Source organism: Aythya fuligula, chromosome 6, assembly GCF_009819795.1.
Source record: "Aythya fuligula isolate bAytFul2 chromosome 6, bAytFul2.pri, whole genome shotgun sequence".
Taxonomy (NCBI): Eukaryota; Metazoa; Chordata; class Aves; order Anseriformes; family Anatidae; genus Aythya; species Aythya fuligula.
Window position 1 is genome coordinate 8,598,920 of NC_045564.1, and position 142,315 is coordinate 8,741,234.

General features: G+C 46.0%; 2 protein-coding genes across 6 annotated transcripts; one reads left to right on the plus strand and one right to left on the minus strand.

The window, feature by feature from the left end:
• Positions 1-8,170: 8,170 nt before the first annotated feature.
• Positions 8,171-28,918, plus strand: ATIC (5-aminoimidazole-4-carboxamide ribonucleotide formyltransferase/IMP cyclohydrolase). The gene is made up of 16 exons (XM_032190483.1): positions 8,171-8,288; positions 8,668-8,794; positions 10,302-10,378; positions 11,475-11,541; positions 13,722-13,810; positions 15,801-15,952; positions 16,080-16,236; positions 17,136-17,261; positions 17,402-17,509; positions 18,729-18,814; positions 19,686-19,775; positions 20,952-21,080; positions 22,004-22,096; positions 27,556-27,738; positions 28,100-28,255; positions 28,589-28,918. The coding sequence occupies exons 1-16, from the start codon at positions 8,267-8,269 to the stop codon at positions 28,706-28,708; spliced, it is 1,782 nt and encodes a 593-aa protein (XP_032046374.1). The 5' UTR covers positions 8,171-8,266; the 3' UTR covers positions 28,709-28,918.
• Positions 28,919-32,692: 3,774 nt separating this feature from the next.
• On the minus strand, positions 32,693-84,067 carry FN1 (fibronectin 1). Of its 5 annotated transcripts, XM_032189589.1 has the most exons (47): positions 83,870-84,067; positions 83,514-83,642; positions 81,907-82,044; positions 79,969-80,100; positions 79,693-79,830; positions 77,105-77,263; positions 75,899-76,099; positions 75,249-75,428; positions 73,589-73,765; positions 72,641-72,793; positions 70,669-70,797; positions 69,132-69,275; positions 67,517-67,638; positions 65,980-66,157; positions 65,651-65,827; positions 64,613-64,741; positions 64,413-64,502; positions 63,645-63,839; positions 61,953-62,225; positions 58,515-58,781; positions 56,902-56,996; positions 56,265-56,433; positions 55,902-55,988; positions 54,990-55,181; positions 52,424-52,696; positions 51,177-51,359; positions 50,119-50,208; positions 49,258-49,527; positions 48,931-49,047; positions 48,335-48,499; positions 47,481-47,636; positions 46,579-46,692; positions 44,622-44,891; positions 42,592-42,779; positions 41,418-41,505; positions 41,091-41,267; positions 40,707-40,796; positions 40,319-40,498; positions 39,587-39,676; positions 38,668-38,767; positions 38,301-38,532; positions 37,616-37,754; positions 36,279-36,443; positions 34,976-35,101; positions 34,298-34,404; positions 33,938-34,048; positions 32,693-33,534 (listed from the first exon to the last, which is right to left on the minus strand). In XM_032189589.1, the coding sequence occupies exons 1-47, from the start codon at positions 84,024-84,026 to the stop codon at positions 33,460-33,462; spliced, it is 7,317 nt and encodes a 2,438-aa protein (XP_032045480.1). In that variant the 5' UTR covers positions 84,027-84,067; the 3' UTR covers positions 32,693-33,459. The 5 variants fall into 5 exon arrangements, with proteins under 5 accessions (XP_032045480.1, XP_032045479.1, XP_032045482.1 ...); XM_032189588.1 differs by having other exon boundaries at positions 38,301-38,767; XM_032189591.1 differs by lacking the exon at positions 52,424-52,696 and having other exon boundaries at positions 38,301-38,767.
• Between the last annotated feature and the right edge of the window lie 58,248 nt (positions 84,068-142,315).

Here is a 142,315-nt window from a genome sequence, read left to right on the forward strand (position 1 = left end):
TATGCAAAAAAAAAAAAAAGTAAATTAAAAAAAAATAAATCCTAGTCTCCAGCTCTCTAGAAATAGCTAAATGTTGCATATTGTCAGCAAAGCTTTATGTTGTGGGGATTCCATCCCCAGCATGCTTGCTTCTTTGCCACTACATTAAATTAGTCAATAAAACACAACAGAATAAACCGAAGTGTTACCCCGTCCTTATTAGTCACCCAAGTCTTATAAGACAACGGGATGAGGCTATAATTACGTGATTAATGATATTATCATTAATTAAAAACCAGAGCTGGAGAAAACATTAGTTAGGTAAATTGAAGAACATGGCTTGAAAGTCTGTAGCTGTGTTTTGCAGGAAGCCCCATTACATTACTCTAACTGTTCCCTCTGGCCCTGCTGCCTTGGCCCGAGTCCCAGCCTATTTTCACCACTGAACTCATCCGGGGCCAAAATGTTCATTCCCATGCATCTGGTAATTTAGCCCAGGAAAGGAGCCCTGCCTGGTTGGCATCATTTGCCTGTCTGCTCCTACGGTGCGGCGCTGGATCTCGCGGGAGTCCAGCTCCCAGCCGACAATGCAGAAAGCCAGTGGTGCCCTCCCCATCGCCCAGAGCCAAGTGCCTGGGGGCCGAGTGATGGCTGAGCCCAGCTCTGCCAAATGACTGCTGCTGCTCTCTGAACGTGACTGAGGGCTGACATGGACGCTTCCTCGGAACTGATCCACATCAAAATACAACTCCGTGATCATGGCTGCTTCCCGAGAGCCTGGCTGTCCGCTTCTTGTTCCTGCCTGCCTCTGGAATTTCGAGTGCCTGCGCCCACAAAATTAGATCTGTAACAGCCCGGGCGTAGACAAAGGGTTAAAATCCCTGTGGAGATCAGGTTCTGGAAGAGCACAGATTAATCCACATTGAAAAACACAGCCTAAATAACCTTTAAAAGATATGCTTCCCCTGCTGACTCTCCTCACAATCAAAGCATGACTCAGTCAAAGCCCCAGTGGCTCCAGAACAGCCACGGAGCAGAGATGAGAGATGGGCACAGTCACAGCTCCAAAACCCCAAACTGTACGGAAATGGCCAAAAAACAGCGTGGAGGAGAGGTGGACCACTGCAAAGCCTGTGCTAACCCTGCTCTCACCCCGGAGGGGTCAGACCCAGCTTTCTTCCGAGCTGCTGAGCTGCAGGAATCAACAGGCAAGACATGACACAGCTTGTCCACTGGCAGGAACCCCGAATACCACGGCTCCACAGCTCCGGGGTAATTAGTACCTGCCTTGGCTCTGCCTAATGAGGGGTTGGTACTTGTGATTCCCATCCTGAAAGCTCCCTGCCTCTTGCCAATGGATTTGCCACATCAACACGGGCAGAGTCTGTGCCTACAATTTGTCCTGCCCACAATTAGTCCTGCCCAGCGCTTTTCCTCAGCAGGTTTCAGCCCCACTGTGAGTGCCGATGTTGTTGTCCCCACTGTGCGTGCGGTGAAACACAAACACCCAGCACTCAATGTGCAGGGGATTATCGTGCAGGAAGAAGAACCTGAGTTTCCCAGGCTGTACAAAGCTTGCTCAAAAGCTTTCCTGGAGACCCTGGTTAAAGGAATAGTAGTTGCAGGACTAAATCCTTTTTTCCTCAGAAATATTCTCTGGAAAATGCTATTGTTTATTCTAGAAAGTGGAAATGTTCATTTTAAGAACTCCTGGATTGTTTTTTAAAGCTTGCTTTTAAAGAAAAACTGGAAAAAAAATTGGTTTGATTTAGGTGAAAAAGAAAAAAAGGGTTGGTTCAATGATGTTTTCTGTGGAAAGAAATTTCCTTTTTCAGTCATTCCTAGCCATAACACTTCAGAGAGATGATTCTGAAAAGCCAGAATTTGTCCTGTTGTGATTGGAGACTCAGAGTAAGGAAGGTCAGAAGAGAAAGAAGGAGCCAAAGCTGATTATGAATGCAGGGCATACAGGATAGCAGCATTTCAGAAAGCACAAGAAATTCCTGGGGAATCCGAAGCCACTGAGTTTTGAGCGCACACGCACACACACAAAACCACATTCATTTTCATTTTTTCTCTCAAATTCTTCATTAAGATGTTATCCGTGTTTCTAAGGCCAAAATACATTGACCTGGTCCGGTTTCTTGGGATGAAAAAAAAGGTGATTTATGAAAAAAAAAATTGTTTCATTCTCTCTCCTTCTTCCTGTTTTTTGTTAAAACTAGACCATGTGTGAAATCAGCCCAATCTGAAAATGGACGATTTGCTGCAGCTAAGAACATCTATTAGAATAAAAACATCTGCCAGTTAGAGACTGCTCCAAGGTTTCGTTGGCTGGGGCACTGCCTGCTGCGTGATGCCGGGCGTGCCACACGCCCAGCTCCGTGCCCTTTTCCATCCTCCTCCTCGTGTTTTCTATCAGATCACGGGGTCTCGTGGCAGGACGCCCTTTATTCCATATCCTGGCTCCCTGGGGTCCGGATCACAGTCAGCTCCAGTGCGATACAAATAAACGGCCACCTACGGCTGGCTTTCCAGGAGAGCCTCCTCGTGTTGTCGTTGGCAAGCTGCCATTTTTTCGGGCATGCTGCAAAATCGCAGCGCTGTCTGAGCTGGCTGTCAGGTCTCCCGTGACCCCGTTATTAATCTGACAAGGTTTCCTGAGTCCCCCGGCGAGCTGTAAATGAACACACGGTCACAGCATTGGCCTTTCCCTGTAAGCCTGGATATCAGGCAGAGAGGTGAGCAGGAAGTTCTGATGGGACAAGCGGTGCTGCTTGCTGAGCAGTGCCTAAACCCTTCAAAGCCATCACGGGCTTGTCTTCTGCTCAGCTTTTTCCTCACTGCCTTCAGAGTGTCTCTCTGCCCTAGACAAGCATCTCAGGGACTCTTTCAACCAAAGATGGACTGCGATATAAAATGCAGCCCTTCCTTCTTAATCTGCTGCAGGCTCTCACGCCAAGTTTCGCTGATTTCCAGATCAATGGACACTTTACAGTCAGCCTTGTGTGCTGAGACCTCCTCCACTATGATCTGCTTTGCTCCATGCTGCAAATCCCCCATGCTCCACAGCAGACAGCAGAAGTATGTCACCTGTCCCTTCAGGCTCTGGCCAGGAGACACCAGAGCACCCCACCCAGGGAGCATTTCACCACCTCTCAGAGCCTGGCAGAGCAAATTCCAAGTATCTGGGGAACCACAGGGAGCTAGCATGCAAATTGAATACCAAGCCAAGGCTCATGTCACCTTCATCTTTATGTATTAGACTGTGGGACATGAAAGGAATCACTTTCCAGCCGGCTGGTTAAGGGAACATGAAGCAAACGAGGGTAGCAGACAAGGGAGACCTGGGTCCAAGCACTGGTTGAGAAAGAAAAATCTTGTGTGATGCTGGAAAAGTATGTTAGGGCAGTTTGGAAATGCACAAAGGACAACAGGAGGCCACTAATAGGACCCTGAGATGGACTTCTAGACGTCAAAGTGCACGGGGCTCCACAGATTTCCACTTCCCCTGTCATCCAGAGCAATAAGCCAAAGGAAACAAAACTGAAATTAAAGGCTTAACAACAGAGCTCCTCCCTGCCCTCACTGTGTGGGCTGGGGTCTTCCACAAGGTCTCCTGAAGCGCTTCACTCAGCCCAAACCCCGCTGCACTCAGGCAGCTACGGTGAGTGCTCATCGCTGCTGGCTTTGCAGCACACTTCTCCCTCTCTCAGGGCAAAATCTGTAGCCAAACGGTGGAGAAACTGGCCAAATGCTCTGATTTAGGCACTAAGGTGCCATTTCTTAACTAGGCATCTCCGATGTGGGCATCACTGCGATCCCAGAAGAGAATCATCCCCATTTTAACTGTCCTAGCGCGCCCTAGTGGGAGCGTGCTCCTTGCACAGCCCTGCACAGCCCTCCTCACCCAAGAAGTTATCCAGGGCAGGCGCTCAGAGCTGGGGGCGCGGGGAGGCGGCTATAAAACCTGATCCCTGGGGAAGGGGCAGTGATTTCGATACCTGAATTAGAGAAAAGGTAAATCAGCCTGGTATTATTTGAGAATAATGTTGTCTTTTTTTTTATGGGGGGAAAAAAAAAGCCAACAAAACAACTCATGACCTTTCTGTGAGGCACTGCTTTGTTCGATCGCGTACACATCACAGGCTGCTTCCCCACTCACCGACAGAGCCGTACGCGCTGGGCTTCATTCTCACTGCATGGGAGTTTCAGACAATAGAGCAGGCACTGATTTGCCAACAGGAGAAACTATTTCTTACCTTTTTATTATTATTATTCTTTCTATGCTTGGGTAGGAACAAACTTTGTGAGGAAAGGAATGGGAACATTCAGAAAATAAATTGTTGTTCGGTTTATGCACCTTTGGGTCTCATTCATAATCCAGGGCATTATGAGAATAACTCAGGCTGAAATCTGCAATATTTATTCTGTTACAAGGAAACTGTTTCTTTTGGAGGAAAAACAGAAAGCTTTGGGAAAACCCGACCATTTATGTTGGTTCTTGAACTGGGGACATAACCTTCAAAACTCAGGTCTAGCTGTACACTCAGAGCTCGTTGGTGTCTCCGAAGCTGAGCTGCCTGTGGGCCAACGAGCATCTCTGCAGAGATTGATGATGGATTTACAGCCAGCCAACAGTATGCCAGCCCCGGGTAGGTGGTTTAAATGGGATCTTCAAGGAACACAGTCAAACAAAAGCTGTTCCAAGCTGATAAGGGTTGAGAAAGAATATTCGAACTCAGAGCTTTGAGTCTCCCCAGTTACTGGGGAGTGCCCCTGGCTTGCCCTTTATCAGCACAGCTGCTGAAGTCAGCCCGGAGATTTGGTAACCGGTGGCAAGTGGTCTGGGCAGCGGGAACAAGGTTCAACACTGCAATCCCTAGAAACCCTTCTTCTCCTGGAGTACACAAAAAAACAACTTCCCCCTGTAGTTCCCACAGCCCCCTAAAGCAAAAAGGCAGATAAATCAGCACAGCCTGTGTTATATTCCCCTCCCATCTCTACTGTTGGGTTATATCTGAAATAGGGCATTTGAAGCCTGCTTGAGCAATTGCTTTCTTGAGTACTCAACTCAGGTCCTGAGGTCCTGAGTCTGGCAAAAATGGTCCTGCAGGAAGGCACCAGATACCAGACCGAGGCAGATGGTGGCAGTGCCCCTTGTGACCGTGACACCTTCCTCACTTTTACCTCCCTGCTTCCCATTTCAGTAGCTGCCAGTAAATAAACCAGGAGTGTGGGTACAGATGTATGCAACTGTCTCACACCATGGATAAAAGAGGCAAGGGGTTGTACGAATGGAAATAGGGCACAGGGAGGGATGTGGATGAAAGTAGGGCCTGGTTAAGGAAAATAAACTTGATGTGATGAAAAATAACAAAGCTGGAGACTCTTTTTCTGCAGGCAGAGATGCCCACAGTGACATGTTTGCTCCAAAGCAGCCTCTTGGCAATGAGACGCTGTGGTAGTACAGCTCTGCACCAGACCACTGCCGTAGCACTCACCATGCATGTCACTTCGTTTCTTGACCAGGGTTGCAGGGACTCGCACTTCAGCTTCCTATATTTGGACTCAAGTCTTCTTTTGCCCACTCCAGGCCCAGCCCACCCTCCTGCTAGCCCCCAGGCAGCTGCAGAGACAGCTGAGGAAACCTAGGCTGGCCTCCTACCCTAGCAGATCAATACACAGCCCAATTAACCTGTTTTCTCTACGCTCCTCTCAGTGTGCTACGTGGAAAATAACAGAGATCAGGCTTACAATACGGACTCGCAGCCAGGCTAGAAAGCATCGCTGCTACTCCCTGCAGTCTCAAGAGAAGGGAATCCAGGGTATTGTCCTGACAACAGCAGAACTAGGAATGCCATGCCTTTTGTGTGTCTCTATACAACTTCACCCTCTTTTTACACCTCTTTATTAACACTGCAGAGTACATTGCTAATTAAGCCTGATTTTTCTCTCCTGGATGCAAGCCCTGATAGAATTTAGTAACAACCTTAATCCAGTACTTGTAATTCTAGTATTTACCTCTTTCCATGATTTCCAGTATGATGTTACTGCTTTCTTGGCTCAAGATGAACTTCTACAATGGTTTAAAATGCCAGAAAAACTTCAGTGAGACGTCACTCCTATTGAATAAACGATGGGGCATGAGCAGAGCACAAGATATTTGAATATCCCCTAAACATCACAAAAAATAGCTAATTAGTTAAGCTCTATAAAGCAAAGCTAACCCTTTTGGGAGGCAGACTACTTGTTTTCTCTGCACGGCCATCCTAAAAGCAAGACATACCTGGCACAGCCAAATCCATACACAAGAGCACAGAGGGCACTGGCTAAACCCAAACCGCCCTCCTGCCACGCAAGCCCCTGTGCAAACAGAAGCCTCATCTCAAGCCAAGGAATAACAAACTGCTGGACAAGCAAAAAAAGAAAAAAAAAGCTACTATTTACTCAGGTAATGTCCCTCTATTTGTCTGAAAGTCCTGGCTCTATGCTCTTGTGTGCAGGCTAGCACTGCCTGCCGCCCACAAGCAGCATCCCAAAACACCCTGCTTTGCAAGCAGCATGCACACTGCTCCTTAACATCTCAGGTGCTGCACCAGAATATGCAATTGCTCTCCAGCACTGGATAAATATGCAGAGCTCCGTCGAATCGTTCATTTTCACGTACATTAATCATCCCCAAAGCCCACCTCGGCTGTACCGATCCGTACTCTTTGTACAACTTCTATTCTCTCCAAGGTATGTATTTTCATAATGATGGTGCTCATGTACCACTTAGCAGTATATTTTCATTTGGCCCCAGCCACACTTCTAAACAGTAATTTATTACTGCTTGTCACTAGCTGCTACTAAGAGTAATACATATACCAAGTTTATTTAGTGTTTAGTATGTCTTGCTTGACTCTTTCTTACATAGACAACTCCGCCCAAACCCAGAGATTCACAAATCAAAACAGCCCGGTTTCTGGGCCTTCCGGAGACACTTGTTTTGCACTTCCCAGCTTTCTGCCTGTAAGATCTAGGAACTTATTTGTTGAACCACTTATTTGTACTTTTCTGATGCAAGCAGAGAGCCTAGAGCAGCCTGCCTGCTTTGAAAGCTGCAAGTGTACCGTGAACACCTATCTGAGAGATAAAACCACAAAAAAAGCACGTGGGGATGTCTTAGGGGCCTGTCCCAAATGCACATACCTGAGTCCCTGTGCACTAGAGGTGACACAAATCAGAGACATACATGCTACATAAAACCAAAGAGCTTTCAGCCTGCTGAACCCAATGACTCCAAATTATTTGCTGTTTTGCCAGGCAATGCTGCTTGTTGGGATTAGCAGCACTGAGCGAGCACTGCTGCAGTGACAGGACAGGCCTGGAGGCCTCCTGTGAACACTAGCAGGGTGATGGCTAGGAGCTGGGCTGGGAATTAACCTCAAGAGCTCTCTACCTGCCTCAAACAGCATGGGGTGCTGCTATCCCAACTGCTGTACCTTTTTCTGGGGTGTTCTGGCAGTGGTGTTGGGCACAAACTAGGCTGAAAACAAACAAAACTCCTTTGCATAGAGCTCCAGGAAATCTGGAGGCCTGTAAGGGACAAAAGCCCTTCTTTATTGAGAAAAATAAATAAAGTGAAGAAAAACATCATTCTGCTATTTGCAAACTTAATTTTTTACCTTAGACTTGGTAAGCAAATGTTATGCCTTTGCTCCCTGCTCTTTGGTAGACTCTCAAGAGTTGATTTTCCACAGCTGAAATTGCACTTTCTGAGGGGAAAACAAAAAGTAATCACCTTTATTGCTCTATCAGCGGCTGTACTGGGGTAGGCTGGGCTCCCTGTTAGTGAAGGGCCCCCTGACAAACCCTCACGTCCCACACAGATCCCAAATTTGTCCCACACGGGTCCCACACAGGTACCACATGGATCCTATATGGGTCCCACACAGACACCCAGGTGCCACCCAGATCCCATGCAGGTCCCACACAGGTCTCACAGGGGCTCCATGGTGCCTCCTAGGATCCCGCACAGACCCCACACGGGTCCCACACCTTGCCCTGCTGGCCGCCCCGAGCAGCAGCGCCCCGTCCCCTCACCGCCATCCCCGCCCCTCACGGCCGATCCCCGACATGGCGGCGGCCCCCGCCCCCGCTCCCTCCCCTCCCCGGGCCGCCCCACGTGGTGCTGAGGGCGCCCAAATCCCGGCGGGCGGCCGCTGCTCGCTCCTTTTTCTTCCTCCTCCTCGTCCTCCTCATCCTCCTCCTCCTCCTCGTCCTCACACCCACCGACGGCGCCATGGCCGCCCGGCAGCAGCTCGGTAACGCGGCGGCGGCCGTGCGGGGTCCCGTGAGGGAACGGGGAGGGGGGAGACCGACCGACCGCTTGCTGTGGAGAAGGAGATCGTTAAACAGACCGTTAACCGGCGGTGACCGTTAAAAACGACCGTTAAAGGGTGGCGACCCTAAGCCACCGTGAGGGGAAAGTGTGTGTGGGGGGGGGGGGGGGTTGGCGGCCATGGCGCCGAGCCCCGAAATGGCGTCGGGGTGAGGGCGGGGGGAGCTTCCTCCGGGTGTGTGTGAGTTACAGAGCGATTTCCTCATCGTGCCTTTTTTCTTTTTCTTTTTTTCTTTTTTTTTCTTCTCTATACGGTGTCGCACTTCTACAAACGCCATCCTCGCGCTCGTCCCGCCTTCCAGCTCTGCTCAGCGTCTCGGAGAAGACCGGCCTGGTGGAGTTTGCCAAGAGCCTGAACGCTCTGGGCCTGGGTTTGATCGCCTCAGGAGGAACAGCCAAATCCCTCAGAGATGCTGGCTTGCCTGTCAGGTACGGGCGCTCGCTTGTGTGTCACCACCAGAAATGCTCCTTGTGCCCTGAGGTTGCTTAAATTACCTCCGTTAGTGAGCACAGAACGGTTGGAAACTGGCATGGGATTAAAAAAAAAAAGTCTGTAAGTAAGTCTTCCCCGTAAAGCAAAGCAAGCAAACATGTTTCCCCTGAAACAAACAAAACCAAAAGCCCCGAAACAAACTTCAAAATCTTCTTGGCTCCTTGGCTGGCTGGTGACAGGGAGTTGTACTGTGCAGCTCAGCACTGAGGCCAGTGGAGCTGTCAGGAGCGTTGTACCTTTTTGCCTGTCTTTTGAGCCAGGTTGTCTCCCGTGAGGTAATTAGTGCTCTCAAAATTTGTAATCAGGCCCTAGTACTGCTCTTTACAGCTGGCTGGAAGCTGGTCTTTGCCTGGCCCTGGGATAAGATGAATGACATGTGTCAGGGATATATTGAAGCTCAGCGGAGATCATTTGTCACAAATAATTTTACCGGGATGATGGCCTGTTTTTTGAGACAAAGCCTGTGTCTGAGGAGCAGCATGCACAGGCACTAGCTGTTTTGGCTCTTGATTTTTGGGAAAGCTTTTTGGGTTCTTCTGTGCTGTGACTCAAAACCAGCTCCAGCCAAAAAAAGAAATAGAAACGTTTACAGTATAGTGATGAAAAAATCTGTCACTTACTTGGCAGGACAGGTGACTGTGGCTCCTTTTTGCCTACACTGAATGCAGTGATAGGCCCCTGGGATGCATAAGCATGAATATACACCACCTCCAGATTTCCCTCTCCTCTGTTATCCAGCACTTGGTTTTGTCTCCAGGTTCCTTACTTGGCTGTGCTATTGGCAATGCCTGAAGCAAAAGATGGTCACATTTCCCCTTCCCTCTCCAGTTTATTGTAATTTGTAGTCAGCTGTGGGGATGATACATATTTTCAAAGTGGATGAAAGACAGGCTCTAAAGTAACTTGATTGTTTGGGACATTTAATTAGGGTCTACCCAGATAGGATTATATGAAGCTGTTAGATCTATTAGAGAAACCCAGAATTGCTCTGTCTTAATTTGTTCTTACTTAGCTTTTTTTTTTTTTTTTTTTTTTTTTTTTTTTAAGTTATGCTTGTTAATTCATCATTATTGTTTTGGTCCCTTCTCTGCCTTCGGATTCTCTTCTGTCCTTTATTTTATATCTCTTGGAGCACTGATGCTCATTGTAACTGTCAAAATCTATTTGGGACAGGAGGACTTTTAAAATTCAACCTGGCTCTAGCACATTGGTCTGATCTTTGATGGTGGAGACATTTCAGGGGATAGTGTTTGCAACCTTCTGCTTCCTGAATAAAGCAGAGATATTCAGCTCTGGCTGTCACCTAAAAGGTCGCATCTTTAATGATGCATCTTACCAGCGTTGCCAGTAGATGTAAATTGCCCCTGATGGGAATGAAACATTCAACCTATAGATAAAGTCATTATGGCACTTCAATTAACCCGCTGTTTTCTCATTGAGCAGAGATGTTTCAGACCTGACGGGATTCCCTGAGATGTTAGGAGGACGTGTGAAAACCCTTCATCCTGCAGTCCATGCTGGTATGTTGTTGATAGCGTGCTTTCAATCTGAAAAAGAAATCCCTGGGCAGTGAGGGTGGAAAGAAGGAATTGATGGCTGTCTGTGTATAGGTTGTGTGGAAGAACTGAGTAATGAAAACAGACTTGCTCTAGCAGCAAAAGGAGAGGTGTAATGTGCAGGGTGGGTAAGAAGCTTGTGATGGCTGAAGGACTTCCTCTGTTGCTCTGCAGTTAGAGCTTTTCCTCCCTGGAGCTACCAGTATTTACAGGGCTCTTCGGCTACAAAAAGAACACATACGCATTTACAGATTTCAGGCCTGTGCAGGCAGAGAGCTCCACTGATTTGACACTTGTGGGTGAATCTGGCACGCAGCATACGGAGCATGACAGCATAATCTTTTGTGGGTGATTTCTGCATGCTGTAACCTTTCTTTGTTCCTCTTCAGCAAGGAAGAGCTGTGAGGGTGATTGGTCAGTCTGATGTCTCATCTGCTGCTTTACCCCCTTTAACTCTCCTTGAGATTTCTTGAATTAAACCTGCTGCCCATCACACACCTGAGAAGTCTGGAGACAGTCTCCTCTGAGGACTTCAAACCCCAGGCTGTGCTGTTGCTTACTCCATGCCAGCCTGTCACCTGTGCATTTCTTTCTGAGCTCCTAGACCCCAGCTTAGCCACCTCTTCTGTTCAGCTAGAGCCACAGCCTCTCTTGCTTCAGTTGTTTCATGAGCTTTGTGTCTTGCTGGCTGATGAGTGACAGGTGCCTTTTTCCTCTCCATGAAATTCTTGTCAGTTTTAGTGTTTCAAGGTTAGCAAGCGAATGCCTGCAAAGTCTGCCTTTGAGGTTGTCATTCAGCACTTGAAATCCTCTAGGATTCTGCACTGCAGAAAAAAATCTGTTAGTAAGGAATCTGAGCAGCAAGGGAGTCAGGGAAATGGGAGAGGGTAGAGGAATGGGCACTGTGGAACTAGAATTGCAACGATTATGGTCAAAAGACTTTGAGGAGAAGCACAGTCTGAAGAAAAGCGCTGAATTAAAAAAAAATATTTGGTGGTGGTCTAGTTCTTTTTTTTTTTTTTGTTTGTTTTTTAATAAGGATGTACTGTTTTTTAACTAGGCATCTTGGCTCGCAATATTCCAGAAGATAATGCTGATATGAACAAACAGGATTTCAGCCTTGTAAGGTAAATACATGTTGGGGGACGTGTTGTAAGTCATCAGTAATCAAAAATAAACATTGGAGACCTGTCAGCACTGGTGGATGGGAACAGCAGGGATCTGCCCGCCAGAAAAACTGTAGTCTCCTTCCTTGTCCCTGTTGGGAAATACTGGTTTTAAAAACAAAATTTTCTACAGATGTATCTTTATCTCTTGAAATAAGAGAAAACTAAAACAAAAGAGTTATGCCATGGCTTCTGCAGGGATCAAAGGTTTTAATTTTTCCAGGTTATCTGTGAATTTTGACACTTTACATTTAGTCATTGTTGGGCCACGTTACACTTTGTTGCAGAGTTGAATTCAGCGGTTTTGGAGCTGGTGCTGCTCCTTTCAACGTGGCTCTGGGTGTTTGATCAGATGGCAATTCCTGATTTTGAAATACTTCCTTAGTAAACATACCCTTTGAGATTTGCATAATGTTTACTGAATTTCAACATGCAAATAAAGAGTAGACATGAAAAGCGGGTCAAGAACGTGCACCATTTGTACAGACAAAACAGATTTAAAAAAAAAAAAAAAAAACTTGCTTGGGAGCCATCATGAGAAGGAAGTGAGCTGCAGCCAGAGATGCAAGTAACACTGTTCATGCACTAACACATACCTAAGGTGTTTTTTTTTTTTTTAATTTTTGTTAGAATGTATGTACTCAGTATTCTTACACGGGGCAGTTTGGGACTATGTTTAACTAATTAATTTAGTGAGCAACCAGTTTGGTCAGTGGTTGGTTGCTGATTTAGAAATGAATGGTTGAATTGAACATAATAAATTACAGGTATAACCAAGAGAGGAGGCATAGTCTGGCTATGGTGATGGGACCAGAATCCATCCTAGCTTTTAAAATTGTTTTTAAAAAGCAATGTGCCCAGGATGAGTGGATTTCTGGGCTGAATTTGAAAACCTGGAATTTAAAACCACAGGAGTCCTTGTAGATGGCTCAGCAGCGGTGGCTCTTCATAGTACGCTGCATATTAAAGCAGGCTCGACTGAATTGCAGGGGGAGTAATGTTTTTACATCAGTGCCTTAAAGTGCATTTGCATCCGGAGCAATCATTTGGATTATTTTATGTAAAACAGAAGGAGCTGATCCTCAGCAGGAGGGTCTTTGCATAGTTGCATTAGCGTTACATACCCAAGTCAAGGTAGGAGACCTTGGTATTATCCTGGCTTCCACAGAGAATGCCATTAGCAGTGCTGAAGTCCACAGGTTGCTGATGGTTTGCAACAGGCCAGGAGCAGGAATGGATAGGGGAGAGAAATAGAAGTGGAAATAGAACTGAGGATAAAAGACGTGGTGGAGATTTGAAGACATGAGGGGGTTTTGAAAACCGTGCTGGAGGCTGATCATCCCCTCCCCTTGAGTTCACTGCATGCTGGAAACAAAGGAACGTTAGAATTGGATGTGTTTGCCTTACAGCAAGTCACAGCTGACACTGGGCATGCCTTGGTGTAAGGCGCCTTCATGTGTTCACTCTGCTGGGTTAAAAACCTCGTATGTAAAAATCAAAACAGATCCCTTCTTTGACTACACTTCTCTGGCAGCGGTAGGGTGGGACGAGGCAAGTTATTCCTCCACAATTTGTAAAATAGGCTGCTGCTGCTTCTAGAGTAAAAATGGTAAAAAAAAATTACTTGATCAGATCAAGTAAGATGGGATACAGGCTGTGCACTGAGTATCTCTCAGGTTTTGTAGGGTGTTTTTTTGTTGTTGCTTGCAGTGGACCTTGCTCTGGGGGCTTGCTTTTTTTTATAAAAAAAATTGGTTGCTGCCTGTTTTCAGTAGTGCTGAGAGCCTACCTCAAAGTCCTTTGGAATGGCTCCTGTTGTGCACCAAAACAATTAAACTTTTAAACACATTTAAAGAAACTCTTAACCAACTTCTGTAAATTGTGGCATTGACCACTGTAATGTTGTTTAATGCAGAGTCCAGTTAAATTGTGTGTGTAGTTTCACCACTGTAACATCACTTGGGCTGATGCTGGACACCACTGAGTCTTTTAGACAAAGAAGCCTTAGCTAGAGCATTTTATGCTGGTCCCAGATCTGAGAGGCAAGACCATAAACACACTGATAAATACCTTGTGTGCCAAGCCAAGCTTGGCCTTTCTAGTTCTTGCTGAGTAACCTTGTTTCTCCCTTTGATTCTTAGAGTTGTCGTGTGTAACCTCTACCCCTTTGTGAAGACTGTGTCTTCTCCAGGTGTAACTGTACCAGAGGCAGTGGAAAAGATTGACATCGGTAAGTTAAAGGCAGAACACACCCATTCTCCAGGCGGATGTGATGGTTCTGGTGTTTTAAGTGGTGTCTTTTGTTGATTTGGAGGTCTTACACGCCCATAAAGGATCATCAGACATCTGTTTGATGTGGAAATACAGGGACTCAGTTTGCCATTCTTCAGGATTCTGCCTTGCTGAGACAAGATGCTTTTGCTGTGGTCACAGGAACTGAGCTACTGCAGTGCTGTGGCTGCAGGGAGGAGATGGGAAGCCTGGTCCTATGCCCTAAAATGTTTCCCTTGCATGTTCAGGTTTCAGCAGCGGTGGCAGTGGTCTGTGTGAGCTGTCCACTTGCCTGCTGTGGGTTACCTGCTCCTAGCAGTGGTTCCCAGGTCATCTCTGAACGTGCATTTTGGCAGCCACGGGGTTATCAACATCATATGTTCAAAGCACCACGTCTGTGGTAATTGCCAGATGAAAAATTCACGACAACCAAGCCAGGCTGCAGTGTGTCATGGAAGACGTCATTCAAGAAGGAAGAAGCAGTACGATACTGAGAATTTATCTGTGGCAGGCAGTAGAAGATGATTGGGTGCAGAAATGACCTACTGGCGACTTGCAAACTAATTCCTTTGACAGATAATCTCACCTTGAAATGGGAGAGTCATGAGCGAGCAGCTAACGCTGTAGTAAATCTGCGGCTCTCACTGCAAATGTCCCCCTCGGGGAGGGAGGGAAGAGGGGGGACACAAATTCTGCTTCTGTCTTCTGTGTTGCTTCCCAGTTTCGAGGAACTTGCAGGAAATTATTTAGCTTGGTGGCGTTTTCCCCTTCTCCACTGAAGTCTGCTGAAGAGCTCAAGGGTTAGAAGTAGGAGAATGAATGCAGGGCTGGGTAAACCTCATTGCTTTCAAGCAGAGCCAAAATTTAAATGGCAAGTGGCTGTTTAACAGGCTGGCAAGGCATAGGTGGGGAAGTCAGGCACTGCCCAAAGGGAGGAGTCTGATGTGCAAGGGTAGGGCAGGTAGGGCACACTTGCTACTAAAATGTAGAGAGCCAATTAAACCTTTTTTAGAGCCTCTGGCAGTGTAAGAAAAATAAAAACCAGGAGCTCTGGAGGGAGGGTGAACCACTGAAAGTGCTCTAGGTGTTGCTGAAAACTAATTGAGGAAGGGAAGAAGTTGGTCTTCGTTCGTGGGAGGGTGCTTGGGGCCTGAGTTTGGAAGTGTGGATGCCTGTATCCTCAGCGATTCTGCTCTTGCTCGTTATTAACCCCAGAAGGCTTGCCTGTACTTCACTGCAGCAGCTCTGCCTGGCAGCTCGTGAACAGTGCAGGCGCAGTTTTGTGCCATGGGGTTGGATTGGGATTGAATTTTCTTGCAGTAGTTTAGTCCAAACGATGCCCAGCAGAGCTTTCCATTAAATGTTTTATGGAGTAGCGCTCGCTCTGCATGTAGCAGTGCCAGCCTCTGCTTTTCTGTTGCAGCAGCCTAGTATCTTGTCTGATGTAAAGTGTTTTAATCGCTGTGCAGAGTCAGATTTCAGGGGGAAGCATGGCATTTTATCTTACACGGAGGACCCGCGCAGCATTCATTAATATTTGCAGAGAGATTTGAGAAGCTCAGTTGCTCAGCAGTGTCGAAGCGAATCTTAGAGCCTCCTCCCCAGCCCGGTGTTGCAGAGGATGATGCTCTAGCCGTGTGTGCAGAGCTGTCCTCTTCAGCAAGTGGCCGTGCTGCTGGAAGCATTCTTGCCCCGGGTGTTTAGCACAGCACTCGACCTGTTTTCGCAGCGCTGCTGGTGTCTGCACCTTCAGCACCAGGCAGAATCGCACGGGCTGACTGCCCTGTGCTTTTTCAAGATTCCCTCTTCCCTGCAGCACTGGGGGAGGCGGGCACGTGGATCTGGCACAAATGTTTGATTGTTTGTGACCCTTCTTGGCCTTGGATGTGGCTCTCGGTTATGCTGTGTCTGGAAGAGAAGCACCTCATGCCTCCCCGCCTCTCTTGCAGGAGGAGTTGCCCTGCTACGGGCGGCTGCGAAGAACCACGCTCGTGTGACTGTTGTGTGTGATCCTGCAGACTACTCCTCGGTGGCTAAAGAGATGGCAGCATCACAGGACAGAGACACTTCCATGGAAACCAGGCGTCACCTGGCGCTGAAGGTCGGTCGCCTTTGCTGACAGCGAAGGGCTGGGCCACACTTGTTTCTCTTCTCCCTTTCTCTAAACAACAACTCCTTTGCAAGCTGATGTCCTGTCAGTTGACAAGCGTCCCCTGTTCTGTCCCCAGGCTTTCACCCACACTGCTCAGTATGACGCAGCCATCTCCGACTACTTCAGGAAGGAGTACAGCAAGGGGGTGTCCCAGCTGCCCCTGAGGTACGGCATGAATCCCCACCAGAGTCCTGCACAGCTCTACACCATGAGGCCAAAGCTCCCCCTGACAGGTGAGGCCCTGGCTGTGCTGGCCCCGGGGAAAGAGGGTGGCTGGGTATGTCTGCCAGCGCTCTTCAGACCTCAGATATACCACTGAAGGTATCACTGCTCTGGAGAGAAAGTCTGGCTAACTTTGTTCTTGAGATTGTTGGCAAAAACAAGCTCTGCCTCGTGTGAGGGCATTGTCCTGCTGAGCAGGCAGTGACGCTTTGTGTGGCAGTATTTCTTTGGACTTCAGCTCTGGTAGTTCCTAGGAGAGTTTTTTACTCCTGCACTGGAAGCTGATTTGCTTTCAGGTCTGCCTCTCGGGCTTGGCAGCAGACCAATGTTGTGTTCACCTGTCCTGGCCTTGTGCTGTTGCTGAACCAACCTTTCCTCCTGTCTCCTGAAATGCTCACAGTCCTGCTATGTCAACACCGGCCGTGCAGTTTTATGTGTGCCAGGGCAAAAGGTTTTGGGAGCAGACTTTCAAAGAATTCTTACTGTCGGCTCTTTCATCAGAAATCATGCCAGATGAAGCATTTTGTTAAAAGCTTGCCTTAAATTTCATGGCTGTGAATGGCTCCTGTGACAACAGTTAGAGACACAACGTACTTAAGGTTTGGCTACTGCCTGAATATTTTGTTGCATCAGAGACAGTTGGTGGAATTTCTTTACTAGATTTCAGCTGCCTGGGGTGAGGAAGAGAATTGAATTTGCATCTCCTGAGTCCTCAGCATACCCATTCCTCAAAAGTCACTGAAGCTTTTCAAGGTGCTTAACTAGCTGCTGAGGAGCTAGGGTCATTTAAAAAGAGCGATCTTGCAGTAATTTCCATTCTTTGTGGGAAAAGTCTCTTCCGCTTGCTCTGCAGACTCTAGAGAGAGGGTTCTGCCTGCTCTAACGTGTCTGTTTGTGTGCTGCGTTGCAGTGGTGAACGGCTCTCCGGGGTTTATCAACCTGTGCGATGCTCTCAACGCCTGGCAGCTGGTGAAGGAGCTCAAGCAGGCGTTGGGCATTCCTGCTGCAGCCTCCTTCAAACACGTCAGTCCCGCAGGTAGGGTGGCTCCTTCTTATACCACGCTTTTCTCCCTGAAAACTGCCAAGACTCCGTGTTTTGGCAGTTCGGGGAGGTCCCAGGGGCAGGGAGCAGGGAAGGGCTGTGGTGCGAGTGCCCTGGCTTGTGTTTCCCACTAGGTGCTGCTGTTGGAATACCTCTCAGCGATGAGGAGGCCCAAGTCTGCATGGTGCACGACTTGCACAAGACCTTAACGCCCCTCGCGTCTGCCTACGCGCGAAGCAGAGGTGAGAGGCCCAGGGACAAACTGAACTGCTCCAAAAAGAGCTCAGCTTAACGCGCAGCCCTCAACAGCCCCTTTTGCACTCAGCAGGCTCTTCCCTTTGTAGTGCACTCCTCCTCCTCAGGCTTTGCTCCATAAGGATCCGACTAAACGAGCTGCCCACATAGCAAAAATGGCTCTGCAAGTGAGCAGGACTTGTAAATTATTCCTAAGAGGCTAAAAGCACTTTGGATTCTGTTCTTTCATCTAAATGGAAGACCTATAAGGATTTTTTTTAATTAAAACATACGCATATGCGGGTGTACGTACACAGACATCACTGTGGGGTTTTGGCTGAAGGATCTGGATAACCAGGTAGCTGTGCTGGGAGCACGCTCAGCCTTCTGCTGCAGGTGGGGTGCTTGGGAACACCTCACTGGGCAGGAATGTTTCTGCCCTGTACTTGGTGGGTGGTTTTCAGTGCTTCTGAAGCTCAGAGTTTGCAAAAAAGAAAACGATCAGCAAATAAAAATTCCTTCTTTGTTAATTCTGTCATTGTCCATGGCGTTCCTGGAGAAACTGGACAGATTTTGGAAAACAAAGCAAACTGCCTGTTAAAGGACACAATGGCATGGGTTCATTTTTCACTACTCTAGGGACCACCTTTGATCGTTGCCCACAGAAAACCATTGAGGGATTGGTAGAAGAGCAAACCTTGAGAATGGCAGTGACAGCAGAACGACCTTGCTGCACAGTAGAGCATCCATGATGGGTGCTGAGTGCTGCCTCATTAAATACAGAGAATACTGAACAAAAAAAGTGCTCTTAGCTGCATTGCCGGGTCTGGTTTCTTGTGGGAAAAACCTGATGGGAGCATGGGCATCTAAAAGCTTGCTTCTTTTTCCAGCTGTCTCTCATCTAAAATCTTTCTGTATGAACCTTGCCTCTCCCTGTCCTCTTGCCATCGTGGCTGCAGCAGAGCTGCTAACAGTAATGGAGATTGTAATTACTGAGTTAGAGCTTTTACAAACGCAGTGAAGGAAGAAAGAATATCTGAGCTATGCAAATCTTTAAAGGTGCATGGGATTGAGGTAGGATTTTTCATTCTTGTTGCTCTTACGGCCTATTTTTTTTTGCGGTGGAATTAAATTACTAGCTCTCGTGGAAGTTGGCTGGGTTGTGGGAGCAAAGGCTTCTGTGTTATGCCGTAGCTGGATTAGTTACTAGAAAATGTGATTTTGCAGGTGCTGATCGGATGTCTTCTTTTGGTGACTTCATTGCCTTGTCCGATGTCTGCGATGTGCCTACTGCTAAGATTATTTCCAGAGAGGTTAGTTAACAAGCAGCAAATCTTCGAGGTAGAAGGGAGAATCGCAATAGACGGAGCCACTGGTTTGTAGCAGCCCTTCTGTTTGAATTGGACCTGTTTACTTAAGACTATTTATCGATCCATTTGTTTAATTCAGTGTGTGGGGTGCAGAATTTACACCTCTCTCGTGATGCTCTTTTCCTTCTGCCTGGCTGCATGGCAGAGCTTGTGAAATGCTGGTGCTTGAAATGATGCTGTCCAAGAGGTGATTGCAAACCTCCATCTCCTGGTAGGCCTCTGGAAAGGAGCCCTGATTGTGCTCTCAGGAGGATCTGCTTTAGGGCTGCAGCTGGAAGAGCAGGGGACTGGAGCCTCTTGCCCCAGGCAGGAATGTGGATGTCGATTGCTGTCTGCCAGTTGGTACAAGTTACCTGTTGGCTCAGCCGCTTCCCAGGCTGCACTTTAAACTTTGCTGGGTTCATCTTTAACTCCACAGCTAACTGCATTGCACAAGTGGAAAAGCAGAGTTAAACAACTGGGAGTTAATGCTTTACCAGGCACCTTCACCCTGTGCCGTGCTGCTTATGGTTTTGTTGGAGGGGAAAGCACAACACGAAAAGCTGTCTTGCATACGGGAGACTTCTCAGAAAAAAATGAAAGGTCACATTTGACTTTGTAGTGGACCAAATGTTGCCCTCACAAACCTGTTAAGAAACAAAGCAAAAAGAAAAAAAAAAAAAGGTTGGGTGATGAGAACGTGAAAGAAGTATACAACTTCATGGTACAGGCAGACCCTGACAGGTCAGCCTTTGTCCTTTTGGTTATGACAGGAAGAGTTTTTGATATTAGCTCGTCTCCTTTTCACATGGACACTGAGATCTGTGTGTTGCAGGTATCTGATGGCGTGGTAGCTCCTGGATACGAGGAAGAAGCCCTCAAAATCCTTTCCAAAAAGAAGAATGGTGGTTACTGCGTCCTCCAGGTTTGTGTTCCTGCTACACTGTAACACTCTGATGCTCTTCCCATGTCTGCTTTTCACAGATGTTAGTGTCCAGGTCGCTTTGGGGTATCTGGACTAGGGAATCCAGGCTCCCCACAGCATAACAAAATGCTGTTCCCTGGTTTGGGGGGATTCCTTTGTGAGCTGGGATTCCTTCAAAACCATCCGTGTCTGGTGACTGGATTGATGGATTGATGATGCTATCAGAACAGCCAAAAAGGTCCTGTTTCTGCCTGAATCTGAGAGACAAATAAGCACAGAACTTTACTAGAACGTCACAGAAAGACAAGCCAAGGGTTAGCTGAAGTTGCAGTTGTAGTGTTAGTGCCGAGGGAGCTGTAGAAGGTGGCTCAGGAGCTTGAGGCAAGCAGGAATGAAATTGCAGACAATCTTGGCAGGCGATTACCTCCTGAATTGAATTAGCTTTGCAAGGATGAGGTCGGATTGGTCAAGACTGTAGCTTTAGGGCCTGTCTGAACAGGGATGCTAAGCAAAGTTGATCTGGACAAACTTAAATGGGTTAGGGAAACCATATAAAGTGTGTGCACGCTTGTATTTAAAGCCAGGAGCCTTAATCTGGTTTACTTCATGCCTCAATTACCCGAAGAGGGGCTACCAAAGTTCTAAATAAGCCTTAACGAAGTTTAACAGTTGCATTTAACTTGGCCCCTTACACCTGTACAGCTTAATTGTGCTGCATGCTTGCATAGATGAGCCCCAGGAGAGTGAATCTCTGGAAATAATCACATTCACTGTTTTCTTTAACGTCAAAGTGGCTTGGAAATTGTGCCTTAAGGCAAATATGAAACCACTTAACAATATTTGTAACATTCCTGTGGAGGACTACAAGACTATTTGTGCAGAAGTTCTTACCTTTCTGTAAAAGACTGGAAGGCTGTAGAATGTTGTGGCTTGCACCATGGATGTGTCTATATGAACATCTGAACTGTGCTACCCGTCTCCACCCTGTAAATGTTACTTCCTGCTGTCGAGACCTTGGTGCTCCAGTTAATGTGAGGTACTTCTAATGATCTGGCATTGCTTTCCCTAAACAGTTCACTTCTTTTGTGTTCTTTAGAGTGTGCTTTAACCGAGGCTGTTGCTTGATGTTGGCTTTGAGCTCCAAGGGTTTTAACTGGCCTGTCTGTTGGCTTTTAGATGGACCCAGCGTATGAGCCCGATGACACCGAGATTCGGACCCTCTTTGGACTGCATCTCATGCAGAAGAGGAACAACGCAGTCATTGACCAGTCATTGTTCAAGAACATTGTTACGAAGAATAAAAACGTGAGTGTCAGAAGATAAATGAGCTTAAAAACTGGTAGAATAAGCTGGTATGCTTTCTTCAAGGAAGGCAGCGCTGTTGTATTTTGAGAGCTTTTAATATATTTTAATGAGGTTTAACTGGCTTTCACCAAAATAATGCAGCAAGCTTTTTGGCCAGCAGAGCTTGGGCAAATGAGGGTGGTTAGGTTTTGTTTTGATTTCTTGCATTAATAAGTGGAGCTGGACCTTGCCCTTTATCTCTGACTAACAAAATGTTTATTTCTTATTTACAAGAAGCCGTGTTGTTTAATTTCTTATGATGAGACAGCCATATGCTCAGGATCCATCGTGATCTCATTCTGACTCACTGTTCAGTTCTCCCACTTGTGTACAATGCATAAACTCTGGCCTTTCTGGTGTTGCTCATCACTTTAGGGTTGACATCATCAGAAAACTGTCAGTTATTTCTGTGTCTCCGGTCTTGTTCTCATTAAAAAACAGATGTTAATGAGTACGTGGTTAGTCATGGGCTCAGGAGCAAGCTCAGACCTTGAGGTAATGAAAAACATATTAATAAATTAGCCATGGAGTGTATTAAAAACATGAGGATATTGTGAGCTATTATTATTATTGTGGTCCTGTGCATACCTGAGTGTGTGCTTAGCTTTTTGCCTGTGAGCACTTCTGAAAACAGGATTAGGGCCAGTGACAGAGCCATCTGGACCTGGTAGGGCTGAGTCTTATCCCTACCAACTACGAGGTTAGCTGCCAGACCAACCGGTAACAGTTTTGTTGGTAACTGAACAAAACAGAATATTTTTAGCTATCTTGTTTTCCTCGCGGTGACACGGTCCTTGTGGTGCTTTTGGAGGCTTGCAGACCACCAGCCAGTTGGCTGGCCGTGCTCGTTAGGACGGGCTGTTGACAGTGGCGTTTCGTTTCAGCTGCCCGAGTCTGCCGTCCGAGACCTGATTGTTGCCAGCATCGCTGTCAAATACACCCAGTCCAACTCGGTGTGCTACGCCAAGGATGGGCAGGTAACCAAACCGGAGGGCCCTGGGGAGCATGCTTTCACAGCCAGGCTGCTCGCTGCTCGCTTTCCTCAGGCACGAGCCTTAAAATCACTTAGTGCAGGAAGCTGCTCAACAGGTACAGATGAACGGCCCCACACAGTGCCATGCAGAACAGGAGCTAAGCGTGTGCTTCTCTCAAAGCTGCCTCAAAACCCAAACTCAACGTATTTCTCCTGGGGTAATGACAGGGCTGGCTTTTTCAACGACAGGGTTGGAAAAGCTCTAACGTGCTTCTGCAAGTTAGGCCTCAAGTCACTTCTTTGTAACTGTTCTGCCTTTTTATTTTTTATTTTTTTACCGTTTTTTGAGAGCATGTGCATATGCTATGGTCCGTACAGAGCCTTAGGAAATGACAGTAGTTATTCACAGCTAGGTTCTGACTGTCCACATGGTTCTTAGCTTTATTTTATTTTATGTTTTATATAAGAGAGATGAGATGTGGTTTCTTTTTTCCCCTTTGGGGCACTAGAAAACTTCCTTGCTTCCTGATGTTTAAATGCTTCTGAAGGATGTTGGAATTTACAGGGGTATTATCAACTGCGTAGGTGAGACAGGAATTGTGAATTATGAAATCTTTCCGAGCTCTTACTAGGTGCTCAATTTAAATCAGTTATGCAAAAGTTGTTGTAAATGTGTTGAAAATAATATAGTTTTTTTGCCCAGAGGCTCATTCTTGTAACGCTGTTGTTTAGGTGGCTCTGTGTTCTCCATGGCAACTTTGCCATAACTAGGGTTATTTAAAAATAAGAAATAAAACATAAAAATCAGAAAGAATGCTTTTGGTCTTGATCATCGTAATTCAGCAAGATGGATCAAACTGTGTGCACTTTAGGTGCAGACTGAATGAACTGCAGCACTGTTCTTTTTGCAGTGCTGCACATCTACGTGTGTCAGATTGTTATTACAGCCTGAAAACATTGCAGCGCTGCCTCACAGTATTTTCTAGGGTCATGTGCTGTGTGGTTCTTGAAAACACGTCTCTGGAGATGCAGCATTTTTCTTTTCTTTTTCCTCGTGTTTTTTTTTTTTTTCTTCTTGCACTTAAATGGCTCTCTGTTCTCAAGAGCACTAATTCTTGTAGCCCCAGAACAAAGGTGGCACTATCTTTGCTCCTTTTCCCTTAGTCCAACAGCAGTTTTCTCAGTGCTTTTGTAAGCCTGGGCTTACCGTGGCGCTGCAGCTGTTTCTGAAACGTGTGTGGTAATGCATGCACCAGATGGAAGCAGGAAGGCACGACGGAGGACTGAAAGCACTGTGGGCAGACAGGGATTTAACTAGCCTGGCTTCAGGGGTGTTTTGTGTATTTGCAGGGATATATTTTAATTACATACTAACGTGTGTTGTCTTGGTTTGCTGTATATGTGACAAGAAAGGCGAAGATCAGAGGTCTGTACGCTGCACTGAGAAATGAATGCCGTGTTTTTAACAGCGGAGATGAGCCGTTCAATTGCTTAGTCACAAAGGTGGGAAATCGGTGCTGGGGGCCTGAAATCAAAGCTTGACGTCTTCCTAAAGAGACTCCTTGCAGTCCAAATGCAGAGATAGCAGAGTGGCACGCTACAGGCGGTGTTGGAGAAGCTTAGATAGCAGTTCTCCTAGTTTGAAAATGTCAAAAAAGCCTCTTGGGACTGCTAAGTAGTGAGACCATTGTTCCCAAGGTACAGATGGGGCAGGAGAAAAGGCTCTCTGAAAACTTCCTTTGGGTGATGCTGTGCAGAACTCGCTGCTGGTCACATCACCCACCCAGGCACGTCGTCAGATGAGTACAGGAGCGTCTGGGTGCAAATCAAGCACCAGGGACAAAGCGATTTCCAGATTGTTAGGGTTGAAATGCATGTCAGTGATCTGACTTGTTTAGGTGACGTGAGCCAAGCTTGGGAAATCCAGAATTCTTCCAGTTCCACTGCTTTTGTTTCTGTGGGGGTTATTTCAGCCTCACATCATTGCTGCTGCATTCCAGAACTCGTGTATCAGATAACCAGAAGGTTTTTTTTGACAGCTTGGCTTCATCGGCTGCTCCAGCTGGGGCTGGTGCTCTGTGCTAATAAGTCCTAGGAAAGGATGGAGTGGGAGGAAGCATTTATGGACTTGAGTGTCACTTAATTTGCAGGAAGCCAGCTGCCACTAATTGCAATAAACACTCTCACTCGTTTTGTCTGACTTTCAGCCCAGTGAAGCCAAAGTCTGTAACGTGTTGATTTACAGTGTTCAATGCTACCATCGTGTTTAAACGTAGCGATTTAAAAACATTCTTTTCTGGTTCTCAGTAGGATAAAACAGAATTGGTGGTTTACCTGTTTTCCACCCATGCCACAGACGTTTGTCAGTTAGTGCCTTGCTTGTTTGTCTTCCCAATTGTGAAGTCCTTTATTTGATTTTATAATTCCAAATGCGTTCAGGATTTCAGTTTTCCCTCATTACTCAGGGTAAATCTGGCTAAATCCAGGCTAATCTACCTCATTTTGCAAGGACTCTTTGGACATCATCCACTCCACACTCCTGTATGCTATTCCAGCCGTGGGACACATTTGGCTTCCCTTTGAACCAAAGTGTTCTGGTCAAGCAGTTCTCAGTTCTCACCCAAGCTTTTTTTTGTTATTTTTTCTGCCCGCTCTATGTTGCTGTCTCCTTTCCCTTGAGCCCCAGCAGGCCCTGCAGAAGCACTTTCTTTCCCCAGTAGATTAAACTCTGACAGAAACCTAATTAACTTTTCTGTCTAAAAGAGGCAGGAAACAGAAGGGGGTGGGCAGGCTTTGGGGAGGATTTTGAAGTTTAAGATTTCATGTGGAAGCAAGCTGCCGGTTGAAGAAGGAAGAGATGAGGTATAGGAAGAAGGAACAGGCGGAAAGAAGTGAAGTGAAGAAGGGAGAATAGGTACATTGAGACAGACCTGTGTGTGGCGAGATCCGGGTACCAGGCTGTAGGGTGTATTAAGCAGAAGCTCGACCTCTTGATTGCTCCTCCTGAGGCAAGAAATTCCAGTCTAGACTGAAGAAATCTTCCCTAGCAGTGTTGCGTCAAAACATCCTTTTGGACAAAAAAAGGATTGAGCTTTCCCTGACTCAACATTTTCCCATGAAGTGCATTTTATTACCATCTTCCTCCCGGGCTGGAACAGTAAACTGGAGAACAATGTGGGCTCATCAGGAGGAGGCATAAAGCAGAGGCCTTTCACATTCTTTTGCCTTTTATGCCATTATAACAACAGTTCTGTGCCTTGCAGGTAGGCACCCCCAAATCCAAGTCTGAAGGTGTGTTTCTGGGATATCAGGGTGTGTTTCTGGGGGAAAGTTGCCCCTAAGCCATGGGAAGCGTGGAAGCTATTTAATATTTACAGTAATACTGATAGCCCCGTGGGTTTATTAAGCGCCGATGGCTGCTGGGTTGGAGCTGAGCAGATGATATTAGATAGCAGCCCTCGTTCCTTGGGGGAACGGTACCCAGCAGCATGTTTTATGGTTCTGGTAAGAGGTGAAGTCACCGTGTCTTGATGAATGAGAAGACAAATGATTCATTCCTTCGAGGGCAGCCTTTGACTTATAGCTTTACCAGCTGCTGCCGGCCGAGCTGGAAACTCTGAGGCACTGGCCAGAACTGCTGGCTTCAGCGCGGTGTCCCTGGAGCGATCCCCCCCGCGAACGGTCTGGTGAACAGTTCAGCTGTGGCTTCACAGCAGGAGGAAATTGTGGAAGGGAGTCTTGTTGTCTGACGGATCTGTGGTTCGAAATGGCAGGAGCTCTCTTTGGGAAGCAGGACCTGGAGATCTGAAAGCCGTGGAGGGAAGTTCCCAGCCTGAGTTTGACAACCATGGTTAGATCGAGCATCTAGCATCTGTTTGTCTGGCACACGCTCGTGGCAGAGGCAAAGCTGAGGAACTGCAGACAGCCTGGGGCTCAAGGGACCCCAGCTCAGTCCCTTGCACTTGCAAGCTGTGACTGCAGGCAGAGCAAAACGACTTGAACAGCAAATCCCTACGCCCTGAGGGCGCTGTGAGGGCGAGTACAGAGTTGGCAGGGACCTGAGGTGCTCCGAGCACTTAGCACAGGCTGCCCTGCCTGGCACTGCTCTGGCAGTGGACCTGGGGTGAGTGCTCTTGTCACTGCAGGCAGAGGGACTTGCAGGGCCTCGGGCACTGCAGCATGGCTTGCTGGGGCCGTTCCCATGCAGCAGTAGTCAGCAGCGGTGTTTATGCACTGGTGTCTTGTTTTGTCTTGGCTGAAAGGGAGCTGAGAGCCTGCCATGAGCCCACGGCACTGCCTGGTTTGGCTCCAGTCTTGAACATAATGAGGTGTTAAAGCATGAGATGGTGGCCCCGACAGTGCTGAGTTTCCCTGGTCCCTGAGGGGACAGTGAAGCAGCGTCTGGTATCCAAGATGTCCCTCGTCACCAGTACCTTTCAGTAGTGGCAGCACTTGAGGGTTGTCTGTGCCTCCAGCGCAAGTTTGTTTGTGTTAGCGAGGATGCAGGACTTGTTTGCGTTGTGCGTTGGGCTGTGACACGAGGCTTGTGGGGTTACCTGACCACCAGCCTTCCAGGAGCCTCTGCATACTTTAATCCATGGCCCACGTGAAGAACTTGCCAGAAGTAAAATGTGTCTGAGGAGAACCAGGCTCCAAAGTGGTCTGAAAAAAGTGAATGAAAACTGAGCAAATAACATACTTCCACTGGAGCTTCCGTGAAGGAAAAGTCACCTCTTGGATCTTGTAAGGCAGACCTAGTAGTTCTGGGAACATCAGGCACAATTGCTATTAAACAAGGTTTGCAGGCAGCTATTTTTTAAACCCCAGCCTTTCTGGCAGCTGCTAGAGTAGGAAATGTGCTAGGGGCTGCAGGGCCTTGATAATTGCGTGATGCGATGGTCCTACTGGGCAGCCTTCCTGGTTGAGCAGTGGATTTACTTCCTTGCTGGCTTGACAGACGAAGTGCCCTGTAATCCTCTGCGTATTGCAGCTGGTCTGTGATTGTCCCGCAGGGAAAGATAAATAATGGTGTTTGGGTGTCCCAGGCTCAGCCTTTAACCTCCCTGTGAAGCTCCAGGGACAGGTAGGCAGCCCGCCATCTCCTCACAGATTCACGTGTTCCTACAGCAGTGGGATTTTGCTTTTGGTTAAGGCAAAGCCGTGACTACCCCACCCTCCTGAGGCCAAACAGTTGGGCTCTGCTGGCCGAAGCTGTATTGAGGGAGTGTGGTGGCTGCAGAGCAACCATCAGCTCAGCAGGGCCATGGATGTTACCGGTGCAGAAAGCAGTCCTGTAACCTGGCCACGGGGACAGGGGATTTCAGTTTTCCTTGCTAATTACCTGCAGTCTTTCCCCGATTCAGTAAGGAGCAGCTACTTTGTGGGAGGTCTTCCCTAGTCCCTTGGCTGTGGTTAGGCTCCCCGTGAAGCAGGGCGTGATCCCGCTTTGTGCACCCGCTGCAGGTCATAGGCATCGGGGCCGGCCAGCAGTCCCGCATCCACTGCACGCGCCTGGCTGGCGACAAGGCCAACAACTGGTGGCTGCGGCACCACCCGCGCGTGCTCTCCATGAAGTTCAAGGCGGGCGTGAAGAGAGCGGAGATCTCCAACGCCATCGACCAGTACGTCACCGGGACCATCGGCGAGGTGAGTGCCAAGAGGCTTCCCCAGAGGCTTCAGCTTCTGCCCCACAGCTGGAACTACTGCTACCGGGGTGGTCAACTCCCCATGGCCGGGGCAGAGTGCCCTGGTTTGCCCTGCTGACGCTGCACCCACTGCCTCAAGTCTTGGGGTGCGCAGGGGAAGGAAGGGAGTTCAAAGGATGCAGAACGAACTGGCAGTGGTAACGTGTTCCCACCATCACTCAGGACCTTAAAATTCCCGGGAGGAAGCTGCCAGCAGCAGAGCTGGGTGTTGGCGGGGTGCCATTGCTTGTCCCTGCGTGCTCCTAGCGGGGCAGTGCCCGGAGGCTGTGCTTGGGGCTGAGCTGGTGCTCTCAATCTTTCAGGATGAAGACCTGGCGAAGTGGCAGGCCATGTTTGACGAGGTGCCCGCACAGTTAACCGAAGCAGAGAAGAAGCAGTGGATCGCCAAGCTGAGCGCTGTCTCCCTCAGCTCCGACGCGTTCTTCCCTTTTAGGGATAACGTGGACAGAGCTAAACGGGTAAGGTCACGGCCGGGGTGTCGGGGGGACTGCACAGAGCGGGCTGGCTGTTCAGGTTCTGGGCAGGGTGTTCTTGGGGTCGCTGGTCTCACCTGAATGGTAATCACCCAGCCATTGCTTAGGTTGTCAATTTGGGATGAAAAGAGTATTAACATTATAAAAAAAAAAAAAAAATAAAAATGAGGAGCTCCCCTTTGGCGTGCTTTGGGAGTGGAGGCCGTTGTTTGTTCAGCCATAGCGGAGTAGGATGTTAATGAAGGGCTGGGGCTGCCAGCTCCTTTTCAGCGGGATCTTGGTTTTCTGTCCTCTAATCCTCTCTCTCTCTTTGTTCAGAGCGGGGTACAGTTCATCGCCGCCCCATCCGGCTCCGCTGCCGACGAGGTTGTGATCGAGGCGTGCAATGAGCTGGGAATAACCCTGATTCACACCAATCTTCGGCTCTTCCATCACTAAATTTACCAGGGGCCCCTCTTTGGTCACAGTCTCACCAGCAGCAGTGACTGGAATATCAGCAGCTTAACCGGGAGGCACGAGCCATCTACGCGTAGCAAGTATCTGTAAGATCTGCAAACAAGACTTCTCCCTGTCTTAACAGGGAATGAAGGTGCAAGCAGTTGGCCTCTAATGTAGAAAATAAGCCTTTTACAAATAAACGCACGGTTCTTAGCCATGTGGAGCTTGTCGTGTGTCGTCCAGGTACTGTGTCCCGAGGGAAGAAGCTTATTTCTGAGGCAAATGTTACGGCCCGGACTCCACCAATTCATGAGAGAGGTGATGGGATGGGATGGAAGCTTGGCTTAGGCCAGCTTGTGGATGAATTGGTAACAATCTGGGTTGTAAACCGAACTGAGCCCCTTTTTTGGGAGTTTGCAGGTACTGTCCTCCAGGTGCTTCGCTCCATTATCCCCTTTCCTTGTGAGGAGAGGGAAGCAGATCCTTTGTGTGAGATAATCTCAGGTTCAGTACCCAGCCCTGCCCTGGATGTGCCTGTGGCTGAGCGGCGGTGTCAGATTGCTGTCTTAGAGGTGAAGAGTCTCCTTTCTGCCCATTTGACACGCTTCTCGTAGGGAGAGTTCAATTCAGAGTTCATGCACAGGCATCTGGGAAGCATCTTGCCTGAAGCTGCTTCCGTTCTCCACTGTGTGCAATTTGCATAAAGCAGATTTGAACTCTGATTAGAAAAACAAAGTGAAAATCTGGAGCACAGTGAGATGAATAAAGTAACAGCCCAGGCACATTTCTGCTGGCAATCCCTGTAACCATTTCAAAGGGATTTTTTGGTTCCATTTTATAAAATCTGTTCAGTTCTGGCAAGGAGCAAGCTGCAGTTCTGCAACAAACACATCTGCCGTGGCTCTGATCTCAACTGGTACGGAGGGGAAAGTCTGCCTGTGTTTGCTTTGCTCAAGCAGAGGGGCACGGTGCTAGGGGGTGGGCCTGAAGGGGGGAAATTCAGGTCCTGCTTCTGGCTCTTGCCCTGCCTGGGCATGAATTTTGGTTTACCTGGGGTGGAGACCTGTTGTCTTTAGGGCACGAGGGCTGCAGAGTTGCTGTCTGTGGGGTGGCCAGAGCCAGGAACAGGCTGCCTGGAGTGGCTGTGGCACGTGGAGACTGCGATTTCCTCAAATCTTGTCGCTGTCTGGATTAAGACAGTAGCCCAGAATGAAAGTGGTGCGTTACTCAACAGGCATAGCTCGCCTGTTGGCTGTGTTAACCCCAGCCCTGGCCAGCCTGACTGCCTTCCACGCCACTGCTTCCCGTGGGGTATCAGCGATAGAGTCAGTGTGGTTTTCGTTAGCTTATGCCTTAAAATTTGGGTTTGGGACTCTTCCACTGTTCTTCCACTCCTCGCTTGTCTTTTCTGTCACTCTGCTTTGATCACAGCTGGTGCGTACCATGCGTGAGGGTCCCTCGGGAATCTGTTAGCCTGTTCTTTGTCCTGATACTCTAAAGCACCAGATAAAACTGGGACCGGTAATAAGCATCGGGCCAGCTCCTGTGCTGATGTGGTCTTGCTTCACTTGCTCTTTGCTGTCTTTGAGGAGCTGTTGTTAGATTGTTACCCATTGATTAACATCATCCAGGTGAGATTTTTGCATCAGGTGCCAGTAAAGGTCCAACTCTGGTGGTATCTGCCCAGGGTCTGTGCTTTGCTACCTGGGCTGAGCATGTTTCAATCCTCTGTGCGTGCATTTTAGAGGTCTGTAACAGTTCCTCATGAGGTGCACCGATCCCCTGCTAGCTGAACGAGTTGCTTCTCCCTTTGATACTTGCAATGATGGAAATCTAACTGCGGGGCTCTGCTCAGCATCCCTTTTCCATAGCACATGGAGATAGGTCTGCTCCCTTCACTGGTGTTTTTTGAAGAGCAGGCTGCTGACAGGCTCTGTTTTGCACCATCACCATACGGTGCCTTGCCCCTGGCAGGTCCTGTGCTGGCAGCAAGAACAGCTACCAGAAGCGTGGACGTAAGCAGAGGGCAGGGCAGAACCTCTCAGCCTTCGCAGTGAGCAGGAGGGGATTTCTTTCCTGCTGTCAGGCAGGAGCTCCCTTCATCCCTACCCAGGCAGCTGACCCTGTCCTGAGCATGGCTTGGGTCGGACATCGCTTGATCCTAGTGCTCCGGAGGATTTTGGCTATAAATTAACACTGTTGCGAGGCTCAGCTGCTGGTCTCCTGCCACTTCGTGCACTACGGGCTGGCTGAAGCAGGGACCCTGCACAATCTTTAGTTCCTTTTGTTGCTGTTTCTAGCAGAAAGGCAGCGTGGCTGATGTTTGGGATCTCACACGTCTCTACTGTCTGTGCTGCACTCTGCTAGCGGGTATCAAACGTAACCGAAAGTAAGAGACTCAGCTGAAGGACAGAACAGCCAGCATCGTGCTTATAAACATCAAACAGAAATTCTATCAGCAGTGGGAACCCTCGTGTTTTAAGGTACAGGCCCTCTCTGCAGGGAGCTTAGGCAAATGCAGTGTTTAAAGCATTTTATCCCATAATCTTTCCTCTGTTTGTGGTGTTATGAGTGATGTGGCGTTACAGGGAGGAGATCAGATGGACTCCAACTTGAGTTCAACTGAGCAGCTCCTGTGTGCCTGTCAAGTGAGTTACTTAATGTCAAAGTGACAAAGTAGGGACCTCTGTAATTGCTCTCTGGTCCAAAATACATAGCCCTCCCTCGAGGAGGATGAATTAACAGAAATCTGTCTTAGCAGGGAAGTATTTTTCTATGTCTGTCTAAGCCGTGTTGAGTTTGCATGGATTTCAGATATTCATTTGGCTCTTGAACACTGCTGGGAGAGAACTGATTTCTGTTGCAATCATTTTACTATTTGCAAATGTTTTCGTTGCTCTATAGATAGCAATCTGTGAAAGCAGTGGCCATGTGGGTTTCTCATGTCAAGAAGCCAAATTCTATTTTCATGCTATGCTTTATTCAGTCCAGAGAAATCCATTGACTTGAGCAATGCAGTGCTGGCGGAGCCAAGAGAGGAATGTGGCCTGAGGAAGCACGACCAGAACCTTTAATAATGCTCTACATTTGCAAATGTTGTATGGGTTTTTGCAAAGCTGGCAACAAAGGGACTTACTGCTAATTTTGTGCATTGTAATCAAGCCTGGCTTTGTCTTTAAAAGGGCTTTTAAGGGAGTTTTAATGACACCCACCCCCAATACCACAGTAAACTTGAACAAGCACCGACCTAGGTGAGGTCTGGCTCCATTTTTGAGGCTTTCTGCAGAGGTTACTAACTGAAGGGTTTCTGTGACTGCCTTTACAGCAGTGCCTGAGGGCACGCTCAGCTGTAACTGAACAACCTCAGCTCTGGATTTTTATTTGGATTTACCACAATGCAAATGCAGCTACAGGAGCTGAGATTTAAAAGAATGATGTGATTGATAGACCACAATATGAACCCTTCAGCTGGTCACAGGTCAGTTATCTTCCATCACAGGGACAGGTAAAGTGTGGTCCTCCCCCCATCTTTAGGGCAAGGCTTGGAGCAGGGGCTCAGTGACCCAGCATCAATTTTACCCGGGGTGAGCGTGGCCTCAGCCCTTGGGGCAGCTGAAACCCTTGAGAACGTTCTTGATTTTAGGTATTTAAGGGTCTGGCTGGACTGAGGACCATCTCCTTTGGCTCAGTTCTTGGCTAAAGCAGGAATTACTTTATTTTCCCTCCCCCCTTTTCTCTCTCCTCCACCTATTCCCCCGAAGCTGCCCCCTGCAGCATGGCATACATACTCAGAGGCTCTCTGCGCTCTACTGGGACAGGGGGGTGCAGCTGGAAGCCTTTAATTAACAAACTGCTCTACAAATAGTCTCTTCGTGCTTCATTGAGATGTTTGCTCCATCTTGTTTCAAGGCAATGTTACTCCAGATCAGAATAATCGTCTTCTTCCTAGATTCCATGGTAGCAAAGAGAATCGCTTAAACTATGTCTGGTTTGTAAATCTTTTTATTAAAAGAGTTGTTTTTTTTCTTTTCCACAGTAGTAAAGCTTTGGCACTTACAGTATAAAAATAATCACTGATCATAATTACACCAAATTCCTCTTTGTCAACTGCATACTAAGTGTCTTTAATACATTTTATTCCCATATAAAAACACTTGAAGGTCAGGGGAACAAAACTGATAAATAACAGTATGAGATACAAAGATACAGCTAGGAAAATACTAGGATCATTGAGAAAGAATTAGGACTGTGCATATTTTAAATATCACAGTGATTGGATTTGCTTTTCCTATCTTATTGCTGGCTGCACGCTTATGTGAAAGCAGAAGTGTTTGGTGGACTTTCCTATCTCTAAACTTCAGTAATGTCGTACTCAAATGTTGTTTGCATAGCACAGGAACCTTTAATTTCTACACTCTCCCTCCCCCTTAATAGTTTGATCCCCTGCCAATTTGGGTTAGCATCCTCCCCCCTCGCTTTTTCCTTTAAATTTGAGAATACTGACTGGTATTCAACACTTTGAGCAAAAACAAGACAGTTGCTATCATGAGAAAAGTCTGAAACACTCCAAGAGTGGCGCTTGGAGAAGCTGTGAGTTGAGCTTAAGCTGGGAGAATGGCTCCAGAACGAAGGGCCATTCTCCAAAGATGCAGTTTGGCTAGCATCACTCCAGTTTGGATGGTAATGGTGGCAGACAGGTATTTATGCTTTGGTTTGGCTGTCGCCCTTGCCGCAAGAAGTCTTGCTGGATGTTACTTTCCCCGTGGATGTTGTGTGTCTGCCTGTACATCTAGGGGCATGAAACACTCAATGGGGCAGTTGACATTCTGTCGGGAGGGAAGGAAAGCAGTTAGCGCTCTGTCCCGGGAGGGCAGACACTCGGGGGGGGGCTGCTGGGTGCCAGCCCGTGCAGCTGCTCAGCTTCGTGAGCACAAAGCAGGGGCTTCACAGCAGCAAGGAGACAAGGACATCACTACGTGCACTACTGCCAGAGCATGCAGGCATCTCCCGGAGCTGCTGAGTGCCACTAGAGCCCCGCTGACGCTGTGTGTGGAAGTGTGAGCTGGCCTTTGGTGAGCAGAGTGGTGGTTTGCTTTATCAGTAGCTATCAGCCACAAGCACAAAGCTGCATGCTCCTCTCAGCCCCCAGGCCCTGCCCAGACCCCCCCCTTCTCTGTGCCCCGGACCGGCCGCGCATTTTGGGAGGGCAGAGGAGGAAAGCATACTCACGGTGTTGGTGGCCTGGTGGTATCTCTGTGTGAACTGCGTGTAGGTGTGGCCGGCTGAGCCTTCGGGGGCCACCTCCACGCTGGGCCGGCGGCAGTTGTCACAACGCCAGCCCTAGGGAACAGAGCACCAGTTAGACCTCACACAGGAACAGCTCCACCACCACCGAGGTTGTTCCCTTTTTATACCACACAGGCCCTGAGTCCAAGGCCCTACAAGTGGTTAAGCTCTCCTACTAATTATTTTTCTTCTTCTCCGGGCCTGTTTTGGCCAGACAGTGAGACACCATCTGACCAGAAACCCGACAGTCCTAAGACTGCTCTCCTCACTGCACGCTCGGCGTGCCAAGTCCCTCCTGCTTACCTGCTGTCCTCCGTAACAAGTGCAGGAACAGATGGCCCCGAAGTACTCCTTCTGCCACTGCTCCCCAACTTGGTACATTTTCCCATCATCGTAGCACGTGGTCTCATCTGTGGAGAAACAGAACTCGGTTGCAGGGCCTGTGCTTGGCTCTGGCAGTAGCAGAGCTCACAACGGGAGCCTCTGACCAGAGGCCTGCTGGCTGGCATGGGGAACATCAGTCATTTCTGTAGCTCCCTAGACACTTTCAACTAGACCGTGAGGGTATTTGCCTGACAGGAGCAATGCTGTTTAATTCATGTTGCTGAATCCAAAGGATCTCCAGGTGACAGGCCCTGCAGAAGTGTCCTGTGCTGCTGATTAGGGCAATCTGTACCACTTAGTGAGGTGACACATCCCTAATGTGTGGCTTTGGGGTAAAGGCAGGCAGGCACTGAGTGTGCTGTGACCTGAACTAAGAGGGTTTTCTTTGTAAGCATAGGATTTCATGTGGAGTGTCATGCTTTCAGCTCCTGGGAGAACAGATTAAAATCTGTTCCCAGTTTAGCCTCCACAGCTTGGATCTAATAACACTGATACCCTGCTTGCCACCATGGCAGTACCCAAAGTGAATGGGAACAGCCTTGAGATGGATACCGAAGCTTCCCAAATTGGTGCTCTTAACAGCAGGAAGTGACTTACGAGGTTCACACTTGAATTCTCCTTTCCCATTTCCAAGGCAGGTGCAGCTCATCATCTGGCCGTTCTCCCCCTGCCGGTCCCACTTCTCCCCAATCTTGTAGTTCACACCGTTATCGTGGCACCACTCTGGAGAAGGCAGAGGAACATAAGCAGGAGTTACCCCATGTGCTGCAGTAACACAGCAGGAGAACCGCTTGATGTTGTCTTGGAAACCAACAGAGGGTCAAGAGAAAGAATCCCTTCAGCTCTTGTGGGTCCTGAGGACAAAATCGCCTCCGACGGCCACACATTTAGTCCCCAGCAGCTTGTAACTGGTGAGGTCTGTGACACGTGTAGGAAATGGGCAGAACCTCTTAGGAAAAGAGTAAGATGTGACAAAGATTGGTGTTGGAGAGGGCTGGAAAAGAAGAAATACAAAGTAGGAAGGGAGAGAAAAATATTTTTGAACAAACACCCAGTAAAACTATCACAAACTGCAAAAGAAAACAAGGGGTGAGGCATGTGTATCAAATGATGAAATATCAATATTAATCCAGTAAAACAAATGTCTCCCCTGCAGTCACTCTGAGTCTATGCAAATTGCAGAAGTGCCCTTTGTGCTTAGCTTACTCTGCAATTTAAATGCATCGGACGTGTTGTGTTAAACCACCACAGATTTTTGTTCCATGCCCTTGCATGAAACCTGGAACTCTTCCATGTAAGCCTCGGTCCTGCCAAGACCGAACCTTAGAGCTGTGGCAGTGGCATTGTCTGCTCCATGGTTTCAAAGAGCCACTGAGAGAAATCAGAGAACTGGTTCTGCAAGATGCTTTGCAAAGCAGGCTCTGGACTTGCTGTAATACCCACTGAAATCCACACAAGTTCTGTCTGGCCCTCTGCAACATAACTGGGAGGTGAAAATTCAACCAGAGTTTACGATTCAAAGCTGTCTTCTTACATGGCTACTCAGATATCGTCATTTAGGCACCTTGTCTATCTCACATTTATTTACCCATTGCCTAGATAGACCTGGAAAGGGTAGGAAAATAACAAAAACATGTAACTTTAGTGGAAAAAGTCATCATATATCAACACCATATTGATCACTGCTGATGCAATGAATAGCAATGCTACACGAGTTGCACAGCTGAGAAATAATCAGAGTTTTCCATCACTAATAATGATGCAAAACCCTGATTTGGTTTAAAAACTGAAGAGCCAGTGGTCATTTGCATCATGTTTGGATCAGACTGGCTGTCAAACATGCCCTTAGAGCTCGGGGGGGTTAGGGACAGGGAGGGGTGGTCAGAAGCCAGCTACTCACTAGAAGAATCGCATCTGAAATGACCACTGCCAAAGCCTAAGCACTGGCACCAGAGCTTAAAGCCAGTTTCTGATAACCGCTCCCACTCCTCGCCAATGGAATAGAAGGAGCCGGTGAATGTGTCGTAGCAGGTGTCGTCAGCCGGCTGGTTGAGTCCTTCAGACACTGGAAGGGAAAGAAAAGAAACAGGCATCATACACAGCAATAGGAGCTATTGAAAGACAGAATGATTTGCACTGAATATGTGCATTTTTTTCCTTAAAACATCGTGGTAGTAATGGAACTACCCCACGGGCACACGCCTGATGACTCTGTCAGCGGATCAGACTCCCTGCGATTTATTTTCCATTTGCATGTGTCAGAGCAGTTGAATGAGAAGAAAAGCCGACGTGAAGGCTATTTTCATTTTGATTTGCCAAGTTCCAAGCAAGTGTGAGATTTTGCATTTGCTGCTGAGAAGCAGCAATCTGAGTTAGCCTGTGTAGGAGAAACGTGCTGTGAGATGCTGGGGACAAAGGCAGGGGGGTGGTGGCTGCATGGGTGCTTTTGGGGGACATTTCAGACCCTAGCTCATGGCGGGGTGATGGAGTGGAATGAGACCTTGTTGGAGAGACAAATTTCCTGCCTTCTTTTTTGATCTCAAAATACACAGGATGAAATGGAGGGAGGGAAGAAACGATTGCTGATCGTATCCCTGTGCTGGTACAAGCAAAGTCCGGGTCCCGCAGGGTGTGTGTGGGCTCTGGGCTTTCCAGCTGTGGCAAGTGCTGCCTCTGCCCACAAATACTTGTGGTTGGTCACGAGGCTGCTAAGTGCAGCCTGTCTGTGCTTCATCAGCATCTCTGCAGGCAGCCTGCCCTGCCACTGGACCTTCAGGACAGCCCTGTGGTGCTGCTGGCTAGCCAGCACAGAAGCAGTGGCAAATGACTGACGGAGCACTTAAACTGGCCACCAGCATCCTGTGTTACTGTGACTGCAAGTCCTCCCTGCTGGGCAGGAATCTGCACCACCAGCAGGATCCCTGACTTCCTTGGAGAGCTGCAAGTGCCAGATCTCTTGCCCTTTCTCTCCAGCACAGACCCTTGAGGAATGTATGGAGCCTCAGGGCACGTTCTCCCTAATCAGACAACTGATCAAAACAGCTGCGGTCACACAATCAGTGGGGCAGCTATCCAAAACCAGCGGACCTTACAAATTACTTGGCCCAGTTCCCTGCTGGCAAAGGTTCCTTTCAGAACTATTCTTGAGCCAGGGCACCAGGTACTCGCTTCCTTGATCAAAGAAAGTGAGGCAGGTGCAGCAAAGGCTTACTTTGACTCCACAGAGCTTTCACTTACCAGTATTGCCAACCGTGACTACCTCCTCCAGCACCTTTTGTCTCCGGTGATCTTTCAGGGCTTCCACTATGATGTTGTAGGTGGCCCCTCTCGTAAGGCCGGTGAGTGTAGCACTGGAGGAAGTGCCGGGGACCCTGAACTGCAACAACAGCAGTGGCACGTCACCAAAAAGGGAAGGGTGGTTACTCCTCAGGTGTCACCCCACTTACAAGACAGAAATGGTGTTTAGATTGACTTATGCACTGTACTGTGATGCAGCCAGCTTGTTCCCCTCAGTGAGATCTTCAAACACCACTGAGTTCAATATTTTGGGCTGTGGTTTGTGATGGGTAAGTTATCACCATTTCAGGGAGACAGAAATGGAGGGGGAGAAAGGAGACTGGCTAAGCAAGTCTTCAGCTTGGAGGAGCAGAACCTGAGTCTTCGAAACTCTAGAGCAAATTCCCAGTTGTCTCCCTGACTACCCCTTTCCCTGGTGAAACGTTGGTACTGACAGCATTGCAAGGGCTTTGCTTTGGCTGTTTTATCCTGTAGCCTCTCAGTGAACAAGAAGCATTTATCCTTCCTGCCCTCAGCTGCATTAATAAGTCTAAGCCAACCCTGCCTGCCACCTTTAGCACAGTAAAAGGGTGGAGGGCCCAAGAGCGAGTCCAGCACCATCCCCGTGCTCAGGCAGTTCGCTTACCTGCAAAGTGTCTTCGTCCTGGCTGACGGGCTGACATGAGATGATGTACTCAGTGCTCTCCAGCAACGGCCTCCAAGAGATGGTGGTCTGAGAGAGAGCCTCCTGCCCCGTGCTGTCGTTGCGCCTGGGCCCCCGGGAGTGAGGGTAGGAAGGTTCGACGATGATCGGCACTTGGTACCCGGGGATTTCGATGGCTTCGTCCACGTTTGGCGGCTGCCGCCTCGACCCTGGCCTAAGGGGAGTTGCTGTGGTGGGTACAGGCCGCCTGTAGCCGTGCTCCTCAAAGAAGACTTGCTGCCCCTGGTGTCCTATTGTCTGGGGGTGCCCTGAGGTGCCTGGAAGTTGGATACCGTTTCCATTGTCATACCTATTGTTGGTGAGGTAGGGGGTCCCCTCGTCGATGGACGGTACGTCGAGAATGTCGGGCTGGTTGGGGTGCGGTCTGGTAATCAACGTGGGAAGCTCATCTAGCCAAAGAAAGGTTAGAAGCCATAAAGCAAAGCACGGCAAATTAACAGTGGTAAATCAAACAGCTGCAGTGGGTGCTGTACACTGCTCCAAGCGAAGATTAGCAGTTGTCCCAAGATACAACACACTTTTTATGATCTCATTGTGATTACCGTGAAGGCAATGATTTCTCTCATATATATTTATATGACATATAAATATATTTATTTCATACATGAGCATAAGAAGCGTGTTGGTATGAATTTTTCATACAGCAGAGCAACAGTTTTGAACACTGCATCCCAAAGAAGCCACCAGTGCTCAAACTGAGAAGATGTAATTACAACAGATACTCTGAGGTTATCAATTAAGAAAACCACTGGTGTGCAGTAAGAAACTAGCCCCTAGATGGCATTCAGATATCCAGAGGGTATTTTGCAGGTATCTCAACCTCAAACTGTGGACAGGGTGAAGAAATAAATGCAATGGGCATCAAATAAGTGGATTCTGACTTTGATGGTATAATAAGCTAGAAGGAAACAAATATTAAATTAATTATGGATTAAGTACCCAGCCCAGAATCAAGCACCAAGCATGTTGATTTGTTCTTGGTATTCAAACATAGCCAAAAATCATTCAAATAACTTAGGAATCTCACCTCCTGCATCCTAGAAAGGAAATCCTCCTTACAAAGCCTATTTGACTCAAAAAAGAACGGCCAAATGGTGTCAACAGGATATTTTACATACTATTGCTGTTTCATTCTTGAGTTGGTATTCCCCAAGAGGGGGGCATCACCTCCTGTTAGCACACAACAACCACCCAGAGCTTTATTTTACCTGTCCTTTTTTTGCCCATCAGCGGTTCACTCTTTTGATTGTTCTTCACAGCAATGATGTAGATGACGTATTCAGTTCCTGGTTCCAAACCTAGGGAGGGAGGAAAGACAACATTTTATATTTAAAGAGAGGGGGGGGGAAGGCCTCATGATAAAATGTGACGGTCAGCTAAGAGAAGGACAGCTTTGTTCTGCTGTTATAGTTTCTAATGAGAGACAGTGGTTTTATGGGCATGCCTGTCCTATAAACACATTACATGTCTCCAATCAGATCCGCTATCAGATCTGAACAATACACAGATGTTTCCTTCCCCTGCCGCCACAACTGTTATGCACTCAAGCGAAAGAGCCCATGATTCTGGCACTCCGTCAGTCACGCATTCTGAAGACTCATGTTTTGTGTCTGCAGCATCTGCAATCCTAGCTAACAGGGTCAGATTTCAGCTTGTTCTGAGGAGCATGGGGCTGGACTCTTTGTACTGCCCCCAGAAGGCACGCAGGAACAAAGCTGGGATTTTTCTGCACAGGGAGGGAGGGAATTCCTTAGTGCTTTCTGTGCTGTGATGTTCTTTGCTGTGGCTGCACGAGCTAGTGGTATATTTACGCAAGGTAAGAGGGCAAGGGGTGTTGAGAGGATGGAGTCAGACAGTTCCCAGCTACTAGTAAAAGAAAAACAACTCTTAAGCTCAAGTGCATCAAGTGAGGAGCTCCCGAACAAAGCAGAGACACGTACCAGTAATAGTGGCCTCGGTGGTGCTGGGCCGAGGGCGAGGCAGGAGCTCCTTGGCTGGTGAGCCAGGTTTCTCGTACCTGATGATATAGCCTGTGATCTTGGCTCGGGGGGGCTGCCAGGTAGCCAGGAGGGAGTTGCTTGTGGTTGTCAGGAAGCGCAGGTTGGAAGGAGCATCGATAGCTAGGTGAAAACAAAAGGAAACCAGTCAAGTGCAGGAAAGGTGAGCAGCTTTACCCAGACTCTCTCTTCTGAGACCCTTTTCAAACTCAAAAATAACACGTATTGCTGTGAGTCATAACATTATATGTGGTTGGATATGCACAACTTCTGCCCGCCCACAGGTGATCGCTGTATGAACATGAGCAGAGAAGTCAGGCAATGTCATTACCTGTGGAGGCATCAATCACTACTGGGGAGCTGCGTGCATTCTCGTTCAGAGTGTAAAGGTAGATCTTGTAGTCAGTGCCAGGTTGCAAGCCTGAAATGAAGTTGAAAGGAACATTAGCTTTTCTTGCAAAAACAGTACGTACACTACAAAAGGCAGCTCCAGTTAGAAAAGAATCTTCACTGCTGAAGATTCTTCACACTATCTGTTGTAATGTTAATCTGAGGGAAATCATCTAAGAGGGAGCAAAATGTCTTTCAACAACTTATTGGAGACTGCTCTTAATGACTCAAATATTTTTTCCTGTATTACACACATCAAGGAAATTCTGCTACAAAGCAAGAACCCAGCACACCTGCTGATGGCCTGCTGAAGCATCTCACTCACCAGTGATAGTGTAGGCCCTGACATCAGGGCTGATGGTCCTCTGGATGGGATTCTGGCCACTTGCTGGGATGGCATCGATTTGGAAGCCGGTGATGGTCTCGGTCTTGGTTCTCCAGGTAATGGTGATGGTTGTCTCTGTGGCATCTGTCACACGGGCCCTGCGAGGGGGACTAACATCTGCACCAGAAGGAAAGTCTCCTGTCAGTACTGCAGGGATTGTGAATCTGACCAGCTAAATGTTTGTGAAGGCCTTTGTTGGACAGGGTTTGATCCGTCTCTGGGCCTCCCCACCCAGCACAGAATATTTGAGGAGGATCCCCCACTTACTTTCAAGAGTGGTCACCACCCCCTGGGCTGGTCGGCTGGTCAGAGAGTCCTTCAGTGCATACACACTCACTTCATACTTGGTTGCCACCTAGAACAGAAGTTACACCATGTTATGACAAGGACCTGACAGGGGGAGAAATGCCCTTGCGTTTGGTAGAGCCCCATTTCTTGCTGGCCAGTTACTGAGGTATGAAACCTTAAAATCAATCAGAGGGATTAATGGGATGATTCTGACTTCCACCTGTCATGAGACATGGACCCTGGTAAACAGTAGTGTTGGTAATGCTGTTAGTGTACATGTGTGCACCCAGGAGCAGAGGAAATCCTGGAAGAAGCTTGTCATCCCTCATTTTGGGATCTCTGTGCTTCACAGCTCGCTCTTCAGGAAAAGCTAATTGCTATCCTGTTTCTCCTGGGGTTAATGGATGCCATTTGCTATGATAAAGTGCTCTTGCTGTGAAGAAAAGAGAATAGTGGAAGTTAAAGCTTTAAGCATGGTCTTTAGTCTTTGACTGCATCAGACCAGGAGTCCACTTAAATTAGAATGTATTTTAAGGCTCACTTTTCAAAATGATTCATAAAACTCCTTAAAAACAGATCAGTAGCTTTTTAAGATAGCAGGCACCCCAAGAGCAGTGATTTTCAGCATTTTCCAGTACACGAACTACTGAAATGTTTCCAGTGGAGAAGATGGCTATATAGCAAATTTAAGCATACTCATAAAAGACCTGCATTTTTTACTTACATTTTGCAGATGTCTTAGAAATAGGCAAGACTGCCAGATCTCCCATATCACAGCTTGAAAACCACTGTGTAAGGTCACTTTATCTGACCTCTTTTGTAAAAGATGAGTAAAAGCATTTTTCTGGGTTGTTGTTGATTGTGAACCTGATGATTTGCATTTGATTAAGGCATCCAGTCTCTGTGCTAAACCAGGGGGGGAGGAGGAATGCAGATTCAGTAGGCCAGTTCCTCGCCTTTTAAAAACTATGATAATGAATAGTTACAGCTGATGGCTAGCGAGACTTCAAACGGAGTCAGACCCCCAGGAACTGTAATGAGCTACTCCAGCTGAGGTTTCCAACCCAGGAATTTTAAACAGGTTCAAGTTTTAACATTTCCTTCTCATAGCACACCAAAACACACTTCTCTGCATCGCGCAAAGGGAAGTTACCATTAATCCAGACACAACGGCAGATGTACTGTCCGGAGAAAGGTTGATTTCTTTCATAGGACCAGTCTTCTCTTTGGGGTTCACTCTGACTCTGTAGCCAGTCAGACGAACGTTTGGTGCATTCCAGTTGACGGTAAGACTGGTGGGAGTTACCTGAGTAAACTGCAGGTTTGTTGGAGGTGGGATTGCTGCAGAAATCAGGATTGGCACACGGTTAGTTTGAAGGAGATGATGGTCTCAGATAAAACAGTACTCTGTCCTGAACATGAGACACTTTCAGGCCTGAAATACATGAGGGGGAAAGCAGTGTGCTTCCTGCAAACACAGGTGCACAGCACCATGGAAGGGGATAAGGCATTCAGGAGGAGATTCTCAAATCTGTGGTGAGCCTTTTCTGGAGAAATAAGGAGGTCTCATTGCTTCAGCCCCGAAGTTAGGTGAGCAACAACACTGAGATACAAGGTGAATGCTTTGGGAGGTGTTTACACCTGTAATAGGCCAATCTGTTTTAATTCTTCTGCCTGCCTCTGCTTTTCATCACACGGCTGGTAGTTTAGTCCTGCTTCACTTGTCTCTCTCTGTTCACTTCTAAAGCATGACTGATGTCTTACAAAAGTAAGTAGGAAGCAGGCTCAGGAATCGCAAAGAGGATATAAAATACTGCCAAATGCAGAGGGGAAGCATTTTACAGCCACTTACACAAGTGTAAATTACTACACAGAGAGCAAGGCAATGGAAACGCAGAGCTGTGGTGGCCATAAGGCTCATCACAAGAGGCTGTTTGTGAGCTAATATATCTGATATCTTTAAAAACAAATGCTTGCATAACACAGGAAGCATCCACTGAAACCTCTTGCCTTACTGTTTGTAATCTTCAGGCTGTAAACAGGGAAAAATATTCCTTACTATAGTGCCCCCTATTAGCATATTGCTGTGAAGTTTTCTAATTTTATAGACTGGAAATAAAAGATGTTTCTCCCTTGCTGCTTTGCTCAAGCAGAGCTCAATCTAAAGGCCATAAGAGCCAATGGAAGTCTTGAATGGCTTCAAATACACTTCTGAACAAGCCACAAAGGGTGAGCCACAGCGAGTGGGCTTTAAAAAATTACTCCATTTGCATTTCTGGCAGGTAGTCAGCCAGCTGTTTCAATCATTACAGCACTTTGCTTAGGTTTAGTGCAGCAATCTGAACACTAGGAACCACTGTCCTCATTACAGCCCTGGAATTAGAGTGCCAACTTTTCATCCACAAATGAAGGGGAAACCTTTATTACAAAGGTGCTACCGCGACATGTCTGGCACTGTGCAAGCTTTGTGATGAATTCCATATTGCTAGAAGTAATTGTATCTCAAGGAAGAGTTTCCTTTTCCTTTCTCACAAAGGACTTTTAAATGCGCTCTGCTCTGGGTTGGATCAGACTGGCGCATCGGGGAATGCGGTCTCCTGAACATAGAAGGCCCTGTTCTTGTGGAGGTGATGTGAGTGCAGGGTGGGGGCATACACATGGGCTGCAGTCCTTAGGGCAGTGCCAGTGAAGGATGCAGAAGCTCTGAGACTTCTGAGTCAAACTATCTCCAAGCTTTTCACACTGATCTGCTCCACGAGGAGGTGAGGACGCTGGGGGCTGGAAGCTGCCCTAATCTCTCTGGTTTTGGTAACTGCTTTTGGTCACAGGGCCCCCAAACCCTACAGACAAGACAAGGGTGTGGAGAGAGGGTATTCCCACCGGGCACTTGGCTCCCTGACTAGGGACTGAACATCACCAATCCACTCAAGGACTGAGAAAAGGCTAATAAGGTAACATCCCTCCTTTCCCTGCAATCTGCTCCTTCATTCCAGCTGGTTTTTCCTGCATGCTGCAGGCTGATTTGGCTGGCAGCCAGCTCTCCAGTGCCAGCTCCTCCTCTCGGAGCAATCACATCCCCTTTGCTGTCCCGGGGGGCTTCCCCAGGGCCGAGCACCAGCAGCACACTTTACCCAACGGGGCAGAAGCTGCCATGGCCTGCTGGGCGTGCAGTTAGAGGTGTACCTGTGGACTGGGTCCCAGTGAGGGGCAGGCTCTCCATGTCATCGTATATGGCAACGATATTGATAGTGTACTCAGAACCTGGCCTGAGGCCATGCAGCTCAGCAGTGTCTTCTTCGCCACCTGGGGCCGGCAATAGCTCATGGATTCCATCCTCAGGGCTTGAGTAGGTCACCCTGTACCTGGTGACTTGCCCCTGCGGGCTTTCCCAAGCAATTTTGATGGAATCAACATCCACCTCAGTGAATGTTAGTCCTTTAGGGCGGTCAATGTCTGTTAGGCAAATTAACGGTAAGAGGTTAAGTGATAAAAAGCAGGTTGTGGGTGAGGAAAATCAAAAGCTTCTCTATTACATGCAAAGCAGTTTTCGGTCTTGCGCGGGCGAGAGGGTACTTGATTCTCCTCTGTGCTGCACCTTGCACACATGCTTACGCCTGTGCAGAGTCAGGCTGACAGTCTGCGGGTGCCGGACAGCAGGAAGGCACTCTGAGCCTTGCTGAGCACCTTCAAGGCAGCCCAGACCCCGCTCTGTACCTGCATCTGAATCCCCTTGGCACTGCAACCCCCTTCAGACACCTCCAGCAGCATTAAGCTAGCTTCAAGTGGTCAAGAGGAAAGAATTAAGGATCTGGCCATCTCAAGACCTGTTTCGTCAGAGCCAGTACGTGGTGCCCAGTGCTAAAGGCAGCCAGACAGCCCAGCTGACTCGGTAAGTTTGCGTTCATGCTGCGTTAGCTTTTCACTATCGTCAGCTGCTGTGCGAAGCACCAGTCCGAGGAGAATCAGTCCCGCTATTTTCTTTCATAAATTAACATCCAATTAACACACTTATCAAGAAAATTACTCAGTATATTACATTTTAAGATATCAGTTAGGAACAGAAAACTTTTCAGCTCTGTATTGAGTGCACGAAATGTCCCCAGGTGCAACTGGGTGATGCACACACGTCCTAATTAGACCAATTAATTAGATTTTCCTAGAAAGGAAGCTTGGTGCTGGACTGCAAGGTAAGTGAGCCTTGCTCCATACAAGTCTACTGTGGCTACCACAGAGCTATATCCATCTGTCATACATAATAAAAGGAACTATAATGCCATTTTTATATTGCCTCCAAATTATGCTCATCTAAAAGATTGAAACTTTATTTGCCATGTTATGTTAGTCCTGAATTTTCCACATTGTCTAGTTGGCAAAGATGATTTTTTCCAGGAACTTTTTGGTTTGAAACTGACATGAACTTTCCCCTTCTCTGAAAAGCTTCAGGGAAGCGTCTGTTGTCTTTAGGACAGTCCTGCAACTATTTGTGGCTGAGCTGTGGTTTTGAATGCAAGCTTGAACATAGGAATAGTGTATATGGAAATTCCTGCCCCAGAGATGTCCCTGAAAAAGGCACTTTACATCAGAGGCACCCTTCTGAATTTATTGCCTGTTCCCTCTTGCCTCCTCTGTGCTCAGAGCAGTACTGTCCAGGCAGATAAGAGCAACTGGAGGGTGGCTTTTTTTTTTTTTCTTTTGGTAGTGCATAGTCACAAATTCTTGGTAACTCATTCAGTTCCCTTTACTCCTTTGCACAGGAGAAATGCTCCAAGTTCAGTCCAGTCCCTTAGCAGTAATCACCTTTGCCAACTAACTCCATAAAGGAGATCTTTGCACATTTTTTTCCACTGATTGGCTGAAGGCAAAGCCCAAAGAGACTTCGTGGCTTTAGTGAAAGAAAATTGGAAGCGCAGCATTTTGTGGGGTGGAAAACTGCATTTTGCCAGCGTCTGGGGGAGAAGGACTGCATTTTTGCCAGCATCTGCAATTTAGGTGCGTGGTACTTATCGCAGGGCAGGCCACCTCACATTCTCCTGGGAACGAGGCACCTGCCACTTGGCTTCACTGGGGATGTGACACTGCATGGTAGATTCAGACATCAATAAATAACGTGTGTTTTGTTACCACAAAGTGGAATACATACTGGTGACAGCTGTCTCCACCAAGGGGAGGCTCTCTCCGTTCTGATTCTGAGCATAGACACTGACCATGTACTCAACTGTGGGCTGGAGACCTTCAATAGTGACTTGCGTTTGATCTGGCAGGGAAAGAACAACGTTAGTCTGTCTGCAGCTGCACAAAGCTGTGGAGAACTGGCCTCCAAGCACTCTTGGATGAAGGGCCTATATTAGTCATTTCACGACTGAACATTAAAATGAGAGAAGTTTGACACATCAGGTTTAAATTCTGCTTGCACTATGCTTCTCTGGCAGTGCAGGACAAGGCACCTGCAATTTGCACCTGCTCAAAGGCCCCACAGCTCAAAGGGAGAAGATTAACACAGTAGAAAAAGCAAGATCTGACCAGTTCTTGTTGTTTTCTGCAATAGGATTGACCATTAAGCCCAAATGCAGCACAAACATGCCTGAGCGATGAGATCTGCAAATCCCACAGAACCTTCTGCCCGTGTTCCTAAGAGCAACCTGAGAGCTGGCTGGCCCTTTACAGTCACAAGATCAAGGGACTAAGTTCCATATGCTGTGACTAAGGGACAATTTGACCCTCTGGATTTTGGTGGAAGTTTTGCTGGATGGTAGAAAACCCAACAGCATTCACTTAAAAATCCAGATACCTCTTGGATACACTGAGATTGCCAGGAACAAACCTTTGCAGCAGAGTGGCATCACAGAAGTGTCAAGTTTTCAGGGCAAAAAAGTGCCCTAGCTTCTGCTGCATGAAACTTCAGTGAAGTTAGCAGGATGGAAAAAAAGCGTAATCAGGAAAAAGTTTGGTTTGGAGCATATGCCTAGCACCTGGTAGTGCTGATTCTAGTGGTCCAGTCTTGCACGCTTTATAGACCTGTTGAAGGATGTCGTGTACTCTTACCTGGAGGGACATTTTTAGTTTTTGTGGGTCCATGGCCTTTCTTGGGGACAGCTGTCACCCGATATCCTGTGACTGGGGATGTTGAAGGGAGCCATCTGATGCTGATACTGTTGTCCTGCACATCGGTAACTTGCATCTGGGATGGCGTGTCTATTTCTGGGCAATAAAAACAGGTTTTCTGAGTACAACGCTACAGGAAACTCTCCCTCCACTGTTACCTCCTAGCTGAATTTTTATTCTTCTCTCTTTTCTAGGCTGTGCTTCTTGGAACAGAAAACATGAGGGACAAATAAATAGCAGCATGTTAGCCCAGAGCAAAAAGGTCTTAACCATGCTAGATGGGTGACATACCCATATAAAGGTTAGCTGAGGATTTCTGTTGTTTTTAAAGGTTACTAAATGCTTTCATCTGCAGCTATGGTAGGAGTAGGATTATGCTAGATCCAGACCAGAAGTGAGAAGAGTCCTGGAGTTAGAAATTCAGGTCTCATTGCAGTCACAGTGCACCAGAAGCACCAGAGTGGAGCCAACCAGGACTTCCTGTATAAAAGCCCAACAACATTTCTACTCCACAATGAGCAGTCAAATATTGCTTGTCCCCACCTGGGCTCTACTTGATCTCCTCTCCTCCAAAAGTCTGAGTCTGTGATGCCCTTCTGTGTCATGTACTTATCATGCTGGGCTACCATTATATGCAGCTCCATGGAAAATGATGTGTTTAAAACACAGCCTATGGCTTCTAACACAAACCAGGGATCAGTGACAACTTTTTGGGGGTAAGCCAAAACAAAAAACTGTTGTGGTTCTTTTTTGGTGATGTTTTTGTAGAGTTTTGTCATATAGACCGGTCTCACCTGTTTTGTAGGTGACAGTAACTGGCTTGCTGCTGGCAGGGCTGTCTCCGCGACCAGTTACAGCGTACACGGTGATAGTGTAGTCCACGCCAGGTTTGAGGCCAGTGATGGTAGCAGTGGACACGGTGCCAGGCACTGTAAACTCCTGTACAGGGCTGCTTCCACCTAAAGAGGATGATGTGAAGAAGAAAAAAAAAATGTAATGGATCTCTTCAAGTATACATTTTCAATCATAAAAAAACAGGATAATCTTAGATGCATTAAGTTGAAGAGAAGATGATGTTGATTTCAGTGAATTTTGCATCTTTTTTTTTTCAGTCCAACCCAATGAAAAATTAAATATGCACACAGAACCACCTCTAAAATGACTGGAGTGCTCCAAATGCTCCTTTTTGCAGGGGGCAGATGAAGATAATTTGCTCTCCTGCATAAATAAACCTTGTATTCGACAATCTTCTTTAAACATGCCGCAAAGATCTCAAAGAGAGGGGTTTTTTGTCTGCTGCAGTCAAACTGTCTCTGCTATTTGCTGTGGCTTTCTGATAGCCTCAGACTAGATCTGCTGGTCTGCAACTGCCAGAGCAGCTTGCCCTCACCTGTTTCACCGTAAGTGATCCGGTAGTATCGGACTGTCACTGCAGGAGCATCCCAGGAGATCACGAGGCTGGTTGGGCTGGTGGGGGTAACTTCCAGGTCCCTTGGAACATCAGACACTAGAAACAGAAGTGAGAGAGAGTCTGAACACAACGTACATTGGTTACAGATCACACCCATTACACTGTACTTCTCTGCTCCTCATCTTAGTTCTAGCCCTGTGCACACATCTACAAGTGATGTATCATATCTGGTTTTAACAGCATCTACCTCACTAGAGGACACCCAAAATCAATTTTAAGTCAGCTTACTCGTCCCTCAAGGCTTACCTGTTGTTTGCTGGCCGACCAAGGGCACGCTCTCCTCCCTGCCGTTGATGGCGATGATGCTGACCACATACTCGGTCCCTGGGAGCAGGTTGGTAAGAGTGATGGAGTTCCGTGAGGGGGGCACGCGGTCCTCCTTGGGCTTGCTGGGCCCATGCTCTGGGTGGTACCGGATTCTGTAGCCGGTGATGGTGGCACGAGGAGCAATCCAGTGGACGGTGAAAGAGTTGGCAGTTATATCCGAGAAGTCAAGGCCAGTGGGGGAATCGAGACCTGGGTATTTCAAAGAGACAAGAGACTGAGCTCCACTGAACTAATCATCGCCACTGTCTTGTTGCATGAAGCTCAGTACCATGACTCTGCCATATCTTAAGCCAAATGCTACTCAGCTGTGGAACTAAACACACATGTTCAGGATCAAAGCAAGATAAACAAGTACTGGAACACAACTGCAGGAAAGTGTACAGCAACTTTGGTCAACATCTGAAGTCTTCTCTAAATAAGCAGCCTGACTTGTTTTAATATTTGTTCTTACACAGACAACACAACATAAAGCAGCATACAACTAGCAAGCTCTGTTACAGCTGTAAAACAAAAGTCACTGACGGATACAATAGGCTCTGCCTGGGCTCACACGACCAGTACATTCATGCCAGGGTCTATGATGGTCTATTTAGAACCAAAAGTTGTGGCTCACACCTAATGAGATATTAGACATCCTAATATTTCCCAAGTTGTGGATTTGCATTGCTCTTTGATATCTAGCTGATGGTCTGTCAACAAGGTGACCACACAAGCAAGGGCAGCAAGATCAACTTAATGGATGACACTAATTAACACACATCTTATGGTTTGTCTAAGTACCTGTTTTCTGGATTCCAGACAAAGGTGCACTCTCATGTTGCTCAGAAACGCTGTAGACTCTCACAAGGTATTCAGTACCAGGGAGCAGATCTGTGGAGTTTAAGTAAAGAGGTTTAGACATTCCTTTACTAATGATTGGAAGTCACTTAAAAAGCTATGCAATTTTAATTGTGTTTATGGGGGGGTAATCAGGTTTTACCTGAAGGAAGATTTGAGCCTTTGGGACAGTCAAACTTAAATCTTTTTTTGTGGCATTACTGTTGCCAGAAATGTGTTAGCCTGAAGGAGCATGGTAAGTTGTATCACTGTGTTCTTGTGTTGTGGGGACTGGCTAGAAGCAGTGAGATTTCATCACAGCCCCTTCTAGCTATCTAGTTATGTACCAGGGTAAAGCTTTAGCTGATATAAACTAAAACAGAGCCAAGGATTTTCAACACAGCTATTCTAATTCACATGAGCTTCAGATCTGGACCCTTATTTGAAAAAGAGCTACTGTATTTCATTCAACCAATCCAATTCCAGGATGGAGAAAAAAAGCCTTGAAATAAAACACAACTTTTGCACCAGCAAAAATTAACTCAGTTTTTGAAAAGTGTCCAAGATTCTTTGCCACATCGCCTGAAGTTCCAAACAGTATTTATCTTCTGGTCCCAAACATACAGAACCAGAGGAACAATGACCTTTGGCACATTCTGATTGCCCCCCCTAAACCTCTGCACTATAGGTCCTTGTCTTCTTTGGCAAACTAGGAGAGTAATATGTATTTACTCTTAATACCTAACCAGGCTGCAAAGCAAAGCAATTACCCCATACTCTGATACACCACCGTCCTTGGACTGATGGGAAAAGCTTTCCCGTGGTTTGCTTTTAACTTAGTTAAAGCAAGTGGCCAAAATCCACCCGTGAGAGTTTGCATGAGGCTACTCTGACATCAGCTTGTATCAGCTGGGAGTTTGGCCAGTTGTACTTACAGCAGTTTTCTTTTTCCCCTCATCTCATGCCACGTCTCCACCCATAAACAAGGGGCCTCTTATATATGTCTTATGTAATTCTCTTACTTGTTAAGACCACCATGTTGTCAGAGGGTGAAATTGTCAGCTCTGCAACATCTTCCTCCTTCTTCACAGGTGAGTAGCGCACCAAGAAGCTGCTCAGCACGATGGAAGTTGGAGGAGTCCACGTCACTCTCATAGTATCAGGCCCCACGTTAGTGAAGCGGAGGTCACTGGGAGGAGGCACAGCTACACAGCAAAGGACAAATATATATTAATCTTCTCTGATACATAAAAGCTGATGGAGACACATGTTTAGGGAGTCACTAGAGAAAATATCTCATGCATAACAGACTACTGTGTCAGATCCATGCAAACAGACTTCTAGACTACATTTGGTTCTACTACAGTTAAGAGAAAAATACGCCTGTACTGCTGTCAGGCTCCTTTAGCCTCCTGGCATTTCCCAATACTTTAAATATGCCCTGCAGGGCTAATTTGAAAACAAGGTAGCAAGTTTCAGTAACGTGCTTCTTGCAGCTGGATTTCATATTACAGATGTGGAGCCAGGAGAGGTTTAAAGTTGCCATACAGCAGCTTACAGCTGGAAAAGTCATCTCATCTAGAATCCATACATGCACACACAGGAGAGGAGAGGGTATACCACTAATTTCCTATGACTACTTCTACTTGTGTTGAAGGATTTACAGCCTCCGGATTTTCAGACACAATAGGAGTTCATGCAAGAACCAGTTTTCAGCTCGCCTTCTGCCCATGCACTACAGAGACCCTCGACGGTGTGACATGGCTGTCAATGGCATGTCCTCAGGGAGTGGTGTTTCATCTGCATCCTGTAGGGCATTGTGGAAAGAGTGGGGCCACCACTGAAACAAAGTGCTAGAGGCTCAAATAGCCATCAAGGCTACAGATAAGCTGGAGGGTGCCTGCTGAACTGCTTCACCCTTTGGCACTGATTTTGGGGAACCACAGTTTAAATGTTTGGTGCATATATAGCTCGTGTTTCACAGTCTTGATTCTCACAGTCTTGATTCCAGCTGGATCCCAGAAATCTGAAAGTGATCGAGGCTTGCAACCTGCAGCCATTCAGTGTTAAAATGCCTCAAATTAGAAAATTGAGCAGTGCATATCCAGCCCCAGCTGCCATTTAGAACAAGGATTAAGCTGGGTTTTTGTCTGTTTTTCCCCCAGTGAGTGGCTCATTTCCTCTTTGGACAAAGCCCTGTCATCCCAACAGCTAGTGACAGCATGAAACACCGTCCATGTCACGAAACACAGAAGTTTTCAAAATTCACCCGTTTGCTGTGTCAGAGTGGTAGGGGCGCTCTCTCCGCCATTAATGAGTGTGATTACACTGATGTCGTAATCAATGCCCGGCTCCAAGCCTGTGACTGTGTAGTATCCTACTGAGGAGTCCACAAAATCTTCAAAAATAGGGACACTTTCTCCTGCCGCAACTACTGTGATGCGGTACCCAATAATGGTGGAGGCATTTAACGGGGTCCACCTCAGGCCGATGCTTGAGTCAGTTATGTCAACAAAGCTTAGGTCAGTGAGTTGGGGCACCTCTAATGAGTTAAAGAGCAAACGGGAGAGGCAAAGACATACAGAGGCAAAAGAAAGACAGGGGAGAAAAAAGCAGTGTTCATCACTATTCACATTGACAGAACTGTGGAAGCAATCGTGGTGATATGAAGACTTTCTCTTAGGGTTTGGGGGAAAAAGGAATTTGGGGAAGGGGAGGGTGTTGGGGTATTTTTGTAATTTATTTTGTACCCTTCTACGCAGTCTCCAGCTGCCTCACTGGGCAGACAGAAGCTGAAACCCGGATTTCCCCCAAGACAATATTCTTTCAATTCAGACATACAATTTTCAAAAAGGCCTGCAACAGGCCAGGCATTTATGAGACAAAGAACCATCATTTTCTGACAGAGGAAAAAAGCACACCCCAATTGTTTTTAACTCTGAAAAAATAAAAGAACAAGGTTTATTAATGTATAAATAAAACCAGTATTAGTGATTGACCTAGAGATTGTGTTGTCTTATTCAAATGTTAAACTTAACTTTTATCATTGGGATCATAAAAAATATCAACCCCTTTAAAGGGGAAGAACTGGCCTACACCACCAGCCAGTGAGAACCCTCATAAAGCTTCAGTGAGGATCACCCAGTATCCAAGCTACTTACACTGCACTTGGAAAAAAAAGTCTCAGATACCTGTAATGGCTTGAGGGTCTGGCCCAGAATTCCTCAAGTTCTACTTACCACTAACTGCTGCCAATATATGTGCTAAAAAAGATGATCCAGAACAGTGAATAATAAAAATACATTTTGGAAAGATGACAAATGGTTAAAAATGAGCTTTAGATGGTAAGTATTCCGTAAGAGTGAGAATGTCCCCATAGTCAGCGGGTATGCCTGGCACACGATGTGGCCGAGAGGCTGACTTGATTCGTTGGCTAAGTTTTTCAAAGTCTCAGAACTGATCCTCTGTTACGACCTCCTAGATATTGCCTACGTTTCTGTATGGCCAATGAGCACAGCTCTTCCTGTAATTTTTCCTATAGATATTATTCCTAGAGCAAAGCTGTTCTTTTCCTGTACATTACGACCAACGGAACAAGGGTGCTTGTGTGTGTCAGTGTTAGATGCATCTTTAATCTACAATGGCCAAACCTTCAGCTGCTGAAGTCAATAAACTGGTATTGACTTAAGCCACAAGATTTGGCTGTAGAACTTTAGCCAGGTGATCCTGAAATCAGTGGGAGTTAATATCTACCTTTCCTTATTCAGGATCAGATACTGGTAGGTGAGTCAAAGATTCAAGGCTCAGTATCAGTTCTGTTGGACTGTTACGTCTTAGCTTGAAAAGGAATTATGGGAGAGCAATATTGCAAGAGACTGGCTTTAATAATAGTGGTTATGTTCTATTTTACTGTCCTGCCAGGACAAGAGGAAAGAAAAAACAAACTTATTTTACAGAATAGATGCCAAAAATATAATTTTTCTGTAAAATCATTGTTAATCCACATGGAATGCATGTATCATATCACCTTTAAAGAGTGCTAAAAGCCAGAGACATACATTCTTAGCTTTCTCACACCAGAAGATGGAAAAAGGGCTAAAGCTATTTCTGCCTTAATTATGCAGTATCACAGTATTAGTTGACTCCCAGGGAGCATACAGCACTTCAGTGAAGCATGGAAATTTTAAAGCAGTGTTACACGAGCAAGCAAACAGTAGCTGGCATCACTTCAGGGCTGAGCAGAAACAAAAACAAACAAACAAGGCCCTCACAAAGGAAAATGAAATGAAACCATCTGGGGAGATGGACATTAATTTTGCTACTGTGGCAATAAAGGTAGTTTCTGCAGTCATCTCAGCATGTAATGAGAGATGGCACAGACCACTTGTGTCCCAGAAGTGCTACAGGAGATGGACATTTCGGTCTCTGCTCTTTTCTCTGTTGGGCTGATCTTCTGCCAGTATTGCTGCCAAAGCTTCCTTTGCTTGCATCCTATTCATACCTCTCCTCACCTACTTCCTACTCCCACTGGCTGTGCTCCAGATGCTGGGGCACTGCAGGGTCAAGTCAAATCTCTGCTGCTCTCCAGCTCGGTGTATTGCTGCACCAGCCCCGTATCTCCTTAACACCATGCTGTCTATGGACAGAATGTAGGCTGCCTACACCAAAGTGGGTATAAAAGCTCCTGTCATACCCTGGCACACAGCTATTCTGTTTCTTGAGACCGAAGTCCAAGCCCTCTGCCATCAGACTACCTGGAGTTCTGCAATGTAGAGCCCTCTGGCTCAACGATTTGAGTTTTGTGTAGCTAAAACTGCTGCTCAGCCTTTCGTTACCTTGTGTGATGGTTTTGGAGATGGGGACACTCTCCTGCTCGTCCTTGACTGAGTAAACACTGACGTTGTACTCCACACCAGGGTTGAGGTTTTCGAAGGTGCAGGTAGTCTGATCTGCACCTACCACTTCCTCCAAGGTGGAGCCCTGCTGCCCGTCGGTAGGAGCAGTGGTCACTCGGTAGCCACTAATTCCTGAAATACAGATACCCAGTATGCAGTGAACTCATGCTCTATTTGTATCAGGCATCAGTATAAACATCTGAGGCAAAAATTACATTTCACAAGTGATTTTGCCACCCTGAGCCCAGCAGGCAAGAGGTTCCCTTGCCAAGCACTCTGAAACGAGTTCTGGGGGCACACCACCCTCACAGCATTATTTCAGTTCCCTGTGAGACCTTCCCAAGCTCCAAAATCTCATGACATATCAGGAAGGAGAGATACATCTGGTGAGAGTAGAGTTTTCAAAAGCCTTTCAATCCTTGTTTTATGGGAGCCAATTGTACAGCTCCCAACAGATTCTACAGGGAAAGATCTTGAACACTTTCAGAAATTCCATGCTTACTCTCAATGGCATGAACTCACTCTGCACTGCCAAAAGTCTTTTTTGGGTCTATTTTGCTTTCCTGTTTAAACACCAGTTGGAATATTTGAAGAAATCCTTCAAATCCCTAAACCAGCTGAAATGATTAAAAGCATTTTAGATACCATTTTACATGGAATGCAAGCCATGAGAAGTTCTATGGCAACCTATACTTAACAGTGAATTATATCTTTGGACATATCCAAAAACATATTTTTTTCCTTAAATGGTTCAATAGCAAGCTTCCCATCAAGATCTCAGGCACTGTAGAGTAAGCATTACCATTCTGGTACAACAGAGGGTTCAAGCACAGTGTGAATTCATATCGTTACCTGGAGTTGTGCTTCTGTCCCAGGAGACTATCAGGATTCCAGTATCAGGATTGGGCTCCAGGCGCAGGTTGGTTGGTGGAGACAGGGCTGCAAGCGTTCAGAGAAATGAAGCATTTATGGCACTGAGAACCACACTAGCTCCCTCAGCATCCCTTCTCCCCACATTCTGTCCTAGCCCTCCAGAATTAGCAAAAAATATTATTCTGAAGCTGTGACCCTACGTTGCATGAGCTAGTGCTACCATCACCTATGCAGAAACACCTTCCAGACCACAGCTGGAAGAAGAAACTAGGACTCCCAGAAGACAGGAGCACAGAGGAAGCAAGGGGAAGGAGTAATTATGGAAAAGCAGAAGTGTCATACGTGTAATCACTCTCCTGATGATGGGAGTCTCCCTCTCCTGGCCGTCCATCAGGACGGTGAGGCTGTAGGTGTACTCCACTCCTGGGGTCAGGCCAGAGATCACGATGCTGCCAGAATCAGAGATGACCTCCCGGGGAGCCTCTCCACCTTGGCTTGGGCGCACACCCAGCTGCAGAGAAACAGCAAAGTTTGCTTTTCAGTCTCAAATATTCCAGTCCCAGGTAATTATCAGCATCCTGACTTGTCATCCAACGCCAGGATCATGGGTCTGTATGCTCCACGCCAACCATTAAACCTGTAGCTTGTTTTAGGCAGCCTGAGCTCAAGCTGAGTTGTTCCATACCCTCTGGTTGGAAACCTGACCTCTATGGGCCTTCACGGTCCTACCAGCAAACTGACTGCAGAAATACAGCCACAAGGGACCACGAGGCCTGTAAATAACGTGTCCCTCTGAGGAACATGATGTAAAGAGGACATACTTGCACCAACCTCTCCGATCTGCACCTGCCCCCAGTACATAGAATATTTTTTGCACCTCTTTCATTTGTGCAGCATTCACTGTCCATATTTATCAGCTGTAATCGGTCCACCAAATTGCAAAGAAAAAAGAAAAGCACTGGATTTTGTTTTCTCCTACCTTGAAACCAATCCTTGGGGCAGGTGTCCAGGTGATGACAATAGAAGTCTCAGTCACTTCTGTGTTGAAAGGAGGAACAGAGCCAACAGGCTGATCTGTGAAGTGAATTAACAGAGATTAGCTGCTGTGCTGGTGATGAACAGTTGGAAAACACAACCTAGGGCAGTCCAAATAGCCAAAGCTATGTAGTAAGATGCTAAACTGTATTAGTTTTGAAAAGCAAAAAGACAGATGACCTCTGTCTGCTGCAGTATGCAAGTGGTCTAGTCGTGGTCAGTGCTTTTGTTGTTCCTGAGGAAAACCAAAATATTGAGCCAGGCCTCCTAACTCCTCTATCCCTCCAACCCCAAGAATTTGGCAAATACTGATTTTGGCATGATATCTAAAGTGTTCCTCTGAAAGCAGGTTTTTCCTTCACCCACCATATGCCATTCAAACAGCAGAACACTACACCCTTGTTTGTTATCCAGCTGTCCCAGCTAGGACCATCTCATCCCTCACACACATCTTCAGCTCTTTTGAAGTCAGAGTGAAAGAGTGCTCAAAGTCAATCCGAGGAATTTGTGGTCTCATTGATATCCATGAGGAGTCCCACACAGAAGCCAAGGCTTTTGTGTATCCCAGAATCAGTCTAAATAACTCCACTGCACTTAATCTGAATTGACCTCATTAATACTGAAGAGATTGTTTATTCATTTATAGTCTCAAACTGGAGTGGTTTCATTCAGATCAGCCAGAATTTGAAGACAATATTCATCTGAAGATATCCAATCATATCCTAATTGAGAAATATTTATAGATAAGACTGTCTCTGTCAGCAAAAAGCACTTTGCCAAGGTCAACAGTGTGACTGTGGTGGTGAATTTAAACCCTTATTTTAACTTCATTGTTATAAAATAAGCCACATTCCCTTTTGAAAAGAGGATGTGGTTCTGGGCTTGGAGGGCTTTGAGTTTTGTCAGTTTATATGACTGCATCATTATTTAAAAAGGAAGTCTACTCGCTCTTTCTAGACGCACACGTGGTTTTCTACAGAACTGCTTTTACTCTCAAGATCTGCTTAGTATTTCTTCCATGGAAGCTGCACAACTGTAAGTGACTGAGATCTTAAAAAAAAAAAAGTGCGTAGAATGTAATTTTTGTGTTAATTTCTATAACTGCTGTTGCGTTGCCTTAGACAGCATGATTGGGCTTGAGAAATGACTGCCTTCAGCTTTAGACAAATAACAGATTAATTATTCCTTACCCTTTTTAAGGGTGCTGTTTGCTTTCCTTGATTTGCCATGCTAAAACCAAACAACTGGCAAGACCACGTAAAATTAAATGTCTTTGTCGCTCAGTTAACCAAAAACGGAGGTACCAGCAATGTTTCTACTTTTGTTTTTAATCATCAAAAAGCTGAAATATATTTTACTGAAAGCTTTTTGATGCAAATAACTCTTTTACTGCCAAAAAGTTCAGAAAGGAATATTTCCCAAGCAGTTCTGCTGGAACACCACTTCAAAAGGGATCTTCTGTAAACCAGTTCACAATAGCCACTTTCAGCACAAGCCTACAGTTTTGAGGAAGGGCCAGAGTACTAGGGAAGAGGAGTGTGTGCCTGTTATACTTACAAGTTGTGAAGACTCCAGTCTCTCTTGCGCTTTGCAAGTCTTCTTTAACTGCCACGAGGTACACGGTGTACTCAGTGCCGGGCTGCAGGTTCCTGAGAAGGTACTTAGTGGCAGCAGGTCCCACGTTGTAGGTCCGTGGCTGGCCTCCTCTCGTGGGACCTGCAGTCAGCCGGTATCCTGTGATCACAGCACGGGGCCGCGTCCACAACACGAGGACCGAGTGCTCCGTGGTATTGAGGAATCTCAGGTTGGTCGGGGCATCGAGTTCTGGAATAAATAAAAAGCAGAACGTGCATCAGTTTTTTGGTTCAATCCCATCTCATCCCTACTTCAAAAGGGCTTCCACTACCTCGCATAAAAACATGGGTATAAAGTGAGGTGGTTGTGCCTGTATTTTAGGGCATTAGTATAACAGCAAGGAAGAGGGAAGGTGGGGGCCAGTAGGGAGCTGGAAATAGAAACGAAATAGCCATATCCATGTCTCAGTGCCACCCACTAATACGCACTGATCCTGGTTTGGGGCTCCAGCCAAAGAAAATAAAAGACTCCATGCCACACAGATCTGCCATACGTGCCATCCCACGGGGCAGCCAGGCTCACAGCAGAGGCAAGACAGATGAACCCAATAGCTCTGAGGAATTGCCTTAGTTTCTCATGAATGCTGAACATTTTTTTTAAATCAGCTCAGTTTAGACTTGACAGTATTAGCAAGACTGGAAACCTAACTTTAGCCCCTTTTCATCTGGAAGGATAAATGTTTTTGAACCTTTGCCCAGTCCTCCTCCCTGCCCCTCCTCAAAATCCCTTCCCAAAACAAAACACCCCCCTGCCTTGTCCTTTTCATGACAAAATAACGAACAGTCAGCAGCTTTCTGGAGAAAACCAGCCTAGAGTTACTTAAAAATAACCACGCTGTGGAACTGACCATACAACAATCCTAAGCATGCTCGTCTCTCCCACGGGAGTCATGCAACAGCTCTTATCAGGCTTCCTCCGCATTTTATCGCTACCTCTGGGAAGCTGCTGAAACCGTTCACCCAGAAAACTACACAAACAAGGACCTGAAGTGGCACAGCTTCTGAAGTGCTGCACTCGAGCCCCCAGTGAGCAGCAGAGATGTCACTGCCTTCAGCTAAGGAGCTCTTGGGACAGGATGAGACTCAGACAGGGAACAAAACTTGAGCAATTCCGTCCCACAGCAGGCAGCGTGGCACCGGCTGCAGCAAGGAGTGGCACGTCTACATGGCAAGCTTCCCCACCTTTTCCAGTCCCCAGTCACATGTTGAAATTAAGACCAGTGAGAAGTTCCATCAATGCTCTTTTTTTGATGGCAAATACCTTTCCCAGCCCAGCAAGCAACATTTTTTGCGATAAAATTAATGTTTTCGTCACCCTCCCAGTGATTCAGAGCAGCAGTTGTTGCTCTTTTCCCCCTCTACGTGCTTGTTTTCTCCTTTTTTGAAGGGGGAAGGAAAAGGAAGCAAGGCCTTTCTTCTTCCATCCCTTCTGAAGATGAGGAAAATATTTCAAAGAGACAAAGGATGAGCGTGACTCTCCCTAGGCCCCTCTCCAACAAACAGGCTGAGAGCCAGCTTTCTCTTTTCTTGGTACTTAGGTTTGTGTTGAGTCCCATCTAACAAGGATTGCATCTTTATCCATACGTAGTCTACAGTCAGTTCCTTTCTCCACAACTTAATTTGACAGCTCTATTAGGCTTTTATCACTTCCTCTCCCCATACTGAAGAAAAAAGGGGATGATACAAAGCCACACACACACTTGGAGTTTGTTTGTAGACTGCTCTTTAACGGAAGGCCAAGAAGAGAATCACATTTACACCGTGGGAAGAGACTTCTGCTGTGGGGTTTTCCTTGGGAACTGTGAATGATTTCTGTTTCCCAGGACTTTCGATTACAGGATGCAATTTATGTGAATACTTTCTGAAGTGTGGTTTAGGCAGAGCAGCTAAGCAGATGATCACAGCCTATGGAAGAGGATTCTAGACATTTGTTACTAGCCCTGTGCTCTCTGAATCAAGTGTCTGTGCTCTGATGCACACTGCTGTGTGGGGATTTCGAGATGGGCTCTATACCTACCCAAGGCTCCTGAAAACAACCACAAAACACTCTCAGATCTGAGATTTGAGCTCTTTTTCCTACACACTTCTGAAAAAGCTCAGATTCCTAAGCTGTATGGTTCCTAACTTTATGGCTGTAAGTAACCATTTCTCAAACAGCAGGACTACATTCAGAAAACCCCGTTTCCTTTCCTTCCTCCTCATCTTCATAGGAGTTGGGCTGGATTCTCAAAAGCTTTTATTTACTGAAAAGTGTCAGAACAGCAGATGTGTATAGCTGAATGTAGATTTAAATTGTCTCCCCCATCCCACCTGAGGAGAATGAGCAAGTGGCTGCGTGGTGCTTACCTACCTGCAGGGTTAAACCACAACGTGGTCCTTTGGGTAATGTAACCCAGCTGAAGAACACCACAACACCTAGACACCCTCCTACTGCCCAATAAACAGGATCTGTCCAAATAAACCAGGCCTCAAGTTCTGCCTGATCTGCTTCTCTTGGATCAAGAGCAGAGATAACCAACCAAAACCATGCTCAACTCCTCCTCTTCTCTCTGAAAACCTGCATCTTGCCCACCCACTGCTCTTCTCTTCTGTGTGCTTCTGCAAAGCAGAGAGCAGTGCTTGACAGATTGTGCTTTGCTTCTCACCTTGTCTCACACCGGTAACATGTTGCAGTACCACTAGATCACTAGCAACAAGGTTCTGAGAGAACCTGCACACTCCTTCCCGAACAATACATGCTCCCTGTGACACTGTCAGTCTGTTGAGATCCATGCAAAGCAGTTTCCTGGGTTTTACTGGGACAACAGTGAAATTTCTGGGGTGAGACAGGCTGCGGAAAGCCAGGCCTAACCTGGTGAAGCTAAAATGCAGCCCTTTTAAATGACAAGGCCTGTCCCTACATGCACATGCAGAACTCCTACCAAAGGCAGGAGCCAAATAGGTATGTGGCTGTCAGAAAGGAGATAGGGATTTTCAGAACAGTCTCAGCAAGGCTCTTAAGTCATGCTGAAATCTGCCCTAAGGTATCCTCAAAAAAATCACAGGCTGTGATCTGCACAGTAAAAGAACTGCAGGGCCCATCAATTCTCAGCCAGTAATAAAAAAGTTGAATTCCAGCCATACGAAATTGTTTTAAAGTGCCATGAGAGTTAAACTCCCATTGGAAAGCCCTGGAGGAGGATAAATCTGCTGAAGAGATCATTGTTTGACTGAATGAATTCCCAGCCCTGTCATCCCAGTTATGGGATACCTCCTGGGCTATAACTGGTGCACTTTAAGTGCTCTGTTTATATATTTCTCTAAGCGACAGAGGCATAAGAACTTCAAAAGGTGGAAAAAAGCACGAAGGGAAGACACTTACTGGTGGTTTGCTCTCCAGTCAAAGGTTTGCTCTCCCTGCCCTGGCTGATGGCAAAGATCTTAAAGAGATAGGTTGTTCCTGGGATCAGGTCAACAACTTCAGCAAAAGAGCTTCTGGTAATGGGCAGCCTCTGGCCGTGCTGGCCAGGGCGATTGACGGGGATTGCTTCCACCCGATAGCCAGACACTTGGCTCTGTGGTGGCGTCCACATGATGGTGACCTTGACATCAGAAACCTCCACAAACTGCAGATCTCGGGGTGAAGGAACTTCATCTGAAAGCAGAGAGACAAAACAGCGTTAGAGGGAATCCTTAGTAACTGGTAAAAGCTATAGGTTTACATGGAAGAAAAAAAAAAATCAAGTTTTGATTCAGCAATGGATAGTCCAAGAATACTTACCAAATAAATATCATGGTAACCTTACCCTAAGCATGTATACACAAATTCCAGGACAATATTCAAGCAGACTACAATTCAAAGTATAACTACATAGCTTCAACTATTTTATGATTAGTCAAAATATCTTGCCGTCACCAAACAAGAACAAAAAAGCAAATGTAATATGTTACAGAATATCAAATATATGCAGAATCAAAGGCTTGAAAAACGAGAGTCCAATGACAAGAAATTCAAACCCAAGAGTTGGGGTTGAAGAACCTCCTTTTAAAATTAGAAGGAAGGGTTTTGAAAAATCCATGGGATGTTCTGAACATCTATAATTAACTTAAAATCCATCTTTTATAATTAAACAAATACAGGGGCTGATCTTGCCTTAAAGAAGTCAAACACAAAATCCACTTCCCTTTGTGTTGGCCCAAAGTACTGCACCCGTGAATTCCTATGTTCAGATTAGGAGTGATACTGCCCTAAGGTTAACCAACACACATTTTTAGAAGATATACATGCCAAACCATAAAATCATTGAGCTGGGTTCATTCCTGGTAAATTCCCATTTGCAAGCACATGTGCTTGCAACTTGCAGGACCATCAAATTCCACTGCCACCACATCAGATCCCAATTTTTTTCCACTGTCCTTTCTTTTGGTTTGGTTATCCAGCCCAATTGTCTACTTAAAGAACCCTGACACCTTTTTTTTTTTTGTTGTTGTTTTAAGCATGGGTGCCTCAGTTTACATCATATAGCATTATTTCAGCACAATCAATGTGAGCAGTGCCCCATCTCTGCTGACTGCAATGGAAAATAGCTTAGGACTGGAAGGGAGATGGAGAAGTCAGGTGAGCTATTTAGATTTGTGTTGTGGTATCTGAGTACATAACCTTAAACATCTGCAGGCCAAGCACTGAGGCAAAATAATTTACCAGACTCCTAAGATCTCTTAGCAGAATCCCCTTAAGACAGCTTAAGAAACTCTGATCTCTCTTTTCCGTAGACACAATGCAAGCCTAACCTTTTGGCCTGCCTGCAGTCTGATCCCCTGGAATTATAACCCTATTAATGCAGAGTAGTGGTTTGACTGTGCCAATTCGTAAGTATGACTTTACCACAGAACTTCAATATCCATGACACAATTAAAAAAAGCACAAAACAATGAAAAGACGGAATTAAAAGTCCATTTAAGGATTCAGCAGCACTGCTCATCTAGTTGGAGCAATGGGAATTCGCATTGTCACTTGGGTCTAGGTACTGAAAGAGAAGTCAGTGCCTGATCTACAGCACATGCCGGCCATTACCTGTGCGTGGGACGCCTGTGGTTTCCTGTTGGATGAAGACAGGAGTACTCTCCTGATTTTCTTCCACTGCGTAGATGCTGATGTTGTACTGAACACCCGGCATCAAGTCACTGAGTGTTACAGAGGTAGCAGTGTCAGGCAGGTTAAGCTCCGTGCTGCTGCCTTCCACAGAGGGTGTGTAGATAATTCTATAGCCTAAAGCAAAAGAAGTATATCTGTATATAGTCCTCAGGTTCAATGAGTAAGCCAACACAAGGAATGCTAGAAATGAGAGCTAAATACGTTTTCCCATTGATGTTTCATAAAGACAGTCCCAAACTCCAGCAGCACCCGTGGCTTGCTTTTGCTGAGGTCCCACCTGCAGGTCACACGTTCATAATGACTTACACTGCATAATCTGATCCGCATCAGAATATTTCTGAGCTTTGCTGTGTTGATTTAAGACCTACACCATTCTCATGTTTGTTATGGCAAGGTCTGCATGACAGGTACCAAGAGCAGGTCACAAGGCTTGATTTTATTTAACACAAATCCAGGAGGAATTATGTTGCACTCAGCCTCCTGGATTGCCTGGTTCAAACAGTGAGACCCCTTCAGCTGTACACGCAGCAACAAAGCTGAACTGCCCATAGACTTTCCAGCCGGTCTCTGAGACTGAGCAGCATTCTGCACTCACCCACTGTCCCAGAGTTATACTTCATTTTCCTTTCTACTTAGATGTTAGATTCTATCAGTAGTGAGAAGTAGATGTGTTCCAATTAGGCAAACCTGTGATTGGAGCCTGTGGTCTACTCCAGCTAATGACAATTGATGTGTCATCTACGCTTTCCACGGTGTGATCAGGAGGTGCATCAGGAGCTGTTTAAGAGAATAACAGAGGAGGACAGCAAATGTGAGGATGAGAGGTAACAATTTTCTGGGCAAATAATAATGGCATTAAGAGTGCAGCAACACCCAGCCACACATACCTGTAGTCTGTGAAGTAGACAGGATCAGATTCTGTTCCCCTTCTTCAGAGATCTGATAGACATTAACAATATACTTGCGACCAGGAAGCAAGTCAGGGATGTTGACAGAAGTGGCTGTACTTGGAAGATCTATGGGAGGCAAGAAACGAAAGATTGTCTTAGCAGTTCTACCTTGTCACCTTCTCACCAAATGAAATAATTGAGACCTCTGCTCTAATTTGGGCTGAATCAGTCCTCCTGCAATAAAACACTCGATCTGCACTGTGGCCTTAGCCCACACCCGAAGAGTTAGGAGGAGTTGGGACAGGTCTACACTGAACAAGCAGGCAACACCTAGGACTGCAAGGCTGGGTGTGCGATGAGGCAGGGCAACTCAAGCAGTATCCCCCTGCACGCTGCTGGCCTTCAGTCATCTCAGCCAACTGTGAACTCATTTCACATCCTAACTGCTGCATTTTCAATACGGAAATATATGGAAGCATTTTCACATGAAGAGACTATGTGGAAAGACTGACTCATGAGGAGATGAATGACATTATGAGCTGATAAACTTCTCCCACCACCCCTTCCCCCGGATGTCCACCTACATGCCAGATGTAGGAAATTCCCTTAAGATGCTTGGCTTTAGTCTGGCCAGTAAGGAGCTGCTTCTTGGGGAAACTGGGAATTGCCTAAACTTTGCCTCAAAAACCTCTGCCTGTAGACAGACAAGCTCAGAAACTGCTTCACAACACAGCTCAGCTGTCTGGAGTGTGCAGACAAGAAGGCTGCCAGCACTTTCACCACCTTTAGTGTAAGCTACTTCTGCTCACGAGTCCAAGCCTGTGAGTTCAGGGGGCAACAGCCGAGGGAGAATTATTAGCTCAGAGGAGAACTAGGTGAAATTGTGATCTCAGCTAGTCCTCCACTGTCTGATCTTAATCAAATCATACTGAAACAGCAAGATCCTCACTATTTACACCAGCTATACTGACTGTCACAGAAAACAGTGATATAGTTAATGATGCTTGGGTCTAGTAGACTCAAACACTGTCTCACCAAGATACTGTGGCTCATCTCCCTCCTCGCTCAGCTCATATTCAACACGGAATCCAGAAACTGTGTCAGATGCGGAAACCCAGGAGACAACAAAGCTGCTGGCTGTGATTTCAGTGACTGACTCGGAAGTAGCAACCATTGGAGGAAGAAGAGTTGTCTCTCCTGAAACAGTGTTGCCTAAAAAGAAAAGAAAGTGATTTAATTAACCATTGTTACTTAGGTGTTGACCAGAATGCAGGAAACATCTTTGGGAAAAGCCTTTGGGCAAACTAGCACAGAGGGAGAGTAGGTTTCTGTGGATGCCACTCCTGCCCCGCTGCTCAACTTACTCGTCACCGCTGTGGTACTAGTTGTGGTAAAATCAAAGCGCGTGACTTCCTTGGGGCCATGCTGCTGAACACTGATGAGCTGTCCTTCATAAATCACACCAGGCTTCAGGCCTGAGATGGTGTAGGAGTTCAGGTGGCCAGGGATGGTGGCTTCCTTCCAGTGCCTTCCAGAGTTTTTCTGCAGGAACAAGGACACCCATATAGCAAGAAACTCCATGGTCTGCACAAGCAGGCTGATCCAGTGAGCTAACCTGCTGCATCGTTAGCAAGTGCTGTGATATTCAAACCTAAGTATGACTCGAATGGCTAATGAACAAAGTCAAGTGAAAGTATGCCAGGAAGCAGGGCTAATAACTTCTTGGGTGATTAAGTTTTATTGGGGTAAATTGAAAAAACAAACTAGCTTGAACCTGCTCCTTAACCAAGAAGGTAACATTTACACTAAAGTCATTCCTTATCAAAAATACAGTAAGGCATGAAGAAACAGCTGGAAAATGCACATTTGAAAACTGTCCACAACAGCACTCCAAGCCATCATCTGAAGACAATATACAGAAAAGGTTTGTCCCTCTACCCTGTGTTTGAACTCTATGGGAAGCTTTAAAATAATGCTCCATCCTCTGAGGTTTGTACTCCAGTGCTTTAAAGTCCATTTCTTTAATGTCCATTTCATTCAGGCCTTGATCCAAGATACACTGAAGTCAGTAAAAAGACTTAAGTGCCTTTAATGGCTTTGGATCAGGGCCTTTATTGTTCTCTTAATCACAGGCAGCATTGAAGTACTAGTGTTCTTAACGATTAAGTGGTCTTTTGTGAAGCTGTGCTCTGGGGAATTGTAACACAACTATCTGCATTGGTTAGAACAATCACTCCTCAGACGTGAATGAGCCAACAAGCAGTGGTTAAACAGCTTTGGCTCAGACTTTACCGAAGATGGGAGACAGACTGCTTATTTAATCCTTTCCTAGCTGTTTTTGTCTTCCTGTCCTACTAGTTTTTACCTCCTCATTAATAGCATACAAACTGTCACAGTTGTCTCTGGATACACACACGGTACTAAAACAGTATTTCTGAAGGTAGGGAAGCTTTCACAATTGTTTGCACTGCTTAAAGTGAGGAAGGATAAAGTTGTCTGCTTACTGTAGTAGTGCTTTTGTACACGGGGAAATTCATGAACACAATGACCAGTAATGTTTGCACATGAAAACAACAAGTGCTTGTACAGCACAGGTTGTTTTTGATCCTCAGAGTAACAGTTAACCTTGTCAGCACAATGACAGTGAATTAGCAACTGAAGGTTGCTGAAATCATGTCAGCACTTCTTCCAGACATCCAAAAAAAACACACACACACACACAAAATAACGAGTTTTTGAATGAAATAGCAGTTTTTGTGAGGCAAATATGGGTTCTCACTGAAAAGAGAAACTAACAGTGAGGACTCTGCGAGTGAAAGCCTGGAGCTTTAAAGAGCATTTCTGTGCATTTCTGGAACTCTGAATGCATCTACAGGACAAGGTGGCTCATGTGGCACTCACCGGTCTCCAGCGCAGGATGTACTTGCTGATGTGAGATGTTTTGGGAGCATTCCACTGGATAGGATGGGAGTTTGGCTGATTTGTACTCTCTGTAATAATCACCTGAACAGGACCAGATGGCCCTGGGGGGAAAAAAATAAGAAAAATCCCGTTCTTAGCATATTGGGGATGCTTTTCTTCTGCATGGCTCATCCGCTACATACATACATGGGAAACAAGTCAGATTGTACTATCCTTAGTGCTTCAGTCTCAATAGAAAACTGATGAATCAGAATATATTCTATATTCTATCAGGGAGTTAGCATGTGTTGTTTAGGTTAATTTCCTCTGTTATGAAACAGAAAATTGGAACTGCCTGGTTTAGAAAAAGTGTAAAGCAAAGTTATTGTTCAAAGAGAGCTTCTCAGCCACTACCTGCTTTCGTAAGTTATCTGGTGTGATGGGAGCAAGGGGCACAGAAACATGAGAAATGACCTGATCCTATGGTATGTTGAGGGGAAATTCCTGGTCTGAGATCAGCTTCAGCCTGCTAATAGATGCTAGCCTTTTACTGCTTTGATAGATTTCTTGATTGGTTTATTTGAAACTGAATTGTCATGTCTTTGTGGAACACTCCACAGGTTGTGAGGCACATCCACACACAAACCAAACCAGAAGGGTTGGTGAAAGGCTTGAGACACATCAGGTCCATAAACCCATGACAACACAAGTTCAGCACTGCTCTAACGCTTAAGACTAAATATGTAAACACAAGAAACTGGTAGCTAGATCACACTCAGGTACATTTTCTTCACAAAGCTCTCTAACAGAGAAGGAAAAGTTTTATGATCCAATGGTTCTCCTTCCAGTCCCTTCCTGCCCTGCTGGGGAGGTTTCACTGAACACTCAGCAACATTGTACTCGTGTTAATTCTCAGAAAATCCCAGCAAAGAGCCACCTGGAATCTGCAGGAAAGTGCTGCTTTAGCCATTCAACATGTACACCCTCCCAACATTTCTATATTTAATTTATTTGGACAACTGTGTAACGTATATACCTGCTACATATTTAACAGGACTTTTCTAGGCAAACAAAGCTGTGCCCACACACAAAGTTTCCAAGCTTACCTAACCCAAATCTAATGTTTCTGAATGTAGGTTTGGGTTTATTTACACATTTTCAGCCACTCTTGTGTCTATAGAAAGCCTAAATCCCTGGTCTCCACTCTGGAGACACGCATATTTCACATAGCTCAGGGAGATGTTTGTTTAAGCAGTCTGACAGGAGTCAATGAAGCTCAGCAATCCCCTGTAAAACTCACAGTGGGGTTCAGAGAAGGTCTGCTTCCTATTCTTGCCATCCTTAGCTCACTGCCCCAAAAAGAAAGGCAGTCCCTCGTTCTGCCTGCCAGGTGCCCTACTGCCATACAGCTAGTAAGACAGAGACAAGGCAACAGGAACAGGATTAACTATTGAAATCCTTCCTCTGCTTGAGTTGATCAGGTTCAAATTCCCTTTCTGACCTTACAGGGAACCCCTTCTACTGTAATCATGACACCCGTTTGTGTCTGTCAAGAACAGGTGAGGAAAAGGAAGATCGCTTTCTTCATATCTTACTCAGCAGACAAGTTTCTTACCAGCATAGGCCTGCAGGGGCTGGCAATGCCACTCTCCAATACCACGGCCATAACAATAGCACTGGTATCTGATGCCATGGACGTACTTCTCCCATGAGTCTCCAATTTGGTAAAAGGTACGGGTTTCCGAATCCTGGCACTGATCTAAAGGCACAGAAAGAGACAGTTAACTACCACATGTTACCAAAACTACTGTGAATAATCTAGGCTAAACAGAAGAGGAAGTCAGAAGAGACTTTTGCACAGAAAATGTAACAATATTCACAAATATTGCATAAAGAGCAAGTGGCAACAAACTGAACCTTGAACCAAGGTTCTTGCTATATCACTGTGTGTGTTAAATCAGGTGTTAAGGGGTTAACTCAGCTGTGACACATTGCTTAAAACACTGTTAAGCACAGGCTGTCCACCTGGTAAATAGAAGACTGGTAAGCACTGGCTGTCCCTGTGAAGTCAGTGGGGTGTTTCTTCAAGAAAGGATTAATTTTGTACTGGCTATTTTGGAGCCCAGTTCTGCTCCAGTCAACTGAGCTCATCTCTCATCCACAGATGAACCACGCTGCTCTCAAGGAAACCAGTGGCAGAACTCCCACTGGCTTAAGCAGAATTCAGTCATACAGAAGTCTGAAGTGACCCATTAATACTCATCAGAATCATTCTAGATTTTACCATTGTATAAACCAAAGGAGGACTGAACAAATCCTGAAATCAGCTTAAGCTCGTGTAAATACAACAGTACCAATGATCCAGTACACTTTGTAGCCTGACCTATGTCATTTCTGGCTCAATGGAAGTTTTCAGTGAGAACTAACATTATGCTGCTTGGGTAAACACGAGCCTTGTTTAGAGAGAGCCAACAAAATTAAACCAATTGCACCCTACAGATAAAGGAAATTTTACCTCCCCTTCTTTCAAATTAATGGCTTTTAAGTAATGACTTTTAGGAGCTTTACAATCCAAGTTCCTCCAGTAAAACTGTACAGTTATTACTGTAAATAAAGCAGAACTTAACCACTAGTGCTTTCTAATAGATTTTCTTGGCCACAGCTCAAAGTTCTCTAGATTTAGTAACTGCAAATCAAACAGTTAGGTCTTATCTTCCAGTCTAGGTTCACTAGGGAAAGTGGGAAGCAGAAAAGATGAAGTCTCTTAATTCCTGCACAGAGACACGATGGTTTTAGCTAGCCTCCAGAGTGCTATTAACACCTATTCTTATTCTGAACTTCTTTTTTGCTGGAATAAAGGGCATCCAAAAAATCAATTTAGTCCAAGGTATGTTAATATATGCTGGTGGCATTCCTCTCAGTTCAACGAAGAGACCTCCTAAAGATTTTAGGACAGAGAAAGGAAAGAACTGCACCTAGCATCACTAACTAGTCGCATCTTGATTTATCAGCACTGTTGTGCAATTCAAGGCAGAAAGTGCCTGAATTTGAGTTCTGTGAGCCCAAATTCACGCACCAGTTTCACCACACCATAATGAGCTCTTCCACAGCCATGGTCTGAATTTGGCAAGAGGAAACAGCCGGTGACTTACCCACAGGATCACATTTCCATCTCCCCCGACCCTGGCCAAAGCACGTGCAGTTCAGCATGTGCCCCTCATCGTGACGCTTGTGGAACGTCTGGTTCACATCATAGGTGATACCGTCCACAATGCACTGGTCTGTTTGAGAAAGAGCAGAGATACTTTGTCAGCAAGAGCTCTAAGCATGAAGACAAAATCCTTCTGCTTGGCAAATATTTCCCTCCCCTTGTTCAGCTTACAGAGACTGACCCTGACAAGCTCCATTCGTGCCAAATGGAGCCCCTCTGATATCTCAGATCATCGCAGATTGGTGCTGCATACACACCGCTGCTCCTGAGTTCATTTATCAGCAGTGTGCAAATAAGTACCACTTGCAGAAAAACGCTCGGTAGGATGCAGTCCAAAGTAGTATGCATTAGTCAAGCTCCAGGATTGCCTGGTTGCTCCTTATGACAGATTCCACATGTGAAAGAATCTAAGCCAGCACACTACTTCTTTCACTTCTACCTCTTAGAAAGGTCTCGACTGTAAAGCCTCGGTGAGTCCTGTCTGAAATCATTAGAACTGCACTACTCCAAATTCACAAGATACCACAGTGACGTACAGATATCCTTATGATGTTATTCAGCTGGGTAACACTTCTATTCTTTGTAGTAATTTGAAGGTAGGAGCAGATCTATTCCACATCCAGGATGTTACTGGTGCCTACTAATCTCCCATTCCCCCAAAACACAGTAACCAGACCCTGTGCTAAAGGGAAGTCTATTAAGTTCGGTGGAGAACCTCATACGTCAACCTGTGATCTGGCCCAGAATTCCTAAAGCCAGACTAATCACAGCAAGGAGCAAAAAAGACAAAACAAACGATAAAACCACCCCAGAAGCATGTTGTTTTGTTAAGCAGGACCCAAGAGACCCAAGTTCAGTTCTGGACTCAGTCACAGACCATCTGTCCTTGGGGAAGTGACTCAGTTAATCCCAGGCCTTCATTCCCCATCATATTTTCCCACACCACAAGCATGGCATCAGGATAAACCAAGCAATGGTCAGATCCTCCTGTAGAGGCTAAGGACCTCCTCTGGTTGCTATGTTTTAACAGTTCCACTTAGATAACATTTGCCTTTTGAACAAAGCATGTATCCATGCCCCCATCACCAAGAAAGACCACTTACACTCAAGAACTAAACTGCAGAGAGCTGTGTTTGTGGAGAAAGGAGTTTCACAGACCTGAAAGGCTTTTAGCAGTGCATTTCTCAGTGTTCTAAAGGAAACACATAAAAAACCCTCCCAAAGCCCTTGAGCGGGCCTTTCCCTATAAATTATATCCCATTTCAGCAGTGGTGTTAGAGTCCTTTCTTGGCTGCTTGACAGCAACCCCCCTGCCTTTTCCAGACATGAAGCCAATGCTGTGAGCTAACTGCAGGATGATCAAATGTCTGTGCTTTTAAGTCTTCTTTTTTTGGTATTGCTTAAGCACTTCTCCACTTGGGCCACTCATATAAATAAGTAAATAAGAGTAATCTCCGTGCTGTCCTGCCAACTTCTCATATAGATTAGCTCGCAAAGGGATTTGTCCAGCACAGAGGAATTGAAAATTTCACAGCAGAACAATAAAGCAGGATGGTTCTGCATTCAAACTTCAGACTAGTCTGGGGTTTTGTCTGCTCTTGAGAGGCTTCTGCTGAGCTCTCTGTAAAGTCTCAGTGGCGCTGACTGCTAAATGCAGACAAAAGGAGGTAGGGATACATATTGATCAAGCTAATCAAGGTTTGCCTCTGCTTGCTAGCCTACAAAGGCTGAAGTAGTACTTTTCCAGCATGGAAACAAGACAGGAACTTCACATAGCCCCTCTGATTCCCTTTATATTCCAAAGGAAAGCTTGGTAATGAAATCCAGGCTTGAATTGCCAGTGATGAGAAAGAAAACTAATTTCTCCCACCCTCCCAAGGCTGACGCAGTGAGATGGACATGAAGATCAGTACCTCTGAGCTGGGAGTACGCGATGCAAGTCCACTCTCCGCGGCCATTGCCTACACAGGTGCATCTCATCATGTGGCCCAGGTCGTGCTGTTTGTCCCACTGGTCCCCAACACGGTACATGACACCATCGTTGGTCGTGCAGATTTCTTCATGGGCTGGGTGAGAAGAAAGCAAGACGATACCTTACGTGGCTGAAGGTAACAAGATTCAGGCAGGGTGATGATATTTTAAGTGTAGATCACTCGTAGGGGTTCGTTCATTTTAGTTTTAAATTGAAAGCCTCTAGAATTAGTTTCTGTACAAAGTCCAAAGGATGCTGTGTGAAAGAATCTGTTCTCATTACGTCCAAGCCTTTATGAACACTGCCCCTTGAAGATCTGTGTTCACCAAGCTGGTTAAGGGCTCAGATGCTGTTAATTACAGAAGGTCTTTTGTTTAAAAACTGGTAGTTGCATTCCCTCCCACGTGTCAAAGATCAGAGAGTGCATGGATTGCAGGAATGGACCACAATATTGATTTTGACACTATTGCCATTTCCAGGGTAACACTGATTTATAAGCGTAGACATATTCCTAACCACAGATCAGGCAAGAGGAAGTGATAAGCCATTAGGGAGAAGCTTTGGCAGATGCAAGATAAAAACCTCCCTTGCTTTAAAGCAGTGTAGTCCATTGCTCCCCAGTGGGCCTACACCAGCTTGCAGCAGCTGAGAAGCTTGCAGCATAGGAGTGACAAAAATAGCGTTCTCCTGGCATTGCCTGAGTCTCCGCTAGAAGTGATTAATAGGGAAAAAAGGACAAAAAGCTTTAGAAGTTCCTTAAGGCTTTTTGGGCTGGGATGCAGCTCACTGGAAGCCATCCATAACTGTCCAGTGACAGACAGGCTTTACTTTCCAGCTCAAAGAGCCACTTACAAGTACTCCGTAATCCCTTTATGGTTCTCGGTCTTACCAGCCATTGGGCAGAAACCAAATTTCTGGTCAGCATCATAGTTCTCAGTGGTTCCACACCACTTCATGTTGTCTCTCCGTCCCTCAGAAGTACAGTCAGTGTAGTTGCGGTTGTTGTACAGGAAGGGGAAGTGGCACAGAGCACCATTGGAATTGCCACCACGAGTCTGGACCAAAACTGTGCAAGAGGGAAAAGGAAACAAACGCAAATCAAGCCTGTGCTCTCTCCTAGCACGCAGGGAACAGCTTTAAAAACAATCCCCCAGCATTTATTTTTCCATGTGTGTCCTGTATGATATTTAATTAATGCAGATCTGGAAACAAGCCTTGCACAAGGTCAGTTCCGTTTAAACATTGCTTTGGAAAGAGCTGCTTTGAGTCCCATGGACCCAACCACGGGAATTCCTGGGGAATATGGAAAACTAAAGCTCAGGGTGTTTGGGAAGTGGCTTTGCAGACCCTTTGTACCAAAGCCCAGAGAGTCAAGTAACCTCAGTTCTCAGCATATCTGTATTATCTCACTGAGGTTATTACCCAATTGTGCCCTTTGGCTTGAAGTAAAAGCTCAGACCTCAGGAAAGGGTTACAACTCAGGTATGTACAACAAGTCAAAAACTCTCTGCAGGTTGAAAGCTTCATGTTTTGCAAGCAGTAGTGGGAAGAGGGCTCTAATCTACATGAACTATTCACCTCTTGAGCAACTCTGGTTTACAAATAATGCAGAACAAGGAGCTATTTGCTGAGACTTTTTCTATATTGATATTTCTCATTCCTGACAGTATATCACAAGAAAACTCACTAAAACAAGAATGTGCATGTGCATATATACACACACACACACGCATGTGGAGAAGGGAGTGTTTTTTTTGGTTTTGCTTTTGTTGGGGTTTTTCTTTAAAAAAAAAAAAAAAAAAAAAAAGAAGTATTGTATGTGCTGCAGAGAACGGCTTGACTTATAAAAAATTAATTAGAAAGAGCAGTTAAAAAAAGCCTGTGTAGTGTAAGAAGCAGTGTTTTCATGTGGGAACATGAAAAATTCTCTCCAAGGTCAGTCTGCAGAGAAGCCTGCCTGGACACTGTTCCATGGATGTCTGATGGGCTTTCCAAGAAGCACAACCACCCAGGTAACCGTGCTGTGAAGGCAACACGGGTCATCCACTGACAAGAGGGAATGCTGCTGCATTAGTCACACACCAGCTCTTGATCACAGTGATCACAAATCACATCAAGATTACAGCTATATATGGCAACCTGGCTAGATAGTCAGGAGTGAGGCAGTAAGAGAAGACTGCACGAACCGTACTCTATGGATATCCTCTTCTTTGCAACCTAATAAGGGCATTGCTCTAGCAATTCAGCCAAGCAGAGGCAAAGTCCAAGTATGTTTTGGGCCAAAGCTCTTTCCTGACTAAGTACTCATGTTCCAAGGTCAGTTTGGAAGAGAGCGCAGGACTCAGAGGCAACACCTGTATCATCCTGAGCACTCTCCAAAAATGCCAAGAGCATAAAAATGCCCTGACTCCAGACAGCCCTCCCTCCATTCACAGAACTGTCTTGCTGTTGAGGTGTGCCTGGAGTCCCTCCAAAATGCTGGGACTGGTCAGGCAGCTAAGAGTTTTTGATGAAAGCCATGTGTATGTGAAGACCCTCTAAGAGCTCACCATTCTGCTCAGTGCAGAAGGAGTATCTCCTGTCCTGCTCGAAGTTGGAAGTGGTGCTGCACCAGAGGTGTCCATCCGTGCGGCCTTCAGTCGTACAGGAGTAGAAAGTCCTTCCATTGTAGGTGAAAGGCAGAACACAGGCTTCTCCATCAGAATTGCCACCATATGTTTGGGTCACGGCTTTAAAACAAGCAAAATCACAGCATTAGGCTCTGGCTTAAATCCTCAAATCTTACAGCTAACAGCAGTAGCCCCTCTGGGCCAAGTCACTGGCTGCTGTGAACCCACAGTGCCGGCCATGGACCCGAGCCAACACACACCAAGAGAAGACTTAGTCCCACAGCTGTGTCATTCTTTTACATTCTTTTCCAAACATATATTATTGCAGCTTGGTTTGAATAGAATTATTAATGCTGCTCCCCAGGGGCTCCATTTTCCCTCAGCAGTTATATATAACACACTGGAAATATTTCTGCCCTACAGGACTGGGATTCAAATAACCAAAACAACTACTTTTTCACCCCTTGCACCTTTCCCCAGCACCTCTTCAGCAGACATCTGCTACACCTACAAAGGGACTCCAAAATGAAACTGCAGGGCAGTCCCAAAGATCTCACAGGACTGAACAGGCACTGAACAAAGAGTCATACCTATTTCCTGGCAGCTGACTCCGTTGCCCAGGCATGTACAAAGCATTTGCTGGCTGCCCTGTGTCTTGAGCCACTGCATACCCACAGAGTACACCACTCCGTTATCAGTTATGCACTGGCCATATGGCTGAGGCTGGGGCTGTTGAGGCTGAGGCTGGTACAACGCAGTCTGTACGTTTGTGAAGCTAGGAGAGCCAGAACCTGCAGGAGAAAATGGGAGAGGTGAGACATCACGTGCAAAGCTGAAGGACAGAACGCTTCAACTAAATGCTGAGATAAAATCTTAAGCACTCCACTAGATCGAAGGCACAATACTCAGCTTCCCTAGACACATTTTAATTATTCCACTTAAAGAACTTCAAAATTAAAAGAACAACTCCATCTTCTGCTAGTGATAGCCTCTGTTTTCTAACACTGTAGAATGGCTTTAGAAAGGATTAAGACTGTCAACAGCTCTGCAAAGGAGTTGTTTAAAAACAAAAGCTTTTTTGAAAAGCATTTTTTAGTTGATAGAGATCTAGAATTGAGAATAAAAAGACCAGTGGCAAACTTATTCAGAACAGAAGTTTTACACTGCATACACCAGAAGGAAACCCAGATCCTTAAAATGGCAAGAAAAAGAATTTAGAAGCTGAAGACTGACGGACTTTGGACAGGAAATATGTTACCTATACACTAGGCAGTATTTCATACAAAATTACAAACTAATGTATACGTACTAAACAGCATTGTATGCATACTTTGCCATTTCTGTTTTTTAAAGCCCAACCATTAGTAGGTGTATTTATCTTGTCAAAGAAACCAGATGGTCTCAGTGGAGTTTAAATTAAGGGCATTTCAAGACAGTTACCCTGAGGCAAATACATCAAGTTCAAATACTAATCAAAATGCCATGTTTCCAAGACAAAGCTAGTAGATATTTCCTGTAGAAGCACAGTCCTAGATGTGATTTACTGTACTGCAATTGCACAGGCTATCACATCTGTATGTGCAAGCCCCAGTTGTGCAAGGAAACTAAGTATAATTAATCTTATCTAAACACACACAAACAAGGAGCATATCCTGAATTCTGACTTTTTTGCTGATCTTACTCTGACAAGTATTCTAAATGCCTAAATTAGGATGGTGCAATTCAGCACCAACTCCTAGCTACCCAAAATGTGCCATTCCTTGCCTCTGCTTTATGCACTAAGATGCCCCACTTACCAGTGCTAGTCGTATGCAGGGATGTGTGTCTTTCGCACTTCCATTCACCTCTGCCATTACCAGTACAGATGCACTGAAGCAGGTTTCCACGGTTATCCTTCTTGCTCCAGGTGTCTCCAATTCTGTAGGAAGTCTTGGTGTCTTGGTCATTGCACCTGTCTGTACAAGGAGCACAACTATTAGCTATTTCTGGATCGGATGGCTTCACTGTCCAATTTACAGTACTGAACCATAAATCAAATGAGCAGACAGTTTAAAGCCTTTCTTGAGAGCCAGCCTCATTTTCTGTAGCCCACTAATACAAGCTTGATCTACACTAAAACTTGTGAAGGCTGAGAGAGCACAAATCCTGATCCTAAAGTCTAATGGAAAATTCCCACTAGTTTCCAGAACTGGGATTTCACTTCACAGTGATTGTCAAAACTAGCACCATAATACTCCCGGCATGAACACTGTAAACTATGTTCAAAAAAGTTTAAAAGTTCAAGTTTAAACTTGCTTTAATGCCTTTTTTTTTTTTAAAAAAAAAAAAAAGATCTTTTTTCTCAAAGTCTTTGCACTGGAGTCATTTCATACTGTACATAGGACATAGTTTAAGTTTGGGGCTCTGCTTCAGTGGGAAGAAACTAATACCTACTTGAATGCAATATATAACTTTTTTCCAAAACAAGCATGCACGAAGCTGCCGGTAAAGTTAATATAAGCTGCTCATGTCATATGAGGAATATTAGACTTTCTAAATCTCCCTGTTGTCTTTAATAACCCACAGCCCCTGATGAATTGAGTAAATGGGTTCAAAGGACGGCATAACAAACTACTTTTGTCTGGATGCCAGATCCACATGGATTATCTAGTTCTTCTTCCATTACAACATTTTAACTTCTCATTCAAGGGCAACTTGATACAGAGGCTCAAATATAATCACAGATCAATGAACATGGATTTATGAAGAACTGTGGAAGGACATATGCATCATGTCAGACTAAAAGAGCGCTCTGGACAGAATATATGAACATGTAAAACATGTTACTAATTCACATTGGTTAAAATGACCAAAAACCTGAGTAATTTGCCAGAAGAGGGGTAAACCGGTGAAGTGCTCATAATGTAATTTGGCAAACATTACATGGAGAAAGCAACCTGTCTTATGGAAATTCAAATTCTCAAGTTAGACAACGAAAAGCTGAAATGTCTCCCCAGAAGTCAGTGATTCTAGAAAACACCATAAAAGATACATAACAGCAGGCATACTGAAGCATAATGCCACTTTTTGGGCTACAGCTATCGTTTTACATCCAGAAATTCAAATATATGTATTTGATTACCTTTGAGAAACAAAATGAAAAATGAACAGGTCATTATATTGCAATTTCCCCTATGATACAACAATTCAATCCTTAGTTATAGGGGGAAAGATACTGCCAAATCATTTTTATTAGTAATATCATCTCCTCCAAAGTTCACAAACAACACATTCTGTTTTATTCATTCCTATTTGACAGTTAATGATTTTTCCCTATGTGTTCTAACAGACTTGAGATTGTGAAAACTGGTTTCATTTTTATAGCTTATTTCTTGACCAAGTGTCTCCAGATCTTCAGTTTTAATCCCAACCTCCTTACTGTTTTAGTTCTTTACAGGTCTGTTGTTTCTATCAGCAGATAGCTATTATCTGTGTGCCCCAAGGCAACTGAATATGAGGCAATTTAAAGGCTACAGAAGAGTTCCAAAAAACTTGCGTAATAAAGGTGTAAGGTACAAAGTTAAATTTTCTTGAGGCAACTGGTATAAATCAAGAGCTCCACAACGGAGCCTGTTCCTAGCAAAATTAAAAGAGATGGTAAATAAACAAGCAAGAGTTTGGATTTTAAAAGCCCTGTTTGCTTTGTGAGTACTAATGCAACAGAGTATTTGCAGTAATGTGCTTCAACTATACAAAAAAAAAAAAAAAAAAAAAAAAAAGAGAAGTCACTTGCCCTGGTGAAGCACTGAAGACAAAATGGTAGAGGAAAAAAAGCTAACAAGTGAGATGGGACAGCAGACAACATAAACTCTCTTCAAGCACATTGCATGTATACACACCCAAAACAACTTTAAAGGCAAAAGCATTTACATTTTCAACTGGTAAATTCTACTGTTGGATTGGGTAACTGTTTCTCTTCAAAAGTCACTTTATTTTCCCTCAAAAGCCTACTTAAACCTCAAGAATGGAGTTATTAGACCAAACTCCACCATTTTGCTGAGCAAGAAATTCCCCTGACTTCCTTGGGGAAAACATGCCTGTGACTCAACAGGTCTGCATATTTCCTGAAGCTTTTCTCTAAAGCAGATTAAAAACCAAAATAATCCAGCAGCTTTGTCATTAGCGCAGACCACCAACTCTCTGACCCGCCCTCAGGCTGAAAATGGCGGATGTCACCTCAGAGGGCTTTGTTTTCCACACCTCCTCAGGAGATAACTCTTGCCATCCTTCTAAAACTACTTCTGACAGCAAGAAAAGACCGACCTTTTCTTTTTGAGGCAGGAATTTGAAAGATATATTAAAATAAGGAAAGTGGATAAGGCAGCGGGTGCCTGCCAGCACTTACTTCTGGAGGTGCAGGTGATGCGGCCGCTGCCCTCCCCAAGGCAGGTGCAGTCCACCATCATCCACCCTTGGTAGGGCTTCTCCCAGGTCTCGCCCACCACGTAGGATGTCCCGGCCGTGTTGTCGTAGCATCGTTCAGCTGAGGGAGGGAAAAAGGTGAGTGTTTGCTTTGCCCTAGGGCGTCCCATATGGGGATGGGGACACCCTAGGCCAGGAAGACGAGGAGAAAGGAGGCTGAGCCCCAGCTCAGCTGAGGGAAGATGGAGCCACCACCTACCCACGGGCTTGCAGGTCCACTCGCCCTTGCCGTTGCCCAGGCACACGCACTCCAGCATGTAGCCACCCGTCTCATGGGGGCGACGCCAGGTATCGCCGATCTTGTAGGACTGGCCGCCCTCATGGCAGCGATCTGCAGGCAGGAGAGAGGCAGAGCTGAGGTGAGGAGCCCTGCAGCAACCAGTACCGACACAGGACAGCGTTGTGGGGACACAGTAAGGGCCACCCGGGTGGGAGAGAGGGGTAAAAATGGTCAGTCATGGTGGAGGTGAGGGGAAGTGAGGAAAAGGAGGGCAGACCATGGCCACTTCCTTCAGGTTGCAAAATGGCGCCCACCATTTTCCTCTGAGGCCCGCCATCTTCCCTTGGTGCTTGACAGGTATTTTCTTTATCATGCCCTGTCCTCAGCCACACCCTGACAGGTTTCAAGCCACAGTTGAGACCTGCTGCTGAAAGGGGAACACCAGGGTGTGAGGAGATGCTGTTCTGCCCTCAGACTGGGGCCTGGTGAGGCAGGAGGGGGCTGCCGCCATCTTGTGCCAAAGGGGCACCACACAGGCCTTTGGGCGGCTGTCCCTACACAGCATGAGGGATGTGGCAGTGAGGCCAATATACGGGGAGGGGAAAAAAAAAAAGGTAAGTTTTTTTTGGGGACATCTTTATCGGGTTTAGAAATCCTGTCCAGAAAGGCTGATTCCCAGCCCAACAGAGCCACACAGGCCTGAGGTGCTCTGGGCCCACTGCTCAGCCCAAGCTCACGGAGGGAAATGTGGTGAACAGCACTTTGCTGACAAGATCTTCTTCCAAGGAAAGGAGGAGAAACACGTCTGGTCATTTATTAGAAGCTGATGAAACGTTTCATTGGCTCATTTATGAAAGCTGGGAATCTAAGAGTTATAAAGATTGATTCAAAGCCAGTTGCAGTCAATGAGACTCTCCAGTGAGCTCTAAACCAGGCTGATGATGAGGAAATGAGACTGCTCTTATGTTTGCAATTTCCTTACTGACTCTTTCTTTTCTTACAAGACTCATCATCCCTGCCCAATAAAATGCCATTAAATTCAGAAGGGCTTCAGCTCTACTTGTTATAGTCGATGCATTTCTTTCCATGCTATAACGATGGCTGGCTTCTGAGTCCTCTGTGGCAATGCTATTGGGCTCAGCACTGTTTGTCTTAAACAAGAAACTGCATACTTATAAGAACAAGACTTTTTTCCAAAGGTGCCTGAGGGACTTGGAAATCTCAGTCTAGAAGTCCCGAGGCACAGCAATCTTCATCTGCACTCAAAGAAAGTCTAATTATGAACTGAAGGGAAATTGTGAACAATTCAGTGACTCAGTAGTGAAAGGGTTTCCAGACAGAGAGTCAGATGTTAAAAGGGAAAGCTGGGCAGCAAGGATTAAGAAGTATGGGACAGATTGGTAAGAAATTGCAGAAACATATAGAGCTGGCCCAATGGATATCAAATTCTTGTTCCCTTGGGTACTAGTGTTGGCATAACATTTTTAGAGGCCAGAGGCACTGGCTCTTGAGCGGTAAATATTCAGAGTAGTTCTATGAATGCTGACAATGTAATTTTGACCAACTAGCTGCAGATTAGACACTAACTCTTTTTCCAGTAAAAAAAAACTTTCATAAGTGTCTGTGAACATGTAACGCATTCCTGTGTATATTAAATGTACTGACCTCGATGGTTGTACATTAACAGTCATTCTGGCCTATGTTTTTATACGTAAGACTTTACCTCTTAAATAAGAGTAATTTGGTTGTGCAAGTGCATGTACACGGGGTAAGGACTTTCAATTACAATATTTTAATGGGCTTTGGATGAAAGCCCCCTAAATCTAGCTGGTGGGCACTGGAAGAATTGTGCAAGTTGCTCTGGAAAATCTGACACCACGGAACAATAGCTCTAGTAACGCGCTCTCAGTTACGTACTGGCAATGGTGCAGCTGATTCTCCCGCGGCCAGCTCCAATGCAAGTACAGTCCCAGATCATGGAGTCCTTGGGGCGCTCATACGTCTCCCCTACTCGGTAAGTGGATCCAGTGTATTTGTCAAAGCAAGTCTCTTCAGCTACGAGGGGAGAAAAATGAACTTTGTGAAACCACACCAGTAACAGATACAGAGGAACATGTTCTTGTTGTCATCTCCTCCCACAGATGCTCTTTTTTTTTTTTGCCTGGGGGAAACATGGATTGATCTCTTCCTTCTAAGGGTGGAAGATTAGAGATGAAGTCAGGTGAAATTCACCCCCTCAGGGTCCCCATGCAGCTAAACAACCACAGCTTCCCTCCCACAGTGAGCCAGGAGCTGAGCATGGCCCGTGGACAGGCATGTCCTGAAAGGATCAATCCCAGCTGTTTGAAGTGCAACACTACAGAAGATGGGGGGAACAAACATCCCCCAGAAGCTGTGGGTTTTGTCATGCTAATCCTCCTCATTGTGCCCTGGCAAGCGCTTAAGTATATTAATCCCAATTTCTGCATCAATCCTACTGCAGTCAACAGGGTCGCTTGTGAGTTGTTCACACTTGCATGTGCGTAAGTGATTCCAGAATGGTTGTGTCAGTGCTGCCATCAGGCTTGAGATCTGCAACAGAACAACTTTCTTGCCCTCACCACTGGGGAGATGAAGTTAACTGTGCCATACAGGAAACCTGCGATTGGACTTTGAAAGTGTAAAATTTGGGAATCCCTGGAGGGGAAAGAAATGTAGATTAAACCCCCCTCTTTATGGAGGAGCAAGGGAACTGTGTACTCCTTCAAATACTTGAGCAGTATTTTACTCAAGCCTTGCCAAACAGATCCCTGGGATGCTCCTATCTGTCTTACATTAATGTTATCAGCCAGGAACCAGTTTTTCCTCTTGTATCTCTAGAGCAACATAAAGGAATTATAGCGAACCAGTGGCTTCAGACCAATAAAGATAAAAGCGTGCATCTGATTATCTGAGCTACACTGCATCTCAGAGACACACATCTTCCTGCAGACGTTGCATTTAAAGCTTTTTTTCCTGTTACCTAAACTTTTCCTGCAGGAGACTAAACAATCTCATTTTACACTCAATTACAGCGAGCTCGCAGCACGGCTGGGGAGCTGTGGAAAGTTGTAAGTTGAAATATTTTTAAACAAGCTGACGACACTGCAGAGCTATGAAAAGTTGGGGTGAAGCAATCAAACTGTACAGAGCCAGAGCTGCAAAGTGACTCCAGATTTGAACTTCCCCGTGCGAGCCGAGGAGTCAGCTCAGTTCGTTATAAAGAGGCTGGCTCCAAAGTTAAGGTTTAGATCCAGTCCTCCCGGGAGAGGAGTGATGTTTGGCTCAGCATTCTGGTGGCAGGCCCATCTCTAATGAAAAGCATTGCTGAAAAGCCCAAGCCAGATCTTCAGTGTAAACGAGCGTAGATCCGTTTCTGACCCTAAGTACCAAACTTCGGCTGAAACCCCGCTCTGCCAGCTGTAACCCCGTGCAGCACCCAGTTTACTCAGCTTTGAGAGCCCTTTGGGGGTCTTGGTGCCAAAAAAAAAACCCCACCAACTTACGTTCGGGCTTGCTTTCGCAGTTAAACCCTCTGCTCCCGCCGTAGCAGGTACAGACCAGCGTGTTCCCCAGGTAGATGCGCTCCCACTGCTGGTTTATCTGATAGTACCTCCCATTGTCAAAGCAGGTCTCTGGGGAGAGAAGAAAGAAGTTTCCCATCAGCGAGACCCCAAAACACGGCCCCGGGCAGGCGAGAGGAGAGAAGAAAGAAGTTTCCCATCGCCGAGACCTCCACCCCGGAGACCCCCAGCCGCGGAGGGAAGGCGACCACCGGTGAGAAGCCCCCCGGGGACCACCCCCCGAGGGCAAAACCTGCTGCTAGCCACCCAGCCCTGCCCGCTAGCCCTTCGGTACTCACGCTTGCCCTGCGCTGGATTGGCTTGGGCTTGGGGCACGGCGGGGGTCTGCGCCTGCCTCCGGCTCTTCCCTCCCCGCCGCTGCCCTGCGCCCCCTCCCGCTGCCACCCCCAGGCAGAGGGCGAGCAGCGCCAGCCGCCACCCGTTTCGGCACAGCATCCTCCGGGCACGGCTCGGCACGGCTCGGCAACAGGGGCTGCTCGCAGGCAGCCCGGCGGATGGGGCAGCGGCACCGCCCGGGCGTTATATAGTGCTGAAGGCACGCCGCGCACGGAGCCCATTGGACTCGGAGCAGCCGGGGGCCGGCCGGGGGTTGCTGCCACCGCCCTACACAGCAGAGCTCAGCCCACCCGGCAGCCCTAAAGCAGCCCCGAAAGGACTGGGGTTCGGCCGGCTGGGGGCTGCCTGCCCCGAGGAGGGGTGTGGGGACGAGAGGAGAGAGGGTTGGGAGGCGGTCGTGGCGCTTTGTGGGGCTTTCGGTGGGGTTTTGCGAAACGGCTTAGCAAAATGGCTCTTTTTTCTTCTTTTCTTTTCAGAGGGGAAAACTTTTCTTTCTTTAGAGCGACGCTGTAAGCTGATACGCCTCGGTTCAGGAGGAATAATGTTCTGCACAGGGGGAGAAGGTGAGGCGGAACGCGTGCGTGCAGGTTGGAAACAGGAAACCCCGAGTGGAGTTTTGTCTGCTGCTATTGGCTCCAGGTTAAAAGTTTTCACACCCCCCCCTTTGGAAAAAAAATGGTGCCACTACTTTCCAGTCAAAATAAGTTTAAGAGCCACTTTCTCTGACGTTTTTTCTTGCTCTCCAAAATCAATTCTGAGAACAAAAGAAAAGTGAAAAACTGTTAGGCTTTGTACCCCCTTTACATATACGGGATCTTCAGTGTGATGTTCTAATTGAACCAGGCTGTGCACAAATGTTACCTTTCACTTTTGCCATCTCTGCTGCTTGGGGGGTTCTCTTTTCCCCCTCGTTGAAGGAAAGCTGCAAGGCAGAGAGCACGCATTTTAGGTGGCCCCAAAGCACGAAGCTGCTCGTGAGGAAAGCATCGCGCGCTCCCTGCTCTGGTACAGCAGCTGGACCAGCCCTCGAGCTCAGATCATACAGGAAGGTTGCATTGCTAACCATTTTCATGATGACTTCACATGCATACTCCATCTTTGCAAAGGGGTTGTTGATCTAATAGTCTGCTCTGGCTCCTGATTTATTAAAAGAACTCTTCTGACAAACGTGGGCACAAAGTAGCCTACGGTGTTTCCAGGAATCTTAAGCTGAACACCTACAGGTCTCCTTGAGGGTTCTTCAGTGAGTTGGGCACCAAGCTCTGGTTGCACGTAGGGCAAACTGGTTGTATTACCTCAGCGAAATGCAGGCAGTAACATCCAGCTTGGGATGGAGACTGTTTTTCTAGGCAGTGCACAGGTCCAGCATGTGCATTGCCCCAGGAAAGCAAACAGTTGTGCTGTCAGGTGCGTGTTTTCAAAGAAATTTCTGTTCCGTCCTATGAGGAACTTCCACAGACCCATTAGCATGAGCTTCCCTGCTGAAAGCTTACTGGAAATTGAAACCTGACCTGGCAATTGAGGTGAGCTGTGGTGAGCTAATTCCCATCTTCCCAAATTTTTATTTTTAAATACACTGCACTGCGTTCTTATTGAGTTACCAGAGACACATTATCCCTCAAAATAATCACACGACTAAAGTCGACATAGAGCTTTTGAAGCGGGGCACATCATTGTAATGAGAACCTGCTTTCAAACGGCTTTCCTGCTTTTTTGAGACCTCAGTTATGAAGTGTTGGCCTGAAATGCCAGCTGAAAACAGCTCTGGAGTTCTCTGATAAAACCAAGCTGAAAAGAGCGTTGTGAGAAGGTGATGCTCTGAGGTTGTTTATAGTTGGGTTGTACTTTACCTAATCTACTCCAAAGGAATCATTACTAAGTGGAAATCAGTGGAAAAGAAGAGGTTTCATTCCAGGAAACACGTATGTGCAACGGGAAGGTAATTTTAGGTCCTTTTTCCAAGTACTGTACGTAGGTCTTGGTCAATTTTTCAGCTTCTGTTGTGCAGGATGAAGCATAGAGCTTCTTCTGGGCGGTGCTTGCTTCTCCATGTGCTTCCAATGAGCACATGAACACATCCCGCTGCTGTGAGCTGCTAATTAAGCACAATTGACATGGAAAAGGAAAGGGTAATGAGGAATCTTCAAGTACAAGAGGATTATGGCAAATAAAAATCACTAGGGGAAAATTTAGAACATAGGAGCTAAGTACAGGTAATCCGTAATGAGCTGGCTATGGTGGAACAAACACGTAGAAGCAACAGCCTTCACTGTGGAGCAAGACCCCATTGATCCTGAGTGCTTCAGGGGTTTTACAACCTCTGTAGGTCTGGGTGCATTGAACCTACCAGCTCTCTGCAAGCGTAAGAGCAGGGTTGCTGCTCCCAACACTAAGGCTTCTAGATCCCTTTCCAGTGTGCTTCTTTTAGTGACCCAATTTCCAGCCTGCTGCTTTTAGCAACTGTTTTAAAATGGCATTTAAAAGCTGCACATCCTGGATATACTCCACGTGAAGGCTAAATGATCGATGGTTGACCTCCTTTATGTCTTTTGTCATTCTGCATTGCACCTGAGTCTTCAAGGACAACGTGAGTATTTACACAGAAACAAAAATGGCATTCAGTCTGAAGCCTGAATGGAAATACAGTGTTAACAAGCGTGTGACTGTGTCTAATGCTTACCACAGCACTAGTTACACAAAGAGAGAGACAAATGTAAGAATCTTGTTTAAGAAAACATTACTGGAAGCATATAAAACAAAATTATAATTTTCAGTGATTCTCAAATTAGTTTCTTGCATAGCCATCATTTATTAGCAGACAGAAATAATCTAAGGAGTCGTATTTCAACAGAATTTGAAACAGGCTGGTTTCACTTCTAAAGGAATCTATGACATTAATTATGACACAAGCATGCAGTAATTATTATATTGCATGCTGCTAGACTTTCTGAGATGTCTGTAAGCTATTTCAGGAAATGGATGTGACTCCTTTGTCTGTCCTTCTCTTAGTTCATCCCTTGAGCTAACAGGAATGAAAGAAAGATTCACCTGAAGTCTTTCTTAGGATGAGATCACTTTGAATTTATAGCACCTTTCCATGCTTCTGCATCCCAATAAGGATTAAGGACATCCTAAACCTCAGCTTTAGCCATGGGGATTCTGATTCATGGTTTTGCTCTTCTTTTTTTTTTACTGAAATCCTAACTTTTTCACTCTTGGTAGGAAAGGCACGTGGCCTTATAAGGTTCTCCTGACTTCTCTTGCTCCATCACACGGCTCTGCAGATAAGCCTCTCCACTGGGCTGATTTGATTTCCTCTGCTGCACACACTGGTTGGGGACTGCAGATATGACTGGGAGCACGGTCGGGCCCTGTAGCTATTCTCCTGTGAGTTCTGACAGCACAGAGGGAAAGTGAATCATTATGGAAAGCACCAAGCCAGGTCACTTGTTATTTTTTTAGCAACCTTAGAAGGATGGCCACACGGGCTTAATTATCTCCTTCTAAAATTATCACTCATAAGAACAAGAATCGTAAAGACAATAGGTCAGGATTCCTTTCCTTCACATGGGGAGACCATTAAACGCTTCCTGCAGTTCCCAAATATTTTGCAAGAACTCCTGTTGCGAGCTGAAAATTTCTGAATCATCAGAATTTCGAGTCTGTGGTTTTCGTTAGGTCAGAGCAAAATTCATTTCAAGGCTTGCTGGGGCTCTGCCGCACAGTGCTTCATTCACTCCTGAGCGCAGCAGTCCGGAGTGTCTCATCCAGGAATCTGGAACATCACTCCTTAAATGAAATCCAGTCCTTCTGCTGCTTCACTGCAGCTTCGGTGGAATGTAACTTTATGCCGGCTCTTGGTGCAGGAATGAATCGCATCGTGCATAAATGGTCCCTAACAGGGCATTAATTACAACTTGGCACTCCTGATGGAAATTCCCTGCTCCTCTCCCTTCTCCCCAGTCTTTCATAACTAAATGTTCGGTGTCATCAAACCCAGAAAACACATTTCCTTTCTGTAGCTGTCTGTGGACCGGCAGGCAAGGAGCAAGTGACAGACCCCCATCCACAGGACCAGCTTTTGGAAGAGCAATACTAGCTTAAAAGACCTGACAGCCTGTTTGTTGCATTTTGAGATGTTAGGTAGAGATTTTCACAGGTACCCAAATCTTGCTGAGCCCGGGGGTGACAGGTCACCCATCGAGAGCCCGAAACACCCTTCGCAGTTACCTGGGGAGAATTTCAATGCCATGTGTTGTGTGCAAACCTGTACAAGTTAGGCATGGCTGAAGGAAGGAAAAAAGTTATGCCAGCTGGAAAAGCACAGTTTCTTATGGCTGTTATTGTCTTTCTAATTTCTGTATTTTGGCCCAAATCCCGCTTGGTGCTGGTGATGAGGGAAGGCTCCTAATTCCAGTGACTGCTTTTATTTCATCGTTACAGAATTCTAACAACAATTTGACTTTGGAATAACAGAGGGGTTTTGTTCTTTTAATGGAAGGACAATGTTGTTAGTATAACTCATCTCCCTTGAAGCCCAGCAACTGAACTGAAGCCCTCCCTTTTTCTGCAGCAGCCTTGAAATATTAAAGCGAAGTTAATAACGCTGATATCACCACCCGCAGCATGAGGTGAACTTGGCCGCAACCCCTGGTGTTTGAGTGCAACTGCTTTTATTCTCTCTCAGCAAATATGGCAAATCACACCAATGCTTGTTTGGTTTTAGGCAGGCCTGGTCAAAATCCAGAAATAAATGCTAGCGCTGGGTTGAGCTTGGCTTGCTGCGAGGAAGTTGAATACACTGAGCAAGCAAACAGCTATTTATTATGATGATTATGGGGGAGTGCGTAACGGGTTGAAATTGAGAGTCACAAAGGGCTGAACTGAGCCAGGAGCATCCAGAAAGAAACTATTTTGGCTCCGAGCTGCAGTATGTCCCCTGTTTCCTTCTTACCCCTTCCACCCAGCCTTACATGGAGCCAAGGAGTGTGGATAGTTCTTTGCTGCCAATTTTGAAAGTTTTTTTTATTTCTTCTTTTACTGTTGGTAACCTGATTTCTTGGCTGCAGTCTGAGATGAGAGAAGCTCTCACTTTCACTTGTTTTTCAGCCCTGCCCAGAGGTTCTCGTTGGCTGCCTTTTATACTTTCCAGCTTCTGAGGAGGAACTTGGGTCTTCTGCCTGCCTCTGTTATCGTTTTCTTTTCCCTGTTCTTCCACCCTCTCCCATCTGCTAGCCCAGGTCTCCTGGCCAGCCAGATGCTCCTTGGTTCTGATGTATTTGTTTGAATTTGGTTGTTTCTGTGGCCTAGCAATAGTGGCACTTCTCCTGTGGGCCTTCCCAGCTATTTCTCTTTTGTGGGTGGGAATCCAGCCCAGAGAGGCCCAGAATAAGGCATAAAGGCTGCTCCTGACTTATTCAAACCCTTCTTGGAAGACGAAGCTGCATGTGTTTTGCTTCTAGCATGAAATGTTAGTGAAGCAGGGCTGGAGTTTCATTCAGTGTCTATCACTTACATTCGCTTGCTGTGGATGGGTGTCTGGCCGCCTTCAGGTCAGTGCAAGGAATTCAGAAATCACTCAGAGCCAAGGAGTTTGCAACACGTGTGTCATTCAGTAAAAACTGCATCATTCAGTATCCTACCTACGGCCTTACACAGCATAGGTCTGAAGTCGAGACCTCCTACAGGTGTGGTTCTTGTCTAGGGAGCTTTGTGAGTGAAGAATTTTGGTCCTATTGTAGAAAGGCATTGAGAAGGGATTTCTCCTGCCAAGTCACTTCCATGGGAAGTCTCTAGCTGTGGAGTCAGGCTGAGAAATGCAGCTCTGTCAGTCCTACAGCTCACTGCCTGGCTGATCCTGGTGCGGCTCCATGATAAAATTTAGGTGCTCTTTGGTAGTTGCTTTTTCAACTATTGATTTTCTTGCCTACAAAGTTAAATGAGCATCCCAAAGACTGTTCCTGGCCAATTTATTTTAACTTCTTGCTCGTTAACCTGCTGTGTGTCGTGGTTTAACCCGGCTGGCAGCTAAACACCACGCAGCCGTTCGCTCACCCTCCCCCCTCCCTCTCTGGGACGGGGGAGAGAAATGGAAAGTGAAGCCCGTGAGTTGAGATAAAGACAGTTTAATAAGACAGGACAGGAAAATAATAATAACAAAATAATAATAACAATAATAACAATAATGTTACAATGGTGATAATAAGAAAGTAATAATAATATGTACAAACAAGTGATGCACAATGCAATTGCTCACCACCCGCTGACCGATGCCCAGCTTAACCCCGAGCAGTCCGGCCCCCTCCCCCCGGCTAGCCACCCCTATATATTGTTTAGCATGACGTCAGATGGTATGGAATACCCCTTTGGCTAGTTTGGGTCACCTGTCCTGGGTCTGTCCCCTCCCAGCTCTTACTGCACCCCCAGCCTGCCTGTTGGCAGGACAGAGCAAAGGCTGAGATGTCCTTGGCTTGGTATAAGCACTGCTCTGCAACAATTAAAACATCGGGGTGTTATCAGCACTCTTCTCATCCTAAGCCAAAACACAGCATTCCACCAGCTACTAGGAAGAAAATTAATTCTGTTCTAACTGAAACCAGGACACTGTGTTAGAGGCATACTGACCTTTGAGCTTAGCCTATCTTGCCTCTAAGGCTCTGCAAACAACCGGTCTCCAAGCCAAGTTACTTCTCTGGCTGTCTTGAATGTACACAGTATCATACATGTATGGTACCGAACCCGGTTTGTTTCAGTATTTTATCTGGCTGAATTCTGGACCTCATGGTGAGGGCCTTTCTGTACTGACTCAGAGAATTTCTGCTCTGTCATTAATCCTTTGAATAACTCCTTACTTTGATTATAGTGGGCTGGACATTTTTTATTTCTTTGCTGGCACTCACAGCTGATAATAGTCTGCATATGTTTTTTGATTATAGTCCTTGTTCTGGTTTTGGGGTTGCTTTGCGTCTTGGACTGGTTTGGAGTTCTTATTTTTAGTCTGTACTGAACTATGTATGCATGAAATCACACGGATTTGGAGCTGATGCTTTCCAACAGTCATCACTTACTTCTTTTACCTTTCTGACAGTATCTGTGGAATTTGCAGCGTTCCTCATTCTTGAAATGACAAATTATTGTAATAACAATAAATAGACACCATTTTCACAGGCCATTTTACGTAATTCGTTCTGCCATTGCACTGAGCTCATACTGTCAAGCCACAGGCGTTTCTGTAAGCAAACTGAAGTCCTGCTGCTGATAGCATTTAGCTGCTGGTCTGTATACAAGTGGCAGAGCTCGATATGCTGCAGGAGGATTTCTGCTGGGACGTCACACGTGAGAACGAGTGAGTTTGCCCAGAACAAGGAGCTGTGCCCAATGCTGCAGAAACTCCTCGCACTGCTTCCAGGTGCTCACACACCACTTTAAAGCTTCAAAGTGTTTCACAGGCAGGTCGTCCATCACGGCTCGGGAAGCTGGTGATTCAGACACATCCCTTCTCCTGCAGAAGTCTCCTCTCAAGACCAGCAAATGCCTTTTACTGGTGTGCGGGGAAGGGACGGCCTCATAATTTAACCTACACTTTCTTGTCTACACCTCTTCCGTACAGGCACAGGAGCAGTTGCCAGGCAGGCACTTAGGCAGGTAATAGATGGAAAACTAAATCCCTTACGTGATTACTTGAGGTGATTGCAGTCCAGCCTGTTGAACTGAGTGATATAGTTCATGCTTTTCTTAAAAGAAGAAGTGTTTGGGCCTGCTAGCAGGTTGATCTAAGGACTTTCTGAATGGGATAAATATTAGCATAGATGGAGAGAAGGAAAAAAGGGGCTTCAGAAAGAAAGAAAACCTGAAGTAGCTTAACACAGACTGGGGAGGAAAGTTTCCCATTATGCTGTCCAGCATGGCTTCTGGCAACACCAAAAAAGCTGAGCATAATTCTTGAGTGAAGTAGGAAGCTTTGCAAGGATGCATCATATCTTGTGGTCATATGCTAAAAACAAATATCCCAAAGCACTTGATGATGCATCTGGTATTTGTACTCATTGAATATGCCCCAAGCCAGCCGTATTTATTGGAGGCACATTTTTTCTTACCCAGGTCATGCAGAAGTTAAACCAAACATTACTTAAATACATATCATCAAATTGGGGTATTAATCTGGATAGATTAGTTTAAACCCACTTGCTGTTCATGGCAAAGCTGAAAGATTTATTGAAGCAGAAAGACTCTGAAGCTTCTACCTGCTTCAGAGTCTGCAGATATACGTTGTTTCTGCATTTGATTATGCTCTCTAAATTTATATACAATTTGGAAAGAGATCGTAACTTACTTTCCAGGAACAGCATTCATATTTTCCATAGAGTGTATTAGGATACAGTGCAGATTATGTCCACGTTAAATGAAGGGAAAGTTTTTGACAGCGTGTCTCTTCAGTTAGTTTACAATCAGAAATGTTGTGTGTAATACTGAAAGTAGGTGCTACCCATGGCATTCATCTCCTGACTGACACCTCCTCCTCACTCTTTTCAAGTGCTGTTTCAGAGGTGTTCAGGGATGTGGAAACGTGAGGCTGTAAAAGATGCATTTAGTCTCTGGTCTTTAGAGAATATTTTGGACAATCTCTTCTGAAACATAGCTTCTAAAAATTAGTCTTTTTTCCTCTGGCAAATATCACAGCCTGAGACATTTCTCATGCAGAAAGCCCCGAAGGAGAAAGCAAGAAGGAGAAGAGGGAAACATAGCTTTGATAGGATTTATTTATTTATTTATTTTTATAAAAGGTGGAGCAGCTGTGCATGGGGAAGAAATATTTAAGACAAAGACATTCTAAGGATCTCAGAAAAATCAATGGCACATAACCAATGTTGCTGTAAGATGCCTACGTGTGGTGGAGCTTTGGGCTCTGAAGCACCGGTGTTGAAGCACCTCTGAGCCGTGTGGCACCTCTGAAGCATCAGAGACCTAAGGCTGTTTGACAGTCCAGGCCCACGAGTCTTGTGAGCCCAGGTGTCACCAAAAGACGGTCTGGTTTAGGTTCCTTGGTACCCAGGTCCCCTCATTGAGGCCCAGAGCCTGGTCAGAAGAGCATCGAAGGGAAGGCAGGTTGGTTGTGCTGAACTCCCAGCTCTTGTTGGCTCACGGCTTAGGGAGCTGTGAGGGCCCCTTTGTAGCTGAAAAGCTCAAATCCCGATCCTGCAAAGATTCATTAGTGTCTGGCTTTACCTACGGCAATCATTCCGCCATGTGATTAACCTTAGCTGTCACCTGAATAAAGCTGGGCATGTGCTTTGTCTCTCCAGAGCCTGCTCCCTGCCCCCCTGGAGCAGCATTTAAATACATCGGTATCCTCAGCCTCGCCACTGCGAAACTGTGTAGGAATCAGCTGCACGACAGGGTCATAAATTACACGGCGAGCAGAACAAATCTTGGCCACAGATCATAGCTGCTGGAGGGATGAGGGCTATGGTCGACACATGAGCAGGAAAGGAAAGGAAGACTAATATTTAAGAGGAAAGAAGAAATTTTACTACTAGACTGTTGTGTTGAAATGAGCCCATTTCTGACCTTGGTTTCCTTGGGAGCAGGCTTGGTCTCCTGATTTGTTTAATGTTTGTCTTTTTGTCTAACCTCTCAGGGAAGGATTGATGCTTTAAGACCATTCGAAATTCTGCTTTCTTTATAGAAAAGCCAAAATCAAAGCCATAAAGTGCAATCGCCTTCAAGCAGGCCACATCAATCCCACAAAAGCATATATACCGTGCGTGCATATCTCTAAATCCACAAACTACATGTCTAACCTTTCATTTGTGTGTCAGCCTTCCTAGGACACAGGCCTGAGTGTTCTTTCTACGCCTAGCATCCATCCAAAAGACCAAACATCATTACCACGTAAAATCCTTCCGTGTCCTTTGAAGTTTCAGAGCCCAAATCTCTTCGAACTGCGTTCTAAAACTGCAGTGTGACTTTAAGAGGTGGCTGGAAAAACTTCAAACAATTAGAAATACGCACACAAAAACTCTGCGCTCCGATGAGGTAATTCACAAGAGGCTTTCCAATTGGCCTTTTGGAAACCAACTATTTTATATATAAATGTCAGCGTTAATTAAAAATCAGCACAAAACAAGAAGTGAAAGCCATAATACTCTATTTGTTCTGAGTACCCTGATTAAGCTCTTCCCCATTAGTAAGAGTTGATCGCTCTTCCTGGAGGCGGTGAAGCTTTCTAAAGGGGAGAAGCAGAAATGAACCCACTGGAGGATGCAGCCCATCAGATGATTTCATTCTGAAACAAACACATGGAGAGTAATTTTCAAGGACACTGTGGGTCCTTGCGTGATGCCTGCTTAATGATGAAAGCCGAGTGTCCTAAACCCTTTGGCAGCTGTAAAAATCCCTCCCATGATTTAAGCATTTTGGCCAAAGTCCCCTCCCTGGAGAGCTGCTGTTGTCTGCGTGGGCTTACACCATGAATCAGTGAGACCTCCAGAGGTAATATTTGTGTGCTCTTAGCTGGCTTTTATGAGTGTCACTAAACGGCTTTTTAGATCCGGAGGAGATACCAAAAATGTGCCTTCCAGCCCTGCTGCTTGTATCCAGCCCGATGGAGGGAGCAGGAAATGGCCTGAGCTTAATCCATCCTCAAGACAATCTTAAATGATTAATTTGCGGTTGTCCTTGAGTGCCACACAGCAGGTTTCACTGCTACTGAGTTTTTTTCCAGAAATCTGCTTATTTATTACTGCTACACACATTACTGCATTTTTTTAGGGCTGGAAGAATGTGCCGGTGCTTTCAAGGCATGATTCGGTGCCTCGCTAGTGGTTCACACACTTGAAAACATTCCCAAATCTCAGCATTTTAAAGCGGAAAACATTCAAAGATAAAATTAAGGTCATAACCACGCCCCATATTGTGTCCAGTGCTATATGTGGTTTCTTTTTATGGATGATCAGGAACACTGCAAACATGCCTCTGCTAATGGTGACTGCTTTCATCCTGAAGTCCTGCTAGACCAAATTCTCTCCTAAAGGCTGCCCACAATGTTAATTAAATGGTGAATTTTCCTTCTTGGGCTGTGGCAGATGCTCATGGTCCTTGTGGTAGAAAGCTGTCCAGCAGCGTGAGGTCCCCTGTGCAGGACGGGGTGCTCAAGGTTTCAGCTGCTTGCTTGGGCGGGTTCAGAAAGTAGAAAGAGAGCTGATACATCACAAGCACTCTGCTCATCCATGGTTAGTGCCTTTGATCCTTCCTTCTGACATGGGGTTTAGGGCAAGGAAGAGTGTGTAAGCTGTCAATCCCCACACCTCCCTGGTGGGGAAAGTTTCCAGGTGTAAGAAGCAGAGATTTAGACCATCCGTGGCTGCTGTAATGAACATGTTCTTGTTTGCATAGATAATTCCATTAAGGTGTGTGTTTCCAGAAAAGGTTCATCTCCAGGGAAGGTAGCACTTTGTGACGTTCAAATGCCAGGCCAGATTTCAGTCTCTGATTTGTTTTGCCACGAAGAAAGAAGAGAGTTCATTTACAACACTGAACTCTTGATGCTGATTTTAAATCCAAGCATAGCTTTAGGGTGTTTTGATCTATAACTTTTAAATATAGACTCATATTCAAATTGACATTCAGCTTGTATAAATTCCGTATAAATGCACAAAGTGCATAATGCTCAATGAACGGGAACTAGAAGACACAACCTTCTTAAAGCAGAGCTGCAAGAGCCAACAATAGGGACAGCATCGCAAACACATGAGTGAAGACCCCCAAAAAAAAGGTTTTCAGAGGGAAAAGGCTCCACAAACATCTGTAACCGCATGGCAAGGAGTGGGGAGCAGTCTTCAGTCTTTCCTGCTGAGAGGGAGTCTGAGCAAGACTGCAAGCAAATGCCGAATCCCACAAAGAAGAAAGGGAACTTTTCACCTGTCACCATTTGCAAGTTGCCAGAGGCAATGAAAATGTAAATACAATAACTCACTGCAGTAGCAATAGCTTTGCAGTGAACTGCAGAGTCACCCTAAACCCCTGTTATATTATAAGGGTATGCGGAGCGTGATGAATGCTTCTGGTTTAAAATATTCCAGAGAGAGCATTTTTTATCTCTCTCCCCTTCCAGACTCCTACCAACTGTGTTTGCATCTAATAAAATCCAGATGCTTCTCGAAATAAAATCACTGCTATATTGGGTTGCAAAACTTTTGAAATTAAGGTTGGGACATTTTTAGCAAATGTTCCCTTTTGCTGTAGTGGACTCCAAGAAGCAAGCAGTAGGTTTTGTGACAGCAAAACACAACTAGAAGGTGCTTATTCTTATTCTCAACAGTATTTTTGCTGTGTGCTGCTCTAGTGGGCAGTTTCTAATACTGTATCTAATATTTGCAGACAGCTAGATGTTGGAAAAATACTTGATTTCTTCTGATTTCTTCTACCATAGTGTACATTTACATATATGCTACTACGTGTCCTCTGAAAAATACTACAGGCTGCCAAGATGACCTGAGGAATTAAACTGACAGCATGAGCATGGAGATTTGCAAGCATGCTTCCAGAGGAAAGCAGTTTTGGATACTACATCAAGGAGGGCTATGAGGGATCCTTGTGATTATTTGCAACACATTGTGGCAGAGACCCAAGCTAGACAAAAAGTGAATTTATAACAGCTCTATTATGAAGGCATTAAGAACCATTTTTTATGCTGGTATTACAGCCTGCTTTCATTTCGTTTAACAGACCAAAGGCCTTTATGTGCAAGCTTGTCTTGCACTTAGCTGTCTTAAATCATCTCCACTACAGCTACGGTAAAATACCTCCACTCCTGGTGTATTTGGTACTGGCTGTGATCCCGCTGCACAGATACTCACCTCTCGCAGAAACCCTCAGGCTGAGCATCTCCCCGAGCAGCTCTGGAATGCACAGATTGTCCCAGCCCAACTGCAATACGGGGCAATGTGTCCCATTTTTGTTGAAGAACTGAAATGCTCTCATTGCAAGGCCCATCCCACTGCGTTCAAAAGGAACTCACATGTGGCCAGACACTTCTGAAATCCCATTTCCCTTCCTGGAGCAAATGCGTCTCAAATAATCACCGACTGCTTTTCCCTGGGGCTTCCTCGGGGCAGGTGCTAGATGGACGAGCATCAGGCTGACTATGCTCTTTTTCTTTTTCTTTTTTTTTTTTTTTAATTCTCAAATTCTTTTCAAGTCAGAAAACGTTGGGAGCCCTCCCTTCTGAAAAACTGAAAGTTTTACCAGTTTGATGTCCATGAAAGTGTCTGGTTATCCTGATACTGACTTGAAAAACAATACCGAGGGAACTCAGGAAGGAAATATGTTAATGCAAAGATTGTTTCCTGCAAAGTATATTAAAGAGCCGTGGAAGCAGCTGTCAGGTTTGGATGTTGTAAGTGGGAATGACAAAAGGCACAACAAATGAAAGAGAAGATGGAGGAGATGTCAGCTCTGCAGACCTTAATGTCAGCCACTTCGTCTGCGTGTATGCAAATGCATGCTAGTTTGTTTTAAAGATGTTATTGTACAGAAGATAAAGAAGATTCAGGGCCTCGAGTGTATTTAGATTCATAAAACACTTGTCCTGAGAACAAAGAAGATGAATTGAGTCTTCAAAATAATTCGCTGCTTTTCAAAAAAAATCCACACCCTGCCTGCTTGTTTTCAAGGTCTGTCATCTCTGTCTCTGGATAAACGCATGCTGGGCTGTTGTGTTGAAATGCAGGTGTGTAAAGGTGGACAAGAGTCACAGCTCGTATTTCACACCAGGGGAACCCTGAGAAGTCCAAGTGACCTGCAACAAGACGGACCTAAGTACTTTGCAAGGCCAAAGCAGAGAAAACATCTGCCCAGAAATGTCACAGGTTAGTGTCCTTCAGCTTCACACTGAAGATGTTAAAGTTTGAGATCTGGGCTGCTTTCAAGTCTGTGGCACAGCTCCATCAGTTCTAAGAACTGCAAGACTCCAGCTATTCATCATCTTGACTGCCGAGAGAAATTGGAAGGAGACTTGTTTACTGCAGGGGCTTGCAGTCACTGAAATGTAAGGGGACAGCAATCAAAAGATGGCATGTTCCAGCGCTGTGCTGGAGGAGGCCAGAGGGTAGGCTGCTCCAGCTCTCCTCTGAAGGAGATTGCCTCAACAGCCCTTGTCAGGGCTGCACCTTCCTAATTCAGAAAGCTTTTCTTAACTAAAGCTAAAAATGGTGCTAAATTCCCTGTTGATGTTCCCCAGCAGCCTTGGAGAATGGCTGATCTTGGGTTTCTTACACATGGCTGTGTACGTGCTTTGGGGCTCTAGCACGGTGCCTCTTTTCCTTCCTTCCTTCCTTCCTTCCTTCCTTCCTTCCTTCCTTCCTTCCTTCCTTCCTTCCTTCCTTCCTTCCTTCCTTCCTTCCTTCCTTCCTCCCTCCCTTCCTCCCTTCCTCCCTTCCTCCCTTCCTCCCTTCCTCCCTTCCTCCCTTCCTCCCTTCCTCCCTTCCTCCCTTCCTCCCTTCCTCCCTTCCTCCCTTCTCTCTCTCTCTCTTCCTCTCTTACTCTTTCTCTCTTTTCTTTCTTTCCTGGTAAAATCCAGCTTCTTCAGTTTGTTTGCATCTCATGTCTGATCACCTTTTAGACCTGTCTTTACTGCTCCCTTTTAGGCTCTTTCCAGTCTCCAGCAACCACACTGAAACACTGGAGCACCAGAATAAGAGCAGTGGCATCACATGGGAATTGTCCTCTGGGAGTTGTCTACAATGTAATACTGCTCTTCCCATTAATACAACCTCAGACGAGACTCATCATTTTTTGCAGCAGGAACTGATTTATATATATATATATATCTTTTAATCTGAAGTTTTCTATACTGCTTAGTTCCTTGCTAGAGTTCTGCTGCCAAACCACATACTCTTCCCTTGCCCTTGGGCAATCTTCGTTCGTCTCTGTCAGACTTCGGACCTGATGTTAAGGTCATTGTGGATTCTGACACTGCCCTTGAAATTCTTGGAAGCTTGGGTGACTTTTGGATGCAATCATGGCATTTTTATTCTTGACATTTTTACTAGGGAACCATGTTTTAATTGGAATAATTCAAATTTTTAGCCTAAAATCAGCCCCCGAAAGAAGAGCATCCAGGACTGAAGGAATTCCAAACAAAATCTTATTTAAAGCAAGCCTTATCCTACCTTATCTCTTCCTTCTCTGAAATTTCAGAAGAGATCAAGGAAATAAGTTATTCACAGTCTTTATAAATGACTGCTAGCATTTATGTCAAATGTGCTAATAACGTGCAGCAGCACAAGAGAAGTGGAAACTGGATCACATGGCAAATGCTCCTTTTTTTCCATGCATCCTGCTTACTTGCTGGGGCTGTAACATCCCCAGAAATATGAAAATTTTATGTGCAGAGCAACAGACAAAACAACGGTCAACAAGAATTCCTTGCTTTCTGGCGGTGTTGTGTAAACGCAGCGACGCCGCTCCTAACGCGAGCTGCCCTTTGTGTGCCTCATGCACACGGGGTTGTGTACGTGCGGCTGTTTTGAAAACAAGCTGCGCTGAATCATGTTGGAAGAGCTGCACAGCCCCGTGGTGCTGGCAGACCCTCCAGCAGCAGTCTCATGGAAAAATCTGCTGCCAGCAGGCAGGTAGAGAAGGCAATTGTTTTCTCCCTCATGTCAATGGCAAGGAGGCTTTTTTCCCTTCACTCTGTATCCCTAAGCAGTTGTGTCTGTTTGTGCATTCCTGTCAGTGTATCAAGGGCTGCTGTTCTTCCACCAGCAGGTTTTTAGACACAAATCCACTGGTTTGATCGTCCTCTCTGTATTGTAGCCATGGGATTGTTTGGTAGGTAGTCGGTGGGATGGCTTCTTCCTCTTGCAATAACTTCCACCGGTGTTCTCCATCACAGACACTGGATTTCCCCAGTTTCCACAGCCACCAGTAACACTGTGATTCCTTCCAGTGACTTTGCAAGGAATTAACATCACCAAAAATCAAGAGATTGCCAAGATGGACGCACACACTGGTAGGAGAATGCCGCAAGAGGTCCACTCAGCCCTGCCTTCGGTAGGAAAGCTGAGCAGGGAGGGTTTGCATGAAGCTGCTGGCTCGTTGCTCAGTTGTTGCCTTCCCTGGTGGGACAGAAATCAGAAATCACAGGTTTTGTGGCAGTGCCATTTCTGACAAGCACTCTCAGCCTCCAGGAACCCCACCCCACAGGTTCTTCTTGTGCATCCATGCTGCAGGATGCCTGTGGGCACAAATCCTCGGCCCCCTAACTCACCCCAGCCACCTTTGGGCACGAGATCCCGCTTGCTCCTTTCTCTGGAGCCACACTCACCGTGCCTATCGCATCATCCCCTGCTCCCTCCGAGCTCTGTATCCCGACTTTCAATTCTGGAGGATGTGCCAGAGGTTAGGCTGAGCTCTGAGAGATAAAGGGAGCATGTCTCACTCCTACAGCTGCCTGAAGGATTTGCTAAAGATTAAGGTGACTGACAGCATTTTGAGCTGCACGGGGGGATCAGTGGAGGAATTACAGCACGTGAAATGATAAACGATGCACAGTTAAACACCCAGAGTATTTATTGGGTTTAAGTTTTAGCAGTGAGTTGTCTATGTTTTTGAGGTTTTTTTTGGATTAAACCTTTCCTTCCTGGCATACTCCCAATCTTTGGAGGAACAGATTAGCAGGACTATTATGCCGTTTTACCTAATACCCTTTCAGGCTTCTTCGTACCGGGAGCTATAGAAGGACGGTGTGTAATCTACCCCAGGTTACAAAACCCTTTGGGCACACTGAGAGTCACACCTACCTGACACCAGGATCCTGACTGACCTCTGGGCTGAGGGATGACGCTGTAGGAACAGAGATAAACTGGGCCCTTGATGTATCAAGGTGAGTCTGATGTCAAAAGCAGCAATTTCTGCATAGAGATTAGACGGATCGGCTTGCAGTTTTAGAAGACATTCATTCAGGGAATTCTTGCTTTGGCTTGAGCACGTGAACCTGCTCAAGAGAGGCTCTACAGCCAGGCTGCCCTTGCCCTAATTAATTCTCTTGCGTATTGGCATTTACAAGCAAATAATTTGATTCTCTCCGCTTTATTAAAACACATATTGTAAAGTGCTCAGCTAAAAGAGGAAATGAAATTTTCCTTTCACACCCAAGCCCCTTCCTGGTAATGCGAATACCCCGGCACTACAGCAGCCAGCCCGTTGTGTGGACGAGGCAGGGTGAAACAGAGAGACTTTGCATCGAGGGCGATGGAGAACGGTTGTGTGGGCACAAACTCCTCCTGCCGCAGTGCTGGGGAGGACTGGGAATAACCTGGCCAGCTCGTTAGCTGGTGTGCATCGGCGTGATTTAATTGATTCCAGAGGAGCCACTCTTCCTGACACAGCGGGGGTGGAAATCTTCAGCAAGGCTTGCACCGAGGACCTAGCTATTCACGAGCTGTCTGCTACAAAGCTTTGTTTTTTACCATAGGCAGCTCTGAAGCTGGCTGGAAATGAAGGGTTCGGGGGAGAGGCCACGGGTGCAGCTATTGCAGCTGTTGCACAGTTGGGAAGGGAGACGTACTCCGCAGGATACTTTGATCAGGCAGCTCCATCCTGTAAGTGCTTTTAATTATTCGCTAGAATAGTTATTCAGTGGAAATACTTATTTGAGGATAATTACTCAGAAGAAAGTAGCCATGACAGGAGGAGCGAAGCAGTGTATCTGCACAACATCCACGCAGAACAGCGTTTACGAGAACAAGAGGGAAACAGCAACTTTCCTGCTGGAAACCACAAGGGCAATTACAAGTAGGCGAAATCCCGTTTGTAACTGAGCCAGGGCTGTGGGCTATCACTCCCACTCCTGTGGCAAGTGAGGTGGGGTTTTTAACGATGAGATACAGTCAAGGGTTTGGAGTGATGCCTCCTGTGAGAAGCGTGAGGATTGCCTCCCATTGACACTCCCTCCGTCCCGTATCCTCAAAGTCAAAGTACTGGAAATGTCAGCAAAACGTCCGCGAGACGGATAGGCAGTCATATCCGGCATGTTGCTAATATCAAATATCTCTCAAAGTGGCATAAAATTCATTTTTTTTAAAGTTTGATTTCAAAACTTAAACAAAAAATTACCTTTAAAGCCTAGTGGAATATGGGTCAGATTGCTTGGAAAGCAAACCTTTAATTTGGAATGGAAATAAATGCTTGAATTGCAGGACTTCTGAAGTGACTTGGGTGCACGTCTGCCCTGATCTGAAAGCCAGATTGCTTGTTTATTAGCCCAAACACAGCTCTCTGCTAAGGCTCACTGGTAGGTAAGAAATTCAGATGAGTTAGGGCTACCTTCACCTTTCTGCACAGGTTTGTCCCTGACATCTGTTAATTGCTTTTAGGTTCTACAGTCTTGGGGAGGCCACCAGCTGAAAGCAAACACCTCTTTCCTCTATTTCAGGATCTGTGGAGAAGCAGAAACATCAGGTTCTCCGTGATCCCATGCCTGCCGTGTTCAATACGAGTTGTAACACGCGGGACAGGGCTGCTTCCCTTCAAAGGCTTTGTCGTAAATGCCTGCATGGGGTACATCAGCTCCCGCTGCACGTCACGCATGGCTGGACTCGTGTCCCACTCTCTTGCAAAACCTGCTCCATCCCCTGCTCCGGGAAGCAGCCGGCAGTGGGCTGATTTGCAAAATAAGGATGGAATGTGCTCTGAGCTGGGGCGGCGGTGACGGCGGTTTGGATCGAAGGGAGAGCAGCTTTACCTTCTTAATCATCCCATGTTTGCTTAATTATCCCAAAGCATGTCTTTCATTCCCCTGCCCCCTCTGAGAATGTGAGGCGGGCTTGTTTTAACTCTTAGGAAGTATGAAAGGTGAGTTTCCCCTTAATTCAACATATTTCCGACTTGCGCACTCTCCCCCCAGAACACAGCTGCTTTGACTGCTGGTTTTTGTTTGCTTTTCTTCCAGCACTCTTGCCTTTCTTTGGCCTTTTTTTCCATCTTCTCCTCCTCCTCTTCTGAGTCATCTGTTGACACAACTCAGCGTTGGCCCTAGTTGTTATAGTGGGAGATTGTTGCTGTGTACAGGTACAAAGAAGGATCTTTTTACGTGCTAGACATGTGAACACCGAAGCTCCCTTCGATTCTTTTTCTTCGAAGTCAGGCATTTAGTGTCAGGATGTTCGGCTGGTGTGAGGTTGCTTGCACTGAGCTATTCCAGTGGGCACCAGCTGGAGTCGATGGAGGTGAGGGACACGCTGTGAATTCCTTTTTCCTGTTTTCAGCCAGCATCTCCCTGCTCTGAAGTGATCTTTGTTCACCCCCCAGGCTAGCCCAGGTGGAAGCTGGCATCGCAGCTTTGAAAGGTTCCTTTATGTGTCTGCTTGCCCAAGACATATCACAACAGCGTGACGCAGCGCTGCGACAGCTGGCTATTTATATCCTCTGGTTGGTGCTGTGGGAAGAGGGACGTCTGTGTACCCTATGCCGAGGCACGTATAGTGTCCTGGAGTGACCTGAAGTTTGATTGATTTTTCCCCAAACGTCCTCACTCTCTTCCGTAGCCCTGTTTTGCACGCTGCATGAATGCAAAATGTTTCCAGTACCATGAAGGCATAAAGAGCCCTGCCCTGATGTCAGGTTGTAATTGGTGATGAAAAATAGGAAAAATAGCTGAGAACAACTCCGCTGTGGCATGGCCAAGGCCATTCCGTTGTGGCACTGATTCCCATCTCAGGTTAGTTCAGCTGGCCGTCTCGTCCTGATTCTCGGACCTGATCGTTTTGGATGACCTTAATCCCTTTGACCACAGGAATCTGGCCGCTCCTGCGCAAGGTGATCTCCACTCCTTGCCTCCTTCCTGCTATCTCTTAGTGATAAGAAGGTATCACTGGCGAGAGACTGGGCTGATGGGTTTACAAAACAGCACTTCTACCTTCTTAGGTAAAATAGCTTTGAATTACAAACAGCTCTTACATGACAGAGATATTCTTCCCCAAAGAAATAAGAGACGAAGGAGCTGTGGGACTGACCACTTAACTGGTGTCAGAGGAACTGGTGTGCTGCTCCTGTTCCCTCTGCAAGAACTCTTTGGTGCCTTCATCTCTTCTGTGCCTCCTGCCTTTCATGCTGAAGCAGTAGCTATATTAAGGCAAGGCCTTTCTTATAGCTTTTTTTACAAAACGTCATGCATTAGAGTTCTTGATCATCATTTTAGGCCTTGTGGTGCTAGCATAAGATAAAAGCTAACACTGCTGTCTCCGATTTCAGAGCAGGTATGTTTAATGGAACTTTTTTCTAATCCTTTAATGATGCCCTTTGCTTTTAGAAGGATTTCTGGCCTTTCTATTCCATCATTATTCTTTTGTCTGTACTCTTCCTTCTCCAGGTGACAGCTCAGTGTTGCATGGTTATTAAACCAGTCTTCTCTCTGCTCAGAAGGCAGCGTACAGCAAACATGCGTTGAGACTCTCTGATAAAGATGGATGAATCTGTGTTTATTTTCCAAGGGAATCCACAAACCATTTCTCCAGCTCAAAGCAGGGCTGATTTTGCTTTGACGGGTTTTATGATCCCTCTTCTTTGTTTTCTGCAAACGTCTGTCCAATCATTTTTTTACAACAATATATTTATGGAAAAGAGCATGTCTCAAATATGGAAAGGAAAAAGTGTGGCACGCTCTGAAAGTATTTGCTTGACTGTTTTGGAATTTTTTGTGGGTGTTGGAGTGTTTTAATCATTCAGTAAAAACAATGCCATGTAATTTAGCAGTTCAGAGGCCATTTACACAGCCTACTCACTATTCCAAGGCTGGAATCCATTCATCTAGTCTTCAACACCAAAGGTCCTCTAAAATTGGCTTTATGAAGTTAGGTGTTTTCATTAGCATGATTCCTAAGTGGAGCCCTTGCTGAAGAGCTCAAAGCTCGTTCAGAAATAGCCATAAATTTCCCCCCCTATGGATCTTTTCAATAACATGTTGTAAAATGCTTTACCATCAGTTCGTACAAAGATTAATTTATTTTTTTAAAAAAAGAGTTTATTGTAGAGGAAGTGAGTCAATAACAGGGGAAGTAATCCCAAAGAGATGGACCCACACATATGAAATAACAATCCTCCAGTGGCATGAAATAGGCAGAGCAGAAGTACAAATACAAGTAATCAGATGAGTCTCTGGGGGACGAAGTTAGGATGAGATCAGAGCAGTAGGATGAGATGAGAACATTGGAGTTCTTTAAAATCCAGGGAGTGACTCTTAATTGGATTTAATGCTGCATAAATATTTAAGAGCATAAAACCAGTCAATGCCTCTGAAAATAGGGGAGATTTACTCCCATTTCTTGCAGCAAGAGATTGTTCTGCTCATGGATTTGGGATCCTCACAAGTTTCTGAGGGTAGGGATTTGGGAGTTTATTACAAGACAGAAATAATTTCAGGAGGCATGGCCAAGAGAAGGACAAATGCTAAATCCTTTCCATCCACAAAAAAATGCTGGAAGGCAAACAAACAAACAAACAACCAGGTAATAGTATCTTACTTGCCAACCACGGGACATTAAGCGGAGAGCTTAATTAGTTACCTGGTGATCAATAGAAACAAGTGGGGTCTTAGAAAAAGAGCATGGTGAACAGAGAGAAAACTGGCCAAATCATTCTTCATCTTCTTCATTCAGACACAAAGGGCTGTAGCAGTAGCAGAGAGGAAAAAGCAGAGAGTATTTGTTGAGACAAATAGCTGGTGAGCCCAGTGTGCTGAAAAAGGTATTGTTTTAAAACACGACACACCAGCAAGAACTAGATAGCTGCTTATGAAATGCTGCTTGCTCAGAAAGCTAGTCACAAGCATCTCTTTAGGAACTGGAAACCAACGTATAAATCTTTGTAATATTTATTTTTTAATTCAGTAGTACACGGGAAGGTCTGCCTCTATAGGATGTCTGTACATAATACATTCAATAATCAGGTGTGCTCTCAGCAGCTGTTTTTCATGCCTCACACTTCCTAGGGTAGGACATGACACATGTATTATCTGTCTACATACACATGCCATAATGCTAAACCGTAGTACTTTTCATGTCTGATGCTCTCTGTGATAAATTCTGCCCTCTGCTTTAGCCTTGCTTTGAGCCTTGCTACCTTGCAAGGACAGACATCGAAAGAGAAGTCAGGTCCCTGAGAACGCTGGGCATGGTTTACAAACGGTGAGCTCCTTCTAGCTGCGTTGCCTGAGCTTTGTTTCCTGGCATGACCATGCTTCTCTCCCCTCAACTTCTGAACCCACTGACTAATGTCAACCAACTCCACCAGCAGGGCAGAAACATCAGAGATAATTATGTTCCTGTAAGCGTCTTGGCAATAAATTCTTGAGTAGGAGAGAGAGCTTGTGGCTGAATGGAAAGACCGAAGTGTGAGTTCAGGCGTGAGTGGGTCTGAATGCACCCGGGAGAGATGTTAGGAAAGCTTCACTAACGGGGAAATGATTGAGAATCCACACATCCGATGTGGCTCGGTAGCAAACCAGCTTTCACTGCGTGCCGAACCAGGAAAATTAATTGGGGGTGCTTTTGACTTGCGGCCTTTGAATCTGTAAGGTTCTCTGTTCTCTGCTTTATTCTACAATCCAGCAGGGAGGGGTTTTTTAACCATGAAAGTCGACATTGTTCTACAGCTCTGTGTCTTTAGGAGCTGAGCTGTTAAGAGAAATGCCAAATAAATTGAGACAAATGGTAAAACTAAAGGTGTTGACGGCACAGCAGAGGTCTTTGGAGATTCTCGGATTATAAAGGCTTGGAGGCCCAGAGGTGACGTGCCACAGGAACTCCCTGAATCTATGAACTTGCAGGAAACAATTTCATGACCATTACGCCGGGTAGGATGGATAGAATAAAATATGCCTCCGTATGTACACTTCATTTCCCTGTATCCTTCCCATCAACTGCCTGATTCTGCTGACTGCCTACGTTAACTCGGAGGTCTCTTTGTGCTTCTTGAAAGAGCACGAGAGGCTTCAGAGATATTCCAAGCTTGCCTCGACAAGGCTTTGAACAGCCTGATCAAAGCTGGCCCCTGTCGGAAGCGGGGCAGGTTGTGCCAGATGACCTCCAGAAGTCCCCTACCCATATTGGCCTGCGAGTCTCTGATGCTATGAATCTTCCGCCTGCCTCCTGATTTAATGTGACATTGCTGGCTCATCATGCAAGACCTTCTTAAGGCTTGCAAGCTATCCAGTCATCAAAGGGAAAGTCATCAACTGCTGCCAAAGCAGTCTGCTGCTAAGAAGCCTGTTTTTTCATGCTTTGTCTTGCTCTGTTCTAGATCTTTTACATGCCAGAAAAGATCCTGGTCCTGCTACTCACTTCCTTACAGCCGAGTCCCGAAAAACAAGCGGTTGAGTCTGTTATTTCTGCTGGAAAAGCCTGGGACACTTACGGTTTGGCTTTTGAGGGAGGCAAGAGTCTGAAGTAACAGCAGGCCTTTTTCTCTCCTTCCATGCTTTATTCCCCCTTTCTACATAGTTACAAACCCAAGCTTTTCAATTTCAGAGGGATAAAACGTGGCCTGGAAGTTTTCCACAAGTGTTTCCTACCCAAATCTCTCTCTGTCTTTTGTTCATCCTGAAAATTTAAGCAAGGCCCATAAAGAGAAAATTAGAAAGGCAAAAGGCTTTAAAAGATGTCAGAGAGTTGTGCCTCTCAGCTATCATGAGGTTTTTGAACACAATAAATCCTTTTCTTCCCCTCCTACCAGGTGCTTTTAGGGGATGTCTTTAAAGATGTTACATTAGACTCAAGTTTTATGATGTACCTTAACAAGAGGAGCAGGAATTTAACAACAGGAGTGATATTTGAACAGCAGGGGCAGGAACTTCCCAAGCATTGCAAGTGAGCCTGGAAATGTTAGTCAGCTCCTGGCGTGTTAAGGAAAAGAAAACCTTGAAAAACTCATTAAAAATGACAAGAATTGGTAACGCCTGCTTTTTTTTGTAGACGTATGTTTTGAAAGAAAACTTCTCTGTGCACCCTCTTAGACACAGAGCACCAGGTTTTGTAAGTCAGCAGTGTGTAATTGCGGATTTGCACCATGTCATGACAATTCTTACAGCAAGCTCTGGCTTTTTGGACTGGAGATTGAAAGCAAAAACCCTCTACAGTTTCCAGGATCCACTGACGCTGGGAAATCTTGTCGTGACTTTTCCTGCTGGATTTCTCTTTTCCTGCTTTTCTTCATGGGTGTGTGAAAAAACTGGCTGTTGGGCTGTTTCTTTTCATACAGGGGGGATGCCAGCCTAGAAATCACACTTCAGTTAGGCCACACATTTCCTGCAACCCAGCAGTAATTAAAATCAGATTAAAAATGGATTGAGATAGAGAGAAGAAAAACACATGTTTCCAAACGTCTGGATAAGGAGTAAATAAATACTTTGGATGAAAAATAAATAGGATGGTTTGGTAAACATACTTGTTGAATTGGACGAGGAACATGATTTGAAACTGAAAGCCCTTCCCTGTTAGGATCATTTAATTGTAGAAACTCCAGGGTAAAGGAAAACTGGCTGGAAATTTCTGATTAAAACAGCATTTTGATGGAAAACACCAGTTTTCCCCAAGCTCACGTTGTCTGATTTACGTTGACAAACCCCTGTGCAGCAGCGAGGCAGGGCTCTGTGCGTGGTGGGGAGCTTAGGGAGCTTGGATAAAGAGAGGGCAATGGCAGAGGGACTGCCCCCTTTCCTCTGAAGCACATTGCTCTAGGATTCACAAAGTAAAAATTGAACCAAATTCAACTTCAACTTTATGGCTTCTTTTTAGCTATTTGGGAAGGAAGGGGAAAAAATCAAGTAACCTGGGGACCATGCCATCAGCCAGGTGCCCAGCATTTGTGGGCAGCTGCAGCAGAAAGCTGCTGCTCGTTAGCAAACCCATTATTAGTGGGGTAGTATTAGGGGGAGGGAGGGCTGTAAGGGGTTTCCTGCTATGCTCCAGGTCCTTGGTGCTTATGCCCCTGTAATTGCAGCAAAAGCTTTTTGGGTGGTGCTTTATAAGGGAGAATTCCTGCCACCTGCTCTTTCATGGGGAGCTTTGGGGTGAGTTTTGGCTTGTGTTGCTTAAAAGAGGAGTTCCTGCTGTGCTGTCACCTCTGCTATGGGTTCCTCCAGCCCCAAAGGCTGCAAATTTGTAATACAGGGCTGTCCCTTTCTGCAGGAGAGATCTGCTGTTAGAGGGGGACTGTAGGTATGTGGAGAGGGATTTCTAGATGCTGACACCTTTGCTCCATTATGCCCTGCTGTATTTGAAAGCTAAAAAGGCTTAAGGGTGGGTTAGCTGACCCCTTAAATCCTCCTTTTTGTACAGGAGGATGTTTAAGATAAGGAGTAGTCAAGCTACTGCTGCTCTCAGTGCTGCTTGTGATTTCTGCTCAAAGCGACTGGAATAAATTCTTGTACTCCTTTTGCCCCTTCTAGCTTTGAGTACCTCTGAAGTGCAAATCCAGCCAGAAAACCTCACGAAAGACCAAGCACAAAGATAACAATGACTTTTTTGTGCTCTGTTTCAGCATTGTGCTTTGCTGTGGATGAATTTAATGCCAGCAAGTGGCCTGCTGCAACCCTGCGACCAGGTGGAGGGACCAGCATCAACATGTACAGCAGGTAATGCCTCTTGTTTACCATCTTGTGGGTCTTCTTTGTGTATGGCTTCTGCCTGGTTTGCTGAGTCTTCAAGGGAAGGCAATCCATCTTGGTGCTGATGTGTTAAATGAGTTATAAAGAGGTAGCAGTAGAAATTCAGCTGTTCTGAAATTGCTCTGTATTGTCATGTGGAAAAAAAATAAGGCCATTCCTAGTAGAGAAGCCCAATGACAGCACATCCTTGTGCAATGGAGGGTAATAGAGTAGCTTTTTTTGTCTACTTCAGGCAGGTGGACAGTGTTGGAAAACTTCCTCTTAGAAATAAAGGAAAAGTCTCTGTACTAAAAATCCTGTTTTGTGGCTTTCTTGATAAGGAAACAAATTTCTGTAAAGAAAGCATGGAGGTGGAACATAAGTAGGAATTTATTCAATTATTGTCTGATACTTCAGTCTCAATGTTATCCTTGAAAGCTGTTTATTTTTGGTCTTACATGGGAAGAAAATGGTAAAAGCCTTGTTTTCTGACTTGAAGTGCGAATATTGCTGCTGAAGGAAAATACTAGAGGTGCTTTTGTAAGAAGGTCTATACAGAGTGGGATTTCCCTCTTTGCTGAGCATTGCAGAGAAATGCAGCCAGAGACAAAGGCTGCTTGTTTGCGGAGCGTGGCACAGAGAGCAGCTGCAAGCAGTTAAGTGGTAGGGGAATCCTGTCCTAGCTGCTCTCCTCCCTGCATGGACCTGCCCACTTCTTACACTCCTAGTCCCCAGGGACCATGCAGAGGAAGGTGTTCTTCTCCAACACCAGATCTTATTTCTGTTGCTGGTAACAAGAATCTGTTTGGGGAACAGCGTCTGTTAAACTTACAGAGATAATGGCCTGGGAAAGCAATACTCCTGAGTACTCTTAATGTGGGTAATCCAATTCCCCTAAAGCCCTTAAAATCTGGTGCTCCTGGTTACGTTCCTTACAAAATGTGTATTTATCTACGTGCTAGTTCCTAAAAGCTGGGTACTGATTTGGTGTTGAGGGATCCTGGATTCCTGTCTGCCACCTTCTTGCAGGTTCTGCTGGTAACAGCTGCTCATCTGAGGTGAGTCTGCTCCTTAGCTTTTTGCTGATGCATTTGCAACAATCTGTAGCTGGTTGGAGAGCCATTCTCCTTGAAGTGTAGGAGAAAAGCATGCAAATAGGGCCAGGATAGCCTTTCCTCATTGCTCTGGGGTTCCCAGCCTTGTGCATCCCACTTTTCTCAGTGCAAGGGCAGGCTGTTGGCCTACCAGGCATGTTTTCTGTGGGATGGACTGGCTGATGTCAACCTGGAGTGTCCAAACAAGGAGCTGTGGTGCAAAGCCTTGGCCAAATTAATGACTCTTTGCTGGTGCTATATTTGCTTGTGCTTGTGGTCATATAAGCTGATGGGAAGCTTAGCCATAAATGAATCATTTTTTGGGGAAGTGCTCTAAGTCCAGCCTAAAACACCACCTCGGGCACCTCCTGTCCTACCACAAAGACGTGGGATCACTCCTGGAGACTTCTGGCAAGGCTGGTGGTCAAGAGCTCAAGCAGTGAAGTGTGAAACCACTGGTCCTGTTGGGTTTCATCTCTTTAAGCTGAAATATCAGAATTTGCATTACACACAAATCCAAATGCTTGCCTTTTGAGTCAGCTGCAACCCCGATGCCTCAGGGCTTCAGCCTGCTGTTCTGTGGTGAAAAAACCCTCTGACCTGCTGCCAGGGTGCTGGTGGATTACCGGGTTTGTTACCTAAACCACTGCTCAGTGCATAATCTGGGGAGATTACGAGTTGATATAGCTGCACATTAGGAACTTTTAATTAGCTGAGACCTCGGTCTGTACTGAGAAGCAGCTGAATGCAGGCAGTAGCTGGCTGGAGCATCAGACTGTTAGAGCATCCACAATTCCTGCTGTGATGGCGAGCTGTAAAACCTTCCTACCAGCAGGAAACTGGGAGACTGGGTGCCATAGGGTCTCCTGTCCCTGCTGCCACCTCTGGCTTGGCACCCATACAGCAGCTCAGAAACCCAACCCCCTTGTACCACATCTGCACCAGCAGAAAAGACTGGAGACTGGGCCAGTATTCCTCATTTTTCTACCTTTTTAGATTGTTTCCTACCCTTTTGAGTTATTCCCTAATTAGCTCCGTGTATTTCCCTTCTCCTGGCCAGCCCTTTGTTTTTTGGCTTTGATGTTCTTTGTTTTGTTTGCTGATTATGCCAGAAAAATATCAAGGCTACATTCTCCATGCAATTTCTACTTTTCAACAAATAAACTGAACTCACTGGGAAGTTAGCAGTGCAATTAGTGTCTCCAGTGCTTGTGTCTGAAGCCGGCCTCTTGGAAACATTTCATGCTCTATAAATACAGTGCAAGAGAACAGGGGTGTCTGTTACTGTTTTCATCCCTAATCAGAAAGGGAGGAAAATTAGGTGTGAAGGTTGACATGAGGCAAGGAAATGTGAAGTGCTCATATTAAAAATACAAGTGTGAAGAGGGAAAGCCCACCTGTGAGCATACTGTACAGGAAACAACACGCATCCTCCTGTAAATATTTTCATTTGAAAACAGTAGAGAGTGTGGTAGTGAAGGCAGGGAAGGATCTTCATCGCGTGTATGTTAAGGCCTTCACTTTGTTCATTTTATTAGCAATTTCTTTGGAAATTGTTTTAGACTTGTCCCAGGGTTGAAGGGGCTGAAGCCAAAGGCAAGGAGGAGAAGCTGGCATCGCTTAAGGAACATAAAGCCTGCTTTGCTGAACACTTACAGCCATGTAAGCAGTGCCCTCAGCTGTACTGGGATGCTGATCACTGGTAGTCTCATCTGTAATCTGCTGGCTCCTCTTCGCAGGGTGCTCTTGCTCAGCAGAGGCTTGTGATGACAGCTGGGGAGGCAGGCTCTTGAGAGCAGATGTGGGAGGAAGCCCTCTGACAGCCTCCATGCAGTGTTCTAAGAAATTCAGAACTCTTATGGAGAAATGCTGGCATCCGTGTGGCTCTGTCATATAAGCAAATGAAGATGAAGGATTTCCTTTCAGAATAGAGCTTTCAGTGGAAACAATTTCAGCGTTGTCAAATCACAAAACGCTGTGTTCAAACAAGTCTTCTCTATAGTATGGAAATGGAATGAGGCTTTTGACTCCAGCAAACTTTTTCCTGGGATGGGAGTTTAATTGTTGGAACACGAAACTTTTCTAATTTGGGCTGAAAGCTGCCTTGAATGTTTTCTGTGGAATTAAAATGTCAACTTCTGTCCAACTGAATTCTGCATGTGTCCAGCATATGCAGGGACTTGGAAGGGCAGGGTGGGGGGGATGGCAAACCCTGCTCTAAATGCATACCTCCAAGGCTGACCTTTGTGAATTTCTGTGTAATTAATGCCTGGCACCTGTGTACCATGATGCTGGGGGTTGTTCAAGGAACCTCGTTAGAAGCTGGGAACCTCATTAGAAGCTGGCAGTAGGAGAGCTGTAGATGGCTGTGTTTGGAAACAGTTTGTGGTACCTGGCTGATGAGGTGACATACCCACGTGGACCTTTGAAGTTTATTGCAGTTTATTTGGCTGGCTTCAGGCTATCTTTCCAGACTGCAGTAGAGAATTAAGTGGTGATGAAGAGGATTGGGGCACAGAGTACAGAGGGGGTGGCTGGCTTGCTGCAAGAGTGGGCTGGGGACCTGCTGAGACCAACACAAACGCTCCCAAAACTTCAGCACTGCCAGTATGGACAGGAGATCCTTTGGGGTTGAAGCTGGGTATGTGTTTAAATAGTCAATGTAGACTTCAGGGAAGGGGAAAATCTGCAGAAGGAACCAATTTAAGATACTGTGACCAAATCCAAGTGCTGACTCAGCACATAACCATGAGCGGGGGAGATGGGAGCCTGGCTTTAGGAACCAGCCTCCTGTCCTACAGCTCTTGTTAGCCACTGAGGTGATGATGCTCTCAGTGGCTTAAATAATCTGTAGGCTTTGTCTGTCTCCTTGGCCAGCTGTCTGCTCTGTTCTCTGCGTGTTGCTGGTGGAAAGGCTCCTTCCCCTTTGGGCAGTGTTCTCCCAGGGGTCACCTGTGATGGATAATCCCATGATAGATGGGAAGCAGTAAAGGTACTTGCTGTGAGTGACAATTCACTTTGGGGGAATAAAGCCTATATCAGGATCCCTGCCTTCTGGATCATTAAGTCCTGATGTTAGAGGTGGTAGAGGATGAGGTGGGAAGTGATGGCACAAATCAGCAGTTTCAGGACTGTTCCTACTCCTTGCTGCACTCCCCAGAAAGTGAAGACCACAGCTCTGATGCACAAGCAACCAGACACCTCGTGAGGAGGATTTGTTGCCCTGGGAAGTTTATCACCTAAAGCAGGAGATCAGTTTTTTGTGCTGATGGCAGGTTTTTCAGACAACTGGAAAGCAACACTAATGCATCTCCCTGATGTGTTGTCAGTCAGTGTGGGGGGGGGAATCCTGTGCCTCTGGGTCATATGAATAAACCATGAGCTCTGTCCTGCCTCCCCTCTCCTTGGCTTCTGCAAAGGAGCTTGAAATAGATAAGAGCCTTTGAGGCAGAGAGAGAAAAGAGGTAATTCCAGATCACAAGGTGAGCTGCAAACCCAGGGCCAGACCTTAGAAGTCTTGCTTTACAAGCCAGAGCAATCCTTCTGCCGTAGAGCTCTGTGTTTGTTGGTTTGGGGTTAAGAAAATAAGATTGGGGTGCACCCCACTACTTGTAGTGATGCTCATATGAAAACAGAGCATGCTTACCCTGTTCTGCCCTGGCTATGCCCCGTCTGGGCACTGTGGAGGAACTAAAGATGCCAGTCCTGTACCACTTAAACATTTCCCTACATCCAAGGTGTCAGCACTTCCTGGTGGAGTTCAGGTCACCAAAACAACTGGGCCCAGTGGGGCTGATCCATCTTGCAAGAGCAGACGTAAGTGTCTGGGTGCACTGACTGGAGTCAGTAAATGGCAAAAACTTGTCTGGCTCAGGCCTTAAATGGTCACATCAACCACTGTCTGCTCTATGCCAGGAGCGTAAAAACATGCTAATTCCTCCTTCACCAGCTCTTGATAAGAGCAAAGCTGTCATGCAAATTCCTTGCAGATAAAGATGTGTATTTAAGCACTTCCACTCTATAATTTAGTACCTTTTTAAGCTGCCCCAAATTGATGACTCTGTTGCCGTAGACAGGACTGCAGCAGATAAATATTATTGAAGTGGTGTAATGGTGGTTTGTTATCTTTACATTCATGCAGCTCGTACTGGTCGACTGGTCTGACACAGTGAAAAGCCACCTCTTCCTGCTTCAAGCCTTTGAAATGTTGAAGATTGCCTCTTGCCCAATGAGGTATTTTATACTTTTAGTAACTGGCTCCACACATGCTTGAAAAAACAATCAGGCTCGTGGTTGAGAATGTGCTTGTTTCGGAAAGCAGCTCGGTGCTGCTTGTACAAGAGCTAATGCAGATCCCTCTTTTGCAGCCTCTACAAACTGTTGTAATGTTCTGGAAATGGATTTGTTGGAGTGAAGGTGATTGTTATTCCAAGAAAAAACATAGGAATAACTTTGAGAAGATTCTCCAAGCCAAAAGTAATCTTGCCCACTTCCAAATGGGCAAATGGGGGAGGAAAAACATTCAATTTCAGTGTTCTTGAATCTCTGGAAAGTTTGGCTCCTGCTCTGGTCTAGAACTTCAGATAAGCTTCTTCACCTCAAACATCAGCTGAGGTGTCAACTTGTTATATTTGATGGTTCCAAGTGTGTTCCTGTTATTACTGCAGTATTAGCCAAGAGAAATCACTTTAGGTTCACTTCTGGGGGAAATTGTCTATTACAGATGTAAATTGATCATCACCTCTTGTTTCAGTGCAGCTAATTCAGAGTTCAGGGCTGGAATATGCAGCAAGCTGCATGGCCTGGCGTGAGCTCATCGGTGGAAGTCAATGGTAGGCACATTGAAATGTGGAGAAGGGGTTAAACGCCTCCAGAAAAGGTTCAACAAGATGAATGCAAAAAGCTTCAGTGGTATCTCACAGGAGCTCACAGAAATCTATCACTTATCATATATTACATGCTTTAATACAAAATGAAGAATAACCTAAAGGGACTGGAGGAAGTAGAAGGGATGTTGTTAATTAGAATTGATGCACTTTGCATCAGACACTAAAACTTGCTGATTATGTATGATAGTGGCTTAAGTTCAAAAAAAAAAAAAAACAAAAAAACAAAAAAAAAAAAAACAAAAAAACAAAAAAATAGTTAAAATTACCTCAAGTCTAATGCTGGCTTTTGAAGCTTTGTGTTCAATTTGGAATTCTTACTGACTTTGAAACTGTTTATAACTAGTTTACAAGATCACAGTGTAAGGTACACAGGAAAATTTGATATGTGGCACAGGAAATCCAGCCCAACCCAGAGTGCTGATCTTCATTTTAGGGAGGACACTGCCTGGAATAAGGTACTTTGGTGCATGGTGCTCGGGCTTTGTCCAGTAGATGTTGGACTTGGACATCTTCTGATGCTGGATTTGAAGTTCAGGCCTGAAATCATAGCAGTGTCTGATTCAAAGGGGAGAGAGACTTCCTATTAGGGTGGAGTGTTTACTTTGCTCTCTGAATTGTTTTTACAGCGTTCTTTTTTCTTCAGAGCTCTGTGCTCTCATTTCAGAAACCAAAATGTTGCCCGCCTTGCTAATGGCAAGTCCTGGAAGCACTTTTCAAACCACCTCTGATTCATCCTGCCAGTTTTCTTTCAGTTATCTATGGACATAAACAGTTTATTTTTCAAGTTTCATGTTCCCTGCTTGAAAGGGTGTCCCTGCATGTACTCACAACTTGTGTGTCATGATGAAGAGGCTTGATCAGCACAGAGAAGCTCTATATGTTGGTGCTCCGTTGGTCTGTCCAAACATAATACTTTCTGCTGAGAACTCTTCCCTAACTGCTTTTGGCTTCACTGCGTAAGGACCTCAGACTGTTCAACTCATTTAAGGACTAATTTAGCTCTACTCCTGTTGACACAGGCAACAGCTTCAGTTGGCAGGAGCCCCTGCACCCATGAGGCTCTTCTGTATTGCCTTGCGTTATACCCAAGGAAAATGCTTTCACAGGGGATCTGGAACTTCGCTCAAATCCCCAGAACTGACCCTAAAGAGACCATGGCTGAAGCCTGCAGGCCCTGATCTCCTGCAGCCAGCTCTCTGCTGCCCTGTCTCGCATTTCTTCCTGGCCAGACTGCTTCTAGGATGCTCTGGAGGGGGTGAGGTGTAGCTGGTTTCCAAACTGACCATGCCCAGCTGCTGTGACTGCTCTGTTGGGAGTGTATCATGGGAAGCAGTGTTAGCAGGGGTTTTGTCTTTATGTTAATCTGACTTTTAAAAAAAGATTTAGAAAAATGAAAAAACTCCAGTAAATGTGACCTCTCGCATTCTTGCTAGGCTGATCCTGCCTACCAGTGTCCCCTTGCCCTTGACAGGTACCACTGACTGTGCTGGGCTTGCCCAAAGGCAATGCTGGCATACTTGGCATCGCAGGACCTGGTGAGATTTGGTATCAGACTCCCCTGGCTGTAAGAGGACCATGGTGAACGTAAGCATTTCCAAAGCCTGGAGGAACGCCAGTCATTCAGGGCCTGCCACTTCCAATAAGCGTGTGCGGCTCGAATCTACATATGGCTTAATTGTGGGCTTGAATTAAAACAGAAATCCTGAATGAAAGCGCCTAATTCCACTTTGAAATTTGACAAAAGGCATTGATCTCGCTAAAAGGAAACACATTTCCACCGTCAGGGCTCTCCACTGAGCCTGTTGGCGTGGCTCAGCCTGGAATGGATCGAAGAAAATCAAAATGGATCAAAAACCAGAGTCCACAAGATTACAGAGCTCAGCACTGAGCTCTCAGTCCCTGGGTCTGCCCAGAGCAAGCGTTGTCTGTGCAGGTGGTGCTCAGAGGGCACTGCCAGCCTGTTCCCTGCTGGCTGAGCACATCCACCTGCTGTCCTCTGCTTTCCCCAAGCGCTGCTGCAGAGATGCAGTTGGAAAAGGCAGCAGCCCGGCCTCGAGCAGCTGCATGCTGAGTACACACCTGGCTTGCAGCTCCGTGTCAGTTCTTACTGAAGCAACAGCATGTCCTGGTGATGCTGTGTGCTCGGAGAGCCCGGGGAAGCTGGGTCCTGCCCGTTACACCTGGTGGCTGCAGAAATGGGGTGGAAGGGCTGTCCCTGCTGCCAAAGGTCCTTTAGCATATGACTAGTCCTGCTAGAGCCTTGCTGACCCTCAGAAGCGCTGCAGTAAACAGTGTCATTTTGTTCTCAGATCATAATCTGGTGCCTTTTTGTTCCTGGAGCTGCAGGGGAGCTCGGCCCTTACCTGTGGGTGATATTCAGGCTGAGATTAGCATACAGATGATGGAGGGGAGAAAACCTGAGGGAAGCTTAAGCAGTGCCTAGCTCTTGCTCTGACCCTTGATTTCCCCCGCCTGATAAGAGCTCGCTTCCTCCTCCCACAGCAAACTCAAACAGCAGCTAGTTATACAGTAATGGAGATTAAGGAAAAGGAATTTAAAGAGCTCAACCCTCTGGAAAATCTATTGTTTAATCCTGGTTTTGCACTTTGCTATTGTAGCTCACCTGAGTTCCTTCCAAACCAGTGAAGGAGTGCTGCCAACGCACAGGTCATTAACTTGCAAACCATGCTGAAAGGTGTGGAGTTGAGCATGTTTTTATTTATTTTTTTTCACCTTCATCAAGGATGTCTGGAGTATCTTTGACAGGCAGAAAGCAGGGCTGCTCACTGCCTTCAAGCTGCTTGGCGAAAGCTGATGGCACTGGGCTGCAGGGAGGTATTTGGAAGACCTTGAGGCTGTGTGGGATGCATCTGACAGGCCACAGCAGTTGCTCAGATTCACAAGATGATAAGATTCTGAGATTTTCCTCCAGCTGTATGCTAATCCTTTCCCCTTAGTATTGTCCCCTCCAGCTTGCTTGATACCGATTCTGCAGCCACCAGGCTGTGAAATCTTGCAGTGCCCTGAGCTTTGCTGTGCAAAACCTTCGTGCCCCGGGAGATGCCAGCGGTGGTCAGAGCAGTGGCTCCCTGGGGGGGTTGCTGAGTTATGGAAAATCATGAGCAACCACCCCTGGCAGAGGCTGGATTGCTCGCAGGAGGCAAGGCTTTGACTTGCCAGCCTCTCACTAAATACCCCGCACGGTATGCTTTTTGTTTGGAGAAGAGATGTAAACTCCAGCCCTGGTCAAACTTTAACTTAGCCTGTTGTATTCTGCCTTTCGCTCTTCCTTGAACTCTTATTTAAATGCTAGGACTTTATTTCTTTTCTTTTTTTTTTTTTTTTTTTTTTGGAATAGAGCAGCTGATCAACTTTAGAGGGATCTTTATTCAGTGCTGTATTAGAGCTGTTTTTAATGCAGGCTCACTTCTGCAAACAAACTGGTGACTAATTGAAAATAAACGAATAATCTCACTGAGTTGGGAATATTCTTATGAACAAAAACCCTTGGGTTTTTTGGGATTTGAATCTGTTCCACATGTAACGCTGTTTGGGAAGGAAGCAAGTTTGTGTAAATGCACAGTTTGAAGTGTGTGTTTGTGTTTACAGAAAATACATTCCTTAAGTTAAAAGGATACCTTTGTTTCGCAGCTTAATGTAAATGATTTGTTGTATGTATTTTCAAATATCCTATTTTCTAAGCTGACTTTTGATTTCTAACTATATGAAACCATAACTGAAAGCATTCTTTTGTGTTGCTAAGAGAAAAACATACAAACAGCAAAGCAAAATAAGTACACTCAGTTTAACTATTCAGCAGAAAGCTGCGTTACATCTAAAACTAAATAGAAGCCTGTCTCTCTTCTCCATTTCTGGTGTGCCTAAGTATTTCATGAAGTAACAGGTAAGGCTTTTGGAGAGAGCATAATTAAGGCTGTGCACTTTAAGGTGATGATAAATGGGGTTTATAGAGCTGCACATGGTACGTGTCTCCAAATGGTGTGACTGCAGAGCTGAGCAGCTTGAAGTCAACTCCAAATTCACAGCCGTGTCCTGTGCTGTATTATTTGATCTTAGATGCTATTCCAGCTATGGTGGTGGTGTATTTATACATATCCACAATGGTCTTCTTATGAATGTCATTATAAATAAACAAAAGCAGGAGTTATTTTAAGTCTGAAATGCACAAGTCGTCCACCCCAGTGTCTTTGGTTACACTGCATGCAGACAGCAGTTTTGCAAGGAATAATCCTAAAGGCTCAGAGGGAATGTTGTATTGTCTGTAGTGTGGCTTCTGTCTGAGATGTGTGTGCTTCTGTCTTGGATCTTAGTAGTCAACAGCAAGTGGTTTTCCTGTGGAAATTCCTGGTGTTCTGAAATTCTTCTTAAAATAAAAACCTTAAAAGCAGTCCTGAAATCTGAAGATAGAAGAAGCTTAGCAATGTGAGAGTAGATGATAGACCAATGCATGTCCTGCAGGCACACGTGCATGTGCAAGCAACACAAGGTGTGCAGACAAAATGGGTGTTGGGGTAAGGCTGGAAGCATGCTTAATTTAGAGACTGGTATGTAGTAAGAGGGGGCAGAGCCTGCAGGAGATTGCAGTTGCACCACAGTGACTTGAAATGTGTGGATAACACAACAGAACATGTTTTTCCCCTTACTGCAGATTGTAATCAACATGCATTGCAAACCAGGAATTCTGCTTCACCTGGATTTTGTTTATCTGTTCAGTATTACAAGGAATTAAAAGGAAGAGCTTGAATCTTCCAGAGAAACTGAAGAAAAGCATCTCAAACTCTAGTGGGAAATGAATTTCTTGCCAGAAGAGAATGCTTTGGAAGCATTACTTCAAGAGGGTGGAAAGAATGAAAATAACCATGCTCCAAACACAATGCACTCTAAAACACAGCAAACAAAACTATACAGTCCTCAGCCATTCTTGCTGCCTCTGCTTCAAATATAACTTTCTACCTTCTAGGTAATGGTTTAAAAGAGAGGAAAGGGTGTATGTTGGTGTGAGTGACTGGGAGTGTAATCTGCTATGATTTCTTGGAGGACAATTCATACTTTGTACTATATTTTTGCTTCTGAGTAACAATCATTGCTGATATTAATCCTTATTAGTCCTGTGTATTAGAGCAGGGATGTGAATAAAGATTTTTTTTTTTCCCAGTGTCTCCCCCACCAAACTAAAGCTAATGAGTTTTTCTTCTTGGTGAAAACCTTCCCACAGTCCCCGCTGCTTCTTTCTGCTGGAGTTTCTCATCTGGGTTTAGTCATCGCTTATGACTGCAAGCCTAACAAGCTTTTACATAAACATTTATGCATAAAGGCTTTTACTATTGTTTCGGTATAAAGAAAAGTACACATTCTAATTGCCTCTTTCTAACTAAATTATGGTCCTCATAAAGGACCAGTTGGAGACACCTTAAAACAAATTTTCTCCCATTTTCCCTGCAGCAGCAGGAAACTTGCTGGGGTAAGGTAAACTCTGCACCTCTTCTAATCCATTCTGGCTCCATCTCTTCACACACAGCCAGCTCCTGCCTCCCTCTGTGCTTCCAGGGGTTCACCTACATCTCTCTTAATCCTCAGTTTCGTCCTAATTCATATGCCTTTGAGCGATCTTTTCCCAGCACCTTGCACCATAGCTGTGTCACACGAATGCTGCTCACCTTGTTTATCAGGGTATTAATTCCCAAATTTGCCATTACGTTTGATTCCAGCTGTTCCAAGCCTTTCCGTGGCTCTGAACACTGGGTGAATAATCCGTGTTTTCAGCAAGTGATCCAGAGAGACACTGGGTCTGTTCTTTCGAAGATGTTATCATATGTAAGGAGCAAAATAGGAAAATATTAAGATCTAAGTTGTCTTGCTGCTTAGAATGTGTTTAGAGTGTCTTAGGGTTTTGACTTGCATCCAGTTATGGTCAAATAATCCCTTGTTCCTGCAGATGAGCAGTGAATTTCCAGTAGGAATGGTCTTAGACTGGTAAGTGCATATGTTTCATCTCTTCCAGGCATTTCTCCTTTCTGCTGGCTGGTTTCTCACATTTTCACTTTCTTTAGAAAGCCCGTATCCACTTCCTAAGCTTCTTGCTTTTCTTCCCCAATCTGCAAATTTTCTTTAATGTAGGTGTTGAGTACAGTCTCTTATCAGGTCCTTAATGATTAAAGAAACCTCAGTTCTAAAATTCAATATAATTATCAACACCACTGGTATCTGTTACTAATTTAGGCTTAGAGTTCTGGATGTTGCTCAACATATGTGGGGCAACGGAGCTCTGACTGTAACCTCTTACTCAGAACCCTCGGGAGTCCCCACCAGGGAAAACTTTCTTGTAGATGGTCCAAGCTGAGCAAAAGCTGCAGTTGAAGCTGAAGCCAGCACTTTTATGAAGTTACCAAGCTGCCCAGGTGTGAGGATGAGCTCACCTGGGGACAGCTGAAGCTGGTTGAAGCCAGGTATGTATGCAGTAGGCTGTTTTGAATGCTCTCAAACACCCAGTTTGATCTTCCCAGTGTTAAGAAGGTCAGTTCCATGCTGTGAGCCATAGCATGGATGTGCCCAGTCTGGTGGTTGCCTAAATAACCCAAGTCCACCCTTCTGCTCCTGCTGCTACCACTGGCACTGCTGGCTCCGACTCCACTTCTGCGCTGCCCTTTTGGTGTTAACACTTGCTTCGTGGTGATGTTGCAGGTGGGTCTCTTTTTGTAGCACTTACAGTAGATGAGCTGTGCTGTACTCCAAGCATGTAGCCTTTGTTTACAGCAGCTCCGGACAGATAAATCCCTGTTTGCTGCTTAGCTCTTAATTAAGAAGGAAAATAGCATTCTCCTTCAGTAAGTGTTGTCGGAGTTGCTGCCTAGCTCTAACTCGCAAAGAAAGCCCTGACAGTGGGTGGCCTAAATAGTTGTTTTGCTCTTCCAGCCTTCAAGCTGCTCTGTGCCCTGGGCTGTGGAGAGGGAGCGATGCTGCTGGGCACCCTGCGGGGCAGTGCTCAGCACCAGCCTGGCACAGGCAGCTCCGTGCCCGCCAGCAGCTGTGTCAGGGTGATGAAAGCAGCTGAGGGTGGCAGAGGTTCCTGCAGCATCCTGCCAGCTGTGCCTTGCCAGTTCCCGAATGCGCTGGCCATCCTGACTCTTTCCTGGCTTTGGATTAAGCTGTCTACCACAGTTCCCAAATGTTTGGATTCCCAGAGATTGCACCCAGCTGTTACACCTCTCCTCTTGCAGAGCAGCATCTCTCCTCACCGTGTCATTTCAGCAAGATATCAACAGGCTGGGCAAGAACAGAGGGAGCTTTCCGGGTTCCCCTGCTTCTGGGAAGCACCTCGGTGGTGGTACACCTGTACACGTGGGTGCTCTCAGTCTGTAGGGTATTGCCTGGTAGCTGCCTCCCTTTGGGAGGGTGTGAGACCACAGATGGTATGGGGTGATCTCAGCTGGCTGTCGGGAAAACCCTTGGATAGGAGTTAGGAGAAAATGCCAAGCTGCAGGATGTCCTGGGGTGTGAGCTGGCTTCACACTTGAGAAACAAAGTAATCAACAGGAAATGATAAAAGTGATTTGAAGAACCAGTGCTGCAGTCTCACATCTGAAACATCAACTCTGTTGGGATGTATTTCCAGACTGGCACCAAGTTTTAAGTGGCTTTGATTTCACTTGTGATGAGATGTGGCTACGAGGTCAGAGTTCAGCGTGGCAGTTCTTAGTTATGTCAAGTGCTATACCCACTGCAGTGCCAGATTAAAGATAAGACTTGAGATTTCAGCTTTCAACATTTTTTTCAGTCTTCAAGTTTAATTCCAGGTCTATAGAGAAAGAAGAGCTGCTAAAGCCAAATCTTTCCTTGCAGTGCTGGATGAGGTCTTGGCTGGGAGGTCTTGGTGACTCCGGTTTGCACACCACAACAGAAGACTTGAGCAAAGCCAACCTTGGTGAAATGGCTCTTTGGAGAAGCTTTGTGAGTGCTTCATTTTGCAGAAGACCTAAAAAATAATAATAAAAATCAGCTGGCTAGGAGAACATGAAGTACATCAATTTGTTCAGTGCTTTGTTCTACCTTTATTCTACCTGTATTTTACACTGAGAGCAGCTCCTTGGGAGCAAAAGGTGCCATAGCAGATGAAAGCAATTTGCCTGCCTGGTTGAGGATGTAAGGAGTATTTTGAATCTGACTAAATATTTGACAGCTTTATCAGAAGAGCTTAACCAAGGAATGAATCTCATCCTGCTTAGCTTCTGTCCCAATGCAAGTGCACCTAATTTTGAGAAGGAAGTTATTGGAAGCATTGTAAGATAGGTATTATGTGGGAAGTGACATGAAATCTGGCTTGAAGTGAAGCAGAAACATCTTTGGGGAGTGATGGCTTAGCTTGAGTTCATCTGCTTCTTTCTGTTTCTATTGCTGGAAATTCACTGCTTGCTGGAAGAGGGGAAATTTTGCTAGAACTGGGATGTGAGCAAGCATACCTAGCAGTAAAAATCTTAACCCCTAAAAGCATTTGGTTTATTTTGATGCCTCTTCCCTCCCTCATCTGAAGTACAAATAAAACTATTTTTGCTTCGTAATCCAGCAGAACAAGTTGCTCTACCTGCCTTTCACAGGTATCTCTTGAAGCGCGTGAGCTTGGGATCAACTTTCAAGAGTGAATGAACTACTTCTGTGGATCACACTTGGTGAATTAATTACTCAGGTCAAGTTATTTATCTCCAAGGTGTATAATGAAACCCCACAGGGGACTTGGCAAATGTGAAGAATGAATGGATATTTTCTGCCACTGTCAGGCATCTTTCCCCCTCACAGGAGCTGAGTAGTGAAAAATAGTCCATCAGTCTCAATGAGCAGACTGAATTGTTACAAAGGCTCATTAAATCAAAAACAATGAGGATAACGGCTGGTGGGAACTTCTTGAGTTCTGTCATCTCCTGTTATATGATTTGCTGAGCACTGTGAGATTTTCTATGGCAGGGGTTCTGTGCACACAAAAAAAAAAAAGTAAAAGGAAATCTAAATCTGTCCCATCAGATACAGAAAGGAAGGCACAAGTTGCTCTACAGTGCAGACGTCAGCTGCTTGTCTGGAGCAACAAAAGCAAGTTCCATCTCTTGTGGTCCACCGCAGGTAATAATGAAGCCTGTATATTTTAGATGCATGTGTTCTGGGTAACCAGTTTGCAGCAGGAGATTTTCAGGAGCAGAATCCTAAGTGGAACTGAATTTGGGCATTGAAAAAAGTAACACAACAAATCAGTATTGCAGAATTTTTAAGAGGCATCAAAGGTTTCAAGAACTGATTGAACTGAAATCAGCTTAAAGCTTTTGGCCTGGATATTCTGGCTCATGCTTCCTCCCTGTGATGAGATTCTATTTCCAGTTACATCTGTCTTCAGCCCTTTCCTTTGAAGGATGTCATGGATTTGAAGAACAAAGTGTCATAACCCACAGGTCTTCCAGAAAACCTTGAGGCTACAGCACTGCAAATGGCTACAGCCAGAACCCATTCTGCAGTTTGGGAACTGAGATACCTCAGGACATCTCAAGCCTTGTATGTGTTCTTTGCTGGAGCACTTCCTATTTCTCAGCACCTAGCTTTTCGCTAGTAAATGGCAGGTAGGCTTGTGCTAGATGCTGTGGATGCTTGTTCCAAGGGGACTTGTAGTGTACAGGTGCAGGGGGGATTTGACCTCATCAAATATTGTGTGCTTTTCTTCAGGAGATGCATCACAAATTAATTCTGGAAGAGTAGATTAACTACAGCGCTGTGGTATTGGTCCTTCAAGGTATGAGCCAACCACTGAAAATGTGATGGTAGTGCTGGGAAACGTCCTGGTCCCTGTCTGGAAGTCTCACTGCTTTCTTGGCTGGGGCAGGGGAGGGGAATTCAGCGCAGTCACTTCCATGTGCACCAGGACTGCCACGATCATTTGTTGCAGTTTGACTGAGACAGCATTGTGCACTAATGGGCAGCGCTAATTTTTAAAGTGTTTTGTTCTTTGCAATTATCTGGCCATGCCAACTTGAGCCTTTTGAGCAATTTCTTAATGGAACTTTACTTACTGTTAGAAAACCCTTTGTTTAGATCTGGGGCTTTGTTTGCTTAAGCTGAATGAAGCAATGATCACTTTGGTAACCTAAAAGAAATATTAGCTTTGAGGAAAACAAATTGTCTTCCCTTTAACAGCACCTCCCATCCACTTCTTTCTCTGTCTCTCTCCCAGTTCCTCAGAAGTTTCATAGACTCAAGTGCTGCTTGCTTGGGGAAGCTCTCTCCATAGGGAGGGATGGCTGCACGTTGTTCTCTGGTCAGATTACCTTCTCTAATTAGTTGTTAATCAGGCTGTTTCTCTTGTTCTCCTCTGGGAGGGATCTGGGAGCAGTCATGCTCTAGGAATGTATGGCTGAACTATCTGCTGCTGCTCCGACCAGTGGAGTTGGGCCAGCAGAGACTTGGGCCCACTGTTTTTTCCAGGTTTCCCAGAAACGCTTTTCTGAGCGGATTTGCATTGTTTCCCAGAGGAAGGCTGACTCCACTCGATGTGTTAATCTAGTTTTTAAGTGCAAGAGCCACATGGCAAAGTGTGAGTGAAAGCTACATCATGCCCAGTTCCCTTGATGGATTTTATAAGTGTGTGAAACAGTTGATAGTAACTCTTCTAACTTCATCTAGCTATGAGAATCTGTTGGTCATTGACACCTGAATGTGCCTCTACACCATCAACTTCTCAGTATGTAAAACATCTCTCATATCTTGGGCCAGAGGGTTTCCTCCTTAGATGCATTGCCTGAAGCTGGTGTGCAATGACCACCTGCTCGCTTTTTCATCATGCAGTAGCTTATTTCAGCCTAGCTGCAAGATATTTGTAAATCTATTGCAAAGATCATGTCACGTAAGGAGTGACATGAGCTCCTATGAGCTCCAAGGACTTGTCTTTTTGTGGCTGGTATTTGTGGCAGTTAACCTAGGTGATTTCAGGGCCCTGATCCACCTTGCTGGAAAAGTATCCCATGCTACTGTACTTGGACTGATATTCCTCCTTGGTGGAACTTGTGTGACTTTTTTTACAGGGTGCTTGTCACTGGTGACCCGCCTTGGACTGTGTGGCAGTGGAGGAGGGCGTCCCTGGGGTAGCGAAGGCAATTGCAGGGTGATTAAATCTGCATCCCCACTGTGAGTGGGTCACAAGCAGCGTGAGTCCAATACATGCAGCTTTTGTTGGTGTTTGAGCTTCTGTTGGTATCTGACTTTCTTTGTGGAGCTCCTTTTTCAGAGAGATCACGTTTTAGAAGCTTTGTCTCTAATCCTAAAGCACCATTTGAAGCTCAAGGCTTGGGCTCTGCCAGAACCCTTCCATGGAGGGGTGGGGGTTTGCTTCTTCAGCAGCTTTCAGACTTCACTGCAAGTATGAGGCTGCCTGCCTGCATCTCTGAGAATAGGCTGACTCCCGGGCTGCTCTGAAGGTCCCTCTGTGCACAGCTGGCAGCACATCCCTGTTTGTTTAGGGGATGGGGAGCAGTTGTTGTGGCATCTCCCTCCCTGGGGCAGAGGCACACCATGGCCTCATGGCTCCACACACAAGGGCACGCTGTCACTGCCCATGCCCCAAGTGAGTCACTTGAAGAAGAAGAATCCAAGCTGGCTCAGCAATTGTGAGAAAGATCCTGGTTTGGAGAGTTTTCTGAGCACTAGCCCAGCTCTCCTTTCCCAACATCCATCCTCGTTCTTTCCCACTGTCTGCTGTGGCAGGCTTGAGAGCAGCAGCCTGCCTGCAGGGCTAGGGGGAAACTGAAGTTAAAACAGGAGGAATATCCTCTGCACAAGGAGGAATTCTTAATTTGGGATGAACCCTCTGTAGATGAATGGGGGCAGCCTGAAGAGACTGGAGGGTGTAGGTGTGAACTCCCTGAGGAGACGAAGCTGGGGAAGTGGTGAGCTTCAAAAAGAGGAGTAAGGGGTGTGATGGGGACAGTGTTAGGCTGCAGTGGGTCTGTGCACAGATAAAAGCAGGTGGGGGGAAAAAAATCCCTTCAGCTAAGTCTGAGCAGGCAAGGTTTGAGCTCGTGCACCTGTGCTAGCTCGAGAGCAGGACTGGGTCTGCCCCACCAGGTCTGTTTGTCCCCAGCACGCTGCAATCATTCCTGTAAAACACCAGCCAGCGGAGCTTCCACGGAACACTGAATAAATATTTTCTCCTCCGTCTATTTCTGTAAAAAGGGTCTTTTGATGAAAATACCATTCGTAGGTTTGAAAAAACCATCCCCTGAGTAGCTATTTACCGAGTCCTTAAATACACAGGCTGAAGAATTGCCTCCTGTGCAAGTGCTGCTGTAGCCTAGGCAGAAATGTTGGTGTCCCAGCCCCGAGGCTCCACTCATTTCCTCCCTGTGCTGCAGACAGAGCTGTGGATGCACAAGGGGGGGCCTCGGCCACCGCTCCCTGTCTGACCCAGTGCTGTGGGACATGGCTGGTGGCTCCCACCTGGTCCTTTTCCTTTCCCTCACCCATCTATGTGGCCATGTGCATGTGGGGAACGGGGTCGTGAAAGGAAAGTGCCATTGTGAAACTGTGGGAGGCTTCAGTGCTGTGGCTATCCCATAGCACGTAGGGCTGGAGTCAGTCTAGACTGAAAAACCCCACAGACATTTGTTAGGCTGGGCCAAAGGATGTTGTGAAGCAGCCTCTGCTGTCACCAAGGGGACTACACCTTGGGTGGGGGTTTGCATAACAGCTGGCATGGCAGAAATTATTTCAGATGTGCCTTTTACAGAATGGGACCTATTTTGCTGCAGGCCAAATGCAAGTGCAGGTATATGAAGATAGCTGTGAGGTTGAGGTGCTGCTGGTGAAAGGTTGCTACATAAGCTACTGATAAATCCTTGACCTGTTTCATATCTCACTGAGCTTTTTGTAAATTAAGGAGCTGTAAAATACCAGTGAATCCCGAGGAGCAGCAATATTTCAGAATTTCAGATGGGGTGAATAGCCGGAGTGAGGCAGGAGCCAGGAAATGGAGATGGTTGTGTGGTTGTGGCTTCTTTTGGCTATAGGCATTGTGGATGCTACTTCTGCTCCTTGCCTTCATCTGCTGCGGTGCATTCAAGGTGTTGTAAGGTCTTGATGTGAGCATCTACAAGGTCTGCCCAGCCAAGAGCTGAGGAGTTATCTTTTGTGCTTACCTGGGAAGGGATGGAGCCAGGGCTGTGTGAGTTTACAGGTCCAACTGTGTTGCTGATGGGGAGGAGGAGGTGCTGCAGGCTTTCCAGCTCCCATCTCCATAGCATCATGCTAAAACTGAAGCTCTGGATGTATTAAGAATCCCTTGGTCTTTAAGGGAAAAAAGAGGTTGCTTTTAAATCACTGTCTACATGTCCTTAAGTGCCTAGGGTAGCTCTTAACCTGGTCCTTTGCTCCGTAATCTGTTCAGGTGTCTGCCCCTGCCTAAAGGTACATAATTTAGTTTAGGAAGATGAGACTTCAGGTCCTAAATCAAATGGTGCTTACTGAAATATAATCCTTCAGCTGGATGCCGTAGTAGAGATCATAGCTGCTCATCCACCATTTAACAATAAACTATAGCAGTTTATTGTTATTTCTCGTGTGGCTAAATAACTGAGTTATCAGCACCAGATGAGTTCTGTAATTGATTCAATTGTCTGTGATAATTTTTACCCTCTTTTTCCTATTAATCACGACTTTTTCATTACTTAACAAGTTTCAGTATTGTTTTACATGATCTTAACTAAGCCTACTAGCATGTTTTGGTGGTTTTCTCGCCATTAACAAAGAACTGCTGTAATGGTGCTGTTAACAGCTCTGCAGTGCTGGAGGAGGGCAGAGCCACCAGAACCTACCAGAGATCCTTGTTGCACACACTCAGCCATTGTGTGGACAGAAATGTTGGCTGAAATACTTGGTAATGCTTCTAATTTATCAATATTTCAACATGTCGATACCAGGAACTTTTGGGGGGTTTAATGATCTAACCCAGTCTTTCTGCATGCTTTTAGGAAGGGTCGTTGAACAGATCCTTCTTACGCTACCTGTACCATGTGAAGAGGTTTGCATCCAACCCAGCAGCCAGCTCTTCACATTTACACACAGGCAGGTGAGTTCGAACCAAATTGGTTTGTATAAATAGTACCTTGCTTTTTCAAAAGCCTCACAGTCCCCATAGATGCATAACCGAAGTTGTAGAGGACTCTACCAGTAACCTAGCTCCAGCTTACCGTTTGTCCCAAACTCCTCCAGCTCTGGCGCTAGGTTTGTGTGGGTAGGAACTGCCTATTTTTAATGCTCACTCTGAAACGTGTGGTTTGAGGGGTGGAAATTCTGCCTCCGTACCAGGCATCCTTCATTTCCCTTAGTTCCCACCCTGGTCTCATAATAAAATAATGTCGATTGTGCTTATATTCAGAAAGCCAAGGGGCAGAGGAATTTGCATCCTTGTCTCTCCAGCTTGCCCTTGACCACGGAGGTGGTCCGGCAGTGTTGCTCTAATGCTGTGTGGGTACCTCGGTGTCCCTGTGAAAACAGCATTTCACTGTCGTCCGTGCTCTCACGTGGGCATTGCCAATTAATTTACTCATCCACAGAGCTAGCTATTCATCTTCAGGCTCACTTTTGGGTTATTCCAGTGCAGGTTTCCATGACAAATGCACGTGTGTGTCTTCTGCTACTTGAAAAGCTTGGTGTGATCAATAGAGCCCAGAAGATGCCCTATTCCCAGCATGGGACCTTTTAGCTCTCTTCAGCTACCTTAAGCCTTTTTTTTGTATCACCATGACTCTTGTCTTAAAGTACCAAAGCTCACAGTCACAGGAGACCAAGGTTCAGATGCTGAAAGCAGCAAAGATGACAAACCCCAATCTGTTTCGTGCAGTGGGCAAGGCACCAGGCTGCCCTTACTGTGGTGGTACATTGCAAGAAAAAACACTAGAAGTGCCAAAAAAAAGGATGAAATGGTAGATTGTTTGCTTATCAAACAAACAAACCTGCTCAGAATGGGTAAGGAATAAGTTTTCTTGTATTGCCAACAGGTTTTTTTGAAGAGGGTCTCCCTAAAGGAAGCTACACGTTGATATATATGTGTATATACTTATGGGGGGGAATGTGCAGAAATTGTATTGGATGTAGCAATGGGTCTAAAAGAATTGCAGCAACTTGAGCGTTTTTCTCAGTAAGTAAAAGGACTTAATGTGGCTGAATTCATCCGGGAAGACACTGGCAGTGGGGAGGTCTGTAGGTTGCTGTGTGCCAACCTTTGTTAGCTTTGGGGCTGCTGGCAGTGCTCGTTCACGTGGGTGGTGTGACATGGGGTCCTCCACATCTACCGGGTGCTGCCCTAGCCAAGGCTGCATTTTGAGCTGCTGTTTGTCACTGCGGACAAAACTAAATGGGGCTGGATGCTCTATTTAAAGGGGAGATGATAATAGTACTTGCTATAGTTACAGACTTCCCACCGCGCCGAGGAAACATATGACAAACCCAAGCCAACTATTTTTCCAGATTTTGTGCCAGGGCTCAGTTTGCATAGGTGGCAGTACTGGAACCCCTCCAGAGAAAGCTTTTTATCTGGCCACTCGCTTTCTCCTAGCTGTTCTCATCTCAAATCCTGCTCAAGTCCAGTCTAAACCCACCATAGCTGACAAACCCGAGCGCTCTGCTGTCCAAACTGGCTCGCTGGCTTCAAACCTACCGCAGACTGAGACGAGTGAGCCCCAGATAAAGGCAGAGCTGGGCTCTTCCATTTCCCCTGCTTGTCAGAGCCAAAGTCCTTTTCCAACAGCAAGCTGCGGAATGTGAGTTGTTGGCTGCTGGCTTTCTGCACAAACTTGTAGGTTTTCACCACTGGCATGGGCAAGATGCTATCCCATAATACACTGAAGCCCACCAGGCAGGTAGGTGGGCAAATCTGGATTTGCTTTTGTGCTTTTCCTGCTTCCTACAGGCAGCTCAGTGGTGAGAGGGGCTCCAGGGGCGACTAGGCACCTCTGCCCTTGGGAATGGGCTCTACACCTCAGCTGGGTGACTGACGCGTTTGAGCAATTAATAATAAACTTTGTAATGAGTTCCCAGACAAAAGCTCCATTGTACTGAAGCTTTGGGGATCTGGGATGTTGTCCAAATATCTGCAGATACTGGATAGCCTGATTCCACAAATAATAGAGGGGAAGGTCTGGAACTCAGAATCTCGTTTGGGTTGGAAAAAGCCCCTTAAGAACATCAAGTCCAACCATCTTACATAACGTAGGGACACTTGTGTAACGCAGGCATGTATCGCATGCACTTGCATGAAAAAACATCACCTTGGTTTTGCTTTTTGAGCGTGGCCACCCACTCTGAGCCAGTCCCATTCTGGGAACCAAAGCGCTCAGGAGCTGAGACCTTTTGGTGTGGGGAGGTGTAGCAGCAGCCAGGGGAACACGAGCTGCTGCTTTGAGACCTGCGCCTTCCCCCTCTGTCTGCGGGGAGCTGGCAGACAGCCACACGTGGGGACACCCCAGTGAAATTCAGGGTTGTGAGCAGGGATGGCAGAGATGGGGGGACCCGTAAGTGGCTGAAGGCAAAACAAGTTGAGCCTCTTGTATGCCTTGAGAGCAGTAGTTAATTGCATCAAATTCCTGAAGCCACTGATTATCTAGGGGCTTGAGGTGCCTCTGGAAACCTCTGCTGATTGCTTTCCACTATAAAGAAAATCAAATCTGAAAGCAAAGGAAGGATCAAAGTCTGGTGACTGAGGATATCCTGAGCTTCTGCTCAAGCGTTTTGAAGGCTGAGGTTTCCCTTCCCCCCAGAGAATATTCCTTTATTCTGAGTTTTGAAAAATGAGAGCTCACCACATCCAAAAGAGCAGCTAATGCCACGGATCTGGCTAAGCTGATGGGGGATCTGATGTGCACAGGTCCCACAGACTGACACATGGCACAGGGGTCCTGCTGGAGCAGGTTCCTGCCTGCAGTGGCTTAGCCCAAGGCCTTCAGCAACCATTTTGACTTCTTTTTCACTACAAAGGGCAATTGCATCTTTTATATATGCACTTGGCTCCCTGTTTGTGTTCAATCTGTTACATTTTAATGGCTGTGGTGGAGTTGCACTGAAAGCCCTAATGACTTAAAATCCGAGCTAGTGGGGAATTAAGAGCACAGCTATGTTGTATGACCTTGATCTAATGTGGTTACCTCTGACAAAAGCAATTTTCCTTTGCCTCGTCCATTTAGAGTATGGCTTTTAGGTTGTAACACATGTACTGTATCTATACCAATTAGTTTTCAGGTTGAAAGGATGAGTAAAATTGAAAAGGCCTTGATAGTGCCCTGGTCTCAGCTGAAAACATGCTGGGACCTCTGGTCATTGATGATTTAAGGTAGGGCTGAACTCACCCCTCTAGCCCAGACCCATCAATTTAATCTGACGAGCTCATTAATGACTTCTCCCACCGCCACAGCTCTTCCTGCTGGTAGGTGGCGGTTCAAGATCACCGGTTCTGTCTCATTTGTGGCTGTGTCTTAGCCTTGCAGTCACACAAATCCTTCAGTGCACAGGCTTCTGCATACGCCTGCCCTACCGACTTCAGCAGGGCTCTTTGTGCCCGAGGCATGCGTTTAGGTAACTCAGCAGAGCAGGCTCGGACTACTTAGGAAAGATTTTCCTCTGTTCTCTAGCCCAGCAGAAACAGGAGGCGTGCGGAGCTGGAAGGCATCACCAGTGGAAGTGAAGGGACCGCTCATTAGGGGCCTCGAAAGCTGGGGGTTAGAAAATTAAACCAAATAATAGGACCAGCAGCGTAAGGTGGAACTTGCCAGTAAGAAGTGAAATGCTGGCTAAAACAAATACCCGTGCAAACCTGTGCAGCTGGATTGATCGGGGAGCTTGATTACTCATCCTTTCCTGTCTAGACAGACCCAGTTTTCAGATTTCATTAAAAAAGCTAATATTTATCGTGCCTGATGGCTGTCTTGGTGCTGGGGTGAAGGTTCGTGAGTTACTGTCAAAGTGATTGGAAATGGAGTTTGGGAAGGCATTAGTAAAACTGACTTAACCTTTTGCTGTAGCTCTGTGGGAGAAACGTGCTCTTGTCTCTGGGGCTGTAAGACGGAAGCCGCCTCTTTTTCTGAGGCCTTTTCTCAGGTCTGTAATTACAGACTGAGCTGTAGCATACCACCATCCCTCACAGCAAATGCCTTCAGCATATTCCACACAGGCAGAGAAAGAGCTGCTCTGAAGCTGAGTAGCTATGGTCAGTTTGCAGGATGCTTTTTGCTCCCTCGTGTTTTAGGAGTGCTGTGGTGACTGGAACCAGACGCTCTTTGTGTTGCCTTCTCTCATGGATGAGGATGGTGAGGGCAGGTAGAGAGCCAGTATTTTCAGAAGCTCTGAGCTGAGAGGGCTATGCTCAGTGCTTGGCTATGAAGGATTTAATTTTTCACTTTCAGACTAGAATAGGAAAGGCAGGTGGTGACCTGAGTAACCTGGGCCCCAGGCTTTACAAGGTAAGATGACAGGGAAGCTGGCCACTTATCCAGAGCATGCCTAGGCAAGGCAAAGGATTTATTTTCCTTTTTACTTGTTGCACTGTTTGTGGCGTGATTTTTTTTTTTCACTTAGTGGGGGTGAGAAGTGGGGTTGAAGAACCACAAAGCTGGCTGTGAGCTGAGAGGTCTTTATAGGAGCACGCTTGGCCACATCACTTATACGTCGGCTGTCAGAGCTGAGGACTCTGATTGTAATCAGAACAGGGTGTCCTGATAGGAAAAGGACAAAAATACCAGGGGGACAGAAGAAGGTCCCAACAGCAAGCAGAGTAGATGCTGTCAGAATTATCTCTTTCCTTAGAGAAAAGGAGCCCAGTCTTGTTTTCCTGTGTCTTTGAATCTAGTCAAAATGGTTAAATAAATAAAATTCTTCCTTAAAAAAAATATTTCCTTTAAAACTTACATTCCAAAAAGTCTTTTTTTCCCCCAAACTATTTCTCTTCTGATTTTTCTAACTTGTAATTAATGTCTCGTAATGTCTGTTAAACAGCTGGGCAAAATGTAAAGGCTCCGAATAGACTGAAAATACTCAGGCTTTGAGTTCAGGCTTGAGAGGTGAATCGAGAGGACTGATAGGTTTTGACATTCGCTAAATGAATACTTTAGGCAAAATAATAACACAATAAGCAAAAAACAACAAACAAACAAACAAAAACAAACGAACGAACAAAAAAAAACATAGCTGATAGTGGGCTTAATAATGAGGTGGATTTCAGAGGTTTCAGAAAGTGACAGAATGGTTTTACTCATAACACCATGTTTTATATTGGCTGTCTGTGTTGGTCTAACTTAAGGCTTTATGCTGCTGCCCGTTGTTGCAGTAATTACTGTGTTCTGAACATATTAGACAGTAGTTGGTTTTTTTCAGCCCAGCCAATACCGAAATCTGAGTTTAAGGGCATCTGAGAATCCTCCCCACTTGAGATCTTTTGCCTTAAACGGGCAAAGTCAAGAAAGAGTTGGAGTAAAATAGGAGAAATGAGGTCTCTTTTACAGCAAGAAAGCCCCAGGCAAATCAAAGATCTGCATTTGTGGAGAGAGCCTGAGTGTCAAAACCTGAAGAGACCGAGGGGTGCAAGTTACCTGTGGAGATCAGTGCTGGAAGGGCACGCCTACAGCTGGGCTGAGCTCAACGAGAACCTCAGCCCGGTACTTAGCCAGATGCTCTTCCCAGGCAGTCTGTGCCACTTATGTCTAGCGTGAGGATTGCTGAGACATCATTAGGAGAGAAACCCAGCAGAGCGCTAGCGATGGCGCTGAGCTATCCCAGAGCGTGAGCTGCCTTCATTAAGGGGCTGGTTCTGATTTCTCTCCGTACCACCTACAAATTTCAGCAAGTCCCCGCCGCCAGCTTCGCATGCGCTAGCTCCAAGCGTTTCTGATCCTGAAAGTGACCTCAGAGAGATGCTCTAACAGGTATTTCAGCTGGCCTTTCATCTTTTTACGAAGAGGGTTACGTTAAGTGCTCTCTGGCTGCCTTTTCAGGGAGCTGGCACAGCGGCGTGGTAAGGAGCTCATTTTAATAGAGCCGGCCTCGTTAGCATGCCAGATGCTGAAAATGTGCACGGCTGGATCGCTGCCAAAGCCCAGGCCTTCTCCTCTGCGGCTGTCTGCTGGCCTAAAAATAAAGTCCAAGCGACTTTATTAAAAATGTCTCTATGCATATATATAAACATATACATTATATATGTATAAACACGTGTTACAGCCAAGCTGATGTTTGCCCACTGCCTGCTTAAAGGATCAAGTCCTGCTCTGTCCTTTGGGCTGTCAGACTGCAGGGGCCGTCTTCATATCTTGGTCTTGACAAGTTGGGTTTGCTCACAGCACATGGCTGAGATGCTCTGCCAGTTCCTCAGCCTGAGGAGGGACCGAGTGGGGGTGTTTTGAAAGCCTTCTTGGGTAAAAGGTGATCACATGGAAATAGCAACTCAGCTGGGGGAAGAAAAAGATCAAATGTTAAGGATTGCTAGGACGGGAAAAAAAGAATAAAACTTAGGGCAATGTACAGACCCTTAGTACATCCTTTGTGTCAGAGCTGCATGTGATATTGAATACTCAAAGGAGATATAAAATAAAGCAAAGAATTTAAAAAAATGAATGACAAAATAGATGAATGGTCTGGAACGGCCTCTGTACGAGAGGTAGGTGTTATTTCTTTGTGTGGGAGAGATGAACAAGAAGAAACTGTCTTTCAGCTCCATGACCTGCAGGGAGAAGCTCAGTAGGGAAGGTTTATTTGCTTGCAGTTCCAAAAGCAGAGGCACCAAATTGTTAGCTAGATCCCTCAAAACAAGTGAGAGGAGGTATCTTGTCACATAACATATGAAGTCAAGTGCAGAAGTCATTGCTAAAACTTGCCAAGCAACTACTGAAATCCAAAAAAAGGCGTTAGAGAAATTGCCGGAAAGAAGGTATCTTGGGAATTATTTTAAAAAAAAAAAAAAAAAAAAGGTCTATTTAAGCACATGGACTCTGACTCAAGAAATCTGAGCCATGCATTGCCAAAAAATTGAGAGAATAATGGGAGGTGTTGCTAAGTGCCTGTCCTCACGTGCTTCCTTGTGTAGCTGGCTGCAAGAGGAGGGAGGTGACTGGGCTTGGACGGTCCGGCAGTCTGATCCCTGCAAGTCCTCCAAAACAGGTAAAAGTCCCCATTGCAGTGGGCTGGGGCTGGGAGCCTGGCTATGCTTTTGCAGAATTATCCTAAACCAATCCCCGTGAGGCACCATGTGGATTTCTAGCCTTTCCTTTTTATCCTGGGCTTCATTTTTTTCGAAAGACAATGAGGGCTAGATCCCAAAAGATGCTTGGATGTCTTACTCTCGTGCATGTTAAGGAGAAATAAGTATGGATCTTATGGATCTTTCCAGAGATCACCTGTATCTAAGCAGACCTGAATGTCAATCTTTATGCTCTGCCTTCAGAGAGGAGTAGCTTTCTCTAGCTACTTGCAGAGGCCCCTTTCTTCACTAGGGTTTGTACGCTCCTGCATTTGTAGAGGTGCAAGTTCCTGCTTGTGTTCTTAGGAACAGCAGGTCCATCCATCTCAGCGGGGCATTCAGTGACCAAATGTCACGTGGAGGGATAAAGGGGCTGTGGGGGAGCTTCCTAAGTCACAACTGTGGACAGGATTGATTTCAGGGGGAGGAGAAGAGTAAGACAAGTTAGTTTAGCCCCCTAAGTTTACAAGACCATACCGTGTCATTGCAGCCCTTTAGAGGGTGTCTGAGCGGGGAAATGTCCGTCTCCTAGTTGTTTACCTATACGTGGTGGCTCGGTGAGCGGTTACAAATGGCCCCAGTTCTCAGTAGGATGGGGGGGTTGGACATAGCCAGTATTTTCCCATCGTAGTCTAGTTCAAAGTTGTCCTTGTGGGTTTATGGCTGTCTAGTTCCCTCTCAGCTCTGGTACACGGGCTCGCTTTTAATTAAACACCCATCATTTAAGGAACTAAAAACAGTCTAAAAGTTTTGTTGACCAAAGTCTGAAAATATGAAATGTTCTTTGGGGGGTTTTGGGTGTGGATCACGAAGCACATTTTCGTAATATTTAGTATGTCATCTTCAAGCAATGTTTTTAAACCTCAAAACTCCAGGGAAGTTCTGTAGGCTTTAGCAAACAGATGTTAGCAGTCAGGAAAGAATTATGATTCCTGCCCAAAAATATTCCCTCCTGCCTATCAAGATATCCTGACGTGCAACGCTTTCAAGATATGCCTCCTATGGAGCTGAGGATGCCCTGTTTCTGCAGGTCTGGGAGTCCAAGAGGTCTGTGGTGCCTTTTTGATCAGTCATCAAGGCAACATATCGTTTGGGACGTCCCAATTAACAGAGCACATGTGTGATTGTGTGCACTTTGTCCCTCTTGAGTAGCTGGGGAAAGTTGTTTGACTCAGCTGCTGCTTGGCACTTAGCACTCGTTTAAATTAAATATGTGCATGCAGGAACTCGGGGTATGTAGGATCCTGAGCTGCTTCGGGGAGTGATGGGAATTAGCTGTGAACCCAGGCCATTTGTTAGGAAAATGGGGGAGTGGCTGGTCCCAGAGGTCCTGCTGAGGGGAAAATGACATTATCTGGTCCCTGGGAAAAGCTGAGCTGCAGCTCCATGGGACTGCATCAGTTCTGGCATTTTCTATTTAAAGTTTCATAATAAAGGGGTACAAAGGTTCCCCAAACACAGCAGGATGAGGCCGTGGCTCGTTGACCCAAACAGACTCAAACCTTCTGCTGTCTTGCAGAGAGTTTGAGGGTGCCTTTGAGAAACTACAGTGCAACGCGAGGGTATCCTCATCACAGCTTGGACACGAGCTGATGTACCCGGGGCTGCCTCGACGTTCCCACTGCACAGATGATGGTTCTGTAAGCGGAGAAATAACACTTGCTGATCACGGTACCCTCCCCTGCTAGCTTATGCGTTGCCTTCTGGTGCTCTGCTGCCATTAGAAGTGCGTCTTTCCTCATCTTTGCTTCCATCATCCATTTTTCATGTCCTTTCCTTCCTTAGAAGTTACCTTGCAGTTACTTCTTTCAAGTGCCTGCTGAACGCTCAGCTTCTGCCCTTTAGCTCAAGGGAAACAGGAGGCCAAACTGAAGGGTCTGGGCTTTCTTTTAGGGCTGCTGTCAGTGGGAAGCAAAATGCTCTTGGCTTCTTCTCCATTCTTTGCCGGAGATACAGACTGACTTTCGCTTTGGCGATTTGATAATATCAAATTTATTATTGATAACTTCCATAACTCACTATTTGACGTAGCCTTGCTTTATGTAAATACTAATTTTGAGACTCACAGGGATGCCCGCCCTTCCCATGAAGCTTACCAGGCTTTTATGTTACAGGCAGGTGAAACGGGCAGCCTGTGACAAGCAAATGTCTCTGATTAACGCACACAAATCAGCTGCACCTGTATAGATGACCTTTTGGTGTATCTTCAGAAAAAGTGTTCCTGTGCTTGCCCTGCTTGTCTCATTTTACAGAGTGATTCATCCTCGGGGATGTGGGGAAAGGACGTAGGGGATTCCCTATGGGGGTGCTGCGTTAGCCGTAACTTCAGTGTGGTCGTGACTAATGGAAATGGGTACTGCTCTGCACGGATCGCTGCTTTGGAGACCTGCCCCAACTCACGTGGGTGTGTAAAATGAAGTCCCTCTTGATTTTGGGTCTCTGGTGGGACTGTTGCTCTGTGAAAGGTGTTGATTAAGCTTTGGATGATTGTGACATCCGAATTATAGTCACATTATCGCCACCGATTTAGCAGGAAAGTGTCAGGAAGGCAGCGATGAACTCTGGTAGAGAGCTGCAGGTGGCGTGGCCAAGTAACCGTTTCCCTGTGATTGATGTTAAGGAAAAGAGATGTTCCAAGAGCAACACTAATGGCAGTAGCTTTTGCATGTGTTTAAAGCCTAACTCAAATCCATGAAGTCCTTGGAAAGACGCCTTTTTCTGCTTCACCAGGCTTAGGACACGCTCGCAGGCCCTGCGAAAATACATGACATGGACACGGTGCTTTGACTGAGCGTGAACCCAGCCGTGTACTGGCAGATTTCCTGGCTTAACAAGGCCATGTTCCTTGCAAACAGCTCAGGCAACCTCATAAAAATCAGAGCTGCCATCTCTGGGTTGGGGGAAGTCTATCATAATTGTGATTATAGCCTTCTGTCTGAGCCACTTGGCGTGATTGATGTGCTGAAGCTCCCCAACGTTGCAGTTCTGTTTATTTGTTGTCCTCGTCTCTCGAGCAGCTGGATGTAAAGGTGCCTTACAGGAACACAAGCCCAGGAAGGGCACTCCCTGGAATGTTTCTGAAAGCTTCCAGAAATAGAGAGCAGGGCTGACGAGCTTGGATCGAGAAGTGCAAAATTCCATGCACAGAAGCTCACACCTCTTGGTAGAGGCAAGCGAAGCTTACGTTCGTAGCTGTTTCAGCTCGTACTGATGCCAACGGGAAGCCCTTTGCTCAAGTCCTTCATCAGCAACGTTCTGAGCCTGGAGAGGAGCGGGATTTAAGGGATTTAGGGAGAAGGTGACGCCTTTCGCCCCGTTTAGCAGCAGGTTCATCTGCAGCAGTTTCCCTGCTGAAGGTGTTACGACCCATCAGCAGAGGGAACGATGCCGGCATCTGCAGCTCACAGGCTGAGCACTGACCAAGTGGTGAAACACATTAGGAAAAACAACCTTTATTTATTTATTTTTGGGGAGACAGCAAGGTATGGCGGCAGCACCACTGGGGCACTGGAGGCAGGCCAGACTCACATATTTGGTGAGAGAAGAAAACCAGCCATCCGGCTCCAAGAGGATGTAAACACGGAGCTCTAACTTTCTGTCTCAGGCTCTCCTGCGACAGAAAGGAAGCCTTGTATGTTGGGCTATTCTGCTCCGCTGTTAAAAGCTACTGTAATTCAGGCTGTGTTGAAAAGGAGCAATTTAGGGATAGATTACTTTTTTTTTACTGTATTTTTCCAGAAGATGACTTCCACATAGGTCCCTTCTGACTGATGAGGGGAGAAATCATTTTGGAAGGAAATAAATCTCTGCTGATGGCTACTCCGAAAAGCAGCCAATGAGTAGGGGTGAGCTAATGTTAATAAATGCCACGGATGATGCACTGAATAATCTGCTATTTGTTTGTGTTATGCTATTAGGAAGCTGAACTTTATTAGGCTTCCAAGAACCACAGGCACATTTGCATTTTTGGTGTGTGTTGCTGTGTAACGTTGACCGGCCCGTCAGTTCAAGGAGGGCAGCACGCTCCAGCTGCACACCATGGTGGTGGCAGGGCTGTCCCATAACATTCGGGTGGACTGGAAATCTACTGCATGCAAAATGAGCCTCGCACCTCTTCAGCAGAGCAGGATTCAGCCTCGGAGCGCCTGCTGGCACTGCCAACGGGGATAACTCCTGCCTGAAGGATGCCTGAGCAGCTGGAGTCACTGCTACGTGTTGTGTCAGAGCTGGCATGGACTTGTGTGCCCCAAGACCCTTCAGTTCTTATTGCAGTCTTATTGCTACCCTCGGCATGGTGGCTGGGGATGGGGAACCTCTTCCAGCCTGAGTTAGGTTAGGTGCAGCTGGTCTCTGAACGCATCAGAGCAGAGGCAGAGCGAGGTGCTGTGCCTTGTGCCTGCTGCTTCTCCCATCCATCACCTCTGCCCTGGGGCCTTTCCCCGTGTCTTGTTTCAGCTGCTGAGTGCAAGGCCACTTCTGTTCAATCCTCAGCAGTTCAGGAGCTGGATGGCTGGCCTAGACCTTAAATCACCCATTTCCAAACAGCCCTGCCCCTAAGGCTTTTATTACGGACTTCTATTATGTCCCTCTCCGTTCTGTTGTACGGGCAAGACAGAGAAATACCAGGTGGCTGAAGCCTGTTATAAATCTGGTTGAACAGCGAAGGGAAAAGTGGTTTCCAATGTAATAGCAAAGCTTTGACTGAAATGTATGAAAGATAAGCAATTAAATGGTCTCGTTCTCACTGTTGGAGCTAGGTCTGCAGGGACGAAAAACATGGGATGTGACTCTGGGGGCCGTTCTGCACCAGGAAACAGAAAACGAACCAGAAAACATATGGGAGAGGTTGGACTTCAGGTCACCAGGCTCACATCTGAGGAGATGATGGAGAAAGGTTTGGGGAAGATCTCCCGGGCTCCAAAAGCAGCACAGAGATGTTGGTAAGGAAGAGAAGCGTGTGCTGGGAATGCCAACACAGCCAGGTCCCCATCCAAGGCCACTAAAGCCGGGCACAGGCTCCCAGTGCCTGCGTCCTGGTGGTGGAGCAGACTGTGTTTCCTCCACCCTCTGCGCTCAGCCTGGGGCTGGAGCGCGTTTGTGCCGTTGAGTCATCCGAAAAGGAGCCGAGCGTGAGCGCGTCTGGCACAGCGAAGAGCTTGGCCCAGCGCCTCTCCTGATTTGGTGAAATATTCTTGGCAACAGCCGGGCTTTTTTTAAACCACTTCTTCATTAAGTGCAGCTTTATATGCCAAAGCATGCCAGGTTTGCTTTATGTGCAGCCTATTTTAAGGAGACGTATATGCGGGCTGCTGGCTGGGATAACAGCCGGAGCTGTGCCCCATCAGCCCACGACAGCAGCACCAGGGGATGCGAGGTGATGTTTGCACAGGTGCCTCTGCTAGTTCTCATCTGCCACCTGCCCCGTATCACCCCAATCCTGCCACAAGACCTCAGCCATGTGGGCTGGAGATAATCCTGGTAGAAAAGATGTGAGCAGCAAACTT

Excerpts from the sequence above, each read along its gene's own strand:
- ATIC (XM_032190483.1), top strand. The coding sequence starts at position 8,267 with ATGGCCGCCCGGCAGCAGCTCG. Across the intron at positions 10,379-11,474 it reads TCATCCTGCAGTCCATGCTG|GCATCTTGGCTCGCAATATT; the intron begins GTATGTTGTTGA and ends TTTTTTAACTAG. Across the intron at positions 13,811-15,800 it reads AGTGGAAAAGATTGACATCG|GAGGAGTTGCCCTGCTACGG; the intron begins GTAAGTTAAAGG and ends CCTCTCTTGCAG.
- FN1 (XM_032189588.1), bottom strand. The coding sequence starts at position 84,026 with ATGCTGTGCCGAAACGGGTGGCGGCTGGCGCTGCTCGCCCTCTGCCTG. Across the intron at positions 65,828-65,979 it reads TAGTACCACAGCGGTGACGA|GCAACACTGTTTCAGGAGAG; the intron begins GTAAGTTGAGCA and ends TTTTCTTTTTAG. Across the intron at positions 48,500-48,930 it reads GATCACTTACGGTGAAACAG|GTGGAAGCAGCCCTGTACAG; the intron begins GTGAGGGCAAGC and ends CATCCTCTTTAG.